Here is a 144,179-nt window from a genome sequence, read left to right as displayed (position 1 = left end):
TTTCTTGGCAGACTGGGTCCCACAATGGTTTGGAGGTCAGTGCTGAAGCTCGGGCGGCGGGCACAGGGATACACAGCGCCGCACGGAGACAGGTTCTCTTTACCCCCTCGTCCCCTCGGCTGGCGCTGCTTCTGGAAAGATCGGACAGAGACACTCCTGTGGTGGGAAGGACTGGTCTCCATGGGTAGCCCGGCTCGCTCCACAAGAGCCTGAAACATTTCTTCCATGTTGGTGTTGTCCTTGGCAGAAGTCTCAAAGTAAACGCTCCCCTGTCCGAGGGCTTTGGACACGTCTTCCCGAGTCACCGCTCTCCCGAACGGCTCAGTATCCAGTTTATTGCCGCAGACCACAGTCGGGACGAATACATCATCTTTCGACTTCATCAGTTTCTTTTTAGCTTCGATAATCTCGTTCAGGAGCGAGCAGACCTCTTCAAAAGACTCTTTGTCATCCAAACTGCAAACCAGGAGGAATATATCTCCTATGAAATAAAAGTAAAACCAATTTAATACGTTATCTTAACAATTAAAAAAAAAAAAAAACATGAACGTTACTTAACACATAATGAATGCTTTACTTATTAGGTATAGAATATATAATTTTAAATCTTGTATTTGTTTTAATATCTCAGATAGTAACAATGTTTTCAGACACTAACACACATCTACATACCTGTGAGAATTGTCAATCTCCTTTTTGCTGGGAAAGACCTCTCTCCAGAAGCATCGAGGATGTCCAGCTGATAATTCTCCCCTTTGATCTGATACAGCTTTCTATGGAAATCCTCTGTGGTTGGTACATATTGCTCATCAAAGCTGCCCTTCAGAAATCTCCCGACAATTGAGCTTTTCCCGACTTTAGGAGCCCCCATCACCACCAAGCGCCGGGAGTTCTCTGGCTTCACTCTTTGAATGCACCCTGGGCAGGGCGACTCGAGGGGGCTCGAAGAAGAAGGATTATTGTGCATGTGTACCGATGTAAACTGTCCATTAAACCTCTTGGAGTTCCTGTCCACGGCCGGGTGACTACTGGCTGACCTGCACCGCATGCTCTTTCGGTCTTGATGCTTCCACTGCCCGGTGACGGTTTTAATGATCCCCATACCTGTTTTAGAAAGGTTGCCCAGGTTATTGGACACGTTGATTCCAACTACAGCGGTCACATCGGCGTTGTAATCCATAATTAAATGTGGGGCATCGGATTTCCTTGGGTTACAAACGGAAGAGCATTGGTTCGAGATATGTAGGTCCAGAATGTCAGTCTCAGTATTTTTTTTGTCCACCGCAGAAGAGTGCACCTGATCCGCTGTTGGTAACTCCATCTCCTTCTCAATGTCTTTATTTAGACGCATGAAGCAGCTATCACTTGACTCTTGTTACAGGTACGGCTATCTGATTCTGCAGGTAGATTCCCGAAACATTAGCATTTGTCCTGCTTTTTACTGAGTTTTTGTTTGCAGTAGCAGCTCTCAGTATATCTGATTGGTTACGACTGATAAATCCTCTCATCTGCTTGTAAGGCTCGTTCTGTGCTACACTTATATACCCACGCTTCTACTGCTGGCGCTGCAATGTCATTGCACAATGGGGAGATGATGAATTCGAACATCGAGGTCTCGTGTATACAGTTAGCATAAATGAGCTGTATTTGGGAAATGTTTAATTGGTTTATATTCTGATATTGAACAGGTGATTTAATTATTCTTCGAACATTTTCAGTCATTTATATTACAAGACGTATGTGTGTTGTGTGTAAAATGTTTTTATTTTTTTATTTTAGCGGTGTTAATTAATGACCAACCACAATTCGTATACAATATTAATAAGCAGGACATGTACTCCGTTAAACTGTAATAAAACACAGTAGCAGTTGAATGCACTAGGCTGTCTACAGTACCCATAAAAAATGTTTTTATAATGGGATAAATTCTGCCAATTAAATTATAAACCATTCTGAAAATGTATAACAGATTTGAAAAGGGGCAGCATGCAGATAAAAAAAAATCCCCATAATAATCTTCCATTCGCCTCCTCTGTCTCTCCTGAAGCAGTTATCTTAATTTCTTTCCAAACTTAGAGAGATGTTATATTTATTTTGCTAATGCAAATGGGAAGATATGAAAATGCGTTCAGTGGCTTCATCTATTGTAAACCTAATGCTAGCCTAATTCCCAAACTAGCGATTAGAAACGCAATTCAAGATGATTGGGTTGACTACTAAGTAATTTGATTTATTCTGATAATATATTTGGACATGTGATGCTGTTTATTATGTTAACTTTGACATAAAATCACACTGAAGAACTCAAAAGCCTAGCACGATTACCTTGTTAATAAGACAAAAACAAAATTCTGATCACGTTACAGACATACAAAACGTGGGTATTATGATCATATTAGCTGAACAACTAGTAACTCATATGTTCACACATCATATCAGGTGGGATTGTGAACGGCAAGATTCTTACAAAAGCGTGCTTTTCAATCACGATGTTTTTCAACCGCCCCCTTAATGCTGCAATTGACTGTGCTGTATTCATTGAGTGGGTCGTGAAATAAATAATAAAAAAGCTTGCATGTGTAAAAGGTAAATGTCTGTCTCAGCTTCAATATAGATAATGTATAAAGGTAATGCAGCAGTCGCTTCGCATGAACCACAATCATTTGCCTAGGGATACTAAACATTCCTCGCTTCCCTTTAATTTCCGCCTTCTCTGACATTACAGCGGATGTTTTATGGTGTTGTCATGGTGACAACAAGCCAGCAAGAGACGCCGATAGAATGAAAAGTAATGTAGAATGGCATTTTAGAAACAGATTTTACAAATAAATTAAATTATAAAACAACACCACTGGCCGTTGGTTGATAGTTGCACGGAAGAATGTACTGTATAAAATCTGATTGAACTCGTTACTTTGTCCTAAATAACGTTGGTTTTACTTTATTAAAATATAGATCAACTAAACTGCAACAGTGATAATATACAGTATTGCATTTTTAATGGCGACCTCCAACAAACCTACCGCTAAACCAGGAAAAAGGGATACGAGACCTAAAACACCACCAGGTAAGCTACTATATATTTATTATTATTGAACACATATCTTTTAAACTTTGTTTAAAATTTAGTACAGAACAACCATGGCATACGAGTCAAGTTTATACAACATTTTGACTTATCTGTGTAGGTCACAGAAACAGAACTAGTAACGAGCACATTATGTATGTTCAATTGTGTTTTACAATGTTATTCTTCCTCCTGGGTGATTGTTCATAACGTTCTCAAGTCGTTTTCAATCCTATGCACTCTTCATTGCTAACCAGAACCAGCATACTTAAGGTCCAGAAAGGTTGGAAGCCTTTATGCCACTGTGTCACTTTAACTGGGATGCCCCTACTATAGTACTACTAAACGTGCAGCAGCAGGAGGTTATTATTGTCACCTGCAATCTCTGATGTGGCTTTTATTATACTGATAATTTTTGACAAGATAAGAGGTCTGATATTTTCAATAAGTTATCAACCGTCTTAAATCTGTAAACCATATTTGTAAAACTGTATGGGGCACTACTCAAATATGTGCTGAACTTGTTGCTGTTTTTGTCAAATTAACAGTTTGAATTTAAGACATTATTCTGGCGTAATGGTTCATTCTGACCAACTAGCCAGGCCCAATGTCTTCAACAAAAGAAAGTAAAGCAGGCCTCAACCTGTCCTGCCAAATTTCATCTCACAATGGTGAATGTATCTTCTATAGAACAACATGTAGAGTGTTGTGCAATACAAGCTGATACCCAACAGAATTCAGAGAGGCTTTCTGACCACTCTAATCTATAAATATATAAAATATCAAAGTATCAGGGTGTATTACACTACTACCATTACAGGGTAGCTGCAAGGGCAAAAATAAATACATCAATACATAGTCTCCTTGTCTGATGCAAAACAAGTTTATCATCACCCTTGTAAACAACTCAGATGACAATGCATGCTTCATATTATTCAGAATGCTTTAATGTTTTTCAAATCCCTTATACATACATTATATAACTCAAAACCTTATATTGACAGCCAACTCCAGGATTCATTAATGGGTGATTATCGACCTGAAATTACTCAGTAAAGGGCAGAAATTTGACATGGGTTTTGGAAACTTTTCAAAATTCTAAAAGGTATTGACAAGGTCGACCCAGGGGACTTTTTCGACCTGAAAAAGGAAACAAGGACCAGGGGTCACAAATGGAGATTAGATAGGGGCATTCAGAACAGAAAGTAGGAGGCACTTTTTAACACAGAGAATTGTGAGGGTCTGGAAACAACTCCCCGGTAATGTTGTTGAAGCTGACACCCTGGGATCCTTCAAGAAGCTGCCTGATGAGATTCTGGGATCAATAAGTTACTAACAACCAAACGAGCAAGATGGGCGGAATGGCCTCCTCTCGTTTGTAAACTTTCTTATGTTCTTATGTTCTTATATAACTTGTGATGACAAACAAGATAAAAAATAATAATGCAAACGGCAAAGATGCAGTATTTACAGAAATCCTTAAAATCACATTCAATTAAAAAATGTGCTTACTAACAGCTATTTTAGTATTTCTTATTCTGTATCATAATATAATTTGAATAAAATCCTCCACCCCCAGCTGATTCATGACATAATTGGCCTCAACCTAATGTACCTTGGTTGCACAGTCAATTCTTTGCTATGCAGCCTTCAGTCAATTATCTCATGATACAGCATCAGGCAGTGGACTGGGAACCAGGAAGACTGCAATTCTATTAAAATAAGATTGCTTTCATTTCGGGTGGGCCACTGGGGAATATCTGTGCTGTCTGTACTAGCTGAGCAACATTTTTAATTAAAAAAAGGTAAATAGAAACTGCAGACAACAGGTAGTCAGATACTGTAGTTTTACCGAACAGCTTGTTTCTGATTGAGATAAAAAAAAAAAAAAAAAAATCAATAATCCCAATGCACTAAAACAGGTGTCTAGAAGGGAACATGCTGTCTACATCACGGTCACTGTGTTCTTTTCAATGTGCAGTGCAGCTCGCTGAAACTGCAGTTCTTTGTTTTTAATATGTGGGTCTGTCGTGAGGGGGAGTCTTATTGTAGAGTGAAGTAACAGTTGGATGCTGCAGGCAGCAACCTACACTGATGTGAGAACACACACTTTTCAGCTACTCAAGGTCAGAGGATAGGCAAACAATAAACGGTACAGAAATACCCAGTGTGTGGTTGCATAGAAGGATTTGAGGGGGGCACAAGTTATCTATAATGGAGCAATACATTCAGTACTGTTTGTACTTTGCAGCTGAAGGCATTGTGCTGAAAGGTACATCAAAATGAGGTTTAGAAAATAGTCTCAGGAATTCAAGTTTTTATTGTATTTAGACATTCTGGGTTGTATTATTATTAACCACACTAAAACCAAATGCTTTAGTTTAGCAAAACACACAGTACCTTATTTTTGATGGTTGTCTCAAATCCTTCTTAATAATTGAAACAATCTTTTAATTAATGAATTGATTTTATGAATCTAAAATGTATGAAGCTAGAATCATTAACAAAGGTCTAGTTTTTTTTTTTTTACTGTATTGTGCATGTGATTATTTGATATGTATTCCAATTGAGACAACTCAATTTCTGTTTTGAGTTTGGGCATCAAGCTTATGATACGGAGCCTATTCAAAGAGTCTTTTAACTAAAACAATGTATCTGTTTCAGAGAAGAAGAGGTTGAAAGCCTCTGATGAATCCCTCCCTGTTTTCGAGGAACAACCGAAAAGCCTCACATTGAAAGGGGATGATATCCAAGCCCTTGCGTTCAAGGTGGAGGACCTAGAAAAGGTACATACTATACTGACAATCAAAGAGTAATTCATATTCCTTAGGGGTCTTTTTTCATCAACAGAGTTTTGTTCTTTTTTTTAAGCTTCACATTCCCCACCCCCCTACAGACAGCCAGAAGTTAGCTGCTGTCACTAGACTCCTTGTTTGCAAGAACAAGCCTAAGGAGGATGAGAGGAGGAAGATCCACCTGGTTGTGGCCAGACCCGCCCCTGCAGATGCAGCGGTCCAACCACTCAGCTACGCAAGTAAGGGAGAAAAAAGGCAGTGTGTGTAATGTTAGATCCTTAATGTGGAAACCTCCACTGTTAAAAATATGTCTCCATGCTTAGTCATACAAGACAGTCATCCCCCAATGTAACATAGAAATGGCTTTAACGAATCATTCCAATGAACAGTACAAGTTTTTAATTTTAGGTCACAGTGGCTCTCGCTTTGGGGCCAACGGAAAGATCCTTCCACACAGCATCCTTGGAAGCCTGGCAGACTTTAAAAAAGAAGCAGTGTCCAGAGGAGATACTGAGGTTAGAAAATACAGCTTGACATCTGTAGCCTATCAGAGGGTTGTGCATTTATCCATTTATAAATAAACATTTAGATAGTGAGGAATTTGAATATAAAGTACTACTATACAAATCTGTAGTAAAGATGACTCATGGCTAAATTTACATTTACATGGCTAAATTAAAAAAACATTTGCACAATTTCCCTTTTACTGCAATTTATGCATCTCTCCTATATGTAGTTGTCAGAGCTGATCCCAGAACCCCCTGACCCAGGGAGCAGGGTGCTGACTCTAGGGGGCTGTGGGAAGCAGAGTAAAGCTCCAGCCAGGGGACAGACGAACTTACCTATCAACCAGACACACGCCCTGCAGAACTGGCAGCTGCACATGGCAGAGAGGAAGAGGCAACAGGGCTTCATCTCCAGTGAGTACAATTACTTGATAACTTGTTAAAGACTTATGACTGGTTTCACAGACCCAGATTAGCACTACACTTCTGTGAAACCAGCTGTATAAGGTCTATAGTATTACAAAATAAAATAAAACAGTGGTATGTGCAGCAAAATAGGTATACATTTCAAGGTCTGCTTTACAGGAAGTACATTTATTGAGTGGTGTCTGGATAAATGATCTTCACCATACTCCATGTGAAAATAAAGCATTCTAATAGAAGTTTCTTTAGTTGTGTAATTACAAAGGAACTAGTTAGTTAGTTTAGGGTGCATACAAAAGGACACAAGACAGACTGTATTGGATGCAGCTGAAACAGCTGTACACAGAGGTGTCAGGCAGATATGAAAGTAAACTACAGAGCCAGAATACACAAACTGAAGCTCTTTCTGCTGACAGGTCTGCTCCAAAAGCCAGTGGAGAAGCTGGTAATGAACGAATCCGACAACTTCCGACAAACACAAGAGCAGCGAGACGTCATCGACCGCAGCCTCCCCGCACTGCATCATGGGAAGGTACGTTTTAAAAGAGGTTTCAACCTTTTGCTGCACAGAGAACAAAAAAAAAAAAAGGACGCTTTGTTCTAGTCACTTAGTATCTATGCATTACACTGAACATTGCATAACCCATGTTGCCCCTTCATCATGATTCAGTCCATTTCCATGGCAACACAATCTTCTACCCTGTGGGAGAAAAATATGATCTGATCAAAAAGGAAAAAATCGTGCAGTATATTTGAAAAAAGCCCTATGTGAAATTCAGAAATGTTGCATCAGGGATTTCTTCCAAGCTCATTTTCACCTTTCAGTTGAGAATGATTCGTGAAAAGGCAGTCTTGCACGATATGTTGATCCATCGCCTCTCTTCTGCACTGATATATACTGTACATAGTATATACAGATGTGTGTATAATGGTTTAAGTTAACATTGAGATTGTTTACCCTGGGAGGTAAGTAAAAGTTAAAACAATTTGAGCAGTATAATTTTATTGGTCATCTGCAACTGTAATTGTCTACATTAAAAATAGTTATATTTAAATTAATCTGAGTCCCTGTCACTTGTTAACCAGTACTAGAAAAAATGCGTAAGAGTTGATGCTTTGGTTTCCCTACTGATTGCTCCTTGCCATGTGTTGTGCAGGGTTATCGTAGGGGCAGTGAGTTCTGGAACCAGCCCCAGCGCGTTGGGGATGAGCTGACTGGCCTTACCCTGACCCAGACTGAGCAAGGATACCCTGAACCTGTCACCCACATTGGGCAGCCCCGCAGCATCCGACTCGAGACAGGTACATGCACGTCACTCAGTCTCCAAAACTACAAGTTAAAGATCTCCAGGGTTTTAAAAGCAGCCTTTCTTATTGCACTGTACCAACAGAGTCTCTTATGCTGTCTTCGCTGGACAGAGAAAACAACAATTCCAGTTAAAGATCCTGATTTAACTCTGGCAAAGCACAGAGTGCATGGGGAGACTATAATTTTATAAGACATTGAAAATGACTTCTCATGTAAGCGTTTGTCCACATTGCTACTAAGTTTATTTGTAGTACTACTATGTGGTTACTTTTATGGATGAACTCTAATATCATTGGACACTCATGGAGGAGAGGGTGTCTCAGTAGTGTTCTGCTTTCGAAACAAACATTGAGAATAGAGCCGGTAAAGCTACCAAAGAAAATTGAGGGTAATGTTTTAACACTTACATTTGCAGGGGTTAAAATTCTGGCCCTACCTGTACTGTATCTCATTCAATGTGTAAGCCTATCTATTGGCTTAGGTAAGGAAGTCCAGTATTAGTGCTAATTTGGATCGGTTAAACCAGCCACAAATGTCAGATGTACTGTTTTAAAGTCTACACCTATTTGTATGGTCTTGTCTAGGCACCATCCTTCCTGAGAATATGGACCCCAGTCGCCGCCCCTGGGACAAAAGCCTGTACCTCCTGCAGCGTCGAGAGGAACTCAGATCTGTCCTAAAGGATCTAGACTTCAACCAGCCAGTAGGTGGTAACTGTAGTGTAGCATTTCTTATTTTCATTGCTTATTTTCATGACAGCAATTCGAATCGTACTTAGCGTTAATGAACATTAATATATATCAGTTTGGTGCTAATTAATTTCATAACCAGACTACTTCTTGCTTACAAATGCTTTTATCTGCCTATAATGAGGCTCTAATAGTTTTAGCCCCAAATACCTTGTAAGGCTGTGCCAGGTCCACTGCAGCTAGCCAGCTTGAGAGATAATTCAAATTAATTACTCTAATTAAGTACCAGTACCATTAATTCAGGAAATAAATGCTTCTATGAAATAAAACAGTTCACAATGTCCTCTATGTATGTATGTATGTATGTATGTATTATTATTATTATTATTATTATTATTATTATTATTATTATTATTATTATTATTATTTTACTTCATGTCTACATGAAGTCCTTGTAATCACTGTGCTATATCTCAATGTACTGTCCTGTATAAATACATTGCAATGTGTGGATAATTAAAGTATGCATGTCATTTCAATGGCAATGTGCTTATTAGTAGCAAAGAAAATGTCCTGTCCATATTGGAGATGTACTTCTATCGGATTTTGATTGGATTATTCTTGAAAAGTTTACAGATTTGAGAGGAAACATGTATGAAAGTCTTGCATTTCATTTAAAGGTTGATACATCTCTCTGAAACCCCCCTCTTCCTATACAGGATATAGAGGGTCTGGAAGTCATTGGAACTGGGCAGCCGTTCACTTCTGTCTCTGTGGAGTATCACCCTATCGAAGAGGAAAGTGGAATGGATGAGAAAGAAAATCAGTGAGTTTGTGTTGTACTGTAAAAGGTGGTTCAAAACCCCCTTGACAAGTTCATGGATAAGCTGTATGGGAAAATATGTACCATGGCATGCTTGGATATGCAAGCTATTGTGGACATGTTTTGGCAATGCCACTGTTTTGATGCAAGGTGACAACCATACTGTAATTTTTCTTATGGTTGATTGTTGCAGAATTTCATTGCTCTATGGTGCATAAATGTACAAATAGGTAACGGGGCACCAAAAAACAGTTTTTATGGATATGTCTTTGTTCTCTGTATTTTAAAAACAACTAAACAGCATAAATGTGTGAGTTATTTTGAACTTCAAATCCACATTGTGTAACACAAGACAATCACAGGCGTAATGCTTATACAGCAGAACACCTACATTCTAAAGCAGCTTGTTGGGGAGAAATTACTTTCCAATATCCCTCACTTTAGATAAACAATCTATACCAAAACAAGCACGAGCAGCATTTCAGTGGCAATCTACATTATATACTGAAATGCTCAATGTGTTCAGGTATTGGAACGAATTGTGCTTCAGCTGTGGCACAGTCATCCAGGCAGCATCCAAACATGTAGCTTCTAACCTGTCTATCCTTTGAGACGTGTTACAGCAACAAAAAGGGTTTGATTGCTGTTCCACCCTCTTCCCAAATGTCCTGATACAAGCTGTGGAGATGTCTCTTTTCACTGCAGGAAAGGCTGTACTGTACCAAAGCTTCTGTATTGCGCATTATTGCAAAGTACATATCACATTACGGTTTCAATAAAGGCAATTACGCAGACGTTAAGAAAGGAACTTTGTGGTCTCACAGTTCGGCTCAGTTTGCACTCGGAATGAAGGGTCAAGGAATAATTCAGATAGTAGACTGCTTCTCATCAGAGGAAAGAGTATTCAGACATTCCCTTGATTTGGGGTTGTGGGGATAGATTTAAAGTATTGTGGTTATTAACCACACAAATCAGAATCCAGAACTCATTCTCAGTAAGGAACAAATACTCTGATGGTATCAAAAGATTGTGCTAAGAAATGCCTATACCAAGTTTCTTCACGACTGGATGAGCAGTTCTTTAGACATAACTAAAAGAAGTGTGGCCTTCATACAGGCACCTTCTATGCCATGTAAAACACAGGTAAGTCGGGTGAAGATGGCAACTCATTAGTATGTCTTAAATTTTTCCTATCTGTGTATTCTCATTGTAGAGACCCTTTGGAGGAGTACCCTAATGTGATGATGGAGGCCATCCTTGTTCCTTCCATTCAATTCTGTGGGCAGCCTGCCCAATGGATAGGCACCACAGACTCACATAAGGTGCAGAAACATGGATATTATCCAGGTTAAAATCCTAGCATGAGAATATTGAATAAAAACCAGTTCTTAAAAATTAAATGGACTGTAATATGTAATCATGTTCAGAGAAACATTGAAATTATCTGTAAAAATTAAAGCTTTAATACAGCAATCTGCCACAAGGCAAGTTATGCTCTGCAAATGAAAAATGACCAGTAAAGTGTCATTTTAGTCACAATATTAATTTTTAATCCCATTAACCTTTGTACTCCCCCCACCCCCCAGTGTTATCCTGAATAGGTATTTTTAGCTCCTCCAGAGTGATTTCCGTTGATTTTATTTTTAGATTTGCCTCATGTCTTTTTGCTTTTGTGTGGGTTTATGTGTGACGTCACACCTTGATTGCTTGTGGGTATATGCATTATGTCAAATAAACGGATTCATCTCCGAAATTAACATCTAAAAATAGATTTTCATGGGAAATATCAGGGATGTGCAAATAAAAAAAAAAAATTACTCACAGTTCAGATGATCAGAGTAAGGTTTTTAATATGAAATATACAGGTAGCTGCAAAAGCTGTAGCTGTTTAACCATTTACCTGGTGTTTTTGCTTCTCTGAACTTTGTGCAAGCAAGGAGTGCCTCATTATTATTATGAAATTTAAAAACTGATTGGGTTTTTCTTTTCAAAGGGGGAGGTTGGGATTGCTGCTCGACTCACATTTGAAGCTTTTGTGGATGACCGTGCCACGTCCCATTTTGATGTGACCAATGACGGGAGTACAGCAGTTTACTACAGCTGGAAGAGACTACCCCATCCTCCAAGCTTCAAGGAGGTACAGAGGGAGCGCCACGTGCAGAGGTTTTACTTCAACACCAGTGGAGGTTAGTGATCTAGAGCTGCTTGTACCAGCAGTGACAAGGTCATGTATAAATATGGCTGACAATATAATTACTTAAAATTCAGCACTTATTGTATTATTTACTATATTTTGCACAATATTATTATATTAGTGTAGTGAAATTTTTCGCAGAGGCAACCAATAATTAGAGAAAGAGCATTTTACTGTGAAGGACCAATTGGCTGTACCAATAGGAGTTTTTAATTTGTTTTTATTTTTTCATATACGACTATTATGCCAATCCAAATCTATTTTGTATAAAGCTTATCCAATAAATCCTTTTAATTATTGTATGCCTGTATTCATGTAGGTGTGATTCTGCCTGGAGACATGCAGAGATTCCTCTTCACATTCAAGTCTGGCATCGCTGGTATCTTCAGCGAGTCGTGGGAGCTGTGCACTCACCCAGTGTTACTGGGGGGAGCCTCTATGGAGGTGACATTGAGGGGAGTCGCCCTTTATGAGGACAAACTGGTGGAAGTAAGGCAGTCTATGCAGGTGGGTGGAGCAACACATTTTACATGTTTCAACAACAGCAACAGTAACAATTTTGTTATATTATAATCTTCTAGATGGTGTTTTTGCCCCCCTTTATAACATTTTATATAATAGTTATACATATTGTTATCTTTTTTACAATACTCCATATCTTTTTTTTTGTGTCTCTGCCACCTTTTTCTCAGTCACTTACTCTTCATTATCAATATTTACTAGTTTAGAGATAATTTTAATAATTATTTTAGGCATTACCAAAGTTTTACATGCATCTTATTTACACCGGAAGACCCTATATGAATAAGTGTCAGTGACAGACTTATATCAATCTCCTTAAAACAAGACATTTTTCCCATTTCCTCCATAAACAAATAAAAAATACTAATACATATAATAATGTGTGTATATATCTGTTTCTGTTGGCAGAGAGAGCTGGAGGCTAAGGAGGCCTTGGCAACTGTAAAGCAGATAGTGGAAACGTTGGTATCGGGAGTGCGGACCCCTGAGCGCCCATGCTCCCCTGTAGACGCCTACATCACACAGGAGGAGATCTTCCACAGAAAGAACCTGAAGGTAGGCAGCAGCATTGTTTGCTGTAGGCTCAGCTTTGCAAAACAGATGTCTCCATCATTGCAGGTTTTTCGTCAGGGTTATTATTTCATTCTAATCCAATTGTTGCTATATGTCCAGTCATCTATTTCCATGAAGGATGAGAGAAACGTCAAGAGAAATGTGTACTCTATTTTGATTTTCATAAAATTATTTCTAAAGCCCCTTTCACACTAGCACTCCTACCCGGGGCCCGAACCGGGTTCTGGCTTCCCGGGTCACAGTCCTGCGTAGTGTGAAACCACATACCTGGTTCCTGGCGACCCACCTCAGGATGTGGGTCGACACGCCTTGACCCGGGTTGAGCGAGACAAAATGCATGACAGCCATTCGTAAACCGCCACGCCTGCGTGAAGGTTTCATTTCCGCAAGGAACATTTCTGTTTATTCTATTTAGCCATATTTTTGTTGATTGAGACACACCATGAGCCAGATTGCAGCAGGGATGTAGTAAAAGTGGCTTAAGCCTTAAGTTAGTCCCTTCCTCAGCAGATACTCTTTTGCCTCATAAAATGTCCTACTTTTTTAAACATTTAAAATAAATCAATAAACCCAGACAATAGCACACATTCATCTGGGTTGATCGGAGCAACAGTAGAGCATTTTGTACTATTGATTTTTTTTTTAATTGTATAGTGAGTAAGTCCTTTGGGGAGCATCCATATGAAAAGTGTGGGTAGGAAACCTGAACACTCAGGTATCCCTTTACATATTGTTTTAAAAGCCAATGCTGATAATGCTAAGGAATTACTTGGCCCGATAAATGTTCCAATGTCATTCGGTTTTGGAATCAAGGTCACTTTGTACGGTCTGGTGTGTGGATCAACCTCTTCTGGGTGACGGAAAAGCTACCTGAGTCAGCTGTGTTATACAGCAGGGCTGGGAAGTGTACTGCTGCATGGTTCAGGCATTTTGTGATCTTGATAAGGTTCATGTGGAACAGCTGAAAAACTGTTTACTGTGCTAGAACAGGTGCCACTTCAGCATTATGTTTTTAAAAAATAGGAAACAACCCAGCAGCTCCATACAAATAATCTAACTGAGATTACATAAGTGTATTAATAAACTGACAGAAACTTTGATCGTTTGATCATTTTCATTGTAATCTAGTCACTGGAATACAGGGATTCCACTGTAGTTAACAAATTATAATGCAGGTAACCATGGCCATTTGAAGACTGTCAAATGTTTTAAGAAATCTCATTCTGAAAAAGCACATATCGATTTTAAAACAGTAGTAAACGACTTGCATCTGGTGAAGAGAAGATGGAGACCCAGCTGTCTGCTGCTATTTGACACATATATAGTGAATAGTAACAGGTTACACTCTCTCTTGCAGAGTGTGAATATATTCCTCTAATTAGACATTTTAAAATCCAACTGATTTTTAACACCTCTTCTCAGAACATACTTGTAGGCGGACTGAAACAACATAAAATGTAGGGAAAAGAAAAGGCACCATTAACAGATTAAAGCAAGTGCCTAATTATACACTACAAGCAGACCTCTGGGGTGTAATTTGGGTGTTTATCTTTACGTCACAACAGATTTCATTACACTAAATTACATTCATGAGCAAAATGATCCAGATTATTCCAAAACCTACGTTTTATATACACATTTCGTTTTGTATTTTGAGATCACCAAAGACACCCACTGATCTCCCTGGCTCAAGGAAATGTGGTATACTTTAAAATGTATTTATGAAATACTAATGTTAACATACAAAATCAACCCTGGAGTAGTTCCTCCATGTCTTCCAAATGTAGTGTCTGAGCTTGAAGCTTTGTGTACAGTACTGTTTGTTCAGCAAATACGCATGTTTGACTCAAAGTCAGTTCAGATACCTTGGGTGGCAGAGCTTTAAGACACAGAGTGACTTACTTGTGGAAGACAAAAAATATTAGGATTCTGATTTTAATCTTAATTAACGACATTTACAGTCAAGGCCATTTAAGATCAAGTCTCGTTTACCATGAAAAGGGAAATAATGTAAAGCAAAATACATCTTCAATATAGGAGGCTGTGTGGTCCAGTGGTTAAAGAAAAGAGCTTGTAACTAGGAGGTCCCCGGTTCAAATCCCACCTCAGCCACTGACTCATTGTGTGACCCTGAGCAAGTCACTTAACCTCCTTCTGCTCCGTCTTTCGGGTGACACGTAATTGTAAGTGACTCTGCAGCTGATGCATAGTTCACACACCCTAGTCTCTGTAAGTCGCCTTGGATAAAGGCATCTGCTAAATAAACAAATAATAATAATAATCTTCAACACTGTGTGTAATATTAACTGACACAACCGGAAAAGCGGTTGAGATTTTTTGTTTGTTCTGTATTTATGTTAACATACAAGACTACCAAGTCCAGTTGGGTAGACGGGTCCCAATTAAGCGTCCAGGCAATGTATATATGTGTATTAAATGCATTTTTTAAAATTCTTCTTCATTTCCACTAGCTTTACTATGTGCATTCGACAGTGGAAAGCCTCAAACAACTGTGGGATCAATATCTGGGCCCCCCTGCTGAGCCACTGACTGCGGAGAGAATAACACCTGCAGAGTCACAACTAGATAATATAGAGACCTCAGCAGACTCTGATAGACCAGTATGGGACCTTTCAATCTCCAGCTTAAGGGAGGTTAGTCTGCAAGACCAATCTAAATATAAGAAGAACTGAAGCTGTTTTTTGACCTTTTAAATATTTAATTTTTTACCTCCTGTTGTATATCCATTAATCTATGTGTAGAGAACGGCCACTTTGAGATGATCAAAAAATAAATATGTAATGTATTATGCACTTTGTATAAATCTAAAATAAAAAAAAAAACATGTGTCTTGTAAAATAATTGAAATTTGAACAGTTTTGTTCCCTCGCCTATGATATAATCAGAGATTCAGTCTACAGTAGGGCATTTCATGTGTTTTAAGACACCCTACATGCACAGTGCAACTTATGAATGAATGCTTTTTGGCTTTTAGAGTTCCCAGTGGTTTTAAAACCGTGAGACATGTTAGTGTGCCTTGTGTGCAATTTTTGACTTTGACTTTTTTTTTTTGTCCTGCAGTCGATCCTCTCACTGCCAGAAGAGGATGAGGAGGGCAGACTGTGCCGAGAGGAAGCACTTTCCATGTTTAACACTCATTTTATGAAGCTCTGTAGCAATCAGTATCAGTCACAGCGGGACCTTCTCTACCAGATAGGGTGAGTGAAGAACACAAACCAAGTTCAGAGGCTTTCTGTCTCGTTCCATTCCATCAAGAGCTTCAATTGGACTAAAGCAAGCCTAAAATACAAGCAGTAGCAGGAACAGTTAAAAATGTCTTATTGTGTGACAGTTAGAAGGTTCATATGGCCTGCAGCTTTTATACTGGATAATAAGGTTTCTAAATGAATGCAGTCGATAATGTTAGGACCAAATGATGGCACTAATTAAATGCCTATTTTAATTATTTAGCACAATTCACAGTTGTCCTGTTGAGTAGTAGCCAGATTGAAACAGCTGTACTGTATAGTTAGTAACATACGTGTCCTGTATATGCCACAGAAACACACTTTTAGGCATAGTTTATTATGGAAAATACAACTGTGGCCCAATCACATTCAAGTCATTGCCAAATAATAGCTGGGTCAAACACCACTCATGATCCTCTCCAGCCTACAGCTGTGGCGGGAGACAGTGGACAGGATGGTCAGTCGCTCCATGCTGCTGAGGAGCACCCTGGGAATGCCTGAAAAGGAAGTCATGGGGGAGTATCATCAGGAGTCTTCCCTAGCAGGTACACTGAAGACACTGAAGGCTTATCCACCGGCTGCTTCACAAATTAATTATATACCATTACTATCGCTATGCATTCCTGCAACATCGGATCGTAATCGTGACTGATACTTGACTGCCGAGCATATTCTACGTAAGTTTTTAGCTGACATAAATTCTCTGGTATTGTGTTTTAAATAGCTCCCCCTTCAAACCAGTTTTCTGCAGGCTTTTAGTTTACAGTCTAGACATGGAGCTATTGTTTGGATACAATACAGTGCATCAAGATTTGTCTTACCAAGAGTTGTTGTGAATACAATGGGTCCTATTGTGAATCAAGTGCAAAGGCAAAAGCACATTTTCAGAGATGATTAAAACAAATTGAAAAACGTTTGATTTCACAGTTGTGTCTTATAGTTCACCGCTGTGATCATAGCTAATAGTTATGACTGATAGACAATACTGTTGTGTGACTATAACTATAATACTATAAGAAATTAAAATTTTTTTTTTTTTTTTGGTGCATTTACTTGTCTTTGGTCACATCTTTTTTGGATATCTGTGTGATACTAAATAATTATGCTTTTCTGTTTGCAGTTGTAAAAGAGAAGAAAGAAGAAAAGGTGGATAAAAAGGGGGATGAGAAGAAAAGTGGGAAGGAAGATAAGAAAGGAGCAGCTAAGCAATCTGGGAAGGACAAACTCACAGAGGTGAGAACTGCAGACTGAATTTGAGAGCCATTAGAGAAGAGCAGTGAGCAACTAATGCTAAACACAGTAAACAAATCAGTCTGATAGTTCCTCTGATACTTCCTCTGCTATTAAGTTACACACATATAGAAAGGAAGTTTAAGAAAATCAATGACCCTTGTGACTTTGTCATTTTAAACGCAGGCATGGTTTTATGCTTTCCCTAAGTATTAAATTCCAGCTTCATATTGCTGCAACCTATAGTTGCAATGAAATGCCAAGCTTACAAACTTCTGTTGGTTTGGTGACTGTGGCCTGTGGTCTGTTTTCTAAAAAACAGGAACGTACAGCTAGCAAAAAGGGAAAGGTGAAGGAGGAAAAGAAAACAGGGAAATCACCAGTCCCAGTTATCAAGTTGACGTCTTCTAGTGAGAGTTTCGAAAGTGAGCCGCCAGTATCCCTCCAGGAGCCAGAGGATCCTGTCCTGCAGGACAAGTACCGCAAAAAGCTTGCCATTGAGGTCTGTGTTAATTCTCAATTGTATGTATACAGAGAAGAAGGTATTTGCTTGTTTTTAATGAAGAATTAAGATGGTTTTCAGGCAATTGTGTTTTACATACTAATAACTGTAACCCGCTAATCCAAAATGGCCAGGTTTAAGAAACCACTTTTAGTGCTACAGCGACACCACTCAAACTCCCTTACTGGTTCCCTTAGTTTTTCAAGTGCATCTTAGGAAACACAGTCATGACATTTATAATTGTTATTGTTGCTTAATACCTGTATCTAATAGATGGATCATTGGTTACATAGACAGGAAGACAGATTATTTTATTTCATCCTTCTATCAGATTATACAGTGTTGTTTTTTTAAACCACTGTAGTCTACATAAGAATACTGTTGCTCTCTTCCTAAATACCTGGAAAGATAATATGCCCTCTTGACAGAGTTAAACAGTGTCCATTTCCTATGCAATCAGTTTATGGATTTGTTATAAAATCACCTTTGTCATCAGAATATTGTTTTGTTAGTAATGGTAATATTCTATTCATGGACACTCATAGGTGGGTTGTAAGTCCTTGAAATGTAAATTAGAACAGAGGAAACCAAAATAAGTGATCCAGAACTGAAACCTTTATTAACATTCTCAAGGCTCTCTTTTGATTGTAATGAACCTATTTTGGTTCCCCACGTCCTTTTAATTCACATTATGCAAATATAGAAAATGAAACATTACAAATAAACTGCAGCATCCTGGTTCATGTGCTGTAGGTCACATGGTCAGATAGGATGTAGACCATTTGAGGGAATTTTACCTACCACAGGAAGTGATTATGTACCAGGAAGCCATAGCAACTTTTCATCTATTGTGTTATAGTCATTATATATTAATGTAAAAAATAAGCAAAGAACCAAAAGAGTTTTAACACAAGAAACTGGAGTCAGTGGCAATGTTACTAGTACTAATAAAACCTTCATTAGAACACTGTTAAGGGATATGGAGAATATGCAGAATTGTATAAAACCAATGCTGAATTATAATAGCTTATAAAATCAATTAAAATACAAATATTTTTACTTTCGGATATGTCCAAACCTCAATTTTCGTGTACTGTAATTATCTTATTTGTGCATTGATGTCACAGAGATGTGCAGCGCTAGTGCTGTGCCAAGCTCATATAGAGGATCAGGGTTATGGCAGTTGGTGAAGTTTTCACAGCCAATTGCAAAGGAATTCCTTTGATTTTATTCTCTATGTTGCCTCCTATAACCATGACAGTATGGAAAAACCTCTCCTTATTCAACACATTCTGTCCCATACTGACAACGAAGAAAATGCAAAAACACAGCAACCATATTCCTTTTAAAACTTGGAAGTTTAGAGTTATGACTCGGCAGATGCTGCTGATCTTTATGAAGGCTGAAGGATTTCATGTATTTAATAATTGATTATTGTGGTGCAGTGGAAAGATAAACACTGCCCTAATGGATGAAAAGTGAATTATTTATAACTGACTGCTACAGGGGAAAGTTTAGAGACTTGGTCTATAAAGGCCATTGTGATTTTAAATAACAGTTAAATACCATGCACTGTCCCAAAAACAGTGCTGACCCAGTTTCCACAAGATTGTGAAACTATTTATTTCTTACATAACAACAGGCTTCCATGAGAGTCACATTTCTTTTGAACTCCTAACCAGCCACCGTGGAGCACATGCAATTAAAAGGCAGAACTAATGGCTGAAGTGTGGAAATATATGGATCACTGCATTTAGCACCCGCAAAGGTTATAACCCTTGCAAATGCTGACATATTTAAGACTCCATTTATAATTAAACCTACTTTTAAAAAAAAATCTGTAGTCTCAGAATATGTACAGTACAAGGTTTATTGTTGTGGAGACCCTAAAACACTCAATTCTACATTAACGCAGAAGTCTTTATGCACATTTAAGCATTACAAGTGAGAAACGTGCTTTTACTTAGCATATTTTTAAATGAAAACACTGGTTTGATTTAACGTGTGTTTTCTGAAGATCTACACAGAGAGAATGACAGGTAAGATTAATGAAAACAGTTCAGTTGCTATAACCACTTCATGATACACTCTGTGCTAAGATACAATGTGAAATCAAGAGAATGTATAAATCTGGTCATCCTGTTATACAATGCATTCCGTGTCTCCAGCTGCTGTTTATAGTAAATTATACACTCCTAATCAGCAGCAGGGATGGACAGTAATGTAGCATCACTTTACGTTTTAAAGCACTTATTTATGGGGCTTACAGTGAAACTGTGATTGTTGTGGTTGAATATGTGCTTAATTCCTTTAACCTTGTGTTCCAGAAAGTCTTACCAGGTATTTGCCTGTCTTACTACAGTAGGCATCTATATGTCAATGTAATGTTGATGAGCACCAATGCATTGTAGTTGACTGTGCATTGTTGAAGTCATATTTACCCCTTTTATTTTCTTTGTGCTGTGTAGGTTTTTGAATTGTTATCTGCCATGGTGGAAAACATGAGCGAGCTGTTTGAAAAGGCAAAACGAAGTAAAAACACCCTGGAAGGAGCAAGCTTTGTGTGAGCCCTGCATTCAAGATCTAAACCAGCTTTCAGACAATCACATTTTCAAACATGTGTTTGTGTTGTGCACTTAACAGTAAAATATTACCTTTTAATCATCTGTTGCTAAGTAATACCTTTGTTTAAAAAATAAAATACCAAAAATAATCATAAACATGTTTGTTGTCAAGTTATAAAACTGTGTCCTTAAAGTATTTATTAATCAGTTAATTAATTACATTTTAATTTTTATTGAGTCAGTTAACCTGCCGATATACAGGATAAATTCAAATTTACAGCGGTAGGGGAATTGAAGACTTATGAACTTTGTAACTAAGCAAGCATTTCATCACTTGTGCCGGTTAGTGCCAACTTCTGATCCTTGTAGTTTGTGTGATCTGGGTCCAGAAACGTGCTGCACCTCTAGGCTGTGTTCTGACCCTAGACTAACAATTAGAGCAGAATAACAGCAAGTAGAACTAGGTCAACTTTATACCTACACCTGACAGACAGAGCTTGGGCTTCACAATGCTAAGTTTAGACCTGAGTGACATAGAAATACAAAAAAACTTACAGCATATAATATTGATTAGCACAAACTGTCCTATTATACCCATCCATCTGGTCTTGGGTGGAACTAATGGATGTATGCTGGCATTCTGGATCCCAATACTTTTTAACAATATATTTTGTGTCAGAAAATTCCGGTGTTAATAATTTGGCAAAACATTGACTAAATTGGGCGAAGACAGCTCTCAATGGAACTTTACAATCGGATTGTTAGTGTTACTCAGTTTACGGACAGGGATTGAAAAAAAAAATAGAAAACCTGCCATAACACTGTCAAAAGGATGTAAGGTCACTCCTGAAAGCCAGAAACACATCTGTTTGAAGTCAGGTTGAGAAGCAAAGCCTGTTCTCTGAATCAGCACATGTGATTGAGTTTCCTGTGAAACATCAGTATACTCTTGGATGGGGAAGCACCTGCCAGCCGAATGCTTACTATCAACCCTCTTTCAAAGCTTTGCCTGCACTTCTGATACCTGTCCAAACCTTGTGTGTTCTGTACAGTATTTGGTATGCCTGGCCCAGATTCTGTGCTCAAATGCAGAGACGGTACTACAAAGTCATGACCCTGTGCTGCAGTGTTTGTTTAGTCTGGTGTTTCTCAGTTGCAAAGTATTACACACCTCATTTATCTGGGTGTCTAATTATATATATATATATATATATATATATATATATATATATATATATATATATATATATATAGGGTGTGTAATATTTTGCAACTGAGAAACGCCTGACTATATATATATACAGACGTGCTCAAATTTGTTGGTACCCTTACAGCTCATTGAAATAATGCTTCATTCCTCCTGAAAAGTGATGAAATTAAAAGCTATTTTATCATGTATACTTGCATGCCTTTGGTATGTCATAGAATAAAGCAAAGAAGCTGTGAAAAGAGATTAATTATTGCTTATTCTACAAAGATATTCTAAAATGGCCTGGACACATTTGTTGGTACCCCTTAGAAAAGATAATAAATAATTGGATTATAGTGATATTTCAAACTAATTAGTTTCTTTAATTAGTATCACACATGTCTTCAATCTTGTAATCAGTCATTCAGCCTATTTAAATGGAGAAAAGTAGTCACTGTGGTGTTTGGTATCATTGTGTGCACCACACTGAACATGGACCAGAGAAAGCAAAGGAGAGAGTTGTCTGAGGAGATCAGAAAGAAAATAATAGACAAGCATGGTAAAGGTAAAGGCTACAAGACCATCTCCAAGCAGCTTGATGTTCCTGTGACAACAGTTGCAAATATTATTAAGAAGTTTAAGGTCCATGGAACTGTAGCCAACCTCCCTGGGCGCGGCCGCAAGAGGAAAATCGACCCCAGATTGAACAGAAGGATAGTGCGAATGGTAGAAAAAGAACCAAGGATAACTGCCAAAGAGATACAAGCTGAACTCCAAGGTGAAGGTACGTCAGTTTCTGAACTCACCATCCGTCGCTTTTTGAGCGAAAGTGGGCTCCATGGAAGAAGACCCAGGAGGACTCCACTTTTGAAAGAAAAACATAAAAAAGCCAGACTGGAATTTGCTAAAATGCATATTGACAAGCCACAATCCTTCTGGGAGAATGTCCTTTGGACAGATGAGTCAAAACTGGAGCTTTTTGGCAAGTCACATCAGCTCTATGTTCACAGACGAGAAAATGAAGCTTTCAAAGAAAAGAACACCATACCTACAGTGAAATATGGAGGAGGCTCGGTTATGTTTTGGGGATGCTTTGCTGCGCCTGGCACAGGGTGCCTTGAATCTGTGCAGGGCACAATGAAATCTCAAGACTATCAAGGCATTCTGGAGCGAAATGTACTGCCCAGTGTCAGAAAGCTCTGTCTCAGTCGCAGGTCATGGGTCCTCCAGCAGGATAATGACCCAAAACACACAGTTAAAAGCACCCAAGAATGGATAAGAACAAAACATTGGACTATTCTGAAGTGGCCTTCTATGAGTCCTGATCTGAATTCTATCGAACATCTATGGAAAGAGCTGAAACTTGCAGTCTGGAGAAGGCACCCATCAAACCTGAGACAGCTGGAGCAGTTTGCTCAGGAAGTGGGCCAAACTACCTGTTAACAGGTGCAGAAGTCTCATTGAGAGCTACAGAAAACGTTTGATTGCAGTGATTGCCTCTAAAGGTTGTGCAACAAAATATTAGGTTAGCGGTCCCATCATTTTTGTCCATGCCATTTTCATTTGTTTTATTATTTACAATATTATGTTGAATAAAAAATCAAAAGCAAAGTGATTTCTATTAAATATGGAATAAACAATGGTGGATGCCAATTACTTTTGTCAGTTTCAAGTTATTTCAGAGAAAATTGTGCATTCTTCGTTTTTTGTGGAGGGGTACCAACAAATTTGAGCACGTCTGTATATATAGTGTTCTTTGGTTTCGCTTCGTTACTCCTTGCTGTACCACCAGCAATCACACCGGAATGTTTGCTTTTGTAAACCACCTGTCCATTAATATTATTTTAAATAATTTTCTACAACTGTATGAGAACAAGAGCATTCCCGGTGAGTGCATAAATTGCAGTCTTTATTCCCCAGTGCTTTCAGAGCTCTAAGTGTATCAAAGCAACCTTAACAAGCAAAGAAAAAAATCAATTAAGCCTCTGCTGCTCTTGCTGGAATTCCAGTAATAGTATCTTCCCTTCTTCCTGGTGTCACAAGACCCTGCCTCGCAGTTCAAATAACACAGTGCACTTCTCTCCTTTCCCAAACCCTTAGAGACACAAAATTAGGGCAGCACAATAAAACTCTGCCCATGCTTGAGTCATATTTTTTTTTTATTGTACACATTACCATTCCCAGCGGGTAAAATACATGTACCTGCTGTGACGTGCTTTATTTTGGTTTCTGTGCCTGCAGTAAATCCTGCTCTTTCTGTCATTTGCTCTGTTACTGTAGGATGCCAGTGAGTTTTTGTAAACTGAAATATCCACATTTCAAATATTACAGCTTATTGCCTAATATATAGCCTATATATCAATAACATAAGCAATTAAATACAATTTACATAAAGCTTAGAGTTCATGTAAAATTATTTTAACAAAACAATATTTACCTGTGTTAAGAAGACGCTGTGCTAATTAAGTTAGGTAGTGTCTATTGAATGATCTGTAAGACTTTTCTATAACATTCACTTTTAATTAACTCCCTAGTTTTTTAATAAAGCAACTGCAACTTTTACAAAACTAGAACCACACAATGCATAGTGAACCCTATTAAAAAAAGCTTATACTTTTTTTTTTCTTTAATGGGTTAAATACTGCAACTGTTGATATTCATTTTAAAAAAGCTATATAGATGTATTTAACAGTCTAGAACAGTTTTGTGCATAAGAAAATATTATTTCATCAAACGTTTTGTGATTAGAGCTCAGTAATAAGGTTTTTAAAGCCCTCATTTTGAAGTGGCTTTAAAAAAAAAAGTTGATTAGTGACTTGAGTAAACACTTTGGAAATGTTTCCTTTGTATCATCTGCTTTTCTTAACCTCAGAATGTATGAGCGTTTCAAGTTATGGAAGAAACTGGTGGTGAAGTTAATGTAGTTTATGTGGGTCTTCTCTTTCTCTGTGATCAAAAGCCACATTGTTCAGAATTGGGTTTCAGGGCAATCTGGAAACAACTGCAGGGGTAAGCTGTGGAATGAAGGTAAGCAATATTCTAATGGTTGCCATATATACTGTATTTAACTAAGCATTACAAAAAGTGAATGTTAAAATGTTCACAGAGTAAATAACACCTTAACAATCAGAATATTATTATTTATTTCTTAGCAGACACACTTATCCAGGGCAACTTATAATTGTTACAAGATATCACATTTTTTTTACATACAATTACCCATTTATACAGTTGGGTTTTTACTGGAGCAATCTAGGTAAAGTACGTTGCTCAAGGGTACAGCAGCAGTGTCCCCCACTGGGGATTGAACCCACGACCCTCTGGTCAAGAACCCAGAGCCCTAACCACTACTCCACACTGCTGCAATTCCTCACTTCACATACTGCCTGTTGCCTGGTTCATGTTTACCTTTTTACTGATCTTTTATTTGTATAAAAAGGACTTTAAGAAACTTGATTTCTTAGTCTTGTAGTCAAACATTTTGACATTTTCCATGACTGAGTGATTGAAGTTATGGATGTTAAAGCATGTTATTAACAGTCATTTTAAGATTACTGTTCTTATCTACTCGGATAAAACATTTCATTAACCAATCCAATTTTCTTCCTGGGAAAGAAAGACTACAGTATTTAGGTATTTGTCCTGTTCAAGCTCCGAACAGTGTTATTTAAAAGACCAACAGGCAATCCTGTTCTAAATATAGTGTTTATCTTATCGAAATTCTCGTTACTGAGATTGTTATGTATTTAACTACAGTATTTTGCAGATTACAGGGGTGTTAAATTGTGCAGCAGTCCACCGCAGTTAAAACAAATTGTGTTGTTGTTTTTCTTTCAGATGTAGCAAAACATGCCACAGCTTTGTGAGAGAGCCAGCATTTTAAATCATGTTATGGAACAGGTAAGTAAAGCAATTTTATCCATGCTTAAAGATAGAACTTAAAAGCTACAGTTTTCCACAATCATGTTCAATGTTATACTGCTATATGATTATTTATTTGGCATTAACTTTGCATTCCAGTTTGTGTTCATTCTGCCAAGGTGGTTTAGGCTCCATATGCTGTCTCTTAAGACCTGCTTGCCTCTTTATCATTCTAGAAACACAGCTTGTAAGGAATGTCACCAATGGAGATACATAATGGGAAACACATGTTACGTTATTATTTGCAAGTCCTATCAGTCTATCAGTCCTATCAGTGTATATATGAGAATTTGGTGACTAGGCTATATGACACCCATCATATCATTTTTAAATTAATAAAGGTAATCTTTGAAATTCTCTTAATAATGATACATTCTTCAACATGTAGTTATAGTGATAATCTTAAAATCTTTTTGGACTTCTAAAGACTTGTTAAAGTTTATATACCATGCCCAGATAGTCCAGCTTCACTTTCCAAATGCATTTATTACTTTGGCATATTAACACACACACACACATGACATCTCTATAATATTGCATATCAATAATATTACATAGCAATATGTGCAATATCAGATTTGAAATACTTAAAATAAGCAATGAAAAGCTGCATTTGAATACTAGGTCTGCAATTGTCCAACGAACACCATATATATATATATATATATATATATATATATATATATATATATATATATATATATATATATATATCTATAGTGTGTGTGTGTGTATATATATACACATGGCACCTTTGAATTACAAATTACAATCAAGACAAAAAAGGAAAAGATTGTCTATGCAGAAAAGTCCCAGCTAGCCTTGTGCCAAGCCGCTGGCACAGCAGGTGTAAAGAAACACCAGGCTTCTAACATGAAAGAGAAATGTCCTGCTCTCACAAATCAATGTACATTTGGCACTGACAAGCAGTCTCTGCTGTGAACTGTTAAAACCCTAATTTTTCAGCTGCTTGACACCTGAATAAAAAATACGCACAAAAGCACTTTTTTTGTTTGTTTGTTTTGTTTTATTTTTTGTTATCCCATTTGTTAAGCAGGTGCAGTGCTAGTAATACTGTTACTGTAATTATTTTGAAATCACTACACACTGCTCCGGGTAAGCATGGGTTAAAGCAAGCAGGTCCTGTTTGCAGCGTGCCTTCCTGCACACCCTTCCCTGACTATGCAACTGCTGTGTGGAATGTTGCTCGCTCCCTCCCTTCTATATCTGTCTTCAGCAGCTCCAAGCTATGTTTCTGTTTGCACAGTGATACGTACGAAAGACAACTTTTCGCAGGCAGCGACCGTGGGGGGTTTAATCGTTCAAAACATATTCATCTGGAAACGAGGCTGAAGCTGCGACTTGAAGGCCGTGTGGCTGGACAATATATTTATACATCTTACTGGATCTGCGGGTGAAAAAAGGCTGCAATGGGGGGGATAATGGTCATAAAGTTGCCAATGGAATGATCAGCCTCGCTGAATAGCAATTTAGGTGAGTCAATATAGTGGACATGCTACGAGGCTAGATGCGGTTCAGAGAAAAACTGTTTACTTTTTTGTACACTCATTTTTTAAAAATAGTTCCAGGTGATACTGAAATGATTAAGATGCATTATGACTCGTTGTGGATATGGTACCTCTTATATTGATTATGTTGTTGTCTACAGTGCGGTTTTTTTCAGTTGGTTGCATCTTTTTGTTGCATATACTGGACAATATATTTAAGTTGTAATTACATTTTCAGTAAAGGTTGTATTCGCTGTAAACATTAACCTTCTCTGCACTGATGAAAATAGTAAAAAAGGCGTGTTTTCTCTCCATACACGTTGTATTTGAAAGTTTAGACAGTTCTGAAAGCTAAATGCGCACTTGATGAAATAAAGGGGGCACTTCTAATAGATGTACCGTTATTATTGTAACATTTAATTTTGTTGCGTTTACTCTTTTATATATGTTGATACATTCTAAGCATAGCTACTTATAGTGAAACAGTCAGGTGAAATATCCCGCAAACCAGGTCTTATGAATCCAGTGAAATCAATAATGAAAACAGTACAAGCTGAAACTCATACTGTACAGTCCAACGCCAGCGCTACTTTGGCCAGGGCAACTGCATTCAACATTTTTTTTAGCTTAGGGAGAAAGAAAGCTGCCGTTTGATGGTAATTATAACTGTTGTTCCTATACTGACAGTCGCCGTTGTAGACACGCGGTTTTAACAAAAGAAGCCGACTGTTTATTAAACAGAACGGTAAAACACACACTTTTACCAAGATATCTCGTTTAATTTCGTTTTCACAATGAAAGTACCGTACTGTGTTGAATGCATTTAAATGAGAATGCAATTACTACACTGTCGCCTGCTATCTAAAAATGTTTGGATTGAATGAGCCTACAATACCCTAGCTAAACTCCTGGGAAAAAAGAATACTCTAACAACACTCCTTTTCTGAGGCTTAATTGTACACAGACTGACAACATAATAAAGTCACAGCAATTGCAATATCACACTTCAGATACCGCCTATCCACATAGTTTAATCAGAAATGTATGCATAAAGAAATACCGCTTGCTCTTTAACAACAGCACCAATATTCAAAAAAGGGCTGCATGTTTCTTATAAGAGGTATATCTACATTACCTCTATTCCACGTTATGTTTTGATCTTGTAGGCTACAGTATTTGCACTTGGAAAGGTCACTAACAGTGTTTAAATGCCCTTCGCTTTTTCCCAACGTTGGTCCGTGATAGAAGTGGGGTAACTGGATGCCCTTGCGTCGAAACGTTATCGTGTTGTCTCTTAAAAAATTTGCCGAACACATTTTTTTTTAAAAGGCAGGGCTGCTGCTGTATGATGCAAGGTTTGTGTTTGTCCTACCACAAGTGGAGGTTTTTTTAATGCTTTTAAACTTCAAGGTCAGCGTAGTAATCCAGAAGGTACTACGGAAATACAAAGTGGATTCTTCTGATATCTATGATGCTAGGAAGAGTATTTTTATGTTGCTTTTGAAGATGCTTCTTAGCAAACGTGACAATACATTCGGCTGTGATTGTGTATACTAGCCTTTTGGTAACTAGTGTAGGGCTGGGAGGTAAGGAGGCCTTGTGAGGTTCTAAGTTGGAACTGAAGGGCCCTATAGAGTGTAGTGGCATTAACTACCAGTTCCCAAGTAAGCTCTGTCTTAACAACTGGGCATATGGGACAGACCTGTTTTCTCAGTAAGTTAGTTGCACTTACAATATATATATATACACACACACATTTTAGCGATGCGAGTCTCCATACTTAATCTTTCATTTTCTGGTCATCTTTAATTGCATACTTAGTCCTGTAACTTAGTTGAAAATTGAAGGGATGAAAATAAAACTCCTATTGCATAGCAGTTCCACCCATTCCAGGTTTTATTATGAGCTTGATAAGCCACGATGTATAGGTAACAAGCTCAGGTGTGTCTTATTAAACTCATAGTAAAACTAGGAATGGCTCAAACTGCTATAAAGTAGGGACCCATCCCTGGGACAGTCTTCAAGGCCAGTAGGATAGTAATGATGGGAGACAGTCTTGACTAAATTATTAAGACTAAACTTTGGGCTTTGCTTTTTATTGCCATCAACTTTAAGGTAGTCTAGTTAGCAAGTTTGGGTGCACCAAACTCAATCACAGCACTGCTTAATTTCTGCTGCAAAGCTGCTATAAAGGAGAATAGTCAAGTTATCTGGGATGTTGGAGACATCTAGGGAGCGTGTAATTGCCCTGAATAGGGTAAAATTGGGAGATATGAGATTCAGCTGCTATTGCTTGTGGAACTATGCTGGATTTGTTTACATGTGGGAGGTTACAGTACCATATCTGAAAACTGCCTGGTGATGTTAAAAAATGTAGGTGGAGGTGTCTGCCACGCACAGACTGTCAGGAAATATGTTATCATTACATTTCATAGAGCTCAGTCAGAACTTTCTGCTGTAGAATACTTTTTTAGATCTTCGGACTTCCATTACTGATTTGCAAAAAAAAGCAGTACAAGTCTCCTGTGGTATTTGCTTGAACTCTCTTAGTCTGTTTCGAGGAAGTGATGTCATTGCTTGCATGCTTTTGTGGCGCATACACTGTAGCATTTCATAATTTATACGTTCCATTAAAGTCATTCCCTGAAGGTTTCTTTGGGAATGTCAGGGGGTGAATAATTATGTCTGATATGATATGTATTGTAGTGTCGTATTTCTGTTGTGTGTACTTGCTTACTGAGGTGAGCTATTCAGGTTCTTTTTGAGTTACCAGACTTTCTAATCTGTCATTATTAATTAATTCATTAATTAATTAGTCATTTAGAAGACATTTTTATCCAAAGCGATTTAGAGAACAGGGGGTGAACTGCTGCAAAGTCACTTACAATAGGACCTTGGTTTTACATCTCATCCAAAGGACAGAGCACAAGGAGGTTAACACACAGTTAGTCAGTTGCTGAGCGGGGATAAGAACTAGGGACCTCCTGGTATCAAGCCTGTATCTTTAACCACCGGACCATCAAGCCTCATGCATAAAAAAGGTTATTAGAGTATAAATAGTAGTCTTTATTTTTTAAAATACTTTTTCTTACCTCAAATCGCCCAACTAACTTATTTTTTTTCTGAAGCAAGATCTTCACTTTTTTTCAGGATATGTAGATGCTTCTTGTTACCTGATTACTTCCTGTTCTGTAGGTCACAAGGTCTGATTGGAGTTGTACCGTTGATCTGTACCAGAAAGCAACATATTTTATTACTCTGTACTGCTATATTAATATAGAAAAGCCAGGTAGCCACCATCAATTCTGCCACCTTTCAATGCTGAAGACAAATGCTGAAAAGTGTAAGGTGAGCAGTGTTAACGATCATCACTTTAACCTTATCTGTGTTGTAAAAAACAGTAGCTGTAAATTCTGAGGGTAGCAATGACTCAGCCCTGGGAGGGGGAGGGGGGGGGTTCACAACAGACTGCTCTGTGAGCTTTCCAGTGAGAGGTACAGCATTGAGATCAGCTCTCACCTCTCCCTCAGGAAAACTTGATGCAAAAGGTCTGCATCGATCATTTAATTAGACCTTAGATGTTTATTTGGATGTAAGATTTTTACAGCCCAGCACAGAGGTCGATACTGAGACCTGATGGCCTCCGCAGTCCAATAACTGCGAAGTTTCTCTTTCAGAAAATGTGCTGCAAGATAAAGGGTGGGATCATGTCCAAGCTTGCTGTTAAAGGACCCATCCCACAGTGTGGTGCAGTATCCTAAACTTCTCAGGGGGTCCTGAGAAGTGTTTGCACAGGGAGTGCGGAGGAGAACTGCACTATACCAGAGTCCAGGTGCAAAACAAAACCTGGTTTATAAGTGAAATAAGCAACGCCAAAGGGACAGTGAAAAGGTTACAGATGCTTCTGGTATTTGAAGGTTAGAAAATGGGTTTCAAAACCTTAGGCCTCGATTTCAAGGTGTTAAGATATCTGGCTTTGTTTCTACGTTTGTATATCTGTTCAGTGTAATTTGTTAGAATACTTTACATTTTATTTGACTATAAGTAACAATAGAGTGATATTAAATCGATCTTAGTAGATTAAAAGCCACCCCTCTATATTTACTGGGTGGTGCTTTCTGGTTTAGAACAGTGGGAACCCTGTTTATTGCAGAATTTTCAGATTCAGATTCAGGTTTCAGATTTAAGATTTCAAATTTTTAGCCATGCTTGGTTTAGGAACCGATGGCCAAGCTCAGCAGTTAAAAAGCAGTTACATAAAACAGTTCTGGTCCCAGCATGCTGGAGAGGTTGATGAGTCTGGTTGAAACACAGAGAAGACAGTGAAAGTGTCTGAAGACAGCCGAGTGTCCAAAAAAAAAAAAAATCAAACCAAATTTTTATGATTTGTTTATTTAGCAGACGTCTTTATCCAAGGTGACTTACAGAGACTAGGGTGTGTGAACTATGCATCAGCTGCAGAGTTACTTACAACTACGTCTCACCTGAAAGACGGAGCACAAGGAGGTTAAGTGACTTGCTCAGGGTCACACAATGAGTCAGTGGCTGAGGTGGGATTTGAACCAAGGATCTCCTAGTTCCATGCCTGTTTCTTTAACCACTGGACCACACAACCTCTAATCTGCCAATTGGTCAAAGAGATCTCCTCTTGGTGCAGTATTAATATAATTAGTGTACATTTATGTTTGAGGTGGGCACACTGGAAAGCTGGGCCACTGACTTGTGTTTATTGTAGTACTACTGTATGCCTACTGTATAATAATAACAATAGCAGACAGTTGGGTATCTTTTAAAAAATAAAACTCTGTTCCTTTCTGCTGTTTCTTTTCGCTCTGTGAGGGATGTATGTTTGTTTTGTTTTCACGTTTGTTCAAGTTCGTGCATATGGTTCTGTTCTGTATTGCATTTCTTGCCAAGATCAACGTATTTGTCTAACTTGGTAGTGGTTTACCTACACTTCACCATTGGCCTTGGTACCAGCTGTGCCTTATTGGTTCTGGATGCCATTCATTAATTCTCTACCAGGGGAATTCCAATGTCCTCTTCAGTTAAGGCGTGTTAGAGTTGCCTTGTAGTTCCTTGTATCAGTGAGTGCTTTTAGTTTTCCGTTAACAACACCAAACCATGACTTCCTACAAACTAAAGGAGTTGAAAATCTGCTTTAATTCAAGTATGAGAGGTATTTGGGCATTTTGTAAGATGCCCAAACATTGTCCTATACCCTTTTATCACACAATACCAGTCACTCCATGCTGTCATCACATCAAGGAGGTAGTCCAGAACTTGCTGCACAGTTAAAATAATAATTTGCTTACACACTACTGTGGTGGTTCATCGAACATGGAAGTTAAATTAAAAATGGCTCTGTTGCGATCTGGTCATCCCAGCTTAACAATTTGAAAAGATCCTGACGTAATATATAGCATTTCCCTTTCCTTACTGAGTCACTACTGTATTACACAGCACTTTAAATACTGCTCCTACACGAGTACAAATAGGAGAAACCCAATAGCCTGATGTTTTACAGGAAGCAGATACTGATTTGTAGCCTTACCTTTTTTTATCCCAAAGTAACTCATTTGATAGTGGTTTTCTTGACAGTCAGAGAAGACCCGGGAAGGATGAAGGAGGAAAGTTTGAGTCCCTGCTGTGAATCTGATAGTTGTCCTTACAACCTCTTTATAAAGCATTAATATATAGGTTAGAAGAGTGAGATTATTGACAATTAGTTACAGAGGGTTTCGGGTTATGTAAACAAATGGGGATTTTTTTTTTTTTTCTTGACTGCTGTTTTTTTTCCCCAGAAACATTCCACGGGTGTGTGTTAAATTCCAAGGGTATTTACTAAGCATTCATTGACCGACTGCTGACTGATTCAGGGTCCATTACTGTTAAATTGTGTTAGTTTTACTAAATTAAAGGCTTTGTTTTATTAAAACTCTTCCCAAACAATATTTAAATGTTAAACTGTACATACGGCTTGAGAGCTGAAAGATTTTGCTTCAACGAGGTATATCAACTCATATGACTATTAGACTGCAACTGTGATGCTTTTCAGGTTTTGTAGTCACTGCTGTCCTGATTTGAGATTTGGACAGAAAACCAATATCCTGTAAAACCAACACCCATATTGGTCGAACACTGACATTTCAGCCGGCTATAGAAAATGGGCTTTCCTTACAGCCACTAACGCAGAAAAATAACACTGAACTAGTTAAATGTGTGCCTCCAATTGTGCATGGTCTGCCAGCACCATTGGATTGTATTTAAAACCAATACAAAGTTGCTTCAGGCAAAACCACACAGTGGAAATATCTCTAGTCCTGGTGTGAACTCTATTAACATTGTGCTATTTTTAAATTTATTTTTAAAGGTATTTGGAATAATAGACCCCCCGTTAAGGACATCGTCTAAAATATACCAAAGACTGTAATCTAAAGCACCCCCCCCAAAACGTCCTAAGGGAGGGAGATCCCATTGAAATCTGACAAAAAAAACAAGCAATTTTTTTGGCTTTTTCGGGGCAAGCAGCAGCGGCCGGCAGCATGACGACCTCAGCCCTGCGACGGCAGGTCAAGAACATTGTCCACAACTACTCGGAAGCAGAGATCAAGGTGCGGGAGGCCACCTCCAATGACCCCTGGGGACCGTCCAGCTCCCTTATGTCCGAGATCGGCGACCTGACCTTCAACGTGGTGGCCTTCACCGAGGTCATGGGCATGATCTGGAAGCGGCTCAACGATCACGGCAAGAACTGGCGCCACGTCTACAAAGCCCTGACCCTGCTGGACTACCTCATCAAGACCGGCTCCGACAAGGTGGCCCACCAGTGCAAGGAGAACGTCTTCACCATCCAGACCCTCAAGGACTTCCAGTTCGTAGACCGTGATGGCAAGGATCAGGGCATCAACGTGCGGGAGAAGGCCAAGCAGCTGGTGGCCCTGATGCGCGACGAGGAGAGACTCAAGCAAGAACGTGCCAACGCTCTGAAGACCAAGGAGCGCATGTCCGCCGTGGCCACTGGGATCAGTAGCAGCAGTAGCCAACAGGTCAGCTACCCCAGCCGCCGCTCCAGCCAGCCCACCATGTCCTCGCTTTACGGAGAAGAGTTTGGGAGGTCACGGGGTTCCCCCACATCTTATAACTGTGAGTACTAATACACCGTTACAGTGGACTGATTATCCGCACAACTTTGGAATTGTTTATAACTAGTTTACTCCATTAATGTCTCAGAAACACTCAATAGTGGTACATTTATATAAGTACTACAATATACTTCAAATGACAAACGCTTTGACTGTAAATCTTTCTCAATGTCTTCAATGTGTTTGCCTGAAATCTGGGTAGTCATGAGTTCACTTTATAATATTATCCACCTTAGTCACTGTATCATTTTAATTTTTTTGGGGTGGGGGGATTTTGGTAATTAATCATACACAGAGGGTTTTTTTGATTCTGGGGCTTAGAATGGTTTTAAGTGGAAGCATCAAGCAAAATGAGAAATCAGCCATCTGTGATTTTGTTTATAGATTAGTATATCAGCATCTTCAGTATTTAAATGGGTAGTGTGTATGTGATGCTTTTAGCTTCTAGTGATGATATATCAGGTAGATTTAAAGATTACACTTTTTTTGTAGTCAGATCCAAGCCATTGAATTATTTATAAGCATAATTAAAATTGTTTGTTTTAGAAGCTATAGAGAAGCATGGTTTACTTGGAGCAGTAGAATCTCTGTACCTTCAAATATTGAAGGGCCTTTTGGGACTTCTGTCCATGTGCTTAAAGAGGTGACCTTTTGTTATGGCCAGAAATTTGGCAGGGAAACCAAACATGCTGAACTGTTTCCTCCCTTGTGTTCTGACTGCTGTTGGTTCTTTCGTCTGGCAAACAAACTTGTATTGCTTACTTGGAGGGGGAGAGATTGCACCCTCTAGTCCTAGCAGCTAACTGTGATCACCAGCCCTCATGTTTTGGATTTCCTGGATAAACTAACATGCTCTCTCGCTCCATCCCAATTGTCATCTGCATTTCTCATTGCTCTATTTATAGCTCCTTTTGAATGGGAAGTAGTGTGCCCTTTGTCTTTAAAGCGCAGGGTCAGGCTCCAATAAGGTCCTAGTTTCAGTGCCCAGCTAAACCACTGTCTCGCCTGATTTGAGTAATGTTGAATGGGTTAGCATACTGTCCCTCCAAAGCCAAACTGTCAGCACTGCTTTCATGTCTTTTTATAGCTCCCCTGAATGAGAGAGGTCCTTCAGTTTGATCATAAGACTGTCTTCAGGGTCGCATCGTTCCCATTCCTAACGACAGACTGTGCGGCTGTATGCTGTGCAGGACAGGGCTGCACAATTTCTAAAGCCTCCAGGCCACATTTAGGTTTCTATTATGATTCAATAAATAACTTGGCATGGCATTTTCTTGAATACATCACCCTTGTGAAATGATATTTGTATGATATTGTCACAAAGGTTATAAAGTAGTAAGCATGCCTGTAAATATGTCACACTTTTACATCTAGAGAACTAAAATGACAGTGATCGTGTCATATGAGTGGACTACAGTGTGCTGCATACAGTTTGTGCTTTGGGACTTGTTACCAAGGTGTGACTTTAGCTCTGTGGAATCCAGCTCATGTTGCACCACAATAGGAACAATTAAAAAGCAAAACAAATCTCTACCCGGATGGGTTTCCAGTTTCCCAGCTTCCACCAGATTTGATCTTGGTGTGCCTGCCTGCCGGAATTTAAAGGAAGACCTTGAATTAAAGTGGAAAGGCTGTGCTTTCCTGATATCATTTCAGGGAGCAGAACTACTAAATATGACCATCGAATAAGTGCCACCCTTGAATAAACGGCGTAGCTGATTTATACAATTTAAAATAAACACTGCAACATTAATTTGAAGATATATTGTACAGTAACACCTTCTTTTTTAGCGATTTATTTTCAGATAATATTGCTATCCACTGTCACTTAGATAATTGTTAGAGTTCACAGTGGAAACAAGGAAGCTACTTTTCTGTTTGTCTGGGAAAATTGAGGATTATTTCCCCAGAGTTTTCACCAACATTTAAAGAAACATTAACATTTTTTCTAAAATAAAAAAATACAAACACTTTGAGGATACTACAAAGGTTTTACCTTTTATCCTTCATCGCTAACAAAACGCATTTCTTTGTAGAAAATGTACCAACGACTCAGGTTTCTTTAGTGAAATGTCCTGGAAAACACAAGAAGGCAATTATTTTCTGAGTGATTTTAATTTAGAATGAATACACCTGTCTGAAGTCCATCTCCTACAAGCATTTAATGGCAGTACATAGTTAGCATTGATTTTAGTACTGCAACCTACTGCTAAGTTTTCACACTTGTAACGTTATATGCTACTTTGGGAGTTATGCACTAATATAGACCTAACTGACTTGATAATGTAAGCACTTGAAACTGAGAAAGCTACTGACAGTGTCATTTGTATTGAGAATTAATTGGTTCCTCAATACCATGCTGGCCATTTATGTGTCATACTTAAAGACAAACGTTTACAGTGTTTCCTTCTGAACAAAGCCAGAGGTTAGGAAGTAGATGTTAAAATATTTTTAATAATCCTGGCTACATATATTAATTTCTGGGAATTCATTTTCCTGTGGGCAGTCCATGTTCTTGAGATGTAAACACCAATGCACAGATTGAACAAGGTAGTTGGGAACCCTTGACTTTTAAGAGGCAACAGGGTTTTATTTTCTGCTGAAGCAAACAATACTCTATCTGCAGATTGGCTAAAAATCTCATTCTTAGTTGCCTGCATTATACCTCATTACCAGAAGCTAACAGGCCTAAAAGTAGAGTGTAAAAGTAGACAGTAGTATTTTACATTATTATTGTTTTTTTTTTATATAATTTAAAAGAGCTAACCAAACTGGTTTGTAAGCTCTTGTAATTCTTTCAATGTCTGTTATTGCTGCTTAAGCGTGTGGCAGATTTAGAAGAAGAATATAAGCAGATTTAGCAAATTTGTAGTTCAGTTGTGTGGGAATTTATGTTGTCTAGGATTTAATTAATTTTATTTCTTTACTCATTTTTGTGTTTGTTTTGTTTCTGGCAGCCTCGTCCTCTTCGCCCCATTTGAACTCTGACCTGGAACAGGCCCGCCCCCAGACCAGTGGGGAGGAGGAGCTACAGCTGCAGCTGGCGTTGGCCATGAGCCGAGAGGAGTGTGAAAAGGTAGCCTAGCAACCACGGTGCTGCCCTCTATTTGAAGATATTGCTGAGAACATTTGGCAGAACATTAGTTCCCAGTGATTAGGTCACATAATCCAATCATGTCTATGAAAACCAGGATAGTTCTGGTGAAGGAGGCGGTCGCCGTTCTTATAAACTTAGACCTGCTCCTGCCTGGTTTGGATCCTTTGAAAGCAAAACCAAATGAAAACTTACAGGATATATTCCTATTAAAGCTAACTGAGAAATCATTACCTGACGCTGATTCCACCCTGCATAAAATTAGATAATACTGTTAGTTTCAAGCAAAAGTATTTTTAAACTTACATTCTTTATATCGTGGCTGATCAATTGATTTGATGGTTTACATAAGAGCTTTAGTGTTGTACAGCTGTAAATTAAAACGTTGTGTGTAAGGTGTCTCTTGCTGTTATCTCATGTAGTTTGGATTTGAGGACCATGAATCAATGCTGGATGGGTCTGTCTGCTCAAACTATGTGACATGATGTCTCTAATAAGAGACACACTACACACGCTGTATTAACTTTTTATTTTGAATTGAGCCATATGTGCTCTCCACAGGATTACATCTGTCCACATAAACTGGAGTTTGACAAACCGGTACATGATTTATCAAATCAAAATGTGTCGAACTTCCTCAATACCTGTCTACTGTGAAACCAAGCGCGTTGATCAGAGGAAAAAATGAATTTAATGAAAAAAAGTTTTGCCTGAAATAATCATTAACATATTGGCCTTTATTCTGGGAAGAATCAATTTTCAGCTGTTCATTTCTTAAGTGGTTTTACTGGAAACAGCTAGGAATGGGTCTTGACGGGAATTAAAATGTTTTGCTACTGAGAGGAAAGACAAGCCCTGGTTTAAACCCATATAAGGCTTACTTGTTCTGTTTCATTGGTCACAAATCTTAGTCATTTATTGATTTATTTAAATGAAAGGAGTGCTAGCCAATCCTTACCTCAGATTAACTTTATTAAGATTATTTCTGGCTCTCTTTAATTATGACAAAAATCCTGGATTCTTCAATAATTAATTCAGGACATGCAAATATTTTAAATGCAATGTCAAGTGCTGCGTCCTGGTAAACTGACTGTTAGTCACAGGGTCTGATTTCAGCTAGACCATTGGTGTGCGTTTGAAACACAATACCAGGAAGTGATTAAGTGACAAGAAACAGCATCAATGTGTCATCTAGTGTTTAAATTCAAATATCAGCATTTCCCAGATTAACAAAAGATGTTCAACACAAGTGAAAATGGGGGCAGTGATAATGTTGTTAATGCTAATAAGCACTAAACCATGGTTAGCATACCTTTTAAGTCTTATTCAAAGTCTTAAAATGCATATAGGGTAACTTTCGTTATATCAATGTTAAATGCTCTGTCAGTTGTTTGGGAAACTTCGCGGGCAGGCAGACTAGCAATGGGAACCATCCCATTGTCGATTTGATGACTGCATGCTGTACATTTCCACCAGACAGAAGGTCCGAGTCGATGACGTCTTCAGTAACCATCCTCAATCAAGATGCATACTATAACTGTGCACATGGTCTGCCCTTGAAGCATAAGTCAAATCCAATGACAGTAGTGGTCATTTTACAATTACCTGCAAATGGCTAACTTGCTGCAGAGGGCTGTGTAGAGTTATGCAACAATGAAATGGTTACATTGAACCCACAGTACTGAATGCATTTTTTATTTTTTTGCAAGGGCAGACAGACTAGTCAGCAGCATTGGGAATGCAGGGGATTTGTCCAGGGTGTCATATCCTGCAACTGCACAGCTGGATCTCTGCCAATGCCACGCCTTACATTCTTCAGTTTCTAAAGAGCAAGAACACTTATAACTTAGGCTTCCGCTAGAGTGCGCTCTATAACCCAGGGAACCATCCTTTGGGTCCTGCACATAGTTTCATTGCTCTATGGTGAATAATTCTGCAGCAGCTATATGAGTTAACAGCTCAAGAGTTTTTCTTTTTTTTTTGGTTTCTGTGGAGCACATGATTGTCCCCTTTTTAAGAAACCCTGACAAAGCAAACCTTTTTGTCTCTCTTTGAATACAACAGATACTGTAACTGCAGCACAAAAAAGAGCCCCATGTCATGTACTGAGCTAGGTACCTTCCTGAAAGCAGAGCGTGTATGAGTGATTTCAGCCCACTGAACTTGGTCAACATAAACATCAAATTTCTTGATTTGCACAGATCATTATTAACTCCACGCTTGGTTGTTGATTAATTCCATGCACATTTTTTTGAGCTGCAGAATTGACAGTCTGGGAAAATGTTGCTTGAGGCTGCTGATATGTAAAGTAAATTGCGACCGCAACACTTCAGTGAACCGATTGGAAGCAGCACAAATTAATTTCGCAGTCGGCTTCAGAATATTGATTATTTTTTTATTTTATTTTTTTTCGACCGCCAGTACATTTTTATTGACAGTTTCCCAGCTTGGCGCTTTTAAAAAAAAAAAAAAAAAAAAAAAAAAAAACCCTCAAAAGTCATGTTGAGGTCATGCTTATTTATGTATTCTTATCCATGAGAAAGCTGGTGATGCTGTAAGTGGGCGGAGTCAGACACATTCTGAAGTGGGTGTTGCTAGAGAGTGGCCCCTCCTCCACATTGAGGACAGCCAGTGAGTGAACCCTGCCTTCTGCTATAGGCACTAACCACCCAATTTCTAATGCTTTGTAGCCACAGCAGCCACCACTCTCCCCAGCAGTTGAAATCGATGAAGACACCGACCTGCAGATTGCTCTGAGCCTCAGTAAGGAGCAACACGAGAAGGTAGCGTATAAGCCTGGTGGAGGTTTAGAAACAAGGGGTGCTCAACAGTGTTCTCCCCTTCATTTTAGAGGGTTGAGGTTACCCCCTCTTCACTGACCATGCATGTCTTTCAGAAGCACAGATTTCGAGAAGCTAACACTAACTAACCACCTCCTCCTCCTCCTTCTGCCTTGCAGCAACTTGGGCTTAGAAAACTCACACATCTCTCTTTCCTTCCCTCTGTGTCTTTAAAGACTGCTTGATGGATGGTGCAAACACCATCACCAGCTAGCTTGCATCCTCCACCTATTAGTCATGGTGCATCTATTAACCTGCCTTTATCCTACTGATCTGCTTCGTGTATACAAATTAACCCAGATTTATATGCAATTCCCAGATTTATATGGGCAGCAGTGTGGAGTAGTGGTTAGGGCTCTGGACTCTTGACCGGAGGGTTGTGGGTTCAATCCCTGGTAGGGGACACTGCTGCTGTACCCTTGAGCAAGGTACTTTACCTAGATTGCTCCAGTAAAAACCCAGCTGTATAAATGGGTAATTGTATGTAAAAAATAATGTGATATCTTGTAACAATTGTAAGTCGCCCTGGATAAGGGCGTCTGCTAAGAAATAAATAATAATAATAATTCCAGTGTTTGTGATGATGCTGATGGGTGGTTTTTTTTGTCTTAGTAAGTCATTTATTTCCAGACTTAATATTAAAGATAAAACTCCTGATATCCTATCCTTGCTTCATCAGCAGTTTTACTTCCCGAGGCCTTGAAAATGGGTACAGATATTCAGCAGCACAGCAAATCAATCCTGTATAAAGATCTTTGTCTATAAATAGCAGGAGCTGTGTCAGTTCTGGGGATTGTAGTATAGCAACCAAACTGCATTTGAAAATAATTATGTGACTTGTAGTTTTTACGCATATTTTACTGTATCATTCATGTGTACACTTAAGTGGTTTTATGTATGCATAGGGGCTTCTATATCAAACCTCAAGACTGACACTTGCTAAGACCGAGAGTCATACAAATATGACAAATCGTGGCATCTTAAACCAATTACCAGTACAAACACCTTCAATAAAACTGTAAATGTACCATAAGTATGTGTGAATCTTATGCAGGAAGGCACATTTATTAATCTTGGAGATGGACATTTCTACTCATTTCATAGGGTACTGAACAACAAAAAGGTGTTCCCCTTTTTAATACCAGGTAACCTCAAACAAAGACAGTGGTGTTAAGAGGGGTACAGTCCTGTCCGTGGCTTTGTTGGGATGTCGGTTTATAAGAGTTTGTCTCGACGAGGGGGAGCTGTATTTGTGTTCACTTTATTTGGCAAAGTTACAAACTTTTTTTTCAAAACTCCTGAAAAGTAAAAGGGTGGAAAGTGGAAGTAAAATTGACAAGAATTGGAAGAGAAACGTTTGTGTCTTTCTCAGAGCAGCGGCTGGGGAATTTTCAGTTTTGATGTGCAATGTTATATTCAATGCGTGTAGAGAATTTTGGCCTCAAATTAATGTGAATAACTTTGTTAAATTGACTAAATTGTCTGCCAGTCTCTCGAAGTGAACTGAACATTGATATTCTGAAAAGTTGACAGATTCAGAAGAATTAAGCGTAGGTGCCACTCATTGGTTATAAAAGGGACTCGGGTTTGTTTTAGCTATATCAGCGAAAGCCATAGTTATACAAGACAGTGGATATGCATCAGGAAATTTTCAAAACACAATCCAGATATCCTACCGATGCTTTTCCTCAGATAACCTACCTCCCTGTGAATTATCCAGTAAAGCACAGACGATACAGAACAGTGTGCAGGGCAGTGTGTTCAGAGCTGGCAGCGAGGAGGTAGTCTGTCAGCTTGCTCATGGTTGTAATGGAGCACCCTGTCTAGTCTAGCTGCTGTTTTTCTGTTCTATTTGCAGTGAACTATAAAAGTGCTATAAACTCGCACCTTGGAGATTTCTATGTGTCTGCAGTGACTAACGGTACTAACAAAATCCCCATCAAACAAGGCTTTCAAATCGCTTTTCTTTTTGTTTAGTTTGTTTTTCTCTGTGTTCTTCATGGCAGGTCTGCCAATATATGCTTTTCTTTGCTAGATTTTGGTTAGAAATAGCATGATGTTGTTCATTCCATTAAAATACTAAACCAAAAAAAAGAAAAGTATATTTCTTTCCCCCTCCCCCAGTGAGAGTACCCCTATTAGTCTCACAGCTGTTTCAAGAGCTAAATTAACAAATAAATGAAACCTTCCACAGATGGAGCCAGGTGAGAGGCTGTCTTTGTGCTGGGGTCCGAGAGACTGTCAGTTCTCGCTTGTGTGGCACCCATCCTTCTACAGCATAGGTGTGTGTGTGTGTGTTCTCTCCATACATTAAACTCTCTGAACAGTCACGGTGTCGCTTTCCTTGTCGCAGGACAAGCGCTCAAGGCAAGGCGATCAATCTCTGCAGCAGAAGACCCTAGAGGAGAGCGGGTTGGAGAGTGAGGACACTGCTCTGCAGGGAGAGGTAATTCACCAGACCAGGAGTCAATAACCACTCATTTGTCCCAAAGACTTTAAATGGACTCACCAGCTCTCTTGTTTAACTGTGTACTGTCAGTCTTTTTGATAATGTCATATAAAATATGTAATGATACGCCCTGAGCTCAGGCTTGCTGCTGTGTGGTTCAAGTTAGATTGAACAGCCTATATATACATTCTGTAAATTCATTGGCAGGTCTGACAGTACAGTGTAAGATTTCCTGTATCTCTCTCCACACAGTCTGCCCTGCTCGATCTGGTGGACATTTTCGGCACCGTGTCTTCAGCACCCCCTGCTGAAGACCCGTGGAATATCACTGCGACTGACGGCAATGACCCCTGGGCTGAGCCCCAGACCAGCCCTCCACCCCCAGCTCTGCCTGCCTCTGACCCCTGGGACACCTTCGGTAAGGCCAAGACAGGGTACTGAGTTTGTCATTCATTTGATTTGTCTGAGATGACCATTTAATCTCTAATTTAAACCACTTGGACATTTTTGGACATCTTAAAAGTTTGCGCAAGGTAGATGCATTAAACAATATCGACATAAATTTCCACTCTCATACATATTGTGTATCTTATACCAGTTTATATTGTCAAGGCTGGAAATGTAAGGCGGTGTGTACTTGTTTCTGTCTTACCAGTAGAGGGCAGATGAATGTATCATTTCATGGAAGTAAACCTTAGCCAATTTGCTCTGTTCACGATACTGGAGTTGGCATGGGATTTATACAATGCACTTGCATTGCTTCAGTGAGCAATGGGCAAAGAGTAAATCACTACTTGCTTCAAATGCAATCAACTATGAGTCACACAAAAGCAGTCATGCAGTACTGAATTGTTTTGTAAATTATTCTGTGTGACTGGTTGCATTTTGACACAGTGTTTGATGGATTACTAAGAGTTCCGTGCTTCTATAAATGGAAGCTGATCCAGACATATTGGTCAGTGATGTATCTTGTCACGTATAAACGACACGATGTTACTGCGCTGTAAATGTAATTATCGTTCTGAATGATTTAAATTATTCCTGTGGTTTTGAAATGGATTTTTCTTGCTTCTCCCGATAGCTGTCATCTGTGAGACGGATGCTGCCTTTAGTAGAATTTAAAAATGACCCTGTAATCACAGCTGAGGACAAGTGCCTCACGGGACTAAAAAAAACTATGACTGAATGAGAAAATGTCTACTGTCAAAAACAAAAACTTCTTAATTTGTACAATATGTGTGGGGAGTTGCCCTCTGGTGGTCAGAGGAGTTGTTGCAGGTAGTTTGAGCCTCACCCACTAAATAATCCTTTTGCTCACAATGGTACTGCTCATCTGTCTTGAGGTAGCAGGTTTTCTGTTGGTAATTGTTCGAGTACCACTCCAAAGCCATTGTTCTAGATATTGTAGAACTGAGTCTGTTTTAAGTTATTATCCCTGGTGATGGATGTTTAGTGGAAGGCGCCTGGACGTCACATATGCAGTTTTATTTTTTTCTCCTTTTTCATAATACTGCTGGCTCATGTTTATATCACCAATATACTTCTTAAACCAGCCCAACGAGGAACAGCCTTGGTGATATCCCTGGCCAGTGCAGTCAGCACAGCAATGGGTGGACCTATCACATGCACCTGAAAGCTCTTGTGATTTAAGTGTTGTGATTGGCTTTGATCATTGGACCGCGTTCCTGATTGCTCTTGTTCTCCTTTCAGGCGCGAGACCCGGCACTCCGGCTACAGGCAACTGGTCAGACCCGGCGACAGCAGTGTCCAGCGCCCCATCGCCTCCCTGGCCCTCCAAACCCTGGGACTCCGGCCAGCCCCGTGCTGACCCCTGGAAGACTCCAGCCAGCGCCCCCAGCCCCACTCCCAATGACCCCTGGGGCTCGCCTGCTCACACTGCAGGTATTGAGCTAATCGGTCACAGTATTTCATGGCGATCACCTTTAGTGGAATGCTTACACAATGTATTGAGTTGCTGTTTTGGACCCTTACCTGGTAGTAATGAGCATGTAGCTGGAATTTGAGTTCCAGAAGGGGGCTAGGTCATCTGGTCTTTAGTCCCTAGAGGTCTGGAAATAGTAACCGTGAGTGTTTCAGTTCCTCACCTCAAACTCAGTGTTGCATTGCAAGTAATGAGGTAATTCAGCAAGCAAAAAGAGAATCCCGCTGATTTTAAACCCCATTTTTGTCTTCTAGGTGGCCCAGCGTTTGACCCTTTTGCAGAGCTGTCTGAGCCCAGGGAAGAGGAAGCTAGAGAGCTCAACGGGGCCGTCGCTCCTTCCTCCACCAAATCCAGCAGCCCTGCAGGTGAGCTTCACACACTGGGGACACCCTATTCTGTCTCTCATTGCCAGCTTTGCAATAGAAAATGACCAGGGCTGCCATTGAATGATGTTCTCTTTGGAGAATGGTAATAGAGAGCTGCTTACCTTAACTCTTAATACTCTTAGCAGAAAGATTGAACCCAAATCCAAGAGCTTGCAGGGGCCTATTGACCGAAGGGATGCTTTCTCAACCAGGCAGTTATCAGACACACTGTCACTATTCACAAATCCAGAAAGGATTTGGGTGCTAATTCTTTTTAATTCCACACTGGACATAGCATGACGATACAGGTGAATGCGTTAGCGGAAATATTTGTCCACTTGCTGTTTCTATTTCCTCCTTTTAATCCCCACAGAGCTGGACCTGTTTGGTGAGCTGTTTCCCAGCACCCAGATTAATGGAACATCCAGTCCAGACACATTGGACCTGAAGCGGCTGGGAGACTCGCTGGCAGAGTCCAGCCTGAGGAACTGCAGAACTCCTGAGTCCTTCCTGGACCCCAGCGCGGCCTCCCTCGTCAACCTGGACTCCCTTGTCCCTGCCAGAGCGCCCGTGAGCAAAAACCCCTTCCTGTCAGGAAGGCCCCAGGGCAGAGTGCAGGAAATGGGCAAGCCCTGCTACACTCCGGAGACTAATGGGGTGCACAGAGAGCAGCACAGCAGGTTTATCACAGGGGGTAAGTGAAGGCAGAGATGACACTTTTTAATGATAAAAATTTACCAAATGCTTTGTAAGCAATAATAATAAGACATTAATATACTCTATTATACTGCTAATTAGTGCTTTGACAAATATGTGAATATTCAAACACACTGCTTGAAATGTATTCAGTACGTATTCATTCATGTTACAGAATTTATAATTGACTGCATAAGAAGTATATCCTGCAAAGAAAAAAAACATGCATAAATTATATCTGAAATACAGTACTCGAGTTCAGTGTTGTATGAATTACACTTTTGTTTTCCAGCCAATTAAAATTTCATCAAATTCTGAATATTCAAATATGAAAAAAACATGTTCACCCCCAGCACTACTGATAATGTACAAAAGTTTGTTGTTCTGTTGATTTTCTTTTTTTTTTTTTACTTTGACTCTGGTGGAGTTTATTTCATTGCTCACACCACTAAAACTGAATTCCTGGTGTTGAAGGCAACAGGATCCTACCAGAAACTCACATTCTATGTAGCATAAAACTATGTTGGGTCTTTTTACCTGTAACACTGATACAGTATGTGGCATAATATGTAGCTACGTCAATGTGTGCAAAGCATTTTGGTCACCATTTACTACAAAAGTAATATCTTATACTGCCGTAATATTGTTTGCTATTAAAGTACAGGGCGAACTCTAAGTCAGTACCATTTTCTTTAGATAAAGGTTGCTATTTATTCAGTGATTTTTATCTGTCTCCTCTCTCCAGGTCTGAGCACCCCCTCTCCCACTAACCCCTTCCACTCTGAGCAGCCTCGCCTCACCCTCAATCAGATGCGTACTCCGTCGGCCTCCCCCCAGCCTGGCTCCTTGTCCTACAGCACCTCCCTGCCTCTGCCGCTGAGCAGCCTTCCTGCAGCCATGATCCTGCCCTCCTCCCTCACCCAGCCGCCAGCCTCGGGAGCGCCCGCCTTCGCTCCTCCTCCGGGTCTCTTAGACATCCCCGGCAACCTGCCTCAGCCCCTGCTGCCCATGGCCCCGCAGCAGCCTGGGGCCACTGGCAGAAACCCCTTCCTATGAACTAGCCTTGAGGCTTGACTTTACTGACCTGGGATGGATCGACTTCTTACCTGGACAATCACGCAGCTTGGAGTTTTATTTATTTTATTTTCTGCATTTTAACGAGGCATTTTACAAAGAACGCGCAAGGCATGCCCCCCCCCCCCCCCCACACCTCTAGCCAGCCGCCCACCCCTGACATATTTCATATGATGGTATTTTAGGGCAGGGCAGTTATTCTCTGTGCTCTTTCTGTGTAACCCACCATGATTTTAATAGACAGAAAGGGCAGCACATGAGAATGTTGTTGAGTTATTTATTTCAGCTTCCTGATATAGCTGGCACTATACTGAACCTTGCAATGTGGCAAACATTCCAGGGATCTTCAGATCCTCCCCCACCTTCGTCGGATAATCAGTTGGTTCCAGAAGGCTGACAGAACTGCTGCTGGTGTTTTTAGTATTGACTCTGTTAGCAGTCCAGAAGGTTTTGGATGTAAATGGCACAAGAAAGAGTTTGCCTTTAACTGTAGAATGACCCATATCTTAAAGAAATGATATACCAATAAACAAAAGATTGTATATGCACAACTACAATTTGGCAATAAATTATCAAAAGGTTTTATTCTAGTATACGTTTTTGTATGCCTTGTTTTACATCAGTATTTTTCACCCACAAACAGCTGGAATGGAGCTTGTTTTTCAAAACCACCACCAGGTGGTGTCAGTTAAAAGTGTGACACAATATTCAAGAATTTTGTGAGATCTTTTAAAAAATATACATTGTAGATGGTTAACTGCAGACAGTTTTAATGATCGAATCTAGCATATATTAAAAAGCTAGATAAAATGTTTTATATTTTAAATAATATAAATAAATAGTTTATAGTTTACAAACTATAACAACATTGGGTAGCGACAATGTTATCAATTGACAAATGATTGTGTGTAAAAGGAGCAATGCCAAGTTCAGGCTAGCTCTGTTAGCTACTTATGTAATGAATGTATAAACTGAGCTCCATCCATAGAACAGATTATTGTGAAGGTCAGTTCATTTACAGCCACGGTCGGGCTGGTTCACATTACCATAATAGAGTATAAGCAACTGAGCCATTTCAATTAGCAAACGTTTACTGGAACATGTGAAGCAAAGTTTATTACGAGATACAACTGCTTTGGATGACCACAGGATAGCATGTGTTCCTAGCAAGAGAAATATAATTGAGTGTTTCACATGCTGTTCTAGCCACTCATTGAAACACTGAAGGGTGGGACAAATGTATACGAATGGCAATTACAAATTGATCTTCACTGGAGATTGCAAACCAAAGTTCCTAAAAATGTGTTTCAAGGCATGCAGTATGTTTATAAGAATATTCCTGCAGAGTGCAGTGTATCATATGTAGAGGATACCCCGTGAATGTCGATGGAGTACTGGAGGTGTAGATTTTTTTCCTTTCTAATAAGTGAACTATCATTCTTGTTATATACGTATACGTAAAAAAAAATCATGTTTTAAACCTAATTTTAAGCAGTCAAATTCAGTGAATTGCTTTTCTTAGAATTTAGTTCTGCATCTGCATAGCAAAACGGTGTAATATGAGACAGTGCAATTCGCCCAGATAACAGCAGCCAAAGATTACATGGCTCGATTGCAGCTGGAGATTTAACGAGACGTAATTAGGTGCAGCACCAGCTTTTCATCTGTAGCGTTGTCATTTAAGAAACGTTAGATTATATATTCCAAAATAACATTTAAAACACAAGCAAAGAACCAAAAGATCATCAGCAAAAGAAACCCTGTAATGACACTGATCAGGGTATAGAGGAAAGACAATGGATTTTAAAAGCTTTGTTAGCTCTCCTTCAAATGCACTGTTCCATATGAGCAGCAGTTTTCTTTTTTTAAACCCCATTACCTCCTGTTCACTTTGACACATTGCGCTTGGGCTCATAAGCACTCAGTTAAGCCGTCACTTCTCAGGTAGGTGTAATGCACGGAAGGAGACGAAAGAGAGAGAGAGAGAGGAGTGATGATACAGATTGAACTTGTAGCAGCTGAAAGAGGTCTTTTTCATTCAAATCTTTCTAAACAAAAATGGGGCATTTCTATTTCTGAACAGTAAGTGTACGTCACAGAGGGATGGGGGATTAAATTCCAATCTACATCTGACTTGACTGACACACGTTTGCATATATATATATATATATCATATACACACACACACACCCTGGATAGCATCCTGCCTAGAATGGAGCCACAACGGAATCTCTCCTTGGAAAACACTACTCATTTTATACCATGGGGCACAGGTAAGCCATTCTGCACTGTTTTCAATTTTAAACTTCAGTGCTCAGAAATTTATTAATTCTGCAGAGCAGAGCATAACCTGATCTGTAGAATATTTGAGGTTAAAAACTCTAAAGCCTTACATCCTTGTAAAAGCTAATGCCATGTAAGCATGCATAGTGTGTAGCTAAAACTGAAATTATATTCATCAGGCTGCATGTATTCAAAGTTAAAGTTGAGGTTGTGTATTTAGGTGATTTTTAGCACTATTGCATATCTATCCTATAGAATTGGTTAACAGTTGCAGGTTGTTTACTGTAAAGTTGATTTACCACTCAATTCTACTTCAATATCCTGGGATAGATTTAGATTATTTTCTGAAATAAGACACAGAAGCAGTTTAAAATCAGTCCCTGGCATTTTGATCATGATACGCATCGTGTAGTGATATATAACCAGCTAAGTACTTAACCAGGGACGAACCCCTGCCTGTCAGGGTCAGATAAAAAGCAATGCATACAATTAGAACTAATTAGAAATGCCTGCCACAGACAGAGGTAGCCAGTACTAGGTCTCTTAATGTCCTGTGACCATTCCTCAATGATTAACACTCCTAATTCCTCCAGGGAAGTTGGGAGTGAAAGTCTGTTTTCCAGTGTGCCTTGAGAACGATTTGAGCAATCTTTGTATACCCAGAGCCGAAAACCTGGTATAAGATTTTCTGTCTTGCCTTTTGTGACTGAAACTGACTTTCAGCAGGGAAATGCATCTTTTATAGATTACAGAATACATGGCAGAGTGCCACAGTAAAGTGAAGCATGATCAAGTTCATGTTTGATTATTATGCTTTTTGCCATTAAACCTAGTTTGTTGCATATTTGTCTTCAAGGTTTACTCTGTGTTGGCAGGATAGCATTAAATGTAACTGCAGATCTCACTCTGTATTGTTAGAAATGGAGCTACCTTTTAATCCTCTCAATCTGGATCTTTTTTGTTGTACCTCTTAATTCTCCAATCGCAAAATCATATGAAAACATTTTTTATTGCAGGATAAGAGATGCAGTTAACAGTTCATACTTTACAACTGTAAATTGGAATTACAATTTGGAATTACACATAATTATCTCAATTCTACACTCTAATTTCCCCCTGGTACGTCACATTTAAATGACTGAAAGTTATTATCATTTTAATGATTCTTGTTAGCAGCTCACACAATACTCCCAAAGGGTCAGCCGACTGTTGCTGACCCCAACATGTTACAAAGAAACCATATTCTAGGAATGCATTAAAAAGAACCACAGGACATTTTTTGTGCGTCAGACACATAATTAATCAATTTGATGTCATGCTGTGTTTGATTAAAATTCTCACCCATTTATTTTTCTGGACACTTAATTGATGCTTGCATGATAAATTGCTGAGTTTTTCCATTTGTGTATTTTGAAACTACGATTGATGCAAGTAGAGGTGCAACTCCATAATAATGGATCATAGATCAAATTTCCATTATTTTATTCTTTATTATTTAAAAAGAACAAAGTTGAGAACAGAGGAACGTTTCGGCCAGACGGCCTTCATCAAACTCAAATGTTTAGTTAACAATGTTTATTTATTGTACTACAACTTTGTCTACGACTGTAAGTCGCCCTGGATAAGGGCGTCTGCTAAGAAATAAAATAATAATAATAATAATAATAATAATAATAATAATAATAATACCAGATTCCATCAGCTGTCACTGTTTTAATTTTGTGTCTATTTGATTGGGGTTTGTAGGCAAGTAGTTTCTTAAATTTATTGGCAGACAGCATGCCCTAGTAATATATACTCCTTGATAATTAAAGAATTGCAGTTGTGTGATTTGAGAAAATGGACACATGCAGTTGCATAATGTTTTTTTTTCTTTTTTTCATAATCAGTTACATTACATTGGGTGAGCTTATATACGGTATTCCCATTACAGGGAATTTTGTACCGTTTGTGTAAAACCACACTGCACTAGCTTTTAATCACTACACACACTCAGTGGTGTTGATTTTGCTTATTCACCTTTCACCATAATTGAAACAATTGAATGTTGCTCTCCATGGAGGCAATGTGGAGATCAGCAATCCGAGCTGCTGTTTTTTCAATTAGAATGTAACCCCATTGACCCTCACCTGGGTGTCAATTCAAACTATTGATTTGTACTGCTCTACTCGACATTCTGTGCCACCTAACTTTACAGAATCTGTGGGGCAGATGAATAACACCAAGTTAAATATTCCCTCTTGCTCAAGCCATATTTATCATATTCATCATATTCAATACTCCAGCAGTCATCTGCCCTCTGTAATATTATTATTATTATTTAAACTATTACAATAATCTTGATGCTACTTCTATTCAGCAAATGAATGGTCCTGTGCCACCATGATCATGCCAACAGTCAGCATCTGTCTCCTGGGTGTGATCGGGAATGGGCTTGTCCTCTACATGGTGGCTCGGAAGACCCCTTTTGAGATGGTTTGTTGAGTTTTTTAGAAACTTGCAGCTTCTGATAAAATCCATGATGTATAGAAATCAAAAAGTATACAGAAATTGATGGAGTAATGTTCCTGCATTGATAATAGTGTTTAGTCTATACCTATAAAATGTTTATTCAACTGCTGACATGTTGAACGGTGTGCTTTGGTAATGTTCTAAATCTCCACCTGCATGAACAGACCTCTCTTGTAAAACATATCTTAATCTCATTGGTTGAAATGAATATATTTACTCCTAGAAGGAGTTAACATGTATGCAGCTACTGTATATATAGAAGCCTACAGAAATGTTGATCAATTTCTGCAGAACAATGCTGATGACTATAAATCAACCATGGTACATTAAACTTCCAGAAACAGATGATTCTGCCTGAACAGTCCCTAACCTCAAGGTGGGTGCAGGTGCAGGTGCAGGAAGCCAGTCAAAAACTCTTGATCCATCTGGAAAGATAATATGTTGGATACATGTAAATATATTTCTGTTTTAATTAAGCACATTAAATGGAAGTATAATGAGTCTGAAGATTCTAATATTTTGTTTGTGTAAACTAGAACTAGATTTTGGCCTGCTTCTGTAATGAATGTTTAACTTTTTTATTTAAATTTTTTTTCCCCAAAACAGTGAATAAACACAGGAATATAAATGCACTAAATATATATCATACTATCTTATACACAGTATGGGGCATGTGCAGTACTTTATATGTGTTCCATGAAATTCGTGTGAATGGGCCGGCTACAACAAAAGTCAAAACAGAAATAAACTAACGGTGGTCGAAGCAAAGCACATCCAACTGTATTCACCTCGTGTTAATCACCTCCCTGCCGTGCAGCAAATAAGAGCTGCTAAAAGAGAACGCAATTGAGAGAAAATGTTTTTTCATCTTATAGGCCATGGATATTCATGAGGCATGACACACAATCAAATTATTGAAGCTGTTGCCAAATACTTCAACCTCAACCGTTTTAATGCATAGTCTGATTCTTAATCAGGCTGACAAAGGCTGTCTGTAGCTAACGAGACGATGTAATTAGTTTTTGGGGTTTTGTTTTTGTTTAGGTTCTTTGGATTGAGAACTAGAATGTGGCATAAATAAGCAGTTTCTTTATTTTTGTATGATTAAGACACATGGGGTGTGTGGGTGAGGGGTTTGGTTAGCATTCAATTAGACCTTGCTTTGATAGGAGTGAAAGCTTGTTAACATGTTTAAAAAAAAAAAAAAACACTTTAGGGTAGTAATAAGAAACCTGGTTATAAAATGAGATGAAAGGTACAATAAGAAATCTCACCTGGTAAATGCTCAACCACCTGGTATGCAGAGTCATACATTCAGGGGAGAGCCGATTCATGTCCTGGCTGTGCCAAGCTGACAGTCTTTGCTTGGGATTTCACCAGGGGTGTTGCATTGACTCTTACGCTCCTTCAGGTTACGAGGGAAGGGAAAATCATCTGGGTAGAAGTCCTCTACTGGCCAGGCACCTGATGAGCTCAAAGCAGAAACCTTCAGGGCCCACTAGCTTGTTGACACCTGCACTGAAGCACCTAGGGGTAGAGGCGAGACAATTGGCATGACCACTGACCTTCAGTCCTCCTGTTGTGGGGACTACTGCGGTAAGGGAACATACTGGGGAGGAAAATCTAAAAACAATTGGCCACACTAAACTATTCTCTATCTCCCCTGATGACTTTGCCTCCTTCTTCTCTTCTAAAATCTCAGATATCCGCAAACTCTTTAACACCTCTCCCTCCCCCGCACCTCCTCCTGCTCCAACCCCTACACCCACTGCATCCCCTACTAACTCGCCCTCCTTCTCCACCTTCTTTCCCCTCTCAGACTCTGACCTCTCCTCCCTGCTCCAGGGTCACAAACCCACCACGTGTGCCTTGGACCCCCTCCCCACTCACCTCTTTCAAGCTGCTGCTCCTGCTCTATTTCCCTTCATCTCCTCCCTTCTCAACACCTCTCTACTTTCTGGTCTCTTTCCCTCTGCCTTCAAAAAAGCCTCTATCACTCCCCTCCTCAAAAAACCTACCCTCGACCCCACCTCCTTCCAGAGCTACCATCCTGTCTCCCTCCTACCCTTCCTCTCCAAAACCCTCGAGCGGACTGTACACCGCCAGCTGTCTGCTTTCCTGTCCAACCACTCTCTGCTCGACCCTCTCCAATCTGGCTTCCGCTCTGCTCACTCCACTGAAACCGCCTTCCTGTCTGTCACCAACTCACTTAAGTCTGCCCGAGCTGCCTCTCTCTCCTCTGTCCTAATTCTCCTCGACCTCTCTGCTGTCTTTGACACTGTTGATCACTCTATTCTACTATCATCTCTCGCTGAACTGGGGATCTCTGGCACTGCTCTGGCCTGGTTCTCCTCCTACCTCTCCAACCGCACTTACCAGGTAACCTGGCGTGGAGCAACCTCCACACCTCACCCTCTCTTAACAGGAGTCCCCCAAGGGTCAGTCTTGGGTCCTCTCCTGTTCTCTCTCTACACCCGCTCCCTGGGCCCCCTCATCGCATCCTATGGTTTCTCATACCATTTCTATGCTGATGATGCTCAGATTTTCCTCTCCTTCCCCACCTCTGACTCCACCATCTCCTCCCGTATCTCTACCTGTCTGTCTGCTATTTCCTCCTGGATGCACTCGCATCACCTCAAACTCAACCTCTCTAAATCTGACCTCTTTTTCTTTCCCTCCTCCTCCCCCTCCTCTGATCTCTCTATCTCTGTTCCTCTGGAATCTACCACACTCTCTCCCTCTTCCTCCGCTAAGAACCTCGGAGTCACCCTGGACCCCTGCCTCTCTTATTCCCAGCACATCTCCACTCTGGCACGCACTTGCCGATTCTTCCTGAGCAACATCTGAAGAATCCGACCCTTCCTCACCAACTACGCTACCCAGCTCCTGGTCCAGGCCTTGGTACTCTCCCGCCTAGACTACTGCAACTCCCTCCTGGCTGGCCTCCCTGCGTCCGCCACCCGTCCGCTCCAGCTCTTCCAGAACTCCGCTGCCCGCCTGGTGTTCTCTGCCTCGCTTCTCCCACGCTACTCCACTACTCCGCTCACTCCACTGGCTCCCGATCACCGCTCACATCCAGTTCAAGACTCTTGTATTAGCCTACAGATGCCTTGACCAGACTGCACCCAGCTACCTCCAGACCCTCATCTCTCCCTACACCCCCACTTGACCTCTCCGCTCTGCCTGCACTAGAAGACTGGCTCTACCTCCGCTATGCTCCCCTGCCTCCAGAGCCCGCTCCTTCTCCACCCTTGCTCCGCGGTGGTGGAATGACCTTCCTACAGATGTCAGGACTGCCCAGTCCCTGACCACATTCCGGCGCCTCCTTAAGACTCACCTCTTCAAACAGCACCTGTAGAACTCCTCTGTTTTTATCCTGGGACACTATCACCCTTCCTTAAATGCACTTTATTTGCTCTTATCTGCCCCCTATTTTACTGCATTTAATCCTGTACTTCAGAATACTGTAATCTGCCAAGTGTTTAATCTGTAGTATTTTGTATTTAATCATACCCTGATGTAACTATCACTGTTATCTGCTGTATTATTGAATTGTATTTTGTTACACTTGTACTTTGCTTGAACAAAAGTCATTGTATTTATCTTGCTCTTATTGTATTGTAACACTTGAAATGTATTTGCTTACGATTGTAAATTGCCCTGGATAAGGGCATCTGCTAAGAAATAAATAATAACTATATTCAATGTTGCTATTCTATGTATTTCTAATGTTTAAAACCATGTCCTGGGATAAGCATAGTTGTTCTTCCCTGTGCCTTCTCAAGTGCAACATGTCTTTTTAGCAGTAAGGTGACTGGATCAGTTTTTCGCCTTGTTTCTTAAATAATGCTCTGTATTTGCTTGCAGAAGTATAGTATATTGGAATACTGAGCGCCCTTTAAAAATAATATATTTGATCAAATGACATTTTCTTAGTGACAGACTGACACATGTAATGAAAATTAAAAAAAAGGTAATTATTGCATGGTGCTTAGGCTTCACTGACTTTTTGTTTAAATTAATTTTCTAATGTTTGAATTATTTTAAAGCATGTATGAATCTATCTGTCACCAGCCGAAACTGTTGCGCTACTACAGGTAGAGTACTGGTAGACAGTGTTGTCTCAGTCCTGTTTTACATTCATTCTTAAATACTGCATCATTGTTCTACTAATACTGACAAATGTTTTGACTAGTGTCTCTCAATGTCTTCATTGAGATGAGAAATGCAATATATTTATGGTAATGTGATTTTCCTGTGACTCTGGGCAGACAAAGGGTGGGCCAGTTTTGCCTTTTAGTGTGATTGAAAATTATATTAAGTTTGTGCACAAAATGTGGCCTGAAGTTGAAAAATGTTAAATTAATTATGTCATTAGTTAATCAAGTAATAATGTAAACCCCGATTTTCAACCATAGGCTGTATGTCTTTCAGTAAGTGTTTAGATGCATGCACACATACGCCACACACACAGTTCAGAGAATTCCCTCATCTGAATAGAAGGAAGTGTTAGCTACTGAGGTAATAAACAGACAACAAACATCTGAGAAACCTTGAGTTCTCCTGTTGTGCTTAAAAAAGAAAATAAATAGAACCTGTACTTCAATATCTGATTATCATAAAGAAATAGGCAAGCAACTAAGCACCTTTAGTTTGAGATTTGTAACCTTGATACACAATGTGTCTTTAGTTTATATTAGATTTTGCTGGTAATGTCTAAAACATTACCCACAGTTTCTCTGCTTTTTACCACACCTTATCTTACCCTGGTTGGAAAATGTCTAAAAAACTCAAAGCATGCATTGTCTGAACTATGTGTTAGGAAAAAACAGTATACATTTTAAATTGATGACATACTTTACGACAGAGGTATTTAAACTTGCAAACAATTATATATTTTATAAATAAGACTTTTATTTTTATTTATTTCTTAGCAGACACCCTTATCCAGGGCGACTTAATTGTTACAAGATATCACATTATTTTTACATACAATTACATTTTTTTTTTCACATTATTTTTACATACAATTACCCATTTATACAGTTGGGTTTTTACTGGAGCGATCTAGGTAAAGTACCTTGCTCAAGGGTACAGCAGCAGTGTCCCCCACCTGGGATTGAACCACGACCCTCCGGTCAAGAGTCCAGAGCCCTAACCACCACTCCACACTGCTGCCCCAAATGGACAATTTTATCTCAAATGTACAATCTTAATGTAAAGTACAGTTACAACAAGTATGAAAGAGTGTGCAAACTTGGGCTTGTGTTTGTCTCATAGCTTTGGGTTCATTTGAATACAAATCGGTGGATAGATCCCAACCAGAATCATTTAAACACCCAGGTAAGAAGAATTCCGGTAGACCAATCACAGAGCTACAGCACTTGATCCCAAGCAGGTATTGGTCCCGCCTTGGTAAAGGATGGAAACCGCTGTTCTTTATTGTTCTGATCTGGGCTCTTTGGAGGCTAGGGCAGTCAGTGCAGTCTTTTCCATGTCTTCATTTGCTGTTGCTGGTCTATGTGCAGTAGCAGCCACTTCAATGCATTATAACAGTCCATTTGGGTTCAGGTTATTACTCCTGTATGGAGTGCAGCCACTTTAGGATGTCCTGAAGGCCCTGACCATTGCAGGCACTTATTCCCAGCACGGTGATTGGCTGCCTAGCACAGATGATGTCATCGAGTCTGAACAAGGACTTCATTTCCACAAGGGACATAGGGCAAAGGATGTCACTGAAAGTGCACAGTACAAAATACTATAAAATAAAAAGTCACATGAAAAGTGGTTGAGAACAGCAACCATGTCTGAGTTGAGCCAGGAACATACAAACATAACTAAATACTAGTTTACTTAATATGTAATTGAATTGGATTTCCCAGTGCTTATTGCAATGCGTTTGGAAAATGTGCTATGCAGTTAACTCCACTGGAATAACAAGGTGTGCCACTTACACTTTATTGAAGAGTATTAAGATGGAGGTGCTTTCCAATGCTTCTGCCGAGAGGACAGAGAGAAGCTGAATGCATGAGGAGGAGACCTGGGTTGTGTTGGCAGCATCTATCATGAACTGGGGAATAAAACATCCAATCATTTAGATAAAGGGGCATTCAGAACAGAAAATAGGAGGCACTTTTTTACACAGAGAATTGTGAGGGTCTGGAACCAACTCCCCAGTAATACTGTTGAAGCTGACACCCTGGGATCCTTCAAGAAGCTGCTTGATGAGATTCTGGGATCAATAAGCTACTAACAACCGAACGAGCAAGATGGGCCCAATGGCCTCCTCTCGTTTGTAAACTTTCTTATGTTCTTACGTTCTCATGGGGTTAAAACCATAGGAAGAAAGGGGTGACAGAGAGTGAAGATAATCTAAATAGTGCCTTCATTATACCACTCCTGTAGTTCTCAAGACAGATGCTGCTGCTGGTTCTTGTGCCGTTTCATAAGATTAAAAGCCATGCAAAACAAGAAAAGGTAGGAACTTTCTAATTGGATAGTAAACAGAAAAACAGCACTCCCAATAACAGAAGAGCAGTCTCTATAGTAGCTGGGCCATATTGGCCCCATACAGCCCCCCAGCTCTCGCACAGTGATCTTTATCTTGTGGACTACGATATCTGTCAGATTGGTACCTACCTAAAAAATATACAGTACACTGTATTAGAGGAGACAGGAATGCGGTGTACAAACTCTACAGCATATGTGGTTGTGCTGGCCTACAGAGGGTTTATATGTGCATGTGACACCATTAACTATAAATAATGACAGGAATAGGGACCAAGTAGTTACACTGTAGTAGTTGGGTTGATTTTGGCACACATCTGCACTAGAAAAAAGTACCATAATACTAGTTATAATTTTTTTTTTATTTTGTTACTTTAATAAAGTATATTTTAAATTGTATGAGAAAAATAAATCACTGTTGCCAGCTTTTCAGAAGATAAAAAACGTAATAACTATTATAATAGTTTTTTTTCCATAAATAACTTTGCCCTTTCTTCAAAATTGGACAGACTATGTATCCCTTAAGTCCCTAATACTACAGGTTGAAAATACTATACATCTCTGATATACATTCAGTAACATACAGTAAAATCATGTATCTTACTGTAGGTAAGGTGCCTGGTGACTCCCCCAGCTCTGCGTGGTTGTCCTTCAGACTGATTCGTAAAAATCTGCTTGTAAGGAAACAAACTATTTAAACAAAGGGGCCCATTGTTTATGCTGAGTGCTATTGTTAGATTCAATTAACAACATTGTTGTTTAGAAACGCAGACCTCAACAACATTTCTACAGACATCTTCATAAAAAGCATAACATGTAACCAATTAATTAATATCGCCACACTCAATTGGCATACATACATGCAACTGTTTCTGTTCGTGTTGCAAATTATTTTAAATTACAAATAACGCAGATAAAAGGATATTTTGCAGTCTTTAGCAGTAGCGTCTTTCCTACACCAGTAGCTCCGAGCAGCAGACACATTTCTCAACCGTTCCAAAAAATTAAATTCATATTTAAATGATCTGAAATAAAAATAGAAATGATAGCCCTTTACTTTGATCACGGCAATTAACATATTCAAGGCCGATTTTTCATTTTTACAGATTCAACAAAAACAGGATGTGTCGCTGGAATCCATGGTTACACAAACGCCCGCCTTCGTTTACCAGTGTGATAGGCTGTTCTAATACCCAATGAATACATACTACATTGTATGTGGTCTCTTATTGAGTCAGTCGACACGTGGAATTATGGGATAGGTGTGAAATAATAGGCGGACCGCCACTCTTATAGATAATAATATTATTCAATATCAAAATGACCGTTTTTCTTGTTCAACCAGCTCCTGTAAAAAAACATTTGTCTATGTTGTAAATTAACCTATTATTGCCCGCTGAAGTCAACATAAAATACTGTACGTATAGTACATCGTATCGCTCCCAGAAGAGGGCGCCATTGAACCCACAGGAAATCCATGACAGCACAGACAACCAGATGGGAAACAGGAAACAGGAAACAGAGAAGGACATTGGAAAAGAGGAGGAGATAGACAACGGGGCCGAGAAAGACTGGCACCGCTGTTTGTTTATAGGATCTCGATTAAACACAACCTTCAGCCATGGGAAAAGGAGGAGGCGCGTTTGAAAGGCTTCTTGGTAAATAACCTTCGCCTTTTACATTTTTCTTGAAGTGCGTTTGGATTTCCTAATGCAGGAATGCGTTCTGTTTTCACATCTCAGATTGCAATCCAGACCAGACCAGACCAGGCCAGGCCTATATACAGTCTAGTGACTAGTCCCTGTATATTACAGAGACGGACAGTCTAGGCAAAACCAATTAAAACCACCATTTATTGTCTTTTCTTGTATACTTCAGGTTATTAAGCGACTCGGGCTAATGTGCTGTCTTGGATAGTATTCATTTTTTTTTCTTATTATTTTCAACATATCTGTGTTTATCCAGGGTACTGTACTGTAGCCTGTACGCTTTAATAAAATGTATAGTACGGTACAGGTCTATTTGCTAAGGTAGCTAGCTACAAATAATATAGTTTTGGAGTTTAATTTGTTCCTTGTTTATAACGGATTCTTACTTGACTTTTTATTTTTTAATATTAAAACTCGGTCTGCGCTGTTTACATGTCCCTTTCTCAGTGCTGTATATTACTTATTTATATACTTGCTTCAACACATATTTGTGTTGTATTTTTATTTGATGATGGGTTTTCGTTGTACCTGGAATTTCTACAGGTAATCAATACTGACAGGGAATTTTAATACACTGAGTAAATATACAGTACTGCAGACAATGATATAGGCAAGCCCCAGAACTTTACCTAAAAATGATAAATAAGTCACATGACATGCCCTTTACTGACGCGTTTGGCAATTTGACATTTCTGTATACAAAATATCGCACATAACATTGTTATTATTCTGTGTTTGAAGGAGAATTAACAATATTGTGTTCTGAGAAAATTATCTATTTTTCGTGCTTTGGTTTCGGCCAATTTAAACTATGTTTCAAAAAATGTAAAGAAGCGTTTAGTTTTAGGCAAATTAGTCACACTATAGTGTCTTTTTATTAGCAAGCGCCTGAATGCAGGTGTTGCACAGCGATTGGATTTATTATAATAATGTCATTTTAGAATAATATCCTTTTGGAACCTTCAAGTTTTCTGTTTTTCCCAACAGTATGGCTATTTAGACAAAAAAAATCACCACTAGGCCACTTGAGCTGGCCATATTAGCAGAAAAATTATGAAATTAGGTGAATTTCAATTTACTGTATCTCAATTTCTACTGATCATGTTTTATTATTTGGCTGTATGCACTTTGACAGTGAGATGTTCAATGCCACAGACATAAAATGTGTGTTTGTGAGACCAATCCTTCTGTGTCTTTGCGATTAGGTAGCAGGTTCTATATGTCCTGGTAGGAAAATCAATGCATGGTCCGTTTGTACAGTTAACATCAGACATCAGTTGTGGTTGGCTGATTTGCATGGACAAGAACTTTGTTACCCTGTGTGACTGTCTACCCTGTCTGACTAACCCCTTGCTCCTTAAATTTACTCGCATTCCCATGCATGAAATACACTCTTCTAATATGGATACAGGACTATGGTAATATGGACACACAATAGTTTTGCACTGTATTGAGATCCCTTTAACTTTTAGGTGCTGTTGTTTTATACAAGGAGTACAAAACCCTAAATGTCCATGTGAAAGTTGGAAAGTGTGATATCATAAGTAGTAACCTTGTTTTGAAAACTCATCTGCAGTAAAACATTTGCAGATTTTGAGCCTTTTGATATCCTGTTCTCTAGAAATAATGCAGGACAAATGGAAGGCAGGGTCCTCCTCATCATAATTGCTGCAACATACATTTTGTAAAAGTACATTCAATATTTTCTGGCCGGTGATACAAATGAAAATAGAAATATATACACAAAACTGCATCACACATTTCCTAAAAGCCATGTGCAAAATGTTTGTGCCTACTGTTGTTTAAAGTCAATTGTGATCTGATTTTACATGTGACTCGCTGCACAATTTAGGCAGGTGTGGCTACTTTCTGGTCATGTAGAATTAATAATAAGGTTTGTCACGCCTGCGTGCTTGTTTACTTCTAGGTAAGTTTGAAGAAGTGAACCTTTTTGAGGTGCTGTAATTTGAACCACTTTGTCACACTGATTCAGTGACCCAAAACTAGTATTTAGTGATCCCCCCCCCCCCCCCCCCCCCCCCGAACACACACAATGTTTCTTTGTTTTCTGGTCCTGAGTGTCATCCCTGAAGGCGCTTGTTCATTGAGATATATATTTTTTTATTCTTTCAGATAAAGCCACCAGCCAGCTGCTCCTGGAGACAGATTGGGAATCCATTTTGCAGATATGCGACCTGATTCGTCAAGGAGATGCCCAGTAAGTCTGGCATAATTGCACTCTACCTAAGCTGTGTATTAAAAAAACAGATTACAATATCTCGCATCAGTAGAAATTGATATGTGTCAGTCTTTTAACTTTTAAAAATTGTATACCTCAGAACTTTAATACTCCATTTATCAAAAGGCCATTTACCAAGTGATAATGAACCAGAAAATACATGTTAACCTGTGAACTACTCAAGGTAGTCGCCTGCTCTAGGCATATCCGTGTGGAGTGCAGGGTGTCGTACAGTCAGTGGAGAGCCATTTTGCATCCTTGCCACAGGGAGCGTCAGATTTGCTTGGTCATGGGATTGGAAGACCCACTGAGCTTGTGTTCACCCGATACGCTGTGGGGAGGGAACATAATTGAACATTCTAGACCCGCAACAGCAGGCTGGTTTTTATATTGTAGCTGTCATGATGCCTGAATTAAACAAACAAAATAACCACTATGTTTCACCTTTTCTCCCTTTTAGAGCTAAATATGCTATTGGCGCCATCAAGAAGAAACTCAATGACAAGAACCCTCATGTGGCCCTTTATGCTTTAGAGGTGAGCTTTTGTTACCTGGTTGTTTGGAGGGTTAAACAAACCGTGCTTAATAGAAATGTGCAGGAAGTTGGACTCCATACATAAAGTGAATCTGTCTTTCTAAACCCTGGCAGAATTCTATCATGAGCTTTAATATTAGCTTTAGTGTCCAGTGACCTCAGAAATTCAGTGTATACACAAAGAAACTCAAATTAAGGGGAGTCTTGGTCCAAGTCATGTTTGCCGTCCAGACCATTGTGAAAGGTTCTCTCGTCATTTAATGACTAACAATGCAGAATTGTGTGCTTTTATATAATGAAAAACTCCAGTCTAGACATTCATAATGATTTATTGTGTTTTTTGGCGATTAACTTTAGGTTCTGGAGTCTGTTGTAAAGAACTGTGGCCAAACAGTGCATGATGAGGTGGCAAACAAGCAAACTATGGAGGAACTGAAGGATCTCCTTAAGGTGGGAACTGTCAGTTTTAACACATGTGCAGACATTCTGTCAATACTTTGTGTTTTATTTCCTTCTTTGTGTCTTAATAGTGTCTTTAAAAAAAAAAAAAAAAAGAGAGAATGTAGCAAAAAAATCACACAGAAACCTTTACAAACATGCACAACCTGCTGTAACACACAACTGGTTTCACTCCTTCCTCAGTATCCTTTCCTTCATATGAAACTTCAGTTTCTACATCTCCTGGCTGATGTCATAGAAAGGAATATGGCTGCAGAACTAGACTGTAAACCTCAAGTAGACAAATGGTTATCACGTTCCTTATAGTTCTTTGATGTAGCGCAAAGACAATTTGTGTATTTCCTTGATCATTTAAAAAAAAAAAAAATTATATATATATAATATATATATATATATATGTATGTATATGTATTTTTTTTTTAAAGATCAAAGCAAGTGGCAGTACACAGTACTGCAAAAACAGATGTGCTGTAGTACAAATCCATAAATCCATAAGAGCTGCCATGCCTAAGTACAGGCTGTCTTTAGTACAGGTTTTCACCTGTGTGTCTTTCAGTTATAAATGCAGATCACACAATTGTACCCTTATAAAAGTTTGCCATGGTATTTTTTGCACAGTCATTTTTCAGTTCTTATGGTTTTTAAGCATTTTACCATTGTCTATCATGGATTTCTGTGTTTTTTTATATGCTTTACCATACCTCTGTGAGCTTAACCAGTGCTTGCCTATGGTAAACCATGCTTTTACTGTGCTTTATACACTTAGCTATTTTTCTACTTTGCAAAACTTTTATAAGGGTAGCCATTGACTGAGTGCAGGTTTTGTCTTGTTGGTGTAAATAATGTTTGACCCGCCAGGACAAATTTCATAGTCACAAGGCCTCTGATTTATTGTCTGTTAGTCTGAGATGGGGTTTTCTAATCCCACTGAGCTGCATAGCCCTTTAGTGGATTTGAATTGTGTTAGATTAGCTTCTCGGTTTGAAGGGGAAGTTCCCAGAGCAGTGAGTCACATGGTTTTTGCAAGGCTTCCTCATGACTGCATATTTCATCAAACAGAAGAGTAAGACAGGAAGCAAAACACTCTGCTGGTTTCTGTTTTTCTTTTAATTGTGTACATTTTGCTCGCTAATTGTTTTAAGTCATTTTAAACACTTTCCTTGTATCACAGGACAAAGGTGAGTATTGTAAAGTTAGTGGTTTTTAAAAGTTACAACAAAATACCATAACTACATCTTCAGGCTAAGAAAGAGGTAAGGATATATTATGTAAAAAAAACAAAACAAAAAAAACCAGTAGTTATAAATAAAGGAGCAGTGTTCTGTTGACAAAATATTTTTATTCCAAAAGGCAGTAGCATACTTTTAATAAATAAATACAAATAAGGTTAATTTAGCTTGTCTGTCTTTGTGCTCAGTTAATTATCTATTTTTCTATCTCGAAACAGAGTGAACCAAGCGTACGGAACAAGATTCTCTACCTAATCCAGGCCTGGTCACACGCCTTCCGCAACGAGCCCAAATACAAAGTGGTCCAGGATACCTACCAGATCATGAAGGTGGAAGGTAAAATCAAACTCATTCTGGTTACTTTGGGTGTTTTTCCATCCAAACAGTAATGTTCTACAGTTCTCAACCTGAATCCCATGCAGCATATTTTCTGCCATTTATGTTCTTGCTATTGTGAAGGACTTAGGTTGTAACTTGTGTAACTGATTGGATTAGCAAAAGAGTTGCAGTAATGTTAATCTACATTGAAGCTGAAATCAGTACTGTAATTGAAACTGCTACGCAACAATTATACATCAAATCAAAAAGATACTGGCACAGGAGAAGTTTGGTCTAGCTGAACTGTGGGCTCCCTGTCTTGGCAGTCTCAGGTCTTTAAAGATTATGAATTGGGTTTATTTCAGGTCACGTTTTCCCCGAATTTAAAGAGAGTGATGCCATGTTTGCAGCTGAGAGGGTAAGCATATGTTTGTATGTGAAAATGTTTGTATGTGTGAGTGCCTTTCTTTATGTTGGTTTGTGTGTATGCTTTAGTTTAAATGTATACTAAATGGGTATTGTGTGCAAATGGTTGTACAGTGATCCTGTCCTATGTAATGGATAAATAAACAGAAAAGCCCAATGTTCAGTGAAGTACATTTTGTCTGCCCCTTCTCTTTTTTAGGCTCCTGACTGGGTTGACGCAGAGGAGTGCCACCGGTGCAGAGTCCAGTTCGGGGTCATGACAAGAAAGGTAACAGTCCTGTTTGTCACTATGCATTGTTTTTTCTAAATTCATTTCACATATTTGTATTTCTGTATACTTACGCGTTTCTGGTTTTGTGCAGCATCACTGTCGGGCATGTGGACAGATCTTCTGTGGGAAGTGTTCCTCCAAGTACTCCACCATCCCCAAGTTCGGAATAGAGAAGGAAGTTCGGGTCTGTGAGCCCTGCTTTGAACAGATCAACAAGTTAGTCTCTCCATCATTACGTTTTGAATAGCAAATTACTACTGTTTCAGACACAAAATCTACAGGTAAAGGAATGTGGTTCTGCAGTTACTCTTGGTAACATGAGGCCTCTCTTTTATATCTCTACAGAAAAGCTGAAGGCAAGGCTGCTGGCTCTTCGGAGCTGCCCCCCGAGTACCTAACCAGCCCGCTATCTCAGCAGTCACAGGTAGTGGTTGGTGGCTCAGTAAGTAGCTCACTTGCCTCTACACCAGAAGGTCACAGCCTAAATCTACATGTGGGGATCACCTGAGCACCCTCCATTCACTGACCAACACAATGTATAAGATAAACCTCCCACTCCTTGCACCCTTGTTCTAAATGTTATTTTAAATTGCACATTTTCAGTCAAATGCCGTTTTCCCAACCATATTCATTGGGGAGCTGCTGCTGCTGCTTCAGATAAGAGCTACACAGCATGATGTTTAAGGGTTATTCTAAAGCAGTTTACATAAAAATATATAATAAAACCGTCACGAAAAAAAAGTGCGTGTTACAAAATCAGTCTTATATTGTATATTTTAAATTGTAAGTTAACCTTTACAGCATGATTTCAATGTTGTTGCCACTACTGTATTTTTTCACAAAAATATTAACACTCCCATAACGGAGCATGGGGAGGGGCACACGTCTTCTCTTAAACCTTCAACAAGTCCTGTCCCCCCTCCCCTCTTTCACATCCAGCCAGTTGAGGCTGACCCACACTGAGAGGGACAGAACCTCTAAGTAAAATAAGTGATGAGTATATCGGCGATATTGCAGCTCTTGTCTCGTCCTGTCTTCTTCAGATGCCCCCGAAACGTGACGAGGCTGCCCTGCAGGAGGAGGAGGAGCTGCAGCTCGCTATCGCCCTGTCCCAGTCTGAGGCCGAGGAGAAGGATCGGATGGTCTGTGTGGGTTTAGTGTTCACTATATCTTAAGACAGATTGTCAATTCATTTAGTATTAATTGTGTAAAAATGACCAATTCATGGATGACTTTGTTCGTCATTATGATCTCTTTATATATTGAACAAACAGACATATTTTTTGTTTTAAGGTTTATGTATTTTAAGATTGTATCCCTGCCCCCACCCCAAAACATGATTCTTTCTAGCCTATTAAAAATAAAATGCATTGTTTCAGAGAGTAGACTTGACATTGGTCTGAAGATTAAACTGAGCTCATGCTAGCAAACAAATCAATTCTTTAAAAAAAAATAAAATAAATAAATAAATAAAAATCTTGTTTTGGTAAATGGATTACAAGGTTTTTGAAGTAGCTTGGAGGATAGTTTTGTATCCTGTAAAGTGCATGGCTCTTGTGTTGCTCTATGAGTTTGCTTTTTTGCAGAGGCAGAAGCCCACATATTCTGTGTATCCGAAAGCTGACCCCACCCCAGTGACATCATCAGCCCCGCCAGTCAGCACTCTGTACACTTCTCCTGTGGTAAGGAGGGCTTCATTTACCACCATTATAAATTATTATCTTTATTACAAACAGGGGGTTCTGATGTCAAAATGATATGCATCACGACCACACCCTTCATCCACATGCTTGCTATTATGACTTCTTATAACTTTTTTTTTTTTTTTTTTTTAATAGAACTCATCTGCTCCAGTTGCTGAAGAAACAGATCCAGAGGTGAGAAAAAAAATTAAAATAAAACAGACAACATTGTGGTTATGGTTAGTCCTAGACCATCTACACCACCCTATAGCCCATCTTGCAAAAGCTAATCCTCTACACCTTCAATTTATCAACAGCAGTTAAGCATTACAATACTGCAGTGGCTGCTTTAACTGTCAAGTTTTATATGTACAAGTCTGGAATTAGTAAAATAATTCTTGTTGTTGGTTTTAAACACATTCAAATTCACAAAGCATTTATACCATTTTGTAACTTCAGATGTTGCAGAACTAGCATTGTTCCCATCGAAATCCTTTATCCACTCTTGCTTTTCCTTATTTCTTTCAGCTTGCACGCTACCTGAACAGGACCTACTGGGAAAAGAAGCAGGAGGAAGTTCGGAAGAGCCCCACCCCTTCCGCCCCTGTGCCCGTGGCTGAGCCTATCACAATCAGCCAGCCTGTGGAGGCTCACCCAATACCTCCTATCAACATTGTGGAGGTAACGTGGCCCTGCCTCAGCCTGTGTATAATCAAGAAAACCTAGCACACACACAGAATTATCCAGGATGAATCTTTGTGTAGTAGATAACAAGCCACGCAAGACCAAACCATAATCCCTGTTTGTTTATGGAAATAATATGTACAATAACAATCGCAAGAAATGTATAGGTTGCTAAGGAATAAGAGCACCTTATGAATTTTGGGAACAAAACACTCTTTGCAAACTTGCAACATTGAAATTTCTAAGGGATACATAATGCAGTTGCAGTACAAAGCCAGTAGATGGCAGCAGAGGTGAAATCTGCTCCCAGTTTGTGACCGTGGTGAATTTTTTGTCTTTCAGCAGCAGTATCAGAACGGGGAGTCAGACGAGAATCACGAGCAGTTCCTGAAGGCGCTGCAGAATGCCGTCCCCACCTTCCTCAACCGCATGAAGAGCAACCACATGAGGGGCCGCAGCATCACCAACGACAGTGCTGTGCTCTCCCTCTTCCAGTCCATCAACAACATGCACCCCCAGCTGCTGGACCTGCTCAACCAACTCGATGAGAAGCGATGTACGTACTCCCAGTCCCAGCCAAGCTCTAAAGAGCTTCTCATTGATTCATGCTATTGGAACAACTGGCTTTCTGATCCCAGCAACTCCTCTCATTCCTACATGCATTTCCTCTTGGCAGTGTACTACGAGGGTCTACAGGACAAGCTGGCACAGGTCCGCGATGCCCGTGGGGCTCTGAATGCTCTGCGGGAAGAACATCGTGAAAAACTACGCTGTGCTGCTGAGGAGGCTGAGCGCCAGAGGCAGATCCAGCTTGCTCAGAAACTGGAGATCATGAGGCAGAAGAAGCAGGTCTGTGTGCAGCTCACCATCCATTCAATACTAGATTTACAAGGAACTAAGGCATATCATTGAATATGCTTGACCGCTAGTGGCATATACGTTTCTGACAATTGAAGGCTAGTGTCTTTCTAGTTAATTAACTTTGTCAAGATGAGCCAGGAAACGTATCAGGTTTCAATAAAGTTTGGTATATTTTATTAATGTGCATCTGGTATAGATATGATGCCATTTTATTGTTTTGTAAATCTTTGCTGTTAGCGTTGATTTTTAGTATGTAATTCATTGCTTTTCTGCAGGAGTACCTGGAGATGCAGAGGCAGCTGGCGATTCAGAGGCTGCAGGAACAGGAGAAAGAGAGACAGATGCGGCTGGAGCAGCAGAAACAGACCATTCAGATGAGGGCCCAGATGCCCGCCTTCTCTCTGCCCTACGCACAGGTGAGCTCCACGCAGGAGGGATGCAGGGAGGAATAAGGTTCAATTCTTCATCAAAATTCATTTTAGTTTTGTTTTATGTTTATTTTAATTAGAAAGCCGTTCTTGAAGGAGGAGGAGGAGGATGATGATGGATACATTTACATACACTGTGCTCTGATTTTCTGTTTTCTGTGAGAATTTTCTTTTCATTTTTAAATCTTTCTATTTCATTCCAAGCTGCCTTTCTCCTAAGTCTCCTCCTGCCCTTTTTTCTGCATTCAGGTCTGTCCACAGAGCTGCTGGGAACCGGGTAATCCAATTCGCAATAGCCTGACTGACTGTGTTTGCCCTCTCCAGTTGCAGTCGCTGCCCGCTGCCGGGGGGGTGATGTACCAGCCCTCTGGCCCCACCAGTTACCCTGGCTCAGTGGAGGGCTCGCCAATGCACACTGTCTACATGAACCAGCCAGCACAGTCTGGCACTGCGCTGTACCCAGGAATGCCTGTGCCTGGCACTGGTAAGGACTCCTTTTGTAGCAAGCCTGCTGTATTAACAACATCTACACAGTAATCTTCTAGTCCTACATGTTCATTTCCCATTTGACCCTGTACTGGTTGTGAAGCCTGGTCCCCACATCCGGTTTAAAGGGATTTGTGGTCTTTCTAAATAATTGAGAACAAGCGCAATCAAATGTTATAAGAAAGCGTGATTCTCATTTATAAAGAAGCCTCATTACAGATCAATTTCCTAACTTGCTCTCTGCAATAAATAATTGATATATTGCTGTCTTACCTTACAGTTTAGGCTTTGTCTTGCATCTGAAAAAAATACAGAGTGAAGTTTGACCGTTTTTTTTATTTATTATTTTTAAACACAAGTTACATTTTTATTGTTTTTCTTCTACCCATTAGACCCAAACATGGTGAATGCGTACATGTACCAGCCAGGAGCCTCCACTGGGCAGACTACTCAGCAGGGCCAGGCTGTGCCCACCACAAACCCAGGCTATTCCAACTACCAGCCGACACCCACACAGGGATACCAGGCAAGTACTGTAAGATGCAGAGATTTTTGGGGGATGTTCTTTGCAGCACTAGACTAAATTGTAATCTAATTTCATCATCGCGTTATAAACAATAATGTTTCTGCTCACTGCTTGCAGACTGTGCCATCCCAGGCTCAAAATATTCCTCCAATATCCCAGCCTCCCCAGTCCAGTGGGATGGGGTACATGGGGCCACAGTCTGTGCCCATGGGATACCAGCCCTATAACATGCAGGTAAGCACTTAAATAAATAATATTATTTCAACAGTTTATATGCACAGGCCTGACAGCCAGACACACACGTTTCTAATGTACTGTATCTGTTAGAATATGATGTCTGCCCTGCCTGGCCAGGACCCCAACATGCCTCCACAGCAGCCCTACATACCGGGTCAGCAGCCCATGTACCAGCAGGTAAAATTCTCAAGTAAAGGTTAAGTAACAGGAGAAACTGAATTGTGCAGGGGTGGTTTTTAGTGATTACTATTACATGTGTGATTGTCCATCACCACACCCAGAATTGAATAGTAACCTAGGAAAAACGTTTTGACATAACTGCAATATCAGAATTTTTATGGTGAACATGTGCTGTATATAAGCATTTGTTTGTTGCAAGTCTAAATGCACTAAACTAACTTGTTTGTTGTACTGTTTAGATGGCTCCCCCTGGTGGCCCACAACAACAACAGCAGATGCAGCAGCAGCAGCAGCAGCATGGAGGAGGTGGGGAGGCACAATTGATCTGCTTTGACTGATCTCAGTCCTTATTCTCATAGGAACCCTACGACTCAGAGGACGATCAGCCACTCCCTGCAAAAAAACACTATGCTACTTGGCTTTAAACTGTCAGCAGTTCTGTGCACATTAACTTCCACTCCTGTTCATTAACTCATACTGGAACCACAAGGTCCTTTAAGAAAGCTTGCACGAGAAGTTGTTCTGCACATGGTCATAAGTATCTTAGAGACCCTATTAGCAGTGCTTTGTGTCCGATTTGCAGAGATTAGCTCTTACAAAAAGGAGTTTCCCCAGAGATAGTTTATCCAACCTTGGCTTTAATTGCAGGTCATGCTCTGACTGTGAACTCTGTGTGGCTTTAATAATCATTATAATAATACAAAAATGACTGGATACTGATCAGACTACTTTTCACCATTTTTTTTTTTTTTGGTTTTAACTCTCAACACAGCAGACCTATAGAGAAGTCTTTCAAAGATAACCCCTGAAAACAGCAGATCATAATTGCAGTTCAAGACCATTACCCATGTGTAGCATTTTCTGATTTCCTCAATACAAGACACTGAAACTGTTCCATTAGTTATCTTAGGGTTGTCTTCCCTTTATAGTTACTTGTTGTTGAAAGCGTTAAGTAAGGGGTGGTTGGTATGTGTTCAGATAATGCATATTTGTCATTCTTTTTCATTCACACATGGTGTCTCTTTACAAAATAAAATGCAAAACAGCAGAAGTTAAGATAGTAAATGTTATAAAATCAAATATAAAGACATAACCATTCTTAGTCTTAATATTTTTCTAAATAAGAAAGTGCATGCTTCAAATTGGTTGTGTTAAAGTGGGTGTACAGCACTATTGAAGCCTGTTTAAGTCTTTTAAGGAGTTTAACTATGGAAACAAAATAAATCCAAAAGGTTAAAACGTAAGTAAATCCTGGCATCAGTGACATCACCAATTCTAAGTCTGGCAGACTTCATACATGGCTGTTTTGATAGTTTTTTTTCTCACAGGGAAAGTGGAGATCCCTTCTGCTTGCTGTAGAGTATGGAGGGTATTGCCCTCCAGCATCCTGGCTAACCACTAACCAAGCTGAATTACTGCTTTGAGCTTCTCTTTGAACTAGCTAATAAATCCTGCACCTATTCCAAAAGTTGTTAATTTGCAATGGAACACCCCGATCTATGAAGGAAAGCATGGAAGGGTTAGCACTGAGATGAGGCAGGAAGTGAGTGAGCTTTTAACTAACACCAGTACTGCCTGCTGGTGATGATCAGAGCAGGTCATCAGGCTATGAGCCTGGCGCTATGTTATTGAACCACTTCCATCAAGCATTCTTTTTCTGCATCTTTATAACTGATCTTTTTTTAAGATGTTGTAAACACTAATTTATCATGGTTTGTCAGAATACGAACATGTAATTGTAAAGAGGGATTTATTTATATTTTCCTTCCAGGGGAACAGTTTTAGGACGGACACTTTGTAATGTTTGCCAGGTTCTGAATTCTACGCCATAATTTCTTAGCTCTGATGCAATTAAGTTGCAGTTTGAAGTTAAATACTTTAAAACAAGGGCATTTTAATTTCAGTCTGTAATAATGGATGTATCTAAAGCATGTCTGTAATAAATACTGAGCGCTCTTCTGTAACCTTTTTATGTATTTTGTGATTTTTTTTTTTTTCCTGCTTTACTGATCTGTCTGATTTTAAGAAATTATTTTAAGATCGTATGTAATAAACTCTGCTGTTTTTCTCCAAAAAGTGTTAGTCTGTGATGGGGAGGGAAATGTAAGGATCAGACATTCCTAGTTTCTTCTTGATTAGCAGGATATATAGATATTGTCAAAATGTCTTAATACTACCATGCAGTATATCTTTCAATAAAGTTTAAGTCATTGATAGGCAATATGTGGATGCTCCAATAATAGCAGGGTTCCTACCGGTTTGGATGGTAGAGTCCTAGTTTTGATGCCAAATAGTTGTCTCCCTGTGCAAGATTATAGGACCACCAGCCTTTAAACATTTGTCAGACGTTTGCTTGAATGTTAAGTGATTTTATTGATATGTTTATTTTAGAAGATAATACACAATGTTCATAAATGCTGCATTACTTTTTGCTGAATAAAATACAAGGTCAAATCTGCATCTTGACATAAATGCAACCAGAGATTAAAAATCCAGCATGTTAAAAATAAATAAATATCTGAGGAATGTTAGACACATTTGGAGTCCTATAGTTCTATTTTTCTGAAGAGCAGACATTTGTTGCTTTCTGGCATTTCAATCTGAAACAAAAAACAGAAGATGGTGTCATTTTAGACTCCTACAGATTTCTTACTACATAGGTGTAGGATCAACTGGTTTTGACAATTCATTTCATTTTATAATTTTGGTTCTGAGTGAGAATAAAATCAAGATTTCATAAGCACGAAAAAAAAAACAAGCGAAGCACTTGTAACATACTGTTTAACATTAAGGGTGCAAAGGTAAAAAGACTCACCATTCTTTCCAAGCGCAGTGCATTCTTGTATGCCAGCTGTCTTAGAACGTCTATATCAGGGAGCCCCCACTCAGGATTCCTGAAATTGAGTCCCAGAGGTCTGTTTGAATAATCATAACCCTGGCAAATGTTGATAAATTCTCACACAGCTCTTTTCTGCTGTATATTTAGTTAGAGGTATAATAAATCAACTATTGGATGGAGGCACCAAGTACACAATGGACAAAGCTACCCAGTGGAGCTTTTAGATTTGAATGAATGTTTCAGGTTGAAGACTCACCTTTCCCGAAGGCTGCCATCCAGCTGGACGTTGCTTTCTGGACTGATGATCCCATTGATTGCATAGGGCTGGGTCATTAAAAAGGACACAGAGAGTGAACACAATTCAGTCACACTGTGGAAGAATATGGGCCAAATACTGTCTCACTATTACTGTATAATACGACTCATGATGTGAGTAGAACTGACTCAGTCATCTTCAGCTCATCTGCTCAGCAGTGCCTTGGGCAAACAGGTATTTACTTTTTGTAGCGTTTCATATCCTTAAAGCTTCAAGAATGTACACCAGATTATATTGCTTTATTTAAAGCAAAACCATGCCAGTTTTACAAGTGACATATATTCGCCAAGCTACTCTAATCTTCAGCGTATCGCTGGGAGAGGAGTCATGTTTACTCACCCCATAAGTGATAAGTAGTCCGTGAATTTTTAAGAGTTCGCCAGCTCCCTTGAATAGACCCTGCAGACAGATACAATTAGGACATAGTGTTGTTTGTTTGTGTTTATCTACATAATTACATACATTATTATAAATGATTTTACTAAGAAACTTAATGTGAATCACCAGTATGGTGTATGTAGCGCTGGTTGCTTTGTATGGAAGTTGAATTCAGTTTATCTAAATGGGTGATCTCCCTCATAGAATTCTTTATGTACAATAATGTATTTAGGTATGTTGACATTGACAGACGTGTAGATGTGTGTTATTCCTGTCTGTTATATACAGGTGGGATTTCTGCAGCAGTATAAAAACTCAGTGAGTGCTGAGATACCTTGGTTGTGTTGAAGGTACAGAAGTGTAGCACATTGATGCAGAGTATGACATCACAGGACCTCCTGGGCATCCCTGCCCATTTTCCCCATGCTTCCTCCACATTTAGGTAGACAGGCTGCAGCACGTTTTTCACCTTGGTGGCTGAGATGTAGGCATAAATGCTGCATGAAACAAGATGGGGAATTCAATTACCATCTTACTGCCTGTGGTGATATACCATGGTAAAATCAGTGCTAAGTAAAATAACTGTAAAATCGGGTAAATAACATGTATGTATGGTAAAGCTTTCTTAAAAAAAAAAAAAAAAAGCATGGTAAATACACGGTTAACTGCAAAAATACCGAGCAAAATTACCGAGAAAGAACCATTACTCTCACACTTTTTGTATTTTTTTTCTCCGCTTACTTGGTGTCTTTTTTTTTAAGGAAGCGTCCTGGTGCCAATTAAAAAAAAAAAAAAAGTATCTCATACATTTGACTTTATATCTCCTACCTAGGACTTTCAAACTCCTAAATCGGTCTTTTTTTATCTACTACGTAGTAAATCCTACGTAGAGATACTTTTTTCTTTTTTTTAATCGGCACTAGGACGCTTCCATACTATCTAGCTCCGACACGGTGTATATTTGTCTATCTGCACGGTACCTGTCCTGAGCGCTGTTGCTGATCTCTGAAGGTTGCCAGGTGACAAAGGGCAGCTCCTGTGCAAAGTGGACGACGTGCTGACCGGAGCCTGATCCCAGCTCCAAACCGAATAGCTGCCTCTCCGAGTGACCGCCCAGAAGGCCTGCGAGTACCTGCAGCAGGGCATCCTTGTTCCTCTCAGCCACCGGAGACAGTAGCATCTTTAATGGGGTGTCGAATCGAAACAGCGAAGCAGTTAAACGGCTTCACCGCGTCCACTGAGAAACATTTGACTCTCCCTGGCCCAGGGCTGGAGTACGCTGGCTCCCGCAGATTAATGCAAAGCAGATTAGAGTTTTAGAGATTCCTCCTTCTTCTCACACATCCCAACCTCCGGGCTGCAACTAATCTGCACTTAGAAAACTCTAGGCTAGGCAATGTTTACTGGTTGAGGGCAGTGACACCTGTTTTGTTCAGCAATCTGCAATTACCTTATCACCGTGCGCGTCATTTATAAATGCAATCGGGGTTATAGAAAATGGCCAGGCTGCAAAAAACGTTAAAGAACATAACAAATAAATAAATAAATTACAGAGGGTACACAATAAGTGAGGTATCATTAGACAATATCATATTCTCCACATTATATTAGGAGGTTCTATTAAAACGCACACCCACTGACTGTAAAAACACCACATATCAAAATCCCGATTGCTTAAAGACATTTCACACCTGAAAGCAACAGCCAATAACAGTGCCTATGATGCCCGATTTATGACACCAAAAACTTAGTGTACTTTTATTGTGTTCTTCTGAAGCATCATTCATATTGTGATGTCTAGAAATATTGTGCTTCACACCATATGATGTATCCCACACAACAGCCATGGAAAATCCGTCTCTGCATTATTCTCTATATATTCTACACACAAAGTTGTAAAATTCTATAAAATAGCACCCCGCAAAAACAATGCAGCAGTGTGAAGTAGTGGTTAGGACTCTACACTCCTGACCGGAGGGTCGTGGGTTCAATCCCCGGTGGAGGACACTGCTGCTGTACCCTTGAGCAAGGTACTTTACCTAGATTGCTTCAGTAAAAACCCAACTCTATAAATGGGTAATTGTATGTAAATATAATGTGATATCTTGTAACAATTGGAAGTCGCCCTGGATAAGGGCGTCTGTTAAGAAATAAATAATAATCTATACTATTCTGTATAATTTACTATAGACATATTTAGAATATTTCTTTTTAAATCTGGGTTGTATATCTGTTTTTAAAAATAATTAAGTGGTAACTTTCCCTTTAAATTTTCTGTGCTTCATTGCGTAGTTTTTTAATCGCGCCCTCCCTTTTAAGAGTTGCTATGTTCACATCAGAGTTTGTGTGTTAATAAAGTTCTCACAAAAGTGGCAGAGATAGACCCGCAGTGTGTTATGGGTAGGTCAGGGAGAGTGGAGGACGCCATGTGCATGTGAGACACAGACTAACGCAGACGAGAGATTAGAAAGGTGGAGAAACACAGGGCCGGTTGTACCTGGGGGGGGTCAAGATATAATTCCAGTCAAATAAACAGAGAACACAGCCGATATGTTTTCAGCCAGACACTGTGTGAGAAGGTCGCTGCGGATAGCGGCACAGTTGCACAGGTAAATGCTGGTGAAGATAACATAACAGACTGGTGTCGTTTATTTATTTATTTATTTATTTATCTATTTATTTATTTATTTAACGTACAGGTGTTGTGCAGTGTGAGCCGGATTCGTTTATTCATGACATTTTGTCAGTGAGGGCATGTGTATCTTCCATGGATAGTAGTTTTTAGAGGAGATATGCTTATGTAACGCTTTTAATGCACAGGCATGGCAAGGTCAGTCTGCGCAGGGAGTATACAGTGAAAGCGTACGGATACATTCTACATGAATGAGACGGGGATGGTTACATTGTGGTTTATATGGTGGTGGTTGTTGTTGTTCAGCTCTGATACACTATCTATACCTGAGTTGAGATGAATTTGCCTGCGTGATACTGGTTTCTGCACAGGAAACTAATGGATTGCAGGTGGACATTTCTTATAAAACGTAGTCCCAACCCCTCTTATTAGCCCACTTCATTTACATTGTATTGTTGGGGTGCTGTGATGCAAGTTCACTTTGTCTATAGTAAAGCTCTTTTGTTTTTAATTGTAAGATATCCATATCACAGGGATGGAAATAAGACTCCTGTTGCATAGCAGTTTCACCCATTCCAGGTTTTACTGTTTGATTAGCCTCGGTGTATAGGTAACAAGCTGAGGTGTGTCTTATTAAACCATAGTAAAACCAGCAATGGATCAGACTGCTATACAGGAGGCTGTGTGGTCCAGTGGTTAAAGAAAAGGGCTTGTAACCAGGAGGTCCCCGGTTCAAATCGCGCCTGACTCACTGTGTGACCCTAAGCAAGTCATTTAACCTCCTTGGGCTCCGTCTTTCGGGTGAGACGTTGTAAGTGACTCGGCAGCTAATGCATAGTTCACACACCTTAGTCTCTCTAAGTTGCCTTGGATAAAGGCGCCTGCTAAATAAACAAATAATAATAATACAATGGGACTACCATCCCTGATATCCCATTTGTAATGTTTAACCAGAAGGAGAATTGGTAAAAAGTCTGGATTTCGTTAGCAGTCTCTGAAAATACAGCATTTACTGTTATTTCTTTTTTGTGGTGTTTTTTCAGCAGACATGAGCTTCCTACTTTCTGTGCTCTGCGGAGACTGAAGACCAGCTCCAGCAGCAGTAATGAAGCCCTGGCGTCTCCCTCCCTCGACAATGCGCCGAAAGAGTATTCCCCGAAAATCCACCAGCTAGTCAACGACATTGCAGGTCTCACACTGCTCGAGGTCTCCGACCTGAATGAGCTGCTCAAGGTACAAGAGTAGAGGGGCTCTCTAAATACAGCGGTGGACATGAATCTTACATCAATCAAAACATGTATTTATCCAAATGAGTCAATTGAGAGCAAATGTGTTTGACACAAATGTTAAGAATGTCAGGTGAGAGTACTTAGACCTCACTTAAGCAATAATACCTGGCACAGAGGGCATTAGCAGGTATTTGCCAAACTGGTCTTTATTCTTCAGTAATGCCCTCTGTGCAAGGGTGTTATTGAGGTTATAACTCAAGGAAAATAAAAAGCGTGTTCATGGTGTACTCATTATAATAGATTAACAATAGTTTTTTAAAGTTTTCCTGCAGTTGCAGTGTTAAATCATGTATTGGACAGTAATCATAATACGTTTGTGTGTTTTTGAATAAACCAGCTGGATTAGTGGATTTTCTCATGTTGTCAACCTGCTATGGAATGCAAGAGCCTCTGTATATATCTGTATTAATGCTGTGTTGATTTGTATTAATATTGTCCATTTATTTAATCTAGAAAACGCTTAACATTAAGGATATGGGGATGATGCCAATGGGTGCAATGCCCGTAGCACTGCCTTCATCACAGGTAAATACACAATATCTAGTGTGGTAATAGGTCATAGTTACTGTTACTCCCTTGCGCCCCCTATAGCATTATAATGTAGTACTTTTGTTTTTGTTTAAAAATGGGGGTATTTCTAATTGGCACAGTTCTACAGCAACAGTGAGAAATGTATTTATCTTAGTTTCTTGTAGCTTTGTAACCTGTTCCAAGGTTGTCCTTGTATAAAAGTAGTTTTATACTTCATTGGAAGCAGGTCTTTTATAACATAAGTAGGTTGTAAAAAGTACAGATAGTCAAGGTTTCTGAACGGGCCTTGATTTAATTATCAGATGTTCTGTTGCATCGTTAGTGACAAAGCTGTGTAGAAAATCCTACAGAAAACCAAACCCTACCACTTTATCATTCTTAATTTTGTAAACCAACTAGCAAAAGTACTTTAGTGAATCACACGCTTCTCTCTTCACTGCGTGAGTACTTCTCCCTTCCCAATATCGATTCCCAAGAGGCAGAAACCTGTGCAGACTTCACTGATTATTCCTCTTGGAGCGGTATGCCACTGTCTCTTTGTCCCCCCAGGCAGTGGAAGAGGAGGCAGTGCCGGTGAAGAAGGAGAAGACCCACTTCACTGTGAAGCTGACTGAGTTGAAGGCGGCTGAGAAAGTGAAGCTCATCAAGGAGGTGAAGAACTGCATCCCCGGCCTCAACCTGGTCCAGGTACGCACCAGTACGCCGAACTCAAAACAGGCACTGCACCTGAACGGAACTTTTATTTAAAGATCTATGAAAAATGATTTATACATCTGTATCAGAGGATGGTGAAACCAGTAGAGCAGCATTAGAATCGCTGTAACTGAAGAAGCTTTGTCATCTAATTTTATAGCCTGGAATTTGTTAATATATCAAAAAACCTACTGAAAAATAAAGTGGCACTGTATAATTGATTGCCTTTTAAAACGTAACGAAGTTAATTTAGTCTTCAAAGAAAGTAGCCATTTTGTTTTTCCAGTTTTTTTAGTAAATGAAAGTCCCTCTTATTTCAGGCTAAAAAGCTGGTGGAGTCTCTGCCTCAGGAGATCAAGGCTAACGTTTCCAAAGACGAGGCAGGGAAGTTGAAGGCTGTGCTGGAGGCAGCCGGAGGCACTGTCGTCCTGGAGTAGAACTTTTTAAAATTGCCTTGAAAGCCACTCGTCGCTGGTCCCTGGGTTTGTGCGTGTTAAGAGAACTCAATGTGTCCAGCCTCCTTCTCCACGAAGCCCAGGAGCCCTGCACCACAAGACTATTCCAATACTGTATTTTACAAGACGCCCGTTCTGACCAGGTGTCCACAAGTCTGTTTGTCCATCTGCCCTTGCAAATTGGAGCCACACCGATTTGAGGAAGGCGGACCAGACTGTATTGTCCACTAAAAATAATAATAAACATGGAAAATAACCGTCATCTCTGCTTATTTAATGGGCATGTCATTTCTTTTTTATTTTTAAGTGCATGCTTCCTGTAAGTTTATATTTCCTAAATGTATCTATAACTTCAGGCATTTATACAGTCTGAAAAAACTAAACCTCTGTCCAAACTAGTGTTTTGATATAATGACATTAAAGAAAGACCTGTTGTCAATACTTTTGTCTTTTGGACTGAGTTTAGTTTTATTCAGATTGAACATGTGTAGTTTATTGAGTTTTGTCCTAAACGTGGAGTTGTCTACTACCAGCATAAAGGACATATTGATGTTGTTTGCTACGGTACTTATGTTTTAAAATAAAACCGTGTTGGGTGGCTGTTTATAGTTTTGGTTCTGTAACATGTTCATTAAGGTGGCTCTTAGATGAAAGAATCTAAAGTGAATGTTCTGACATCTTGAAAACTAAGCTATGCAGCCACAACAACTAAAATGCTGTTATTTTAAATGAAAATAAAAACATAAAACCAATCAATTTTATGTGCAGAACACACGTTTAAATTAGAAAATGACTAAACTAGAAGTTCACATTCTCTTTTATATTTAAAGCCTACAAATGAATTGAGAGGTGCTCCAGGAACAACAATAACTATATGGCTACTTTGTAATTTTTGTAGCATTTTTAACTGCCTGTTAATTTAATTTACGTCTCAATGTAATGTAACAAATAACATAAATTGAGCTTGTGTTCTTGCTTTTTCAAGGGAAATGTTAGTACATCATGCACCTTTTAGTTCTAGCTATTATATGACAAGAGTTGTAGTCTTTCCTTGTTTTATGGCCTGGTTTTATTAAAAGGCAGTGAATTGCCACCTCCACACTGGGATTGACTTCAACCAATTCATTCTGTCAGCTTGGGGATAGACCTCTGTTGCTAAACTAGCAATGTACTAATTATGAAGTTTTTTTTTTTTTTAAATTCAAACAGTACTATGTCGTTCTATTACAGAATAACAGGATTTAGAATCCCAATTTTGTGTAGAGAAAAGCAGTTATATTTATACAACTACTAGACAATTTGACACGAGATCCAGTCCTGGCTGCACACAAATTTGAAATGTGTAATGGAATTTAATAAAGATATGAACAGGACTGGACAGTCTAAACTAAAGAAAAAAATAAGACCTGCTTATAGGTTAGCAATATATGTTGCATGATAAAACTAAAATAATCTTGCTGTATAACTCTAAAAGGTACAGTCCTGTTAAATTAAATCAAACCTATACTGAACTAATGGAATTCTGAGTTAGGAAACAGAGAGCTATAGGTTAGCTGTTAAGCAATTTCGTTTGGGATGTTACTTCATTTCCTTCCCTTTATGACTTTGCAGTGTTCTGAGAAGCCTCACAGACAAGACATTCCTCAGCAAGAATGCAGTTTATTTCTGTCTGATTAATGGGGATTACTTTCATGGAAATATTTTCTGTTCGCAAGTCATTTAAAGAATGAGTGTACAATAAGGGATGGATTTTGACAATACTTTATTCATAGTTCATGTCAAAAATATTCACAATCAATCAATATTTAAAATATTGAGTAAATATGTGACAGATTGATTTGCACATGCTATAATAAACTGATTGTTCGTGTCAGGTAATTCCCTTTGTAGAAGAAGCCATTCCTTCAGCATAGTAAGATGATACTGTCCTCAGTAACACAGAGCCCTTATAAAGGCATTAGTCTCTCATTTATGCCTGTAAAACGTTTAACAAGTGTAAAGGCTGCATGCCAAAGTTCGCTGACTTGTTAAACAAACTAGAATACTGCTCCTACTAGCAGCTGATCAACCCTGGAAACAGTAGAAAACGCCACTTTTAGTTGCATGCAGTGTTAATGCTACAGGGGTCTGACCAAACATTTGGAAACCTGGAACGTGTAATTAATTTCCTTGTAGATGCAGATACATTAATAATACTGACATCAACAGCACGAGGTACTTATCTCTGGACTAGACGTTTGTCGAACAGTATGGGTTAAATTTGGTTCCTACTTCAGACTCCAACATAATAGTCTGACAGCTGTGCGTGAATGTTAGTGAGGCCAAATTGTACTAATATAAGGGAATCCGTATGCATGTCACGCAGCCTGCACTGCCACATTCAGTAGCAGTACTGGAGCTGCGTTGTGAGCTGCATACAGCAATAGAACTGCAAAGGAAAAGCACATGGAAAGGAAAGCGCGAGGAGAACGGTTAGAAAACCTGCAAGAAATGATTTCTGGTACTCTGACTGAAAACTCTCAAGCACATCAATGTAGTGTACTTGTTTAATTCAGAACCAGCTTTGCTTTACTTTTGCCCTGTGAGGTTTATAACGGCTTCTAACAGTGTTTTGTATGCACATAATAATAATAATAATAATAATAATAATAGTTGTTCATGACTTCTAAAATGAATTCACTGTTACTTAGCCTATTTGAAGTAAAAAAGATAACTTTTTCGTATTTGGAGCTACTTTGAAATAATTAAAGCCACTGCAAGGAAACAATAACGAAGGCAATCATAGACTACAATGTTACAATGTTGCATTTTAGATACATCAGTGCAACAATGAGTAGTTGTTACTTTAAAAATTACTTCTTTCCCAGACACCACACTGTATTAAACGTGTCTGCCACTTTAAGATTGCAAACTGCAGTTGCCAGTCAGTCATATAGGGCGGTGTTTACTTATGATCAGGGTAGGTTGAGCCGCATGGGATCAAAGTGCACTATTGGACTTTCAATTGTAGTCGCGTTAACAAATCATTTGAATTGGGTGGGTCTCTTTAAGGAGGCAGTTCCCTTAATTGCAGCTTCAGATTGGCTGGATATTTATTTTTCTGGCTCTTCTGTTTTTTTGGCTCAATGTAAAATACTGCTTGCGCCACAATAACGTCCCACAATCAGCAACATGCAAACATGGCAATTATTTCAAGTTTAAAGATTAACTAGGTGTGGTTATTGTAAGACCAGCGGTGCCGAGGTGTGTATCTGCACAAGGCTGGTGTCGCCGCTGCTACTTCTGCTGCTGTTGAGGAAGCACAAGGATTGAAAAAAAGCATATTTAAAGGAGAGGCAAATTAAACCAGAAGCAATCACCATGACCGAGAAGAAGGTATCGAGATGGTATTTTGGAGGACTTGCGTCATGCGGAGCGGCGTGTTGTACGCATCCCCTGGATTTGATAAAGGTATGTTGGCTCCTGTTCTAAAGCTCTCTGTAATTACTGTATACAATGACTAATTGCTCAGCAGTATGAAGGGCCCCAGATCAATATTTCCAGTGTACTTGTTTACAGTAATTCAGAACAAGCTTTACTTTTGCCCCGCGAGGTTTAATAATGAGTGCCATCTTTAGCTTATCTTGAAGATCGCGCAGTTTTGTATCCTGTCAGCTGCCAATTGTGCTTTGCTTGGGGCTGTGCAACTGTCAGTGTCATATTGTGTTGCTGGATGGTTGTTACTGTTGCATGGCCTAGTGCTGTATACCCCTTTCTTAATAAAACCACTGTATGTATAAGCAGATCACTTTCTTGTGGATACAATGTAATGTATCTGCGAATATCCGATACAGTTATTACTACTGGTACACGTACTATTTTACCAATACAGCCCCTGACACTTTTTGTTATAAGAATGAGCGTCTGACTGCATAATCGCAACCGTGACTAATTGTAGCAGTGGGGGGTTATCGATGTATTCAAGCAGGGAGAAAAAAAGGAGGGGGGTGGTGCATTTATTTCATAAACTTTGTTGTACTGAAAATCGTGATATATTTTTAGTGCTGTCTTATAACAGTGCTAAAACAGATACATGAATGGCAACTTGCGTGACCGAAGTGAGCCCAGTGTATTCTTAAATACAGTGTCATAGCCTGGATTTAGGTCATGGTGATCTGTATTTTCACTGGAACTGACAGCTTTATTGTTTTTAAAACGATGGTAGGTGAAGCGCATATTAAAAGAAAGAACTGTTATTCTACATACCTATATAAGAATCACTTGTGTGTGTATCTGTGTTTCTTCTGATTAGCTGGCCATTCTTTGCTGGACTCATGCTGTCATGTAGATACATCAATCAATCAATCAATCAATCAATCAATCAATCTTTGCTTTATATAGCGCCGTTCATAGTGGACCACCATCATATACACAGCTGTTGTGCCTTGAAGGGGTGGGAGCTTATTCAGTCCTGCTGCAGTCAGGCTGGGTGCCTCCCAGTTGGCATGTGACTCTTTATCCCTGACTTGTTTCAAAAGCTCCTTGGTCTTCATGGTTGCTTTGGTGGATCACTATGTGAGTTGCAGCTTGAAAGTCTTTATATACCTGAGGGAAATTATCTACAAGTTAAACCACTTTGAGTACACACATGCTGAAACCATTTCACTAATTTTGTGACTGTTCAAACAAATAATTGAGCTGATTTAGGGCTGCAGTAGCAAAGGTGTTGAATACTTATGCAACTGAGATTAATCTGTTTTTCTCTGTAAATCTTACTTATTTGTATTCTATATGGATTTTTTTAACTTTATCAATGTGGAGTAGTTTGTGTAGATTCTACATGTAAAGTCTAATTTGAAAGCATTGTGGAGTACGCTCAGGCGCCAACAAAATGTGAAAACTTTGCAGGGGGGTGAATACTTCTGCAAACTACAGTACCAGAACAAATTATGGAAAGAGATCATTACACATTAGAAGTAGGTGGATCATATTTGGGGTATCGCAGCAGTTGTGGGAGAGTCATTAAAATGCCTTTCATCTTTTAAAGTGGAGACATTTTTTATTTCAGGATTACCAAAATATATAGTATGCAAGTTATCTGGCAACAGTTGTATTGCTTTTATAGGAAAAGGAGCACGTTTCGGGGGACCATTCTACTTGTGAGATGTTTTGCGCATTCAAATATTTAGCATATTTTTAAAGAGGAGACGATTCTCTATTCAGAGATACCGGGGTATTTAGTGAGGAAAAATGGGCACTATAATCTCCACCCCTAGTAAATAATTTGTTGTTTACATAATTTATGCTGGTACTGTATATATAACAGTTCAAGTAACAACAAAGCAATGAATAACAAACTGAAGGAATTATATCTCATGAGTTTCATACAACAGTATATATATTTGACTGTATTAAAAAGATAACACATAAAGGAAACCAATGAATAATGTCTGAAATAAATAACACACATTCATTCTATGGTATAAAAGTGTTTCTCTTTCTCCTTTTGAATATTCATATACATTTTGAAAAACAATATTAAAATATGAAACACCCATGTTTGTCCCAGATTGCCAGTACTAGTTTGAGTTTATCCTTGGTTTTAAACACATCTGCGCCTTCAAAAAACCATTCATACCAGCAGCACTAAAAGAAGCTGTCATTTAAAGTGTATTTAAAACTGTCTAAGGGCTTATGTACCACGGGACCTGGACTATCTCCAACTGCTATGCAAAGTATCCTACTCTAAACAAATGCAGTTTCCTTCAATAGAAATACTGTAGAGGTCGGTAGCTTTGACTGTGTGACATCTGTTTTGACGATCTCCACACTGTCCATTTATAAAAACTTCTCAAAACGGCAGTGTGATTAAAATGAGTTTGTTAGATCACATATTTAATGCAGTAGTACTGTAGAGTACTGTACTTTGTATTGCACTCACTTTTAGGGGTTAGATAGGGGTCTCTCCGCTTGCCTTACCCTGGTCTAGTTATATCATTTCCCTTCATATTGATGGTCAGCATTGTTCTCTAGTGCTTGGCTGTAGAGGCTTTTTGGCTCCAGTGGCTATGAAGTTTACTGCAACTCACAAAGTGAGATTTGCAGAATCACTGGCAGCAGGAAACATGAAAGTGCGGTTTGCAAACTCGGAATGCTGATGTTCTGCATTCCTCTCTGTCCGATAGATGAGCAGCTGCTGTTTTCACTGTTTGAGGGGCTCATTCTTTTTTTTTTTTTCTACTAGCTCAGCTCTGTCGTTTTATCCCATTAGTGTACTTGCCCCAGCTGTGCTAAGTCTACCTGAATATGACATACTATACATACTGGTAGTAAAGATCACAACTGCAGTTTCCTTACAACCCTTTTTATTTTGAAACGAGAATACGAGAAATGGTGCTGGTAAATGCACTGGTACTGTAAAATGCTCTAAAAATGCTTGTGCTTTGCCCGGCAGGATACAGGTTGATCAAATCAATCCCTAAGCAGTATATGGTGTTGGCGATTTATAGTTCTTGAGTTAATGAAGTGAAGATCAAATGGGGAACGCCTTCTGGCTGGCGTACAGAAGAGTACTTACTGTCTCTGTAAAAGTGGACTTTTCCCTCAGTTGGCACTGGTTATGCCACCAAATACATAACCTGCCACATTGTTTCTCCGAAGTCTGCCCAACCCCCCACTCCCCACCTCTTGTTTGTCAGGAGAAAAACAGTTTTAATGTTATTATTATTATTATTATTATTATTATTAATTTCTTAGCAGACGCCCTTATCCAGGGCGACTTACAATTGTTACAAATATATCACATTATTTTTACATACAGTTACCCATTTATACAGTTGGTTTTTTACTGGAGCAATCTAGGTAAAGTACCTTGCTCAAGGGTACAGCAGCAGTGTCCCCCACCTGGGATTGAACCCATGACCCTCCGGTCAAGAGTCCAGAGCCCTAACCACTACTCCACACTGCTGCCCCATGTTAATGGTTTCCAGCCAAGTTATGATGAAAGTGGAGAAAAACTACTGTGACCTATACAGCACCCAACTGCCCCAACTGTGAATGCCATCTAGACACTCTAGCAAAGTGTTTTAAGTGGAGGTATTTTTTCTGAACCTCTTTAGATGAATATATTAGAAAAAAGCTGTCAAAGTGGTTGCATGGTTTAAGTGTTGTCTGGCAAGCTGTAACATTGCTAGTTTTGTCTTTCTTTAACTCTGACCCAGTGTTGAGCTTGACTGTGTAACAGCTGTCTTCACTCAGTCTGACCCTGCCCTTGCCCCTCAGGTACACCTGCAGACTCAGCAGGAGGTGAAGAGTCGCATGACCGGGATGGTGATTCACGTGGTCCGCAGCGACGGTGTGCTGGCGCTATACAACGGCCTGAGCGCCTCCCTCTGCAGACAGGTGGGTACTGCAACTCCGCTGCTGGGCAAGCTGGAAAATGCTGGGCCAAAGGCACTTTATTTTCTCCTAAAACTCAAAACAAGCTAAATCAACGTCCAGAAAACAAGCAAGCACAGTGTGTCTTTGACAGTGTTATAACAAACTGGCTGACAGTGTTACAGAAAGTAGGTATTTTTTGTTTTGTTGATCAACAAGATCAGGGAGGGGTTCAGTAATTTTAAAAAGATGTAACTGCATTTTTGGAAAATTCCATGCCGTGTTGGCAGTCCGCCATCCAAATTGGTAACCAAGCAGGCAATTAGACAAAAGAAAGACTTGGTGTACGAAAAGGGAATTTTCTCACTAGTACTCGATGTTCATGCACACCCTCTCCTATTGTTACTATGAAAAGGATGACTTCACTACAAACCTACACATTGGCTCATCTTAGTAACCCACATACTGTACATTGTGTCACTTAGGAAATGCATGTTTAGAAATGCAGCTGCTGGAAGTTATTGAGAGTCATGTTAGAATACTGGGAAGAGCAATTACTGTGACTACACTTAACAGGAAAAGTGAGATGGCTTTCTACAGGTGTTTTCGTACCTATCTAACACCTCATTGGTAGCCTAGAAGAAATAAGCAGCCAATAAAAAAAAATATTCTAGTTCTTCCTGTTGAAGAAGCAAAACGTATAGCACGGAGCTTCATTAAACTTGTACCTACTTGTAGAGAGTGAGGTTGACTGTTTGAACTCTGTTGCACTCTGTTAATTTTATATTATTGGCATTGTCCAAATTAGTCACTGAAGCCAAGATAGGATTAAAAAAAAGAACAGAAAACTATGAAGGCAACATGGCCCCAGTGGTCAGGATATTATCAAAACAATATCTATCTGACCAAAAACACAAGAACATGCAATTAGAATAAAGGGAGCAGCCTAAGGAATGTTTTAGATAGGCGGGCTTGCTACAAGTTATTTTATATTGATATAATATGAAGGACCATTGGGAGTAAGCCTATGTTACATACGTCTATGGCATGTAACTAGAGCAGAACAGTGTCTTCAGAACTCCTAATCACATCACCTTAACAGTCTGAGTAATTACAACAGGAACTAAATGGCTGCAAGCATTATACAAAAAAATGTGATGCTGCTTACTCATTAGGTATTGTTTAGCTTGTTTGGTGGGTAAAATTGCTGGGCTTTTTTCTCCTTTTGTCCGCTGTCATTACCAGGAACATCAGGTTCTAAATCGGTAGATAAGGGGAGTGTCAGTGTGAGTTACAAAGCAAATGCAAATGCTGCCATTTACCTTGAGCAAAGGTTACATTCCTTTCTCAAACAGCTCTCCTTTAATTAATATACAGCATTTACAATTCATCCTTTGCTGTGCTTACTGCTAATTCTAGTTAAGTAAGTCCCTGTACACTAAAATGATCCTCCCACATACCTCATGCTACTAGTTTTATACCTCTTCATAGGGACTACCAGCAGGTCTGTTGGATTTGAGCTGGTCACAATGTATTCTGTTGCAACAGGAACTGATTAGGATGATGTTAGTGATAAGGTTAAAAAGGCTTCACTACAATCCTAGACATTGGCTCAGCTTAATAACAGCATGTTTGAAAATCCAGTTTTGGAATTTATACAAACACAGTGTAACTGCTCTAAGTCACTATCCAAATCTTTTTTTTTACACAGGTGGGCTTTATAAAACCTCTTGTATATTATGAAAGATGGAAATGTGTGTAATTTTACTAATGGCATTTTTTTTTGCAGCAATTGGAGAAAAAAAAAACCCAGTCCTCCTTGTACATACTTTTAACCCTGCTCTCAAGTCTTACACATTGATGTAAATGTATATTGAGTAACATTTACTGAAGCTTATTAGCTGTATATCCTTTAAGACAAGGGCTAATAATCTGATTCTAACAAATTGGTGTCCAATTTCTATTTTCAATGTCTACCACAAGGCGGAACCCTGAGACTATAAAACAGTTCAATCTAGCAGCAGAATCTGTTTTTTATGCCTCCTTTATTGGAAAGTTGCCTGGTAAGTTCCAGAGACAGAGCTGTTGATTTGCCTTTGGGAGATTAATTTCTGCTGTAAAACACTTCCAGCTCCCTGGAGAAGCTGAATGTTTTAGTGCCTATGCACTTATACACTAGAGTCATATTTTCTTCAGCACTGCCCCCTTTGTTATATAAGCTGTGTCCCCATTAGACATTATGAGTGGCAACTTAACCTATATTCCTTAAACCCCCCCCCTAATAAATCAATTTTATTTTGCATTGCACTGTATACTGGACTAGGTGTCGCAAGAGTACATCTTTAAAATGAACACTTTAAACATTTTAGCTTTGGCATTCAAAATAATGAACACAGTACAATTATATTAATAAGTGCTGTCTGCTGACCTCTAAATTATTGAAAGTTAGTTAGGCATAGGAACCACGCTCGACAGAACCAGTAGTATGTGTTCAGAATCTGGCCATGAACACATATAAACGTATACCAGTGCTTTCCATTCTGGGCTGCCCCTGTGCTATCATCTCATTCTTTTATCTCAACACCAAGCAGAGTTTAACAGGGGAGAGAAACAGACCCTTTTTCTGGTTCAGTTCAGGCTTCGAAACATGATGGTTTTAAACCCTGCCGTGATCTTCATTAGTGTTTCTGTGTTACTTCACTGCAGATGACGTACTCCCTGACCCGTTTTGCAATCTACGAGACGGTGAGGGACTTTATCTCCAGCGGGAGCCAAGCACCCCTCCCCTTTTACCAGAAAGTGCTGCTGGGGGCCTTTGGAGGTACAGTAGGGTCCTTCCACTGTATTCAAGTAACTGTTCGTTTGGTCTGTTACGAAATCCTTAGTAAACCAGTATCTATTCTTGCTAGTGCTACGAAGTCATGCCAACTCAAGTAGACCACATTTAGGGAGATGTTTCCTCTATTTGTGGTTGATGTTGTGTGTGAGCAGAAAAAGAGCTTGCAACATCCCTTAAAGGTACATAAGGACCTTTTTATTTTATTGTGTTCCCATGTGTTGCTACAACTGTTTACGTAAGATGTGTGTAGTTTTAATTTTTTTTACATTTTGTAAATCCATCTCACATATGTGAGCAGGAGGATGATGGGAAATGTAGTTCTGAGAGGTCCATGTGGGTACATAGGAAGCCATCTTGTGGCAGGGAATGCAATTTTAAAGTTTAAAGAAGTGGTCAAAATGTAAAAAAAAAGAAAAATTAAAACAATACACACACCTTACGTAAACAGTTGTAGCAACACATGGGAACATGTAACACAATAAAATAAAAAGGTCCTATGTACCTTTTAAGCCAGACTTTCTGAGAATGGACTGCTTGGGCTATTAGTGAAGCCAAGCTCATTCAGGTTTGCAATGGTAGACTTTTTCCAACCCTCATATACAGACTGTCCAATGCTTTCCCCTCTGCAGGTTTTACCGGCGGCCTCATAGGAACCCCAGCAGATTTGGTCAATGTGAGGTGAGCTGTAATATTATTGATTACTCTTGTGTAACGCACAGTGAGTGTATGTGTGATATGGTTTTTGTATTGGCTAGGTCTGGCCTCCTAGTGCTTGAGCTGGCTGCTGCCTGAGCTGGTAGCACAGGCTCCAGTTGGGTCTGTCTCTCTTCTTCCCCTGAACTCCCATCCACAGCCAAAAAAACCCCCCAAAAAAACACACATTTAGCAGGCTAAAAAAAATGTGCAGCTAAGGTATATATGACAGCAGTGTTTGGAAATGTTTATTGAGACCAGGCTATCAAGTATTCTTTCAATAAGACAGAAGGAGAGGTCGAGGTATTGGCTGGGAGCCTGTTCTGAAGTGGTGCTGTCTAAGTTGTAAGAGGGAATGGGATTTGAATGGGATTTGTACAGTCGTCTGAAAGACCGCCTATTCAAGCTATTATAATTACCTGAAACTAGGGATAATGGTAAGAAGGTGATTTTCCCAACTAGCTGTACATCCCACAATTGTACATTTATCTTGGTAAACAGAGGGTTCTCCATGGAGTACTTTTTCCTCCAGCCCTTGGGTTGGCCAGTAATGTTGTGGATCGATTTATACTACCAGCAGATGTCAGCAGTATTCCAACAACTGGAAAGGAGGTGAACTGTTAGATGAATGGTAAATCTAAGTGGACAGTGCAGCACCTGCATCAAGATGATTTACATTAGCTGAAGCAATCTCATTGGCAATGCATTTCTACTCTCCTTCAAGTAAACTGTTGAATTAGCGAGTGCAAGAACTGGCATGCCATCCGCTCCCAATGCAAGCCAGTAGCATCTGCTGAAACATGTGGCACTCTTAGGCACGGGTATGTAAACCAGAGTGCTCTTTTAAGACACATGTAAGATACATATTCTAAGAGCGATTAAAATACTGATTTAGAGGACTTAAAGCAGTGCTAACTTATGCTTTAAAAGTAATTTGGAAGTATACAAGCAAATAACTATTGGTTGGCACTTCTTTATAGGGCTAATTGATGATGATGATGATGATGATGATGATGATGATTACAGTATTCCTGCCTTCATTAGTCACATTAACAATTCTGTCACAAAACTAAGTTTTATGGAAACCCACGTACTCCACAACTCTGCCCTCTTTTTTTTTTTTTTTTTTTAAATAATAAAACATAACCAACCGTTAACATTCACTAGATTGATAAATAAAATATTAATAATAAAACAGAACTTGGGTTTTAACATGCAAAGAGAGTGAGTTTAATTCAGAGCAACTGCCAAAAGGTGGCGGAGTTGCGCTTCTGCTCGACTGAGTTCTCGTGGTCTGTCAGCAGTGTGATGACAAATCCTACTTTCTGTTGGCATGTTCCCCTTGGCCACCTTGGAAGCAAAAAACTGCTGTAGAATTGAAGTTTCCTGCTGCATAGGTAATCTACAACTCGCATGATTTATTTTATTTTATTTTATTTTATTTTATTTTATGGCTGATAAAAAAAAAAATCTATTCTGAGTGCCTTTTACAATCTCTTAATCACTCCCGGTTGACTATCTCTGCGTTTTGGCAAAGCTCATCAAGACCCGACTCTTAAAGGAGTCTCTCGGTCTTAAGGCCTTCTCGATGTGCAGTGGTGAAGGGAGACAGCTGGTAAACATCCGCCCCAGGTTCATGGCTGGGTACCAGAAGGGTCAGGCTATCCCATTGTCTACCGGCATTAGTATACTACCAGATATATACACTTTTAACATGAACATTTAAAACGTCACATGTGAGACTTACTCATTTCTTTAAAAAACATAGTGAATACTGTGACTAAAATGTGTTCATTCAGAATGGAATAAAGTCTGAACTTTTGGTTTACTCACTGTATGCCAATTATCATCCTAACCTTCCTACTATTACAACACTTTCTCAGGAAATAAAGATGCTTGCTTTTTTATGCTAATGGTATGAACCGGAATCGGAAATGAAAAAAAACACACCGATTGGGATGGGTGACCTTTTGTGCAGGCTGCATCTCTTAATCGAATAATTGGCTGGAGCGATATTTTGGGAAAGGTAATTGCAGGTTTCATTTTGAGTGCTGCTGTCAAAGCATACTGCTTCCTGTGTGTGTGACGTTACTTCTTGTCGGTAGGTGCTGTATGTGGATATTAAAAAAATGCTTATTTGGGGAAGTCTGAATGATGGTAATACAGCACCTGGTATTCATAAGAAATCTATGTAGTCCAATAACTGAACTGCTGTATGCAAATGTGAATGTCCTAAAATTCTATATCTTGAACTGCAGTCTTCCATAGTTTATACTTCTCTTCACTGTACTTCATCAGAACTCAGGCTTGGTTGGCTGTCCAGTTTGTTTATATCCCAGCTTAATAGGCTATGTCCTAAGCAGTTTATATCTAGGGCTTCTGTTTTTCTGTGTTTATTAATTTAATTTTTTGGTGCTTATTTGTAGCTATTTACGAATTTTATGTAAAATGTTTTTTTTTGTTTGTTTTGGCTTTCGCTTTTCATATACTGTATGAAATTATTGTTTTCGGTTACTTTCCAAAATGCTTGGGCATTTTTTTCTGTCACAATATGTAAAGTAGAAACTGGACAGTACCCACACACTAGAGTTGTACCTTCTTTCCTTTGCTGTCTTCCAAAATGAAATCCTTATGGTCACGGGCACATTCTTCTGGGGTTTTTGTGTGTAGGCATTTTTTTAAATTTCGCCACAATTTGGAATTCTTTTTTAAATCCTTCGTATCTTAACTGTAATACAGCTTTAAATCCCGCGAACAAGCCTCCATTCCTGACTGTGATCTCGTTTTAAATCTCTGAGTCTCCAATAGAAATGTAGGAATGTGTGGTCACTCAGTAGTTGGGGTGGGTTTAAAGTACTCAGAACGAATCAATGATAGGCACAAGTCAGGAAGGCGAGACATTGCCCAGCTGCACTGGGAAATGTCTTTTTTTTTGTAGTAGTAGATATTTTTTTTTAATGAGAAGGGAGTGGTCAATGTGAATTGATTAACCATTTCCAGTGGTTTCTGGTGTTTACTGGCTATACACCAATTTCATTTTTTTTGTATCAGGTGTTTTTTATCGGTTAAAACCGAAAATCAGAAGTCCTATTTATATCTCAAGTGTGTCTCTTTTAAAAGTTGACTGGTAAATGTGCAGTTTTCCATGCTTTCTAAATAAAAATATATAGCATGTGTTTCCTACCTGTATCCCCAGTTTATGATCAACCATGTTCCCTGTGCTTTCCGACATTTTGCTATGCCTTTCCTGTGTCTTCCACATGTTTCTATCCAAGCCTAATCACATCCAGGCTGTCGGGTCGGAAATGCTGGGAGGCAGGCAGCTGTTTTGTCCTCCTGCCACACATGACAGATTCTGTCAACACCTTACAGCTGTTTACTGTGCTAGTCACATCAATGCTGTCCTTATGCTCTCTAGTTTCTTGTGACCTCTAGATTTCACACTTACCACACTTACCCTTGACTGACTTGGTGCCCCCTCTTCTGTTCTGTAATGCATAATCGGGTTCTGACCTAATAATTGTGGATGCCTTTAGATCTCGGGTCAACCTTATCTAATGATCTGTGTAGCCTAGGGTTGCCACCTGTCATTGAGCAGAGAAATAGCTTTAACCCAGTGCGCTGTAGATAAACCTCACAGCATCACACGGACTCATGCCACTTAAGGTACCTCCGTCGATGCTTGTCCGGCCTCTTTCAGTGGACAACATGTTTGTTTTAAAGTTGCCACTGGTCTCTTCAGTGATCTGTTCAGGTGTCTGAATTACAAGCCGGGGGAGTGTTCATACCAAGTTCATCAAATCGGTCTGATGGAGTTGTATCTCCTGCATGGCTCTGAAACAGTTTAACTATATTTGAGTGATGTGAGAATGCATTTTTGTTGAAATATCTTGGCTTTGAATGTCGTTTTGTTAGTGTTTTTTTTTTTTTCACTGTCTCCGTAACATTTTATGATATTTCATTCTGGTTGGTCCCTGGAGCCTGCATCACCGGCGTTGCTTGATTCTTGACTATATTAGTAATGTTGTTGAAGCTGACACCCTGGGATCCTTCAAGAAGCTGCTTGATGAGATTCTGGGATCAATAAGCTACTAACAACCAAACGAGCAAGATGGGCTGAATGGCCTCCTCTCGTTTGAAAACTTTCTTATGTTCTTATATTGTTGCTGGTTTATTTTATTGATACCCTGTAGAAACCCAGTGCTTTTCTAACATGTATTCATCTTTAAATAGACTCAATCGTATGTTAAAGGGATACTTTATACCAGGGGTCTCCAACCCTGGTCCTGGAGAGCTACTGTGGCTGCTGGTTTTCGTTTCAACCAATCTGTCAGTTACTTAATTCAACCAATTATTGGCTTAATTAGTCAAGATTAACAGGTGTTCCAGATCTTTAGCCACCGATGATGTAAAGACACTTAGAAAACCTGCTGGATTGGGGCTGTCCAGGACCAGGGTTGGAGACGCCTGCTTTATACCATCTACATTTTTACTTGTTTAATACCCTATAATATGTGCTCTGTATGATTCTCTGTTATTTTTTGCTATGCCATACTGTTCCAAAACAAATTCTCCAGTAGATTGTGAGTAAGTGGGGTGGGGAGGCATATTTACGTTACACTGCATTGTGTCCTGAAGACTGCTTCCCCATCTCCCTTCCTGAAAACCATCCCAGAAGTCACCTTTTATCATTTCCCGGATAATCATTTTCCCTTTTTTTTCCAGAATGCAAAATGACATGAAGCTTCCTGCACACCTCAGGAGAAAGTGAGTTTTTAAAAAAAAAATTTTATTAATCCGACTCTGGGAGATTATAAACACATTAATCCATGTTCCTCTCTCAAATGCTCTATTAAAACTAACCAGCTGCAGAAGTGATGTTTTTGCTGAAGTTACTTTGTTGCATGTTGACGGAGAATGTTCCCATTTCTATTAGCAGGCTGCACATTCACAGTTCACTTCTGTCATTCCTGTGTAAACATGTCGTTTTTCTTAGTGGTCTGGAAATATCTTTCTTTTCTGCTTTTAATAAGAAGAGTGCTTTGCAAGGTCATACTCTCAAAGCACTATACAATAAGCCATCATGCTGGAATAATTCACACAAAGAATCCAGTCTACATCCCCAAAAAAATGACTTTCAAAAACTTGTGCACTCTGCTTAACATGGACATTTGCTTATTATGAACACAAGTAAAATGACCTTTTTTTGTCTAGATTTTTCATCATGCAGCAGGTTGTGTGTGGCATGGCCTGGGATTTAAATTGAACAACAACATAATGTACATGTTCAGCTCTGAAATATAGAGAGATTTTAAATTGATGCTTTGGGAAACCCAGGTTTATTTGTGCTTTATATACAGGTTAGGGTGAGCTCATATATGCAATTAGAACTTGTATTTTAAAAAGAAAAGGTGAAAATCAATCCACCTGTAACCCTTTTATTATGGTCTCTTATCATTTTTAATTTACCATGCAGTTGTATATTAATGTATAAACCTCTTTGCTCCTATGTGTTGCATTTGCACTTATATTCGGCATAATATATGAAACCAGAGGAGCAACTGCATTTTCACAGAAAACCACAGATACCTAGGATAAAGTCCATGTGCTTCTTTCCTTGATTGTGTCACTGTTATTTAACCATCTAGGACACATTTAAATCTTGTCAATTTAAAATTTGAGGAATTTAGTTGAATTGAATTGGCAGTTTCAGAAGGTCAAAGAGAGCATTGTTTCTCTTTTTGTAACCTTTTCAAATGCTTTTATAAGGACTCCCCTGTTATTGCTTTGAAGATACTCGTACACAAGCCAGCGTTTGCATGTTGTGCATAACCGAGTCCATGCATGACATATGACTTCATCGAGCTTCCATTGGAGGTGTTGCTAAGCGGGGATTGAAAGATGTTTGTTGCTTCATTCTCCTCGCAGTGATAACGTCAGAATGGAACTCTTCAAACGTTTGTCATGTGAACTTAAATATATCTTTAATTCTTTTAAAAAATCATCCTTGATTTTTTTTTTTTTTTTTTTTGTAGCAGTGTTGAATACTGTTGCTACCCAAGCAGTGCTGAATGATTACAATTTCTGATGTCTGTTTGTCTGTCTGTTTTTTTGTTTTCATGGTTTTTAACTAATCACAAATATTAGAAGAGTTTAATGATCCATTAGTTGTGTATGTAGGTTTGTCATTTGAATGTTATTATAAATCTCGACTGCATGTTCCAAGTATAGCACTCATTATCCCACAGGTAATGTAGATGCCATTGAAAAGATAACAGGACTTCAGAATTTTAACTCTTTTTAAACAGCAAACAATTTCAAGCAGGCTAACTGACCCATACCGAAATATAACCTAAAAAGCTATTTTAAAAATGTTTTACTACACAAAAACATTTGTGCGGTTTATAATAGCATTAATGTCATCTGCACTGGTCATACATGTAGATGATGACCAGTGCAGATGACATTAATGCTATTATAAACCGCACAAATGTTTTTAGTTGACCTTACTTTTGGTTTTGTAACCTAGCAACCACCATCAGTTATCTAGCAGGTAATGACGGCTGCGTTGGAGATTAATGCTCAATTAATAGAATTTATTTTTTAAATCATTATTTTTATAAATTGTGTGTTCGGGCTAAAGCTGAACCTGTTAGAATCACCCAGTATGAACAAGCTGACATAAAACAGCTGATGGTGAATTTCAGGTAGTTTTTCAACACAGAAGTACAGTTTTTGAAAAAATAGAAAACTTTCAGCCTGAAAATAACAAGTGGAATTTGCACTTGATATCTCTGCGCTTCCAAAGGTTGCTGTGTGTGTGTGTGTGTGTGTGTGTGGTTAACCATCAAAAAAGCTTTTTTTTTCTTCCCTGGAAGAGTATTTTTTAATACTGATGTAATGTTGATGACCAGAAAGCCCGAACCTTAAGTGGTAAAACTAGTTTTCTCAAGACAGCTTTCTGTAATTTTTGAATTATTATTATTATTATTATTATGGTGAGCATCTCCACTTGTGTCAGGTTTGACATTACCATCAACTGAAACTGAATACTGTTGACTTTTTAAAAAATATTTTCTTTCTTCCAGTTACGCTCATGCACTAGATGGGTTATACAGAGTATGGCATGAAGGTAAGAATGAAGGGTGTAGTGATGGCCTCTATTCACAGTTATTGAAAACACTTTTTTAAAATTCTGTTTCGATTAAATAGTTTGATATTGTAGTTCTATACTGTGTATGCAAACCACCTTTGGTTAGGTGCTGTGGATGCTAGTAGTAACATTCTTCAGGCTGGAGCATTCCACCATATAGAACACTACACCAATAAAGACAAAACTATAGTAAATGAAACATGCACTTAGTGTTTGACATTGAAATTACATGAATGAATGAATGAATGGGTATGAATATTAATGCTCATGATTTATCCAGCGCTATTCATGCCTTAACTTCGGGAATTGCCCAGTTTTACAGTTTTTACAGCTTACCATGATTTTTAAAAGAAGCATCCAATATAAATCAGCAAAACATTTTTTCTTTTTACCAAACTCCTTATAATGCTGGAAATCTATCATTAAACTGGTTTTAATAAACATTATGTTCTGTAAAACAGCTAAAAATCTTGTGAATACATTTTGGACCTTTTGAAATGAAATACTAAATGTTCTAATTAGATAGCCTTTGCTAAATGCCAGGTTTGTATCAATCCCACGAGGATTCCATTGCGACTTTGCGGTTACTTTTAGATTTTTAGAAGTTTGGTACACCATATCAGAAACATCTCTCTTTTTTTAAGCCTAAAATGTCTTTATGAATTGCATCATTACTAACTTAAGAAATGAGGTTTGCTTGTGGGTGTGCAAAACGCTGCAGTACATCTCCATGAAGAGCTCCTAGACGTTACTTTCTCGTTCTTGCAGAGGGGCTGAGAAGGCTGTTTTCAGGAGCAACTATGGCCTCCAGTAGAGGAGCTTTAGTCACAGTCGGGCAGGTAAGTTGAGACAGTATTCATAGATAACATTGACAACTGCCTTTTAAAATAGATTGAAGACTATTTATATGTATTTCAGTTGATTTGATCAGCTTATACCGCACCAGGATAAACTATAGCTGGATTTTAGAGCTTTCTACAGCACTGGGAAAACCAGTAAAATGATTGTTTGTCCAAATCCAAGTGGATTCCCTGGTGCTATAAAATGCTCTAAAAATCTAGCCGTAGCCATTGCCAGTGGGTGTAGAGCAGGTTGAACAAATCAACCCTTAATTTACTTTACAGATAGACTACCCTAGGATAACATATTAAAAATAAATTAAGTTAAAAAATAAAAAACTACTGAAAAGAGAAACAAAAAACCCTTTAGATTCCAATGTAAGTATGACACATTAAATATCAAGTGGTATTAACCGCGATATTTCATTTTTACACTTCTCTTGCTATATTGGAATATACAATAAGATCCCCTGCTCTTCTCTGAAAAGGGCCTTGAATCTGTTATCACTATGGAAACGGGTGATTCCAGATGCAGGGGAACACAATAGACAGTTCTAGAGGAAAAGGGATTAATTTGGATATGTTTGTATCTACAGCTGTCTTGCTATGACCAAGCCAAACAAGTAGTCTTAAGCACTGGCATTCTATCAGACAATATCTTCACCCATTTCCTTGCCAGCTTTATTGCAGTAAGTTCAACTTTTTTCCTGCTTTTTTACCCATTGTAAATGTTCTTATAACTATCTTTATTTAGATTTTAGGTATAACTGATGAAGAATAAAGGCATTTGACAAAACACTAAAGTGGTTGATTTAAAAAATAATAATAATAATAATTGTGGACCCCTAAATAATGCAGCAAAAATATCTTCTACATGTTAGCCAGTTATTTTTATGATACACAATGCTTTATAAGAAAACGACAGTGGGTTAAAAAAAAAAAGTGTCATTCTTGCCTCTGCATCTAGGTGGCATCATAAAGCAAGGTTAGTTTGATCAGGGAAAAAGGGGTACCTAGGCATTAAAAATATACTGTGAATTAAAAAGAAAATAATAATGTTAAGATGGCACTAAACCATTATTTTCATTTTAAAGAAATAGAATGATCTTTTTAAATATCCTTAATTTCTGTACTCGTAAACATTTCAATGGGGTTCCCCTTGTCCAGGGTGGCTGTGCCACTTTCCTGTGCCAACCTCTAGATGTGATGAAGACCAGACTGATGAACTCCAAAGGAGAATATCGGGTAAGAACATAAATTTATTTATTGTCATAAAGCTGGAGAAGGATACAAGAAGATTTCCAAGCATTTGAGTATCCCAATTTCAACTATTGTTTCTATTATCAAGAAGTACAAAACTCATGGTACTGTCACAACGCTCCCTCGGTCTGGAAGAAAGAAGGTTCTTTCACCAGAACAAGTAGAAGAATTGTGAGGAAGGTTAATAGCAATCCAAGATTGACTGCCAAAGATATTCAAAGTGAATTGGCTGCAAGTGGGACTGGGGTTTCCATTCCAACCATAGGTTGAGTATTGCATGGTGAAGGTCTCAATGGTTGCAGGCCAAGGAAAAAGCCACTCTTAGGAAAACGGAATTTGAATGATGGATATGAGTTCACGCTGATAGTTGTTACATTTGGAGAATATTTGGAGAAAAGAAACCCATACCTACTGTCAAGCATGGATGTGGTAATATCCTTCTATGGGGCTGTTTTTCCTCTAATGGCACTGGAAATTTAGTTCAATACATGGTAAAATGGATTCCATAGCATAGCAAAAGATATTGACCAATCATCTGAAACCCTCCGCTACAAAACTTGGTTTAAAGCACAACTGGATGTTCCAAAATGACATCCACAAAAGCAAAACTTTTGCTACAAAATATTTTTCTTATATAATTTGTTTTTGAGAAATTTCTAGAAATTATAAATTTCCATTGGGGTATGTGAACTTTTGACTACAACTGTGTTTGTGTGTGTGTGTGTCTATATATATATATATATATATATATATATATATATATATATATATATATATATATATAATTATTATTATTATTATTATTATTATTATTATTATTATTATTATTTATTTCTTAGCAGACGCCCTTATCCAGGGCGACTTACAATCGTAAGCAAATACATTTCAAGTGTTACAATACAAGTAATACAATAAGAGCAAGAAATACAATAACTTTTGTTCAAGCAAAATACAAGTGTGACAAACCACAATTCAATAATACAGCAGATAATAGTGATAGTTACATCAGGACTGTGTATATATATCTATCTATCTAGCTATCTATCTATCTATATAATTTTTAATTAATTTTTTTAAGGTGACTAATGGGCACAGTGTTTGAGATGAGGCTCCTGCAACATTAATATCCTGCTAGTTAACTGGTACTTGTCACAGCAGCAGGGTGAGATTCAGCACTGGCTGTTAGAGGGAGAAGAGCCACATAATGAGAGTGGAGTGTGTAAGAGCTCACAATCTGAGAACGTTATCAGAAAGAGCGCTGGACTGTGCAGCATTTCATCTGCTGCAGGTTCAACACAGACTGGCTGGGATTGAGGATGGAGGGAGCTGTATGCTTTTAGCACTGGCCCTGTTAGAACATGATGCCCCTAATTGCATCTGGAGTGTATAATAGGCTTGTCACTGTGATTTGTTGCAATAGCTTAATGCATGCTTTCATGCAAGGGGTGGCTTACAAAAATAGCCAGCAAATGAGTTGAATAATTTGTATAAAATTGTAGGCTTAAGACTAAATGAAAAGCTTGAGGACAAATGATAGAGGTAAGAAAATTAAAAGTGGATTAAACTGACAAAATGGCTTGATGTGTGTGTGTGTGTGTGTGTTTGTGTTTGTGTTTGGGGATGCCCATGGATTTTCCAAAGGAGGGTTTGTTTTATCTGAGGATGATTTGCTTTGTGTTGGTTTACTTGCAGGGCGTCACGCACTGTCTGGTTGAGACGGCAAAGCTGGGGCCCTTGGCTTTTTATAAGGTACAGTATAGATGGAATTCGGTCTATTTCGTTGATACACAATCAATGCATCTCTATTTTGTTATCTGTTTCGCAAAAGGATATTCCGTAGATGGGTTTTGAGGATTTTCTTTTGTAGAAGACACTTGAACGGTGAACTTCCTGGCTGTATAACCTCTATCACCTTGACCGTTGTGGCTGACGACTGTTCTCCAATCATGTTGCAGGGTCTAGTTCCAGCTGGAATTCGATTGGTCCCTCACACAGTACTCACCTTCATCTTCCTGGAGCAGCTGCGCAAAAACTTTGGGATGAAAGTAATCGCCTGAGAAACCCCGGAACTTTCCTTTCAGACCTCCTATTTTCACACAGCTCAGAATAATACTGGAATATATTTATTCTGCGAGAATTCCTCTTGCGCTCCTTTGTCAGTGATTGTTAGTCTTCATTAGCCTCTAGAATCTTAATTTATTGTGAATGAAAAAAAATATCTGTCGACCGACTGCTTGAATCGATGTGCCCTTTAACAAATAAATTAGTTGGTTAATTTTTACCTTTTTTTTTATATACATAACTACATGGAAAAACCACATTCCTGAAATGCCCTTATAAAAATCATGTTATAGTCTCTGGTAGATGTATACATGTTTTATAGATATATATTTGTATAGCCAAATACACATATATATATATATATATATATATATATAATATATAATTTTTTTCTTTCTTTTTTAAGGACATATATTGGTTTACATTAAACATACACGCCGGTTCCTTGTGGAAATAGTGATTAATAGACCGGTGTAAGTTTGTCTTTGTAAATACACGCACACCTGCTTATAACAAGCTCTTAATGCATTATCTATAAGTTCTATACAGGTAGTATAAAGCACTGAATGTGTAACGAAAAGGCATAATCTATCCACGCTTGTAAACTTGTAAGAAAATTTGTGGGCAAATGTAGACCTGTTTGTTTGCCATTGATATCAGTCCACTGCTGAAAACCATTTCTTCGACCCTTCATAGCACATACAAACATATGGCCAAATGGGTGCTATAACTCAGGAATTGATAGTGAAAGTACTTACACCAGGGACTGCTGGAGGATAGACAGTGGTGTTTCTCTGCACTGGAAGACTGTCATTAGCCTTTCCTGTTTAGGCCAACTTCAAACTGCTTGTTGACAAAAGGGTAAGTCAGTCATGAGGAAATCTTGATTATTGATGGGCGTTTTCAGAATAGAAAGGTAATGCCCTGTGGTGAAAGGTATTAAAGGCAAGAGATGGAACACCTTTTTTTTGTGTGTGAAGAATTTCAAGTTTCTAGGCAGCCAGCACAGGGACACTAAAGAGTTTCCATTTTACTGTTACCTTTGCGTGTGAAACTGTTGTGTTTTCTGGCTTGTGTGCCTGATGTTGTAATGCCATCTGGGAACAAAAGACAGATGTTGCCTTGGTCCGCAACTGCAAGTAATTCACACAATGCCCACAGTCTGATTTGGGGTTTGTAGAACCTGGTCTAATGACAGTTCTGCACAGTATACGTTAAATTAAAGATAAAGTCTTTAAATGCATGCAAAGCCATGTAGTTACATTGTAATGACTGGGTGAAAACCTGATTAATTACATGGGCTTGTGAACAACATTTTGTAACTTGTTATAATTACATGGTATATTATTATTTATTTCTTGGCTGATGCCCTTATCTAGGGCGACTTACAATTGTTACAAGATATCACATTATTTATACATACAATTACCCATTTATACAGTTGGGTTTTTACTGGAGCAATCTAGGCAAAGTACCTTGCTCAAGGGTACAGCAGCAGTGTCCCCACCGGGGATTGAACCCACGACCCTCCGGTCAAGAGTCCAGAGCCCTAACCACTACTCCACACTACTATTGTACAATAGTGCAGCCACATCTCATAGTACAGTGCAGTGCAATTTGTTCCAGAACTTCACCTGATAGACAAAATACTGGAAATGGTTATATCGTTCTGGCTTGCTCGTGTTTGACTATTTAAAAAAAAAAAAAGTTGAAGAGAAAACAAAAGTGAAAATTGAATGGAAATCCAATTCCAAAATAACAAGGCTTTAATATGGTATTTCATCAATGTTACTGTCACAATTTACCTGGCTCATTTATAGAAACATCTTAGACCCCACGCCTTGATTTATCCTTAGCTGTGGGGGTGTTAATACTTGGAGACAGGCAGATGGGCTTATACATGAAAAAAAAGGAATAACTGTATTTTCTCAGAAAGTAGCATGTATCCAAGTATAATTCACTTATATGCGAGATAAGTAGGGCTTCTGTTTTTCGATTTTTTATTAATAACATTTTTCAGTACTTATTTTTTTAGCTATTTTTGAGTTTTATCTAAATCCTTTTTTTTTTGTGCTTTCTCATTTTATGTACTAATGAATCATTGTTTTCGGTTAAGGTCTTTTCACACCAAGTGCGTTGCGTCAAAGCATCAGCGTCTGGCGTATTTTGACGCTGTCAAGTTGTTTTTATAACAAAGGCATCAGTCACTCTGAAGCCTTGTCACTGAACTCAACATTTCCCATAAAGTACAGAATTAGATTTTTGTGTCTTTCAGCACTAAGAAGAGTAGTATAAATACTATCTCATTAAAACTAAATAATAAAGCTCTGTGTCTTTTGCAAAAAAAAAAAATGCAAATGGGAATATGTTATGAGTATTGTAATATAAGTGTACATACATTTGGTTAGCCTGCTGTTTCAAGTGGGAAGCAGTTTTTCTTTACCGTGCATCTTCACTGTTGAAAGTTAAGTGCCTTCCCATTTGGCACACAAACATACACGCACAATAATGACTTACATTTTATTTCTTTAAACTTTTTTTCACACAATGCAGTGTACCCAAGTAGTCTATTGAAAATACATACTCACTTTCTCCAAAACTAAACATCGCTAAACAAACTAAACATCGCTAAAATGGTGTTTATTGGGTATACACCGATTACATTTTTTTTGTATCGGGGTATTTATCGGTTTTTATTGGTTAAAACCAAAAATAGGAAGCGCTAATTATAAGATTGCTAGATACATACACTTCTTGTATGCAAGACAGTTGACAGACTTCTTTCCATACAGTTCTTTTAGCAGTAAGTGGTCAAACATACTGTAGATGCATGGACCAAAATAAGAAACTAAACTGTAACTGCAAAACAAACTCCTTGAAATGCAACTGAAAACATGCATCTGCGTATTGTTATATACAGTAATAAAATATATGTATTGAGAACTATTATTAACGTCATTTCATTAGATTCTGACAAAACAAATAAACAGAAGAGCATTATTCTAAAAGCTAGCTACGGGAGGCTCCAAATAGGGCACCAGGAGGATTAATCCATTCAGTGAATGCTTAAAGAAGACTTGCAAAATAAAAGCCTATATATATATATATAGCATAGCATGTGTACCGGAACAAAAAGTAATTACAGTGGGTTCTGTTAATATATTTAGAGGCTGAGATGTATTCTCAGGACTTTTGCTAACCGATTAAGAGCACAAAAGATTTGCCGATTCTGCACATTCAAAGCTCGGAAATTGCAATTTGATTTGGAATTACAAGCTGCTACATTTGCCCTTGAGTGAAGGACTACGATTATAAATACTCTCACTATTTGAGCGTTACAATGTGATTGGTCGGTTGACTTGGTTTACTGACAATGGGGTAGGAAGCCTTTGTATCTCGGATCCATTCAAGGTCGGGACTGGCTTTGAGCAGGTTCTGTAGGCCTTAGCTCAGTAACACATCTAAAGAAACACTGTCATGAAGGATTATCTAAAGGGCATTTCAACAAAGCTGTACCTTATCTCTTTTTCTGAACAGTAAAAAACACGTAATGTTGTTTTGTACCTACCTACCTACAGTAGTTAATTGCTGCATATTCTCTATTAAACTTAGAGTGGAATGGCCCTTCGGAGTTGGGCTCCCCTGCTTTGAATATGACGGTTTTCAATGGTTTGATTTTATTGACGATATACTATACAAATATTGACTGCAGACATTATTTTCTGAAGGGGAACAGTCAGTATTGTTTTCTATTAAATTGTTATTTTTTAATTGCCAGTATCTATCTATCTATCTATCTATCTATCTATCTATCTATCTATCTATCTATAATTATAATTGATCCAGAAATCTGTGGTGCTAGTCTGCCATTTTGTTTATTGCTGGGTGGCATCACAGGGCACTATTGACCACTCAACTGTAGACCGTTTTTTTGGTGATGCGACCTTGCATTAGTCAGCTGGAATGCTAAATTACATGGGTTTGTTAACAACATTTTGTAACTTGTTGTAATTATACGTTTTAAAAATGTATTTTATTTCCTCAATCTAGACAAGTGTCTAAAGAGTGCAGTGGGCCTGCCCCAGCTAAAAAAAAGTGGCAGTCAGTGGGTCAAAATAAAAAAAAGGCATTACAGCACACTGGAGGTCACCTTTTCAACGCTGGTCAACAGATAGTAAATGGCATTGGAAGCTATCGTTAATGCAAATAAATAATGTGAAGGGGTTTTCATCAGTGTTTGCTGTTGTACACTACCCTATAGTTGTAAAAATTAAAATGCTTTTTTTTGTTGTTGATTTTTGTTTGCTTGCTGATTTTACAATATTTTCTCATAGTTTGCTGCATCATATGGATTAATTTTTAAATGCTGACTAAGAGCTAAAAAAAAAAAAAAGCAGGTGGAAGTGATAAAAGTAATAGCTAAAATGTGTTCTGTGTTAAATCTGTTCCTAAACTGTAGGTCTATGTTTAGATTATGTAACAAGTGAGGAGGAGATGTACTTGTATATGTACTGGAATCAATCTGATTCCAAGGACCCCTGCAATTTTGGGTACAAATAAATCAGAAAATTACAACTGTTCCATGTTTTAATTTTTTTTTTTGTTAAACAAAATCTTGTAAATGAAGTGGATTCCAGGATTCCAGCTTAATGTGTTTGTACATTAATTGTAATTGAGGGTTGACCAACATGGGCAACAAACTCAACGGCTAACTTCGCAAATACCCACCAATCCTCTCAAATTCACCCCTTTGCTGTCTCCCCTTATCTCACATCAAGGCACTATTCTCCCTCATTTTCAGCTTTACAAAAGCAGTTACTCAGCAAAGTGCTGCTACGCACAGCTGCTATTTATTCCAGATCATTAAACAAATCAATATCTTTACCTGCATTACTCCCAGCAAATGCTCTCGAATCACAATGGTAATGTCCTGGTTATGTAGTAAGGGTAGGAGCCATTGGTAGAATGGTACTAAGCATAATACAGGATAAAATAATAAGAGAAATGGCTTAATTCCATTTGGAAATAAATTATATATATGCACAAGTAATTACAGTCATTTTCACAGAAATTACACACACATACTGTACATTTATATTTATATACAACCGTTGAGCATTAAAGAATTATGTGAATAACTTTGAATGTTTTTTTATGCAATTACGTAATATCCTACTTACCAGCATTTGTAAGTGTAGGTACAACTGCAAACAGATGTCTATTTCCGGTAACTCCATTATAAATATAAACTAGAACAGAAGTGGCAGTGGTCAGTTAGCTATAATTGCAGTTGTGCTGTTATGCTCTTTAAGAGACATTCCTATTGATCAAACAGCATGCAGCATTTGCATCTGCATCCTTACAAAATGTCATGAAAATGACACTTCAGTTCATGTAGTACAATGTATATTTTATATTGTTGAAAGATATCTTCCTTAAAAAATAATCTATACATTGAATGTTATGAAACCTATGACAAATTATGGTTGGAAATATTCATTAGTGTTGACCTTTGAACCGGAATGAAAGTCCTGTTGTTTCCAAGGTAACTGGTAACCTAGGGCTACTGCCTTGACACGGCTGCTGTTCCAGTCTCATCTGTCAACCAGGTTTTGGCACCAATGGCCTTCAGCTAGGAAGTATGAGTATTTTCCTTCCGCCCTGGTTTCCATGACAATGGCTGATAACCAAGAAGCAGGAGACACAACCTCTCCTCTCCCTGAGCAGTAAATCACAGCTTCATCCACAAACCTTGACCCCGCAGGTCGCAGATCTGTCATCTTCCGCAAACATTGCTTTACTCAAATCGACTCCCCAGTTCATTTCAGCAGACAGATAGGTCAGCAGATTTTCTAAATGGTATGATTTTAAAAAAAAAAAGAAAAAAAAGGCTACTATTGAGCTTGAGTCCCTATAGAGAGCCGCTACTCATCAAGAGCATTTGCCTCATCAATACAAAAATGATCAATAAGGTAAAAGAAATGTATCTGAAAAAAAACTCACAAACTTCCAGATACTTGGCATGACTTTTTAAACCGTAGAAGTAAATCACAAACGCTATATTTTGGTTGGCAGTTTGTTTCCCCCCAGTATTTTCTAATGATAAAAATTAATGGTAACACCTTAGTTACTGATGGACTTGCTATCCATTAGATAGTGTATAGGTGTGGTCTTTTATAAGAAGGTATGAGGCAATAGGAATATTATTATTATTTATTTCTTAGCAGACACACTTATCCAGAGCAACTTACAATTGTTACAAGATATCACATTATTTTTACATACAATTACCCATTTATACAGTTGGGTTTTTACTGGAGCAATCTAGGTAAAGTACCTTGCTCAAGGGTACAGCATCCCTTCAAAGTTTACTTGCAGCTGCATATTTGCATTTGTTTTTTTTGCTCTCCCTCCTGCTTGGTCCGTGCCAGGGATGAGTGACTGAGTGGTGAAGACTGCTTGTCAGTCACAGTGTGAGGAATAAGGTTTGCATTTTTTCTACTTGAAACCTAGAAGGGGAAAATACTTTAGGAGCCAATGTTTTGGCTGTTTAGCTGCCTTCAAAAATACCTACCAATAGTCAGATGATGATGACCTTTCAACTCTGCCAACCCCACCTTCTCCATACTATTACTATAGACAACAGTGAGACCAGTAGAGATAATGGTCACCTCATCATCTGACTAAACGCAAAACTAATCATGTGATTTCTTTGGAATCAAGAATTACTCAAAATGAACCAGCAACTAGAACATGCAAGGAGGATTCTGATAATTATATCTCATTACTTTCAAGCAAAGGTTAAAAAGGGGCGAGCAGATATACTTAAAATCTAGCAGTACTCGAGAATATTCCCCTGCTGTTGGCACTGCACAAAACAGCTTTAAACTTTAAATGTAGCTGTATTCAGCAGTGTTATTCTTTAATGTTAAAACCATGCATCTCAAGGTGATTGTGATAAAGAGAGAAAGAATCGATGCTGTAAATATCCCTCCCGATCAGAAAGGGCACCGGGTAAGATTGGTAGCACACATACCCATAGACGAGTTGAATCGACGGTGGGCGGAAACCGGAAGTCGGCCATCTTGGGGGAAGTGCGTAAGTACTCTAACAAGTAACAAGTACTCTAAGCAACTCCATTGCGATCAGATACGGGTCAGTCAGTGATTGGATAAACCATGGCAACGGGCTGATTGCAAGGAGGAGTTTGGTGGTACAAAGGGGATGCAGTTGCATGAGTACAGCCCCTTACGCTGAATGTCTAAATCTAAGCAGCCGGAGCCTGCGTTTGTTTATTTTGTATTCGCAGAAGCACAGGAGTACTGAGGAGAGCAGAGCTGCAGCCACTAAGCCAGCGTTATCACCACTCACCATTCCACTGCTGCACAACACAGCAAACCACCTGCCATCCACAGACACCAGCACCAGAGCACAGTTTCGTGCACAGAGGAATTGTGGCTAACAAAATGTCTTGTTTACTTTTTGTTTTTGTTTGGGACTGAAACCCACCATGTTTGCTTTCCCTATACCATTGCTGGTATAGGGGCAACCTGCTTTATTTTTTAGATTTATTATTTTTTTTTTGTGTTGTACATTTTTGTTGGAAAGTTTTGTGAGTAAAATATTTGTTTGGACATGACATTATTACACCACTTCGCACAAACAGTTTCAGTGATAAACAAGTATGTTATTTTTTGTATGTTCTTTTTTTAAACTTCAGCTTTCTTCCTTCACATATACTCTTTCACTCTCAAATGGTCTATACAGTGTAAAGCAGAACTATCTTCTTTAATTTCTTCTACCCTGATGTCACCTGTAAAACTTAAACATGATCTGGAAGAAAGAGGAACAGGAATTCATAACGCTGTATGATATTAAACAGGTAAGGAACTAAATAAAATGAAATGTAAACCATATAAAACACCCATTCATTTAAAATGCAGAATTGAGACTCAAAGCAGTGTATATTAACCAGGTAAAGCTGTTTATATGAAGAAGCAATTCCATCTTGGCTCAATGCCATGTGATGCCATGGAAAAACTGTTTTCTGATACGGAAACATATCAATGATTAATGTTTTTGTCTGCTATGTGCCCAGTAGAAGGCCTCTCAGCTGCATTGATTTATACTTGTGTTTTTCTTTTAAACTATACAGTCATTACCATTCTGACTGGGTGCTCGTGGAATGTATTGTGGCTTTCTTAAGCACTGCTTTATTGGGTTTATTTTTATTATTATTTAGTCTCTGTTAGCTTAAAGTCGTTTTGTGGACAGTCGATGATAGCGGTTGCTGGTACATGTTACTAATACCTATAACTATCAAGTATAATAAATGAGAAATATGGGCAAATTCCAAGGGCGTGCAAGAAGGCACGTCCATGTGTCCTGATACATTAGATACAGCTTTTCTTCAGCTCCTGGTCATGACGAGGAATGTTGGAAGGGAAGATAAAAAGAAAAGCATGGTATTCCCAGAAGGTAAGCCACAAGGTGGAGAAGGGGGACAAAGTTAGAGTAGTACAAGCTGCCATTGCAGCAGTGTAGGAAGGGGTTGAATATCCACTTCTGTCAAAAACTTTTGAATTTCATTTTTAAGAATTTTAAAACCATTATAAAATAGACGGATAGGAAACTTAACATGATCCAATTATACACGCAGTGACTGAAAGGGATATAGTGTACGATTATCATAGTAAAAAGTAAAACCAAAAAACATCCAATGTCTATAAGCAGTATTGGTTTAAAAGACAGCCCTGAAGGGGTTATGTTTGCACTGTGGCCTCCAATAGAGCTCTCGGAATCTACCCTGCAACTACAGCTGGTACACCAGAGTGTAACCAGTGTAACCAGTGACATTTTTCCCCTTAAACACACTGTCCATAGAACATGTGTTCTATGCAGTATTCTTTACTACTGCATTCTTTTTACATTTAAGTTGCTCTATACGGAGAAGGGCACTCCTTCAAAGTAAAGGTCTTCCCAGTGGTATTGAAGGTGCCAAGTATGACTCAGAGAAGAGCTGTTCCTCAAAGAGACATTTATAGTGGAAAAACAGACTGGCATCTATTTTTCTGTGACTAGATTAATTCGTTTTTTCTGGGCACAGTCAACATTCTAAAAGCTGCTTTGGGAAAAGGAAGTTAAACATAGTTTATTAGAAAGCTTAATGGATTTTTTTCTTATAATGATTATAATGACAGGTTATAATAGCATAACATTTATAAATACGGATCAGTGTCCCAGGAACCCCATGCAATAGTTTGCTCTTATTTGTCTTCCAGCTTATTAATTTGACAAACAAGGTTTTATTCAATATTACCCACAAATGCAATTTCTACATAAAACACAGCTTTCACATGAGAAGATGAAAGAGTCAGAACAGTTTGCTCTCCAAATCAGGGGTTCAACTTTTTTTTACTGATATATGATACATTAATGTGCAATAAGATATAATAAAGGTTTTTCAGTATGCTTTCTGTTTTAATTGAGAACATTTGTTAAGTATAAAAGGTTGTAATAGGTAATTTGTTGGATACTAATTATATTACATTGAAATGGCACCACTGGCATGTTAAGTTTATACAAAGTAAGAAGGGTAATAATGTTGTAGTTGGAAATTCAACTGTATAAGGATAGGGCGTTGTTATAAATGATCCAAATGACAATGTCTTGCTTCTAGGAATTAAAAAAAATACGCCTATGAAAAAGCAACTAACTACTACAACCTGGGACCTTGCCAGTCCATGCTCTGCCAGCATTCCAAGAACTCCGTTCAGACAGATCACAACATTCAGATAGCTCACCACATTCTTCTATTTTGGTAAACTTTTTAAAGCAACTACAGTAAAGCCTATGAAATTGTTACAGATTTCTGAGTTACCATATATGGTCAGCTCAGATAATACAGAGATGAAGATTCAACAAACAGTTGAAAGTCATTCTGATCCTTCTTTGTCTAAAGATATTGTTTGAAGTAACAGTATTCTAGAAATGGTATTAAACAGTCCTAATAAAGACATGTATTTTCCAAGTCCGGTCTGAACCATACTATGTTGTATCATTGTGGTGGAAAATAATTGGGCTGGAGAGAAGCCAGTGTTTGCATACAGAAGATTGTTTTTCTGCGTATCAATCTCTTGAAACAATGGGAAGACGTTCCTTTGCACTCAATCTGTCCCATTCCAGTGCTCGGTTACAGTAGCCAGGTACTGTAACAGATGCTTAAAAGACATTGAAAATCTGTGTTGAACTTTAAAAGTGCTAGCCCTTTTCTTCTGTTATACTTGTGCTCTTTGCTTTGGTTTTATACTTCGATTTTGGAATATCCAGTTTAGATTAAAAGTTTCTGTTGCTTCCTGGTACCTAATCGCTGAGTTTTAGTCCTGAGTTGTGGTCAAATGGTCTGGCTGCTATCTGACCATGTGACCAAAAGTAAAGGTAGCAGGATGCAGCAAGTTATATTCTTTACATAGTGACATAACCAAAAGATCCTGAGGACCAGTAATAATGCTAATAAGCTGATAAGAAAATAGATTTTTAAAACCTTGGTTAGCATACTTCCAAACCAGGCACGGTCATCAAAACAAAGGCAGAAAATAAGTAGTTGCAATAGCAATTATTACAATTAGAATTATGGAGTACAATTTCATTATCTTACAGACAAAAATATTTTTACTAATGGCTAATTCATTATTAAAGTGGCTATATCTAGTCATAGCTATAATTCCATCAATCATGTTACAGAAAATATGTGTTTTCATTTGGATTTTTACTCAAGTTCAAATTAAACCATTAACAACCCAAAGCAAATGAAAGCAAAAGCAGCTGAACAGTTATAGGCTACTCCCTGAACATTTCTCAGAAACCTTTCTCTAATGTAAGCAAAATGAATGCTATTTTTATTTTTATTTTTTACACATAATTGCTTTTGATTATAGCAGAGATTGTTGCCAGGCAACAGTACATCATTGGTGTTAAAAAAACAAACAAAAAAAAACAAATTCTCATTGATGTAAGGTGCTTATTGAAAACCCTTGTGGGAGAGCGATGCTTTCTCTTTGAGTGGGACTAAAAAGACAAAGTTCCTGTATGAATAACGAATACAGTATTCCTTAGATACAGCCATGCTGGCTCTCCGAGACCATGCTGCACAATCCAGATTTGTTTTAAACCTGGACCCAAAATTAATTATAATAATTTTCTATTGTCTTGGGCACTGGCTATTCAGATGTATACACCAGGCAACCATTTCCAAGCACATAGGGATTTTTAAACAAATGTTTAATATAGATGGCCATTGATTGCACCTGTGACATTTCTCAACCTCAGTCAACTGTAATCAACAATGGGACTGTGTTTATAAAATAAATATGTATTTATAGAAGTCTCAGACATCATGAAAAGGGAAGAGAATAGTAAAGAATTAGATTTATGAACCACCTTTATTGAACACACTCAGCCGCTTGGTACTGAGCACAATCGTTACGCCCATGGTCATCCTAACACTGAGCAGTGGTGAGCCATGCTACTCTTTTACCATATGTTACCATACATTTACACAGCTACGCTTAACCACAATTTACTACTGTCATTCCTAGTGGCTGTCATATGGATTCAATAAGAAGTCATGGATCTATTTTCAAAGCAGTCTCTAGCTCCTATTTTTGACAGGAGAATGTTTTTCCTAAAACTGTGAAGCAAAGAGCTTGAAAGTGCCTAAGGAATACTGAATTGTATGTTGTTTTTTTTTTGTTTTTTTTTTAAATAGTTAAAGACTAAAAACATCACTAGTCAGATTCCTTATAGGTTCCATTTAGTGTAGCAACATACATACCAGGTTACCATCACAAAATGAAGGGCGATTGGCAGATAAAAAGAACTACAGTCCTGTATTGCCATTGTCTAAGAGGTTGTTAATGAGACAGTGGAAGCATTTCCTATTCTTTTTTGGTAAAGGGGAACCCCTGTAAATTGTGCTTTTAAAGAGGTCTACCTACTTAATGGCTTTTATTCATCTTATATCTTGGCCAAAGAGCTGCAAACACAACATTTAAACAAGAAGGACAAACAACCCCATGTAGGAAAAGCCATGTGTACCTCAAACAGTGTACAGTGTAAACGATTGTGTGATATGTGTTAAATAAGCATTACATAGAATATGGCATGGCCCAATTGATAATAGGAGAATGTAATATGGGCTGGGGCATGGGATTATTGATTAAAAATACCAACAATAATTAAAGGGGAGGTAGTGAAAAGAGCAGTTAAACGTCCAAAACCATCAGTTATCAACTCAGACATTTAATATTATTATTATTATTTGGCAGGCGCCTTTATCCAAGGCATTAGCATATAAATGTAGTCTTGTGGTTTCTAGTTGTTGCTGTTGTTTTTTTTCCTTTAAGAAAAAAATCTGCTAGACTTTGAATATTTGACTGTTGTGGTAACATTCATCTCCTGTAGACATGATATGACAGCCCTTAAGACACAAGGTGATCCTAAGGTCTACTGGATCTACCAGGCAATATTATCTGAAAGATAATTAAACAGTACTCCATGGGTAGTCTGCAATTCAGAAGTTTTATGTTTTGTTAGCCAAAACATTCTTTCGTAGGCATTGGATTGATTTCAAATGAAATAAGTACATGTCGCCGCTGTGTGCACACAACACTTAACATCTGTCAATGCCCTCACTCAACAAATGAGATCCAAAACTCGCTTCTCATTTGACTTTTGTGTTTGTCATAAAAAAGAAAGATTCTCATCATTCTTTGGGAGGATATGCTCTACAAAAAATGGTTTAATAAAAGGGTGTTTGCCAATGTGCGTTTAGAAATGATTAGGCGCATAGATCTATTATTACATGGGGTGGGTGTTTGGTGTGTTTAGAGAGGATGGCTTGTTATAAATTAGTAACTGTGCTTATTTATGGAGCCTTTATACAACTTGGCAGTTCAATCCGTTCAGAAGTCTCACAAGGTTCAACAGAGACATTCAAACAAGGGAACGTATTCAACTAGAACTAACTTTAGAACTCTAGAGGTTTGGCAGCACTGTAGTTTTCACAGTGGTTTTTAAGTTGAGCATTCCCATGTTTAGGATCCTCAAAATGTGGACCCTAATGCACAGTTCACTGGCCCTGGACAGTCAACCAGTCTTTATCCTCATTCTCAGCATCGTCTTTTTGACAATTCCTGACAGGCCCACCTTAATTTCAAATAAGTGGAATACATTATACTTAAATGAAGGGATTACTAGTGAGTAGGAGCACACTTTAAGGTGTTATTAATTTAAATAATATATTTTCAAATTAATAGAAACTTCTGGATATTTTATGTAAGTTTGGTCTCATAGAGCATAGCACATTCTCTTTTAAACTTAGCAGTAGCATGGCCTGGAGTATTATTTGAATACATCACAAGAATATGACCTTCACAGGAAGAGTTCTCTGATTTGAGCTTAAATAACAGCAAGGGTTACTGAGTAACAAAATGTCAGTAATGGGTTTTCTTAATGATGTGTTACAACTTTTATGTTTCTTTTACAGAAACCAAAAAAGTTAACTTTTTAGTGGGGCTAATCAAAGAAAATTATGGATTCGATTCTCAAAGCTTTTTACTCTAAAACATGATTATGCACCTAAACAAACCATAGTAACATTAAATGCAGGAATGTGTTAGTTGTCTTAAGTTATTTCTTAATTGGTGAACGTTCTATTTAGAAAACAAGTAGTGGTAATAACGGTTGTTGAGAACCACTGGAATTTTCAGAACACACTAAAGAGAAGCACATGCACTGTTAGTTGTTTAAGTTTCATAATGGTGGTACACAGTATTAAAATACGTCTCTGTTTAAATACAATAAATAGACCCCACAGTGTCAGATCATAATGGCTTCTAAAATGTAGCTGGATTGTACAGAATTTGCTCAAAAAAACATTGCTCTGGTAATCGTTCTTCTAGAAATCTTTCAAGCTACTATATATCAGCACTATGACGATAACTTTTCTATAACTCGGTTACAAATCTTATCCCCTAAGTGATTTCAGACATAGTTATCTCATTAGAAATGAGATCAAATCCTGTGTATGGCTCAAGGGGTGTTGAACAGATTGGATCCAATATGTAAAGTTATGTTGTGGAGTGCTTATTCCTTCTGCAGGGCATGGAGAGACATACAGAGGTCAAAATGACATGATGTGGATCACAGAGTGAATAAGTCTTTGAGCTGGGATATTCTTTTATGCCACCTTTAGCGGCTAAAATCAAAGGGCGTATCCTTCAGCAAAGCAGAGTAACTGGGCCTCCATAATGTAATGCTTCACAAGCCCTTTGACATCATGTCCCTCAAACAGCTTCTGTATGTATAAGCAAAAGTAAATTGAATATCATTGTATGAATGTTTACAAAACTGTTCACTGATTTTCAGTGCAAGCTTGTACTGCAATTCTGATTGAGCATGGTCTCCTATTAAATTAGATATGACAAGTTCAAGCTCTTTTGTTAGAGGCCCACACTATGTACTGTGCATTCTGTATGATTCCATATGATTCTTGTATTTGCCAGTCAGGCGGAAAGTCCAGCCTTGATGCATGTCATGACAATTCAGTGGTTTATATTAAAGAAACAAATACACACCTGCAGCAATAAAGACCTCACTGAGTGGCACTTACTAACAAGTAAAATCTGTTTAATACAAATAAATAAGCAAATACTAGCAGTGGTAATAGGAGATACTGAGGACATTACTAAATATGTGTGGTCCAGTGGTTAAAGAAAAGGGCTTGTAACCAGGAGGTCCCCGGTTCAAATCCCACCTGAACCACAGAAAACCAGACATGGCTTTAATGCTTTAAATCATCACAAAGGCAGGATTTGTCCTAAAAAGGAGTATGAGTGATATGTTTTGTACTGTATTACTAGTAAAATCACAATCGGTACAGATGCATGTTTACACTGCTGACTCGGCACACTCTTAATCATTAATTCGCTTAATTGCTGACTGAAGTACAGATTTGTACACTATAATCCCTTTATAGTTCAGACAACAAAAGCTGCAATTTACTGTCAGCCTGTGCTTTATTTCAAAGGCCCAGTTTATAGTTGTGTTAATTTAATTTAGAAAGCTTGGCATTGGGAGCCAATTTAAATGGTGAAATCTGATAACATATTTTCTTTGGAAAAAGTTTTTTAGTCAAACTGTAACTTCAATCATGAATGAACTCTATTCTGCAAAAAAGGAGCAGTTTAGTCTGTTTGAATCAAAGTGCACCAGTCTAATGGTCTGAGTTAATATACAAGGCTTATACAAGACATTGCCATTACGAATCACAGTTTAGCCAGTTTGCAAACTTTGTCTATGCATACTGTAACTGCACTTTTTTTCGGATTAGATTAGATCACAAGTTTTGGATATTGCCACAACTCAAAACTACAATTAAAACATCAGAAAAACATTTAAGAAAAAGTTAAAAAATAAAAAAAATACTGTCAAACATATTCAGGGTATGTCCGCATGCTGTATGTCTCATATAAATAGCATGATAAAAACAGGAACTAAGTTGAATCCACACTTTACTTAGCACAGATGTTTTATGGTTTTTTTGGGGGACCATTTTCTACCTAATTTAAATGTCGTCTACCTTATGCAACCCAGTTACTGGTCAGTTCCCACTGTTCCCACTGTCAAGCCAATTACATCTTTCCTCCTGCCAAATAGATTCAATGGATCTTACACAAGCAACAGATTTTACCGAGCTTTTGAGGCAAGGGTCCAGCATAGGAAGTCTCTGTCTGCCAGACTAGCTCCAGTCCACTTTTGTTCCTTGCCTTGCTGGAGCACAAAGACTAATGTAGTGTTTTTAATACCTAATCAATTCTTGGTTGTAAAGAAACACAAGTCTCTAAATCAGCTTTCATATTTTAAAAATAGACAGAAATAAAGCCACATTGACATGCTGTTTTCCATGAAATATAATTTGTATTTGTAATATGAGATCTAACTGGTTTAGGATTTATGGATACAGCTCAAATCAGATTGGGGATCCATTTAAACTCAAGCCAAGTGTTGTTATCTAAGACCCAGACAGCCAGTCAGAGTATTCAATTTCCTTCAAATGAAAATCAGCAGATAAATCCCAATGCAACAGAAGGAAAAACGCACTCATGGACACATCAGCCTAACACAACAACATAGCTTATAGTAGTAGGAATACAATTTAATGGTCAAAAGAATATTTGACAATGGCTAGTCCCTTCATTTAGCGACGCTGAGAACCTTATGATAGGTAAGAGAATTAACTAATGCTGTGGACAGACCCTTATAAAGGTTTACCATAGTAAAAGCATAGCAAAGTGTAATAAAGAATAAATCTTAAAAACAGCTCTCTACCGGAGTTGCCATAGCTTTATTTCAAACTTTTGTCACCTTACGTTTTGGGCTATTGCAAGCACTGGTCTCCCTGTTTGCATCACCAGGCTCTAATTGGTCCAAAATTATGTTGCCATGTTTTTCACTTTCATTTGCCCCAGCCAGAATCCATATCACTTCTGTCCTCCAGTCCTTGCCTGCCAGACTCATGTTCTTTTTTAATTTCTTAATGGCCTTCATAGACTGACAGCTCAACACCTCAATGCATTATAGTTTTTGCACAAAAGTGGCTTTATGTAATATATTTATTATTAATAGTAGTAGTTTAAGATGGACTTTATAATGCATTGACTGACGGTTCCAAAGGGGGTAATGGTAACTAACTGCTCCACTTTAAATCTACAGCGCTATGTGGTCCTCAAAGTGAGCAAGACAGATATTTTGGCAAACATGCCTCAGTATTAACTGATGTCTTGTAGTTTAGCTTCAAAGAACTGAACAGAACTTAACTAAGTTTTCAACTTCATACTGAAACAATGTATCAGTAACTTCAAAGAAGCTGCTGATATGTATGTTGAACAATCCTGCACTATCTTTAAAATAACAAAGTAGTCTTCATTAGGATGACATACCACCTAGTACTTTTAAGCTCTCAACTCTGTTAAACCAACAAACAAGAAGACATCTCTCCAGCAATGTATGTCTTACATAACTGCTCTCTCCTCCTTCTTCAAAAGCCTACAATGGCAACACAGTGGCAATGGCAACACAAAGGCAGCTATGATGGAATTAACCACTGTATAATTGTACCACAGCTGTGACCTGCTTCATGCCAAGGTATGTGTTCTCTGTGACTAAACTTTGCTCAGAATTGATGATGGCTGCAATACATCAGTGGGTTCCTTTTGTGGTCATCAGTATGTTCAAAATTAGGATATACTGTAAAGCAAAAATTTGGGCAATGTGCCTAACATACATAAGATATCATTAGCTCTGCAATAAGTCATTTGAAGTCATGTGAGATTGATGGATCGGTTTGGCATGGAATTCCCCCACTGTTTATATATTTACCGTTCTGAAGTGGTGCTTTTGTTATGGTGAGTGGTAACCAGTCCCACAGGCACAATTGTGTATTTCTAATAACATTGAGGGCATGATCATTTCTCTCCTGACATTTAACTAAGTGCTTATTCCAAAATATAAAACAAATTGACATTCAAATATACATTTAACAAATGGAACAGAAGCAAATATTGAGAGCACAGAGTAGTAGATTGTAAAGGCTTTAGTCCCATCAATACTATTCCAGATTATGTTAGCTTCTGTTGAGGGCAGAAATTTGATCAGGTGCAGAGCTTGGAAAACCACTGTGTGACGAGGAGAGAAGGAATCCGAGCTGGAAGTCTAACTCCCGACCAGGAAGGACACTAGGTAAGTTTTCACAGAGATGGCCCAACTCGATGGTAGGACGGAATCGGAAGTTGGCCATTTTGGAGAAAGAGCATAATTACAAGACTGCTAAGCAGATCTATTGTGATCAGCTGTGGGGCAGACAACGATTGGATAGAGCATGGCGCCGGGCTGATCACAGGGAAGAGTTTGCAGTACAAAGAGGACGCAGCTACGTGAGTACAGCCCCTGATGTTGAAAATACCAACGCACAGGAGTGCTGTTGTTTTGTTTTGCTTTTCTGTGTTCACAGACGAGTAGAGGCTAGGGAGCTGCAGCCACGGAGCCAGCACAAATCTCGGAGCACCACTACCCCTGCACAGCACTGCACAGCACAGCATCACAAGAACACCACCTATCCTGAAGCTCTTTGCCATGCAAGGGTGGATTAAAGGACTTGTTTATTATTTAGTGAACCTTTTTGTTGGAGACTGAAAGCACGCCATTTTACCCCCATACCATTGCTGGTAAAGGGGGTGACCGGAGTTAAAATAAAACTGACTTTTCATTATTCCCACACCACTCACATCCTGACACACTGATATAAAATGTTCAGTACTTTAAATATTAACCAGTTTGGTTTGTCCATGATATTCCAAGAGATAGCACTCACACAGTCTATTTGTGTAGTATGTCAGCATTAAATCTACTTGTATATTGTTATTGGGGTGTAAAAGTTCTGAAATTGATGTAGTGGCGCAGCAGATAAAGTAGTATTTACATTGTTGTACAATAACATCATTGTAAATTAAGTTTCTTCTGTTTCTTCTATTCTCTAACCAATTGATCAGGGATATTGATCTTATTCATAATGGGGTGTTTGTGTGCAATGATTACACTAGATTTATCTTACTCCAGTCAATACACCAGCCAATCACATGCAATAGAAGTTATCCCCCTGATCAAACATCATACAGTATATTATCCCCTATGCTATACCTATTTAAGAGCAATGTAATAAATCAGCCAAGTGGTTTCAGTATAACCTTATCTTTTTCCAGAAACAGCCTAGTTAAATAGATGTTTATTTAAATGGATTCAGATGAAAGCCTGAGGATCATGCATGAACAATTTGGGATGCAATCATATTCGTGCTTGCCAAAAGTCATGTCTTCCCACACTACTGATAATTGGAGTTAAGAAATGTTGACAAAGATTGTAGACCAGACTTGTCTAGACTTTAGTTCTTGTAATCAGAAGGAAATATTAAAATAGAATAGAAACAAATCATAAGACAATGGTCTATGCAGTTAATAAAAACCTTCTGCTAGATCAAAATATGGTAGCAACAAATACCTCTTACGAACATCTCCCCCACCTTTACCATTACATTTTAACACTGAAATTACTGAAACCTGAGTCATAGAGGGACAAATGGTCTGGATCCCAGTGATTGCATCCTATGCTGGACGTTTTCATCCAATCACTTTCCAACCATTTAACCATGGTTATTCATGAACAACCACAGCCTGTCTATGACTCTATGACTCAAGAAGCATTTACTATTGATTTGAATGAATTTGCAGGCATTGTGAACAAGGCTTCACTTCTAGGATTTAGTTAGTTGAAAGCTCTTTGTAATCAATCCCATTCATTTCCATCACCAGCAGACTGATTTGAGCCCCAGGTAGGGTTAAAGATCACCTCGAACTGCACCAAAAAAACCCCCAAAAACTGGTAGGACTGTTGACTGGAAGAAAACAGGGTTCTCTGTTGAAGGCCTGAATGTTATTACTAATATAAGTCATTAAAAGCGAATGAGAGTAACCAGATGTTTGAGTACTCAAAATAAAATAATTATACGAGGACTTCAATACTGACAGCTGTCAGATTGTAGGGGGGTATCCCAGTTCCTTTAATTTGAACACTTAATCGTGTTATCACCTTGCTTATTGAATACAGAACTTCTTATTTAAAAAGACCTTTAAAAACAATATATGTACATCTATTCTATTAGGAGTCTGAGGTCCTCGCACATCATGTCCCTGTGTCAGCCACGTTTTAAACAAAAGTCCTTGGTTCACAGATTTGGAATGCTCTGCCTTTAGAACTCCGCCTTACTGCTGAAATTCTCCCTTTTAGGAAGAAACTAAAAACATTCTTATTTCATAAGTTGTGCTAATTCAATCGGGAGAATGTATTGTCTAATGTTTTGACACTGATACTTTATGCTGTGTGCTGTTTTTTGTATTTGTATGTGTGCTGTTTTTTTTTTATGTATATTCATGTCGTGTAAGTGCTCTGAAACCACTTGTGGTCTGTTGCGCCATATACATTTAAAATAAATAAATAAATAAATGTTTGACCAGGGCTTTGTTGGCAGACTGAGAAATACTAAGCAAATAGGAAGTTATTTTATTTAAAAATGCAATATACATTGTCGGTCACATTCACAAAGGCAATTCAGCTGCAAGATTCCTTTTTCCTCTTGTCTTCTTTTATAAAAGGAAGCTACTGACAGAAAGCCATTCTTTAAGGGATCACGTCTTCAACAGGAATCAATAAAGTTCATGTTTCCTGAAGGCATTTTTTGTGTGTGTCGTCAAAGAGACATATGTCCATTCAATTCAATTACTCGGGGGATGTTGGTCTATGATTTGGGTGATTGATTCAGTGTTATAAGGTTGCTCTAATCTTGACATAAGTTATTCTGATACATTAGCACACTGTTATTGCTGATGTACCATGGTACCAATCTCTTAAGATTGAGAGAATATATTAAAAACATCAGCAGGCAAAGTAAACGTGCTGACTTACGCTGATTAGTCCCAGAGCAGCCACAGAAAACTCCAGAATTTGTGCTAGTATGTACTAAACACAATATCCACCAAACATGTTTTTTTAAAAACCTCAATGATAAAACAGACCATAAGAGGACGTAACAGAGATTACTGCTGAGTTTATTATAAAATAAAACAACAATGCAATATATTGTAAGACTTGCAGTAAATATGTTTGCTGTCAATGTTCTTATGGAACTGTCCTGACAATTTGACATTTTCGGACCAGGCAATGCTCACAACTCATCTCCACTTCTATTTGCAAAGCTTTATAGAAGGTTTTTGCAAACAAACCTGAACTTTATGCCTGTCTGGAGCAAGTTCTCTAAGCTAATAGTCTCTAAGACCTTTAAAGACTAATGCTAGATTTAAAAACGTAAATTTAAATCAGTTAACCTACTTACAGTATAAGGGATGACAGTGTTTGTTTAGGCAGTAGGATTATTACAAGTTTAACAAGCCAATGGTTTGTTTAAATTTGAAATCCAAGTACAAATACAAATCTTACTGTACTTTCAGAGGTGTGATAGAACCAGGCTGTTCTTGACCTATATATAATATGAATGAGGCAGTAGCGGACTGGCCATCAGGAGCACCGGGAAAATTCCCAGTGGGCCGGTCGACCTGTGGGCTGGTGGGACGTGGGGCCGCGGGGCCCGACTGGGCCGGCCCAATGGTCCAATTAATGGGGGGGCTAGAAAGTTGAGCGACGTGGGGGTGGGGGGGAGAAAGTTGAGCGACGCGGGCCAGCCCACTGGTCCATCTCTCCCCCCCTATATTTATAATCTGTAGCTAAAACAACTATGAATTACAACTGAATTTTAGTGCTAAGCTACTTTTCTCCAGCCCCATTCATGCTATGCAAATAAAGGTTTATTATTATTTTTCATTCATTCATTTGATCAAATGGTGGGGCTGCTGCTGTGTTTTTGTATTATGTCAGAATATTGGGCCTTTATAATTAATTAGTTTATTCATTAATTCATATCCAGGTTGAGGTTGATGATAGGCCCAGTTCAGCTGCAGTGGAAGAGAGAGTCAGGGAGAGCCAGGATGCCAGCCCAACTTTTGATTATTTCAAGAGACCCAAGTCAGATGACCTAAATGTGTTTTTTAGTTTCCACCCTCAACAGAAATCAAAAAACCCTGTGGTGCAGAAGGTTTTCTGTTTTAAAGATGGCACCAATCGAAAGTGGCTGTCATACACTGAAGAAAGACTTGCTTTATACTGTTCAATTTGTATGGCATTTGCCAAGCCCACCGACAGCAGTATTTTCATGAGTGGAATCACAGATTGGAAACATATTCACCAAAGAGTAGAAGAGCATGAGAAGAGCAACATGCACAGAAGTAGTGCTGAGGCATATGTTTTAAGGGCCTCCAAAGCAGATATTGAAAATCTGCTCAGTGGCAGTCAGATGTCTGCTCATAGAGAGCAGGTTCGCAAGAGGAGGCAATCATGACAATTCAGTATGTGTTCTGTAGAACTCTTATAACAGTGTACAGAGTGTGTGTGTGTTCTGTAGAATATAGTACTGCATTAGTGTACAACAATAGCTGTGATGCAGCTAGGTGGTGGTATTAGGGGCTGCTGTGTGAACGTGTGTGCGTTGGCGGGGCGGGGGTGGTGGAGTATCCACGGGCCGGTTGTGGTGGGCTGGTCTGGGTCAAAGTCCAGGGCCGTTTTTTAGTCCCAGTCCGTCCCTGGTATGAGGCTTCTACAAAAATATTTAATACATTAATTTATTAGCTTTTGAACCATTGACCATAGTCATTGAGTTCTTGGAGGTGGAAGATCCAATAATGACCAAGGACAAAACTTAATATTCACTGTTCTTGTATAAGCTTGATATTTTTCATTGCTGGAAGCATATTGACACTGGTTCACTCGTGTTGTCTTTGTTGTTTAACTCTGCTGTCACCTTCATGATATTTTAAAACATTAGGCCTTGCTCTGTTGAATTCTCACATGACACACACCTACAGCCTCTCAGTGAAATAGTCAAACTGTAGAAGGCTATTTCTTGAATTTTGGGATTTAGGTTAAAACTGATAAAACACTCTTGAGCTCTTTAAAGCTGGTGTGAGAAACTGCAAACATTTACAAAACGCTGCTCTTTTTTACGGTTGGTTTTTGTTTGTTAAAACGCTGTAGTTGTCCATGAAGCCAACAAAAAATATTAATTTTACTTTATGTAGTTTATTTGGAGGTCTACTGCATTCCATGGTGTTAGGAGAATAGTCTCGCTCTTGTATGAAGTCTATTTAAAACTCTCTTCAAAATTCACAAATAACCACATTCTTGAGACTAAATAAACGCAGTGGCTGATATAGCAGAGTTTAGTAAAAAATTCTTAGCATTTAGTAGTAAACTAAACTGAAATGTGAACACATTTAATCTTGAAACCCCTAATTGGAATACTATTTGCCAATTCTGTTTTAAGACAACTTGAATATCTCTCATTTCGGTGAAGGAATATAGCTTACCGGTGTAATAAAAAGGTTTCTCTAACCAACAAAATCCCAGATTACTGTACCAGTAAAATAATAAAGAAAAACTGTAGCATTTGAGGCAGCATCATTGCTATTAGCTTTGACTGCTTCAGTAAACATAATTGGATATGTAATGACCTCACACAATATTAATGATGAATGCCAATGCATTTTTCTAGAGGATAAATAAAAATGTAGATTATGATACCCTCTATCATCTAGACAACTTGCCTAAAGATAAACAACAATGTCATTTAATACACCTACATTTCCACATTCCTGCATTGACATTGAAAAAATGACACTATACATTTCGTGGGACCTGCACAACACAACAATTTTCAGCATATTCTGGCAATCAGATTTCTGTAGAGCTGTGTATTGGAAATCATTCAACATTTGTGTGCTGTTTTCTGGGAGGCTTGCATTCTGTAATGCTTCGCAGATCAATTAAAAACCTGCCAATTTCAGAACACGCTTCTGCCTTTTTGACTGTAATTGAGGTAGCCAAGGACCACTGAACAAATAAGCGCAATAGGCCAAAAGGTGCCAGCGCTTTGTCGTTGTTAAGGAAGTGTCTAACAGGTAATACAGAGTGCCTAAGGCTTAGAAAGAGAACAGTGCTAAGTGGAAAGAGAGATCTGCCATACACAACATAAAACACCCATTTTCAGTCAGAACGTTGGCTCAATATTTGGTCTGTTCCATGTCCCTCCTTCAAGAGAGACAATGAGGCCAAAGTCAGGGTTTGATATTTCACTGTCACACGGTAGGATGGGGTGAAACGGAGCCACCATGAATAAACTCCATTATGTACTTGTAGTTGCCATAGTGTAAGTTATGTAAAGCCATTCATTAAAAAGAATTCATTTACATTAATATAATCTGATTTGCACAATTAATATCATCTGATTAGAGACCCTGCTTTGCTGACAGCACTATATCCTCTTCAAAGAGCACCTGTAGAACTCCTCTGTTTGTATCCTGGGACACTATCACCCTTCATGTAAATGTGCTTTATTTTGCTCTTATCAGCCCCTATTTTACTGCATTTAATCCTGTACTTCAGAATACTGTAATCTGCCAAGTGTTTAACCTGTAGTACTTTGTATTTAATCACATCCTGATGTAACTATCACTATTTAATCACATCCTGATGTAACTATCACTATTACCTGCTGTATTATTGAATTGTGGTTTGTCAAACTTGTACTTTACTTGAACAAAAGTTATTGTATTTCTTGCTCTTATTGTATTACTTGTATTGTAACGCTTGAAATGTTTTTGCTTACGATTGTAAGTCGCCCTGGATAAGGGCGTCTGCTAAGAAATAAATAATAATAATAATAATAATAATATCAAATGCTCATGCAGGGGCTCACATTGACTGGGTAATGATTAGGCCTTACGTGTTCTAAACCCAATCCACTGCTATAGAGAAAACTTTGAATTTTCAAAACTTTATTAATTATACCATACCCTGACAGTGGCACCCCTTTCAAGCCATGTGGCCTGTGTTACCTTATTCGCCCCCATGCCTCAAAGAATACATTCCCCAAGTCTTGGCCTCCTTATCTCTCATTCTTTTCCAATAGCACTGACAAACATTGGCCAAGCCATTCTGTATGAGTGGCATTACAGTCTGGTCCCCGGGGGACGACATAAAAGATTACCATCCATGAATTCAGCAACATTATCAAAGCCTTGAGGGATTGCCCCTAGCAAATACATTGCATGTACTTTTCTGCAAAGATCCAACCAGACAAATCGCAATAACGGCTAAGCATTTCATCAATGTGTGTTTACAATGTGCTGTGATGGGATGTGACCATGTGACCATTACCAGTCTCCCCAGAACAAATGTGAAAATGGTTGCTATGGTGTAACAGTAAAAAATGCAAGGAATCGTAAAATATATGTAAAAAGGCCTAATAAATGCTGCTGTGGAAGACATGCAAGGTCCTCAGCTTGGCAGGACACCAGGGGTTTTCTTTTGTGGTTGATGTTGGTTCAGTAATTCTTGTTAAATCATGTCAAAGACCCGCATCACCAATAATTAGCTCAGTCATATTGAAAGTCCTTGAGATGCATGTCTCATACACAAAAGGAACGGCATGACTCGTTTGCTAAGCATCTGAACATAATCCACATTCTCTCAACTAACAGCAAACAAGGCTAATACTTAGGAAGGTTGAGAAATGAGATGTATTGAACACCTCCACTGAACTTCTTACTATTCATGGTTTATGGTGCAGTTGTTACTGTAGTTAAATTTAATATATTTTTTTACATTAAGCTTATCGGTTATTATCCAACATTCTCCACTTAGTTAGTGTCTTGTGTTCAGCATTTGGCATGCAACGCATTGGGCATTTAGTAGTAAATGGTGTAAGAAATTTACTTACTGGTACCCACAATAATCAAGATACTAACATGTCTACCAGTGTGGCACTAGACCACAAATACAATATATATACAGTGTATATATATATATATGAAATATGAAAATTACAATTTTTTTTTACATAAATAGGAGTTGCTACAATGTCCTTTCCACATTGACATGGAGCTATAATATATTTATAGTCCAGTATTTCTAAACGATATGCCCTTCTCAGAATGAATAATACTTCTGTGAAATAGTATGCAAACATGAATAGCTTCTTATAGTTATGATTTAAGTTTTTTTTAGAGAAATACCTTTTTTCATAGCAGCACCATGGTTCTCGCCGAATCAGACCTATTAATTTCTGTCACTTATATCAGCGATATCAATACTTATTCTGTATGTCCTCATCAGAGAGTTAGAGAAAAAAGATGCAAGGGATATATAAAAGATATCCTGAAAGGGCATGTCACTAATAAATATGTTCTGATCAACAGCATTTGCACTTTATATTTGTAAAATTACATTTTGAATTATTAATAGCCGCAATAAAAACCTTAATATCACAAAACGAATATCAAGGTCTGTCAATTAATGCTTCATGTCTAGAGGTATTTTTACATCCTGAGATTAATTCAAAGTAATTTCCCCTGGTGTATTTCATTTGTTGCAAAGGCTGCTTTTCAGATATTGCAAATAACATTTCCCATAACATAGTTTGTGTTTGCCTTGTCAAAACAATATTGCTAATGCAACTATTTAATAGTATATAGTTTAAATAAAGAATTGTGTATTTCATTCAGCTTTAACTATGGGACTGTGAACAGACCAAACTGTGCTTTCTGAGTCAGTAGATTGCAACTAAAGCCCCTTTCACATTAGCACACCTACCTGGGTCCGGACCCGGATCCTGGCTAACCGGGCTAACCCGGGTCCCAGTGACCCACTTCATGATGTGGGTCGACACGCTTTGACCTGGGTTGAGCGAGACAAAATGCTTGACGGCCATTCGTGAGCCAAGAAACAAGAAACGTTTCTGTTTACCGGTATTCTATTTAGCTATATTTTTGTTGCTTGAGACACACAACATGAGCCAGATTGAAGAAACATTTTCTCTAATCAACATTTGGGCCGACGGTTCAATCCAGAGAAGCTTGGATGGAAGCGTCTGTAATAAACTGCTTTTGGGGCATTGATACATGCATTGTTTACTTGCGTCTGTGACCCAGGTCAATCCTGCTTTATCAAAAGCAGTGTGAAATCGCATGCCTGACCTGCATGACACCGGGTCCTGCCCGGGTAGACCATGCTAGTGTGAAAGTGGCTTATGTAACACTGTACTAAGCACAGAAGCAGTGATTAGTTTTTAATTAACAGTTTACAATGGAACATGAAATTGTGTGGCACTGCTGCATTACATTGATTTTACCACTGGAGGTTATGGTGATAGAGTTTTTATACATCGACAACTTGATTTGCAACAGTACTAAATATACAATAATCAAAGCTCTCTCAGACAAACAAAACAGACCATTCTTATTCTTTTATTTTTTGTATCATTTTTTTTTTCTGCTAGGCCATCTGTTACAGAGAGACCATATTTTGACTGTAAAACATTTCCAGTAAAAATGTGCAGCAAGTGCCTGTGTTCTTTAACCCTTGAATATTTATGATATGTTAATATGTACCATTGACTCAATTTCTATTTAAAAAAGAAAAGTACTGTACTCATTTTGTCTCCAAATCCAATTTAAATGGAAAGCCAACCGTACGAAAAACCTCCTGGCTAATTTCTTTAGCTTTTGAATATCAACCGCCTTGAAAAACTGAACTTACTGACTTGCTGTATGAGAGAAGGGCCTTTGAATAATGAAGTGTTGCCTAAACTCAATTTGATGTGGTGTAATTACCCCAGACGCTAAGGGCCATATTCATAAAAGAGGGCAGTAATTTCCGGCCAGTAAAAAAAATTATTGGGCAGTATTTAACATGTCATTTATAAAACTACTGCCAGGTTATTTTACTGGCCAGTAATGGTTTTAGATGTTATTTACCATCACGGATTGTTACCGAGAGATTGTACTTAACCAATTGTCAGAGGTATGCAAATCAGCTGTGTCCCCTACTTAAGACGTCAATTGCATACACCGTCTGTTTACACCGTCCCGTTATGGCTACGGAACATGTCTGGAGACAGGTTGTTCAAATATCAAGGCGTCAGGTTAAAATAAGTACAAATACATTGAACAACACACATATTTATAGTACACATTAAAACATTTCAAAATCTAACATGAAATCCTGTACTACTATTATGGCTTCCGGTAGACTTTTGATTTCATGATGCATTGCATTGCATCTTGCTTTCCTAAAAGGAAAAACTGGATTTGTTAAATAAAAGATCAAAATTATGTTCATATCATTGTTTTTTTTTTTGTTTAATTATGTCTCAATCCTAAAATTCTAGGTGGCCAGCACAGTAGTAAAATCAAGTGAATTAACCTAGCACACTTTTTTTTTTTACTTTGGCCTATAGGCTACCAGTAACAGAAAACAAATCATACTGCTGCATTACACATACTGTACAATGCTTTAAAAAAAATGTTAAAAGGAAACTAAACGATATTAGCACAGTTTCCTCTTGATGTACAGTCCACTCAAGCACACTGAAGCCTGGCATTTTTCTAAATGGAGATATGGAAGCACTGTGCACAGCTTAGGGTAAGTGGGTAAGTGGCTCCGGAGACAGCAGTGATAGCTCTGGCAAAGCTGCTGCTGACCAGACACCTGTTAGTGGATATGAATTCCAGGCTGTGATGCATAATGTCTTTTTATTATTCTCATAAGGGATTCAAAAAGAGCTTCCTTCAGATCCAGTGTAGGCTTTGCCTTTGAACAGCATCATAATTCATTTACTATGAGCACACAGTGGAAGGTTTGTGTCAGCACTGGGATGACAATCTTCTGAAACGGCTCCACATGCTCTTTCATGTACTCTGCTTGATTGTAGAGAAACTGGGGGAGTGCATGCCTGCTGATCCCTACTACTGAGGCTGAAAACCAAGTAGGTGGATTGGGAGTTCACCAATTGACTTTGCAGTGGAAGGGACTTAGACAGGATGCCCCAGTTATGCTTTTTTTAAAGCAGGCAACATCAACTGTACCGATATTAATTTGAGAAAAAAGCACAGTAGAAACTCAATATGGTGGTGAAGATAATCATAACTGTAATTGAATAATATCAAATTTACTGCTTAAGTAATCTCTGTAATGTTATTGCTGTTTGTAAATAAATCCCCCGTTCCTTTAAGTTATCATGTATGTCTAGGTGTGTATGTGTGCATCTCCTACATGCATTTTGAAATTGTGTGGAGCAACAGAACGGTTCAGTCATATCTGTATTCAATCTGTAAGCAGGTTATTGGTAGCCTTCTTTCAATTATGTTCATGACATGGGGTCAGTTGGGAGATTTTCAAGCCTTTAAAAAACCTGTGACTGAATGAAACTACATTTCAAGTGGAAATGGTGTCAGTTTCTTGATTGTGTCCTTATTGAGCCCCCTGTTTGAGGAGATATAACTGCAATCCAGCAGGCCTCTGATTTAATGCCCAAACTTGATCTCAGCCAGCTAATATGAACATATGACGGCCAGAATTCTGGGAAAGAATGGCCAGTTAAATACCACAATGCTGTATATATCTGAAAATCACACACTCAGCATGCTTATTATTATTATTATTATTATGTATTTCTTAGCTGACGCCCTTATCCAGGGCGACTTACAATTGTTACAAGATATCACATTATTTTTACATACAATTACCCATTTATATAGTTTTTTTTTTTTTTTACTGGAGCAATCTAGGTAAAGTACCTTGCTCAAGGGTACAGCAGCAGTGTCCCCACCGGGGATTGAACCCAGGACCCTCTGGTCAAGAGTCCAGAGCTCTAACCACTACTCCACACTGCTGTTATTAACAGTTCATTTGGTGCAGTTGATATATTTAATTGTGATGTCCATAAAATATGTTATTGGTGCTTGTGAATACAGAGCTCATAAAACGTGTGGGACAATGGCACTGGGTACAACAGGGCATGGTACCGGTAACTTTGTATGACTACACCTCCTAACCTGAACAATATAAAATAGGTTGTTTTCTGATGACAACTAATGACCACTAAACTGAGACCACCAGAAGTGAAAGGCATACAATTCTAGTAAATCAGCCACGTTACCAATTTTTAACATGGCAAATAGCTGCATTGAGAATTAAGATCAGTTTGCCAACATATTCGGGATCTTAGCTGACATAGAGATATATGAAGATTTAAAGAAGTGAAGGAATATATAATGAATTATACTTTCTATTTTGCTGTCCATACTTTTTCATATTTCCACTGCTCATCCTCAGTTGCTTATTTCAAAACCAAATATGCGTGGAGCTCATAAATAAAGTAAATGTTCCCATGAGGATGCCATTTTGTTCGATCTATCATAATATCTCAGAATTCAAAAGTTCCATTAACCATACTTATAAACAGAATAACCTTTGCAACTACAGACCAATTCCTCTCCCTTTGTCGATGTAATGTTCTGTAGTACTCAAAGAAATAAATCAATTGAATACATTAGGCTGCCAGCCAAGCACTCGGTAAGGACCACATTTTTTTTAAGAACGACTTCCCACTGGTGGAACCGACAGCACTTTAAACCACTACCAGGGTCATATAGGATTACTTTCATCCAATCTGGTTTCTGTTTCTTTTCTTGCTGTACAAGCACAAATATTTCAGTTCATTACACATGATATTTTTAATTACATTTTGCAGAATGTATAACACCAATTTTAGTGGAAATTTTCTTTTGTTGAAGGCGGTGGCATTTTCACTTATCAAATCCTATCCCACCTTAGTAATGTGATGTGAAAGCATTTACATTTTAAAGCCTTGCCTGGATACAACAATTGTGTGCAGAGGCTTTCCTGGCTTTTGTGGGTTTAAATTTAATATATCGTTTTATTTTAACATATTTTTTGTTACTGAATTGGCTGACTTCTGTGGCTTTAAATTGGAATGTATTCATAACTTATTCCAGAGATTATATTATCTTCCGCTTGATAAAATCAGTGTGCACACATACATACAGTATTTATAATATTAGTCAAATTTGTATAAAATCAACAGTTTAGCGGATTATATCCAAATGCAAGCCGAAAAGGTTAAATGTTTGGTGAACTTTCAAGGCAGTTGTGTTATCAGTTATCGTGTGACGACAGACAAACCTTGCCTGTATAGTCAGCACTTCAAACAATGAGCATCTTTTCCAGGAGTGTCTCATGTGCTAAGGATTAGAGGACATTGATTAGAATGGGCTTGAGGCACATTAGCAAGGCAGTATGGGGAAGCTTGCATTGCTGTACCTGCTTTGTGTTCCCTAGGCAATTTTTAAAAGGCAGGATTAATCACAATGAGCAGGTCTATAAGGCTGACAAGGCACACAGCATACCTAATTATTTTGTTTATGAGTCAAACCAACACGTCAGCTGTGATTTTCCATTGTTTAAACTGAATGTTGGCACACTCTAATCTGACATCTTGAAAAGGGCTACATAAGCAGAGTGAAAGCTGATTTATTTAGCATCTATTGATTGAACTGGAGGCCTTTAACACCATGAATGGAGTAGGTGTTTGTATGGGAGGATGAGAGCTAGAACAACAGCCCAAATGATTTCCAGCCTAATAAAAAGGGGACAAGTAATAATGTTGATGACACTGATAAGAGGTAATAAAAGGAATGGTAAAGGTTTGACCAACAGCACTACAAACCACTTCAAAAGCACTGATACTTAAAAACCTACTATTTATGTAAACATCTTGCAGGGATAGAGAGTTCAGAAGTGAACAGTTCATAATGAATGGTTATTTGATTATTCAGGAATAGTATTGCTACAAGTCTATGTAAAGTATCTTTCACACCACAATGTAATGGGAGAGAGGGTTATGACTAAGGCAGCTAAGACCACTTAGTGTCATGTGGAGAACAGAAATAAACATATATGTATCTATATCCATTATATGGCTTTCTAAATATTTATTAGACATTTGTTTTCAATTTTGTAATTTCTCATCTGAAGGTAAACAACAAATACGAGAAATAACAAAAAAAAAACAACAAATGGGTAGCACAGATTTCATGAGCATACATAGCCATGTACATTGTAAAGTAAAACACTAGAGGAATAAGTGTGTAATTACATGGAATGGCGTGTAAAATGGTGTTACCATGTAATTACACAGCTGTTACCACACAATGACAATTGACAATTTGTAGTAACATAGTTATTACACTGTTATTACATGTTACCAAACATTGTGCTTGTCTCTTATACTAATATGGTGGCTTGTATTGTAGCATAGTATGTCCACACACAGATTGCTGGTTCAACACTAACCATATTTGTTTTGGAAGTCAAATGGTACATTCTCCATAGAGAGAATATATAAGCAGCTAAAGGCAGTGTTTAAACCTTTGCTGCTCACATTTTCCAGTAAGTTAAGATATGGCACAATATTAGGAACATCATGCTGTCATTGAGGGATAATACTGAGAATTGACCTCAGTTTAATATAATGTGGCCCTGCTCTTTGGAGCTTGATGAAACAAAGGGCCTTCTGATGTTATCTGCAGTAAAAACACAAGTTCATTACCAACCAGGACCTTATGGGTTAATAAAACCGGAATCCTTGTAGGCTGAAAGTCCCCACTCTGTACTGAACTGCAGATACCAGAAAAATACATATCAGTCAGTACTGCTGTAGGGTGTAGCTGTACCCTTGTAATTTAATTACCAATTTTGTGGAGAAAGCTATTTTGCGTTTATTAAATATCCTAGTCGTTCACAATAGATAGAGGGAACACTGTGTTCCAGTTACTAGCCTGTCATGCTTAATTTCATTTAATTTACTATTCACATTTCTATCAACTGCCTGTTTGGAAGAACATCACAGAGCAGAGCACCTCAGCTTCTTAGGTGCACTGCTTTGTAAAACCATAGACTCCCAAGAGTGGGGCATTGGGGAATATATTTAATAGATCCAACAAAAGCTAAAAGGATACAGAATTGCAATGTTCCTTGAAAGGGGAACATCAGCTATAATGAAGGTAGATTTGGATATTGAACATGTGACATGATCAACTTAAGAAGACTGGCTAAACACAATGAGATTGGAAATCGTTAAAAGGCTTTCAAAATACACATTTAAATACCCTGATCAAGCAGTGGAAATGCCTAGAATGAGGGGTAAACCAATTTAAGTTCCTGCATAACAAGTAGCTGAGCTTGATTATTCACACGATGAGGCAAATCTGCTAATCTTATTGGAAAGCACTTCCTTTACTGCTGCTCATTGATGGGCAGAGGGAGACTGCAGCTGCTCCAGTTCCAGCAGGGGTGTTCAAGGAACCGCCATTATTGTAAATCCTGGGCTTTATCCAATCTTACTTGAAATTTATCCCACTTGCGAATATGTAAATCCATCTATATACTAAGAAAATCCACACCTTTACATTTAGTAAAAGACACATTTAGTGTAATACAAGGCTGCCCGTTGAAATAAAGCCATGTATAAGGGGATATGCATACTGTGTAATGGAATATTATTCACACGCAAAGCACCATACCAGATTTACATGGAAGAAAGTGAGCAGGTTTTCCTTGCTTACCTGAGGTTATAATGGGTCAAAAAACATAAAACTGTACCAGACTGCAGTATGTGTCAATTAATCATTATACGCACCGTTTTTCTTAACCTGTTTCTTTTTTGTTCTTGTTCTCAACCAGCAACATTGTGCATTGAATTCCAAATAATTAATTTAGTAGTTGGATATTTAGTTTTATTAGATACGCATTGACTAATTGTAGACCACTAGACGTCTTTTTCTGCATGATTAGACGTAGGTAACAAGCACATTTAGATATATACAGGCATAGTGTGTAAGTTCACTTAATGAATTTCTCCTTGTCATTTTAGAATTAGTTTCTTAATTGACTGCTGGAACAATGTAAGGTCATCTTGGTTTGGAATCCTAGGATACTAATGAAAACAATATTCCCTGCCCTAATGCGTTTTTCCAGGTAAATGTGTTTTTTCCACAATGCTTTGTGGTAGTCATAGTTGAGTCTATTCAGCACAAAACCTTTTTGCACTTAGAGATAAACCGAGCATGATAATTGAAGATTTTCCAAAACTCAAAACATAAAAAGGAAATCAGAAGAAATGATTTCCGTTGAGAGTTGTCCGTTTTTCATCCTCAAAATAGTGCAGAATAAGTTTAAAGGTGACTCTTGATAAAACTGACATTGACATACCTTTATAACAGCAGCCTATTACCCAGAAGAAGGACTAGCAGAAGACTGGGCTGACCAAAACAATTATCAAAAATGACAATACAATGACTTTACAACAAATAATGCACATAGAATCCTCAGAACTTTTATTCTCCAATCAGGAGGAAAATCAGTTAGAGGGCGCGTCCAGTAATAAAGAGTCTGGGCATTAAAAAGCACAAGAGTTACACAAATTGATGCAAGACCACGCTTTTTTGTTGCACCTCATAAAATGGACATGTCAACACCGATTAATCTCCTACAGTGCATGCCTCTAGATCAATTACGCAAAGGGAAATGCTATTCTCTTATCTTGCTACTTTGTCAGCATAATATAATAGTACAGTATAGCTACATTGTGTTTACTCACTTACTAGAACTTCTAGCTCATGTGACCCATTTGATGCTTTGGTTCTGTATTAACTCTTAAAGAAGACAAATGGTATAGCACGGGCCATAAGGTGAATGAATGATAAAAGAGAATATTGTATAATGAAGTATAAGGGGGTTGGGCATTTTTCTAAATATATTTACAATTCTGTGCATGATTTATGATTTGCATGCACAGAACACTGAACCCAAGATTAACGATTAATCTCCCTGTGAGCAAAGCGAGAAAGGAATCAGTTAGAAATATCATTTAAAATCAAATAATTGCACTGTTTCATCATTTTGGTTATTTACAGAGCTACAGTTCCTTGTTTTAAATACTCAAACAGTTGAATTCCCATTTGAAAAGGTTAATTTATTTTCCCATTAGTCTTTTTCTCCCCTTCTCTAGGGAAAAGCACTTTGTGCCCTGTCACTGGTGGACTAACAGATGCCCATATTAGTGTAACTAACTGCTGCTTTTCAGTACTTATGTGAGACCCACTGTTTTCTAAATGACAGGAGATTAAAACACAAGGGAATTTATTGAACATACCACAGGAGTTGCAAATAGAACTGAAGAGGGAATCCTGCTTCTAATGACAATCTATGTCTGTCAGATTGACGGGGCCTCTTGATGGAATGGAAACTTGAAAAGCACTTTATTTAAAGCACCTTACATATACACAGACTTTAAAGTGCTAAACAAACACTATACAACTGATAAATAGGGATGGGTTGGTCAAGGTTACAGCATCGCCAAAGACCATCCACTTTACTTCAGGATCTGTAGCAGTTCCTGGGAAACAGATGAAGAGGCTTTTTCCAAGGTGCAGCTTGAATATGTTCTTTAAAAAAAAAAACAGAGACAGCTAGGGCAGCTGAAAACTAAAATAATGAACAAAGACTCAAGGGAGGTAATGTGTCAAAGGCTTTTCTCCTTGATAATTGTAGTATTTTTAAATGTCTGCAATGGAAATTGAGTCTTGATTTCACCATACAGAATATGGAACACAAGCAGTTTCTGCAGAATATGTTACTACCACCAATGAGCATATTGGAATATGCTTTAAAAAGTTACATAATTTCACAAATGAATAACAGTAAACCATAATATTCCATCCCATAGCCTATATATCCTTTTTTTATATAACAAAAGCATCTAAGCAGATTCTGCTTTCCTTATTTATGAATCAATAAATAATTTCTAAATTGTACGACATGGTACCATATAATACCATACATGTGTGCATTGTGATAATAACATTTGATATGTTGAAATATCAAAATGTTTTGACTGTGGTTCAATTCTACCAATGACTCATCTCTGCTTTTTTGCAACAGACCATTGCATTGTCACTGAACATCATTCAGTAAGGGTGGTTATATTGTCAGCATTGTACCACATTATCATGCTGAGAAGAAATCGCTCAGGGCACAAATAGAGAAGGATGGCAAGCAAACATTTTGTAAGTCAAAATCGAATTTTATTATACTTTTGTCAGTGTTCTGCAACAAATTAAAAATAACACTTTAAAATGATGGCTTTGTGTGTTTAAAAACATGTTTATTGTGTCGTGTGAATCCCCTCATCGCCAAACATGGATCATGCTAGGATCAAGTAAGACCACAAAGCACATTTAAAGCAAGCATTATTCAAGGATGACACAACGATAAAGGAGGGATTTCATGCATGCTTGTTTACCTACCTATGTCAAATCACCTATACCCACCTGCTCTCTAAACTCTCAACAGTACTGCTTCCTGAAGTGACACCCTGTCTCTTCACTTATCACCAATGTGTTAATGAAACCTTTTCACAAAAATCCCTCCTGCAGCATTATCATACAGCTGTGTTAATAACTCGCACTGTCCTGCTTTGGTCATACGCCTTTGATGCCAATCGTCTTTCTCAATTACTATGTGTTTGGTTGACAGGCAACTGTTAGCAAACAAATCCGAAGAAAGTTCTAAGGTTTGCGGAGGTGAATTGTGCCCTTCTAGTTGTCTGCCACCCGATTAGATGTCCTGTTTGGCATAATATATGTTATTGGTGCTGACTTATGGGTCGCTGTGTACTATAAATGCACTAAGAATAGGCTGCCCTATGGAGGTACCAAATCTTAAAAACCCATTGGAAGAAAACTGAAAAATACAATAGTAATGTAACCTCCAATGCCTTTGATGATTACACTGAAGGATTTAAGATAGTACTGAAATATGGGGGGCGGCTCATAGTTTCCATGACTAAAACAGCTTCTCCTATCAACAGCTTCCCCATGCATCGTGCATGTTAAAGGAGAATGTATTCAGGGTGAGCAGCAACACAAATTCCTCAGCAAATCAGTATTTCATGTAAAATGAAAAAAATAGAACAGACTGCGCTGGAAAATAACCTTATTTTTACACTAAAAGATATTAATACGTAGTTTGAGAAGTCAGCATAATTGGAAAAAGTTGGGCCATATTTATTTTTATTTGATTGCCATATCACTGATACTGCATTATTGTAATCCAATCCATCTGTAAATAATTGCTTGGAGTTTTTCTTTCCCAAAATGCATATCCCTGCTACAAAAGTTAACTGAGATGGGTATAATGTGTGTTCTTCAGTACAAGGAGGTGTCAAGGAGCAAATAATCCTCTAAGCACATAAAACCTCTATCTCTGACAGCTGGAATAGGTAATTTTAATTACTGTGAATACATAAGAGCGATTGGTCCCTCTTTTAGTTCTTTCTAAAATACTCATCTCACAGAGGAAGTCAATTGCAAAAAACTAAAGAAAAAAAACAGAAAAAAACAGAAAAAATCAATAGCAAAATGTTCCATTAGCTGACTCATGCGAGGCAGAAGTAACATAATTAAATATATACATGTGGCATTCAGAGTGCACTGACTGGCATAATTAATCTATTACTATTTACATAATTACTGTTAAATATTCTGGCACCCTCTGTTGATGCATTAATGATTTTTATCTAGACAAAACAAATACTAGCTGTACGGTATTATATAGAAATGGTGTCTGTGATTTAAAGTAATATACTTTATAGCGGTGGATGCATCCTATGGGGTAAAACCCTCTAATAAAAAAATTGTGTAATCTACAATAACCCACTAATGTGCTGTCTACAAAAAACGGAACTGCTCATTTGTAATGAAAGGTGTTATTAAAATATAACCATTACGAGCCTAAGCAAAAGTGACAATTTTCATTTAAGCGATCATTAATATAAAGTAATTTGCACCGCCTGCTTGCCTGTTGTTTATACTAATGTTTGATTTACCACAGAGAATAATACATTCATTATCAGGAAACTTCATCACACAGCACTGCCTTGGTTAGCTTCATGGTGCGACATTCATTTTTGTCCTTAAAGCACTGTAATCTTCAAACTTCCTTACAATAAGAAATCTGCAAAGCTATTGTACAGCGGAAGATCCTACAATCTGTATATGAATTAAATAGTAGTAAATTGCCAAAATACTGTTGGTGTTTTGTTTATTGATGACCTTACACTTATTTTGAACCCAATGTTTAAATAATGCTAAAACATAGCTCTGTAACCATATACTAAACAAGGAGTGATTCAGCTTCTCTTGCAGGTGTTAAAACAATGTAAATGATTATAGTGCGGAAACAAATGTTGTTCTTTTGGCGTGAACCACATCCAGCTCTCATTTCCACCTTAATGAGATCATTAGAATTCTGTGACTTGCTCCTGCATAATGTCCAACGTAAGCAGTCGTGTTTGACGTGCTTTACAAATGTTTGTATCTTTGCCAGCTATCAGAGCCTGCTCACAATATTGAGCTCATTCGGTGTGCGTGCATGCGTGTGTGTGTTTGTAAGGAGGAAAAGTAATATTTCCATCTGCAAGCATTTAAGGTTCACTTGTTAGTTCTTTTTACATGAAGCCTGTAGAGATTATTTGGCATCAGTGCCACAGTCTTTTGTCAAGGCCTGCTACCTTTAGGTAGAAAATTGATTAGTCATTCCTTTTGTTCAGAAACAGTTACAAACCACTAGAACTTTCCAAGGGTTATATTTGAAATCATAGGATTCAAAATTGAATGCGACTTTCTGTTGCTTTTACAAAGACATTTTAATTATAAAATTACATCAGACACCTTAGTGAGCATAATGGGCCTTGGGTCCTCAGAGGTTTCAAAGTAGCTTAACTTTTTGGGAATGTGGCCACTAGATAACCATTCTGCCAGCAAGCATTGGACTAAATATAGCAATTCATAAGATAAAAATAAAGTGCCGTAATTAAGAACATAAGAACATAAGAAAGTTTACAAACAAGAGAGGCCATTCGGCCCATCTTGCTCGTTTGGTTATTAGTAGCTTATTGATCCCAGAATCTCATCAAGCAGCTTCTTGAAGGATCCCAGGGTGTCAGCTTCAACAACATTACTTGGGAGTTGGTTTCAGACTCCCACATTTCTCTGTTCTGAATGCCCCTTTATCTAATCTCCATTTGTGACCCCTGGTCCTTGTTTTTTTTTTCAGGTCAAAAAAGTCCCTTGGTTCGACATTGTCAATATCTTTTAGAATTTTGAATGCTTGAATCAGTTTAACGCACAGTCTTCTTTGTTCAAGACAAACCAAGAAGCATAATGAAAAATCCTCCCGTTGGGAATGCAAAATAGACAATCAACTGATGTTTTTTCTTTGTTACAGCAAACACTGGTATCATTGAAACTGTGTATATTTTATCAGTGTCTATGGGTTAACCCCCAATATATTCCATATGTTTTAGAAATGTCACCAGGAGAGAGTCACTGGTAACTTTAAATTACACTGGAGTTACTGAATCATTGGTACTGATATTAGATGCTCTTTCTTTATCCGTAAGTATTTAGATTCCAGTGTTTTGATTATTTAAAAATCAGAGAAAATGACAGTGGATGAAGACTGCATTGAATAAATGTCATGTACAGCAATTACTTTCCATCATCTTCTTGGAAGTCTTGATTAACCTGAAAACAAAAAGGGAAGTAAATATGGGACTCTATTTCCAGTAGTTAAGTGAAGCTGTGTTTGCTCTGCCTGCAAATTGAACAAAAAGGTCAGTGTGGATTTTCTTCCAGGGAAACAGTAATCCTATCTTTTTGTCTAAGGGAAGGGTCAATTCCATTGTTTTTAACCCATTGCTGGTCAGAGTGAAGTTGCACAGCTGTCAGGGAGGTCAGAGGAAAGTGATACTGTTTAAGTGACATTGATATTTTTAATGTTTTAAGCCACTTGGAAGTAATACTTATCATGCGTTTTAAATAATGATGCAGAATGTCTCTGAAACATTTGATTTATGACCAGCAATTGATTTAGGTGGTTAAGATAAGCAACTTAAATATCATATCCCCCGATATAGGTGTAACTTGGAACTGTAAATTAATATAAATAAATTAAGCTAAAAGAAAGGTTACGTTGTTGTACCAAACGTGGGTAAATGAATAGTCCTATATAAGAATAAACCGTCTTCAAAAAGGAGGATTTCAGGAAAATGTGATTATTGAAAAGGCTTCTGTTTGCCGGTGCATTGGGTCAATGATTTTTGAAGGACCTCCTTAACCTGTTCTACCTAACTGTGTTGAATAAGCCACTGTGTCACGGCCTACAGCAATCTGTAAAGAAAACGTAAAGGACATGGTTTAATACCTACCTTACTACCTGAGAAATGAATAAGTATAATACACAAAATGTAATGTTCATTTAGAGTAGTGTAATGAGTTCTTTGGGTTGAGGTTGATACTGAAGAGAAGGTATACATGTTAACTTTTCAAGGCCAAGCAAGACCAAAAAGGTTTGAAATCAGAACAGGTCACAAAAGTTCATTCCTTTCATCCACAAGGCAGGCCAAACCTAATCTCCACACTGATGAGTGGAAAAATTCTCACAACTGAATTTTCTATCAAATCACAATAAGATGATCGACCACTCAGTTGATTAGATTATGTGACGTACATGGGGAGACTTCAGTGCCAGTTAGGTGCAATTTATTGACACCATTCAGTTGTGCTCAGTCTGATTGATAGTGTGGGATATTGACATGGAAGCACCAAATGATTCCAAATAAAAACAGAGCTACCATTATACTGCTGACTGCTCTTTTATTATTAAAGGTTATTGAAGCTAAGCATGTTGTGCAGGGTAGCCCTTTTCATTGTGAATGCTGTTTGCTCATTAACACGTTTATGGTCCTGTGGTTGAGCTGGCATCAGGAACAACAGTTTATTTAAATTCAGTATTTGGAGACGAACAGACCCAGTTCAAACGCGACATTACAAATTACTTTAATTTGGCGTCGCTGTGTTTATTTTAAATTGATCAAAATAATTGCGGCTCTTGAATGAGGGCAGCGATTATACGAGGGCGGCCTTTGTTAATAATACTATTCTTTACAAACTTTGCAATATTTTATTACATGATTTAAGGCATTTTAGAAGAGGCTCCGATCTGCAGCACTATATTCTTGTGTGTTTTTGGGGCTTGAATACAGTACATTTACTGACAGTTAACAAGAGCCTATTAGGTGGGAGTTGGGAGGTCAGGGGAGTACTGTACCAGCGAATGTGTATCGGTTGCTATGGGGCGGGACAAGGAGAGGAGAGAGAACGGTAGTTGAGTGTGATGCAGTTGTTTTTCTTAACGAAAAATATTACCTCTGAATATCGGTTTGATTTCTGTTAAAACTAAAATATATCCTACTTGGTTATTATTATTTTTTTCTCACTGTAATCTACCTGCTTGTTTGTAATTTCTCTGTAAGAGAAAACAAAACTAAATCTTCTCATAGATAGTAAGCAAGTTTATATATATATATATATATATATATAATTGTACAGAACTGAGTAAAATTACAATTGAATAAAAAACAAAACAACTAAACCCCCTACAAGAAGATATCTTTGGCCAGCTTTCGGATAGCGCTTAGAGAGACCGGCAAAGCTCTAAATACCTCTGAGTTTTTCACATCCAATCTGAGGACGAGGTAAACAGACCTTGTTTTATCCCCTTCTGTGTTGGCACTGGACTCTGCTGGAAAAAAAAAAAGACGTGAAGGAATGCTGTGCTGTACCATAAAATAAAATTTGCTTACTAAGGTGTGTGTAGATTAGTTTGTATTACATGCTGGATTGAGGCTGCAGTCTCTTAGGGGGCGTCACATGTACATAGCCAGAGTTGCGCGTTTCTTTCTTTATTTTTGAGAGCTATATATTAGATTCATTACATATCTATCTTCTCCTTTATTTATAATTTTTAATTTGTAATTTAAGTAAGCGAAAATTGATCTCACATTAATGGCTTGCATACGCTGGAACCTTTAAGTGCCATATTTGTATTCCGGTGTAAATAATTTGCGTTTTCTGAGATTTAGAGTTCCATCTTTGTTTTGGGCAATATTCCAAGTTCATTTTTTTATTTTTTATTTTTTAATTGTCCGTATTGCACTATAATTTGGAATATTCATTTGATATTGAGGTATGCATCACAATTGGTCAAACAGCAATTTTAAACAACAAGAAAGGAATCTCACTCCTACGATTCCTCAATGCAGTGGTAGGCACCTCTGTCTTACCAGTCCAGGTCTTTGTTCCAACCATGTGAACCAGTTAAATCTCTGACCAAGTACTAAAGTTCTTAATGAATTATTTATTTTAAACCTGGAATGGATTTTCTTACTCCTGCCGCAATGAAAAACTCTGTGCAGCTCGTCTCCATGGAAACATACTTGCTTTCAATTTGAGTTATTTAATGTCGGGCTCATATCCAGCGGAGAACTAGTTCAAAGGAAAAGTCACGCAAAAACTATAATTCCGCAATATTGATACTTGTTTCCAAATTAAGTTATCAGTAAATCACAGTGCACATTATATCAGAAAATATTCATGTATTGGTTTCTGTGCTGTTTTTTTTTTTTTTTCCTGAAAAGCACTTCAAACAGCCACAGAGTTCTCCTTTGATTGCCCACATTAGTTTTAAAAAATGAAACTGCATTAGGGTTATTCAAACCATAAAACATCCAGAAGTGAACTGGACCTTAGACATCAAAACTGTGAGGATCAGTTGTCTGATTCAAAGAAAAAAACGGGGGAAAAAAAGACTAAATATGAATTGCTATTCATCAACTGCCATTTTGAACTTGCCCACTTCTCATGTGTCTGTATCAACTACAGTATATCAAACTATATCAAACCCTGGTATGAAAGACACAATGTTTCCCTGAAACAATACTGTCATTAACTGAATTTGATGCAACCCTCTGTGCTTATCACCTCTATTTCTAGTTACTGTTTAATTACACAAATAAATGCTGTCAAGTACTATTATTGTACTTGCTGACCCTTCCAAACCCCTGGACTA

The 144,179-nt window shown here is 38.4% G+C and overlaps 7 protein-coding genes and 1 long non-coding RNA gene across 26 annotated transcripts in view; 5 read left to right on the top strand and 3 right to left on the bottom strand.

Annotated features, from left to right (window-relative positions):
• The window catches only part of LOC117423189 (GTP-binding protein Rhes-like), a 1,805-nt gene extending 264 nt beyond the window's left edge, over nucleotides 1–1,541 (bottom strand). The window contains exons 1-2 of the mRNA XM_034038685.3: nucleotides 673–1,541; nucleotides 1–481 (exon numbers count right to left, since the gene is read on the bottom strand). The exon at nucleotides 1–481 is cut by the window's left edge and continues 264 nt beyond it. Coding sequence (XP_033894576.3) covers nucleotides 1–481; nucleotides 673–1,351 — 1,160 coding nt within the window. The 5' untranslated portion in view covers nucleotides 1,352–1,541. The remainder of the gene's footprint in view (nucleotides 482–672) is intronic.
• A 1,180-nt stretch (nucleotides 1,542–2,721) lies between these two features.
• LOC117423188 (MYCBP-associated protein-like) lies at nucleotides 2,722–20,602 on the top strand. Its single transcript, XM_034038683.3, has 19 exons — nucleotides 2,722–3,067; nucleotides 5,732–5,853; nucleotides 5,939–6,101; nucleotides 6,271–6,377; nucleotides 6,599–6,782; nucleotides 7,208–7,323; nucleotides 7,949–8,093; nucleotides 8,685–8,803; nucleotides 9,509–9,615; nucleotides 10,826–10,934; nucleotides 11,606–11,798; nucleotides 12,126–12,313; nucleotides 12,737–12,883; nucleotides 15,373–15,555; nucleotides 15,983–16,119; nucleotides 16,573–16,694; nucleotides 17,270–17,382; nucleotides 17,702–17,881; nucleotides 20,350–20,602. Exons 1-19 carry the CDS (start codon nucleotides 3,001–3,003, stop codon nucleotides 20,446–20,448), a joined length of 2,601 nt encoding a protein of 866 aa, XP_033894574.3. The 5' UTR covers nucleotides 2,722–3,000; the 3' UTR covers nucleotides 20,449–20,602.
• A 6,082-nt stretch (nucleotides 20,603–26,684) lies between these two features.
• On the top strand, nucleotides 26,685–47,258 carry LOC117423070 (epsin-3-like). Of its 3 annotated transcripts, XM_034038473.3 has the most exons (11): nucleotides 26,687–27,049; nucleotides 30,259–30,411; nucleotides 33,437–34,209; nucleotides 37,166–37,284; nucleotides 39,993–40,085; nucleotides 42,496–42,588; nucleotides 42,844–43,009; nucleotides 44,302–44,493; nucleotides 44,788–44,898; nucleotides 45,272–45,592; nucleotides 46,340–47,258. In XM_034038473.3, the coding sequence occupies exons 3-11, from the start codon at nucleotides 33,609–33,611 to the stop codon at nucleotides 46,648–46,650; spliced, it is 2,007 nt and encodes a 668-aa protein (XP_033894364.3). In that variant the 5' UTR covers nucleotides 26,687–27,049; nucleotides 30,259–30,411; nucleotides 33,437–33,608; the 3' UTR covers nucleotides 46,651–47,258. The 3 variants fall into 3 exon arrangements, with proteins under 3 accessions (XP_058845870.1, XP_033894364.3, XP_033894365.3); XM_034038474.3 differs by lacking the exon at nucleotides 30,259–30,411; XM_058989887.1 differs by lacking the exons at nucleotides 30,259–30,411; nucleotides 39,993–40,085 and having other exon boundaries at nucleotides 26,685–27,049.
• Nucleotides 47,259–56,371: 9,113 nt separating this feature from the next.
• On the bottom strand, nucleotides 56,372–59,154 carry LOC117422834 (uncharacterized). Of its 3 annotated transcripts, none has more exons than XR_009307552.1 (4): nucleotides 58,830–59,154; nucleotides 58,574–58,640; nucleotides 57,417–57,532; nucleotides 56,372–57,197 (listed from the first exon to the last, which is right to left on the bottom strand). It is a non-coding gene; the product is annotated as an uncharacterized LOC117422834 (long non-coding RNA). The 3 variants fall into 3 exon arrangements; XR_009307554.1 differs by having other exon boundaries at nucleotides 58,574–58,643; nucleotides 59,027–59,154; XR_009307553.1 differs by having other exon boundaries at nucleotides 59,027–59,154.
• Nucleotides 59,155–59,425: 271 nt separating this feature from the next.
• LOC117423506 (hepatocyte growth factor-regulated tyrosine kinase substrate) lies at nucleotides 59,426–72,315 on the top strand. 14 transcript variants are annotated; one of them, XM_058989884.1, is made up of 21 exons: nucleotides 59,426–59,627; nucleotides 61,812–61,896; nucleotides 62,378–62,453; nucleotides 62,810–62,902; nucleotides 64,359–64,476; nucleotides 64,824–64,876; nucleotides 65,084–65,152; nucleotides 65,247–65,371; nucleotides 65,501–65,579; nucleotides 66,199–66,303; nucleotides 66,748–66,837; nucleotides 66,994–67,032; nucleotides 67,366–67,518; nucleotides 67,864–68,077; nucleotides 68,198–68,370; nucleotides 68,658–68,798; nucleotides 69,060–69,294; nucleotides 69,689–69,822; nucleotides 69,940–70,056; nucleotides 70,150–70,236; nucleotides 70,479–72,315. In XM_058989884.1, exons 1-21 carry the CDS (start codon nucleotides 59,591–59,593, stop codon nucleotides 70,575–70,577), a joined length of 2,322 nt encoding a protein of 773 aa, XP_058845867.1. In that variant the 5' UTR covers nucleotides 59,426–59,590; the 3' UTR covers nucleotides 70,578–72,315. The 14 variants fall into 14 exon arrangements, with proteins under 14 accessions (XP_058845867.1, XP_033895310.3, XP_033895306.3 ...); XM_034039419.3 differs by having other exon boundaries at nucleotides 66,742–66,837; XM_034039415.3 differs by having other exon boundaries at nucleotides 65,501–65,597; nucleotides 66,742–66,837; nucleotides 67,867–68,077.
• Nucleotides 72,196–75,228, bottom strand: zgc:103625 (methyltransferase-like 26 B). Its single transcript, XM_034039429.3, has 6 exons — nucleotides 74,753–75,228; nucleotides 74,107–74,269; nucleotides 73,734–73,793; nucleotides 73,335–73,402; nucleotides 73,055–73,133; nucleotides 72,196–72,839 (listed from the first exon to the last, which is right to left on the bottom strand). The coding sequence occupies exons 1-6, from the start codon at nucleotides 74,950–74,952 to the stop codon at nucleotides 72,786–72,788; spliced, it is 624 nt and encodes a 207-aa protein (XP_033895320.3). The 5' UTR covers nucleotides 74,953–75,228; the 3' UTR covers nucleotides 72,196–72,785.
• Nucleotides 75,229–76,132: 904 nt separating this feature from the next.
• LOC117423178 (large ribosomal subunit protein bL12m-like) lies at nucleotides 76,133–79,980 on the top strand. Of its 2 annotated transcripts, none has more exons than XM_034038666.3 (5): nucleotides 76,133–76,381; nucleotides 77,451–77,637; nucleotides 78,147–78,218; nucleotides 78,774–78,911; nucleotides 79,238–79,980. In XM_034038666.3, the coding sequence occupies exons 1-5, from the start codon at nucleotides 76,323–76,325 to the stop codon at nucleotides 79,352–79,354; spliced, it is 573 nt and encodes a 190-aa protein (XP_033894557.1). In that variant the 5' UTR covers nucleotides 76,133–76,322; the 3' UTR covers nucleotides 79,355–79,980. The 2 variants fall into 2 exon arrangements, with proteins under 2 accessions (XP_033894557.1, XP_033894556.1); XM_034038665.3 differs by having other exon boundaries at nucleotides 77,448–77,637.
• Nucleotides 79,981–82,351: 2,371 nt separating this feature from the next.
• LOC117423384 (mitochondrial dicarboxylate carrier-like) lies at nucleotides 82,352–106,153 on the top strand. Its single transcript, XM_034039057.3, has 11 exons — nucleotides 82,352–82,822; nucleotides 86,633–86,752; nucleotides 89,435–89,549; nucleotides 90,197–90,245; nucleotides 94,986–95,027; nucleotides 97,349–97,392; nucleotides 98,182–98,252; nucleotides 98,849–98,941; nucleotides 99,420–99,497; nucleotides 101,205–101,261; nucleotides 101,468–106,153. Exons 1-11 carry the CDS (start codon nucleotides 82,733–82,735, stop codon nucleotides 101,567–101,569), a joined length of 861 nt encoding a protein of 286 aa, XP_033894948.3. The 5' UTR covers nucleotides 82,352–82,732; the 3' UTR covers nucleotides 101,570–106,153.
• Nucleotides 106,154–144,179: the final 38,026 nt, after the last annotated feature.

Source organism: Acipenser ruthenus, chromosome 17 (assembly GCF_902713425.1).
Source record: "Acipenser ruthenus chromosome 17, fAciRut3.2 maternal haplotype, whole genome shotgun sequence".
In the NCBI taxonomy this organism is placed as follows: domain Eukaryota; kingdom Metazoa; phylum Chordata; class Actinopteri; order Acipenseriformes; family Acipenseridae; genus Acipenser; species Acipenser ruthenus.
This window is presented reverse-complemented; position numbering and strand designations above follow the sequence as displayed.

Excerpts from the sequence above, each read along its gene's own strand:
- LOC117423188 (XM_034038683.3), top strand. The coding sequence starts at position 3,001 with ATGGCGACCTCCAACAAACCTACCGCTAAACCAGGAAAAAGGGATACG. Across the intron at positions 3,068-5,731 it reads GAGACCTAAAACACCACCAG|AGAAGAAGAGGTTGAAAGCC; the intron begins GTAAGCTACTAT and ends TATCTGTTTCAG. Across the intron at positions 12,884-15,372 it reads TCCACAGAAAGAACCTGAAG|CTTTACTATGTGCATTCGAC; the intron begins GTAGGCAGCAGC and ends CATTTCCACTAG.
- LOC117423070 (XM_034038474.3), top strand. The coding sequence starts at position 33,609 with ATGACGACCTCAGCCCTGCGACGGCAGGTCAAGAACATTGTCCACAAC. Across the intron at positions 42,589-42,843 it reads ACACTGCTCTGCAGGGAGAG|TCTGCCCTGCTCGATCTGGT; the intron begins GTAATTCACCAG and ends CTCTCCACACAG. Across the intron at positions 43,010-44,301 it reads TGACCCCTGGGACACCTTCG|GCGCGAGACCCGGCACTCCG; the intron begins GTAAGGCCAAGA and ends TTCTCCTTTCAG.
- LOC117423506 (XM_034039414.3), top strand. The coding sequence starts at position 59,591 with ATGGGAAAAGGAGGAGGCGCGTTTGAAAGGCTTCTTG. Across the intron at positions 61,897-62,377 it reads ATTCGTCAAGGAGATGCCCA|AGCTAAATATGCTATTGGCG; the intron begins GTAAGTCTGGCA and ends TCTCCCTTTTAG. Across the intron at positions 62,903-64,358 it reads AACTGAAGGATCTCCTTAAG|AGTGAACCAAGCGTACGGAA; the intron begins GTGGGAACTGTC and ends ATCTCGAAACAG.
- zgc:103625 (XM_034039429.3), bottom strand. The coding sequence starts at position 74,952 with ATGCTACTGTCTCCGGTGGCTGAGAGGAACAAGGATGCCCTGCTGCAG. Across the intron at positions 73,794-74,106 it reads GTACCTTCAACACAACCAAG|GGTCTATTCAAGGGAGCTGG; the intron begins GTATCTCAGCAC and ends ATCTGTCTGCAG. Across the intron at positions 73,403-73,733 it reads GACTACTTATCACTTATGGG|CCCTATGCAATCAATGGGAT; the intron begins GTGAGTAAACAT and ends TTAATGACCCAG.
- LOC117423178 (XM_034038665.3), top strand. The coding sequence starts at position 76,323 with ATGTTTTCAGCCAGACACTGTGTGAGAAGGTCGCTGCGGATAGCGGCA. Across the intron at positions 77,638-78,146 it reads ACCTGAATGAGCTGCTCAAG|AAAACGCTTAACATTAAGGA; the intron begins GTACAAGAGTAG and ends TATTTAATCTAG. Across the intron at positions 78,912-79,237 it reads CCGGCCTCAACCTGGTCCAG|GCTAAAAAGCTGGTGGAGTC; the intron begins GTACGCACCAGT and ends CTCTTATTTCAG.
- LOC117423384 (XM_034039057.3), top strand. The coding sequence starts at position 82,733 with ATGACCGAGAAGAAGGTATCGAGATGGTATTTTGGAGGACTTGCGTCA. Across the intron at positions 90,246-94,985 it reads GCAGATTTGGTCAATGTGAG|AATGCAAAATGACATGAAGC; the intron begins GTGAGCTGTAAT and ends TTTTTTTTCCAG. Across the intron at positions 98,942-99,419 it reads TCCTTGCCAGCTTTATTGCA|GGTGGCTGTGCCACTTTCCT; the intron begins GTAAGTTCAACT and ends CCCCTTGTCCAG.